Below are 123021 nucleotides of genomic sequence, written 5' to 3'. Positions count from 1 at the left end.
TCTTTTCCATACATGCACATGCAAACACATAGTTACTGTAAACAAACAGAAAGTTTTTAATGCAAATAACAAACATTTGCCACTCTGTCACTATATTTCATAAATCAATCCTTTCATAGCATGGAATTCATTACATTCTCTTACCATCTCTATTAGAACAACTTCCTGTATTTTGCACTTTGACCCCAAAACACACCTCAACACTACATACAACTGAGTGCCTGTATACCAGAGTGGCGACAACTGGAGATTTGACGCCATTTTGTTTCCATTCACTGTGCCACGCACTAATGCACCCGTGACTGTGTGTGTACTCGCTTAGCGCGCGCTTTGTGTTTTATTTGGATTTTTACATTCTAAGCTTTCTAGTCATCATTCAAAAGTAAAAAAGGATGATTGCTTATCAATAATAATGATTTTTTTTTTTTACAGTTTAGAGGACACAGGAACTCTACTGGAGCCCATCCCAAATAAGGGACGCACAGCGCGAGGTGCACATTCACGATAACTAGCTATTTGTGGATTGTTTACTGATTTCAAGACATGTTCTGGAAAAAATATTTTACTGGCTTGTTTTGTCTGGATGTCCAAGGTTGGATTATGGCCATTTTTTGCGGAATATTTAACCACGCCCGACGGGTACGTCAGTGGGGTTATTGCATTCGGTGTGGTATCTGGCTGGGTAAGTATGTATGTATGTATGTGGCTATGTCCAGTCCGATATCTCTGCAACCGCTGAAGTCAGGATAATCAAACTTGGCACTGAAGATCAGTCTAAGGTCCCCTGCTCAGATGTGGAGTTACAGGTCAGCAGATCAAGTAGGGAGGGAGATACGTATGATGATCAAAATTGATACATATTGCATCAGTTGTATAGGGAGGACAGGCTTATTCCTTGTTGACAAAAAGTGATGGTTTAACATATGAGATGATGAAATCTGCTATTCTTAAAGCATAGGAGCTTGTCCCTGATGCTTATCGTCAGTGGTTTCGGAGGTGGAAGAAAGGCAAGAAGTCACATTTGGAGTTTGCTTGCTGGTGTGCTGCAGCTTTGAAGCTCTGCATGACCTGATGATTCTGGAGTAATTTAAGAATTCTGTTCCAGAGCACACTACCGCCAGTCTCAGTGAGTGAAAGGTTAAGACGGCAGCTGAAACCACTATATTTGCGGATGATTATGCGTTGACTCATGGTGAAGATAGTTGGTCTGGTGGTGTCTGTGGTGGCAGGGGACTTTTCTGTGAGTTCATCCTCTATCTTCAAGGATGACATCTTGAGTATCAGCAAAAATATGAACAGAGTGCTCATAAGTCCGACAAAACTGCTTTGCTTTTAAAGGTAAGAATAGGCAGTCTGCAGGTAACGGTAAACCCAAGCCGACAGTGTGTCCGTTACTAAACAGAAAATGAAGGCTTTGCCTTGTGAGTTTAAGCCACATGTGTTTGGTCCACATCTGGAATCCTACTTGCCCTTCTGCACTGAAGGATTTGTTTCTTTGGTAGGTAAAATATGTAATTTTCCTTTTTAGGTATAGATTTTGTCATTGTTAGCCTGGGTGCAAAAAAATCAATTATGAGCCTATCGGTCAGAAAGGTTGATTTATTATCTTTACTGCAGCTGTTTACTTTGGACACTGACTTTTATTTCCTATTTGATATCAAAAGCCCTTTTATTAGTTAATGGGAAGAATATGATAGATATTTCAAATAATATCTTTCATAAGGTGTGGGAAGCTGTAAACAGACAAATACATGTAGGGGGAAATTTTCTAAGTAATTTGTCATTGCTTTGCTCAGAAAATATTACCAACCAGGGAGTAAATCAAGACAAAATCATTTGAATTGTTTAATGTTGCTGCACTGTCCAGCTCTGTATTATATTTTTTTAACTCCTACTGCCCTCTGGTGATTTCTGTGAATATAAGTAGCTGCTGCAGCTTTTTGTAAAGCCAATGAATAAATAAAAACAGTAAGAAGAAGGATTCTGGATCCATTTTCTTCTTGTGGAGCACAATTCTGAATTGAGTTTTGGTGGATTTTAATTTTTGATGAGTTTTTGGATGTAAAATTTCAGCCAGTTTATTCTTCATCACTTGGTTGGATTCTTAGTCAACATAAAAATACATGTAGACCATTATTTCTCAAAAGCTTCTTACATATCATTAAATTACTAAAATATTGTGAACAGTTACCATAAGTCTGTCTAATAGTGTATTATTAACAATAGATTATTGACACCTTAAGCATTTTTGTTTCCTCTTTACAGCAGTTTGAAACCAGTTCTTGTTACGGTCATCAAATGCAGAGAAATATATAAATTTGCATAAGAAAAGTCTGAAGCAGTTGTGAACCACCAGCTGGATTTCAGTTTCGGCAAATGCAAAACAGCATTTAGTTTAAGACCTGTTAGTCCAAAATAAATAGTTAGGCTCAGTGACCACCAAAACATCAGTTGTATCAAAGTTTTCTTTTTCCTGTTGAAACGGTGAACAATAGATAAATCCGGTGCATTGCAGAATTGAAACTTAAGAGACTGTTTGCGCTTCTGTTAGAAATGGAAAACACCAGAATGCTAATAGAGCCGGGGCTGTCCCACTTCATTTTTTCATGTGCCCTTCCCGATTTTTCATCTTTGTTCTACTATTACTGTGAATGCTGAGCATCAGCATTCACAGTATTGTTATTCTGTTTATTTATTATTATCTACCTGCCTGCAGCATTCACAGTGCATTTTCTTCAGGAAATGCAATCTAGTTTAATATTTCATGTTCACTATAACCTGAAAAGTGTCCATATTTACTGTCTTTATTCAGGTTTTGAGGAATGTAATGTGAAATAATTTTAAATTCAGTCTAAACATTTGTGGAGCTGCTGGTGGTGCCTCATATTAAAGCAAATAAGATTCATCCCCGTGTTAAAAAAAAAGAGGTAAATCCAGAAGTTCTTGAAAATACAATTTACTGCATTTCAAAGAAACATCTCTGCTGTGAGGATCAAAATATGAGAGGACCTCGGCTTCAAGACGTCTTCCTCCTGTGTGTGGTCTGTCTCGGAACATTTAGAGACCGACTGCAGTTAGAAGGAAACAGTTCAAGTGAAATGATTCTCAGTTTCTCTGCCAGCATCCCAGCACTGCCAGTTCATCTGAATCACATCAGGGCACTTTGACCCCTCAAACCTCCTGTCCAGTCTTCCTCCTCCTTCATCAGCCGTCCTCACTCAGATCACACTTCCTGACTGTCCAACAGCATCAAGCCCCAGAAGAGGGTCAGGAAAGCTTGTCTATGTTGGCCAAGAAGCGCTGGGACCACCGTCCATCCAGATACAGTACAAAGGCTGAGAAGAGAGGAGGGGAGTGTGAGGGGCAGCAACGAATTTAAGAATCAATGTCATGAGATAAATTAAGTCTCCAGCAATGGCTTTGGTGTCTGAGGATGTAAAGGTGATAACACCCTAGAAAACTATTGAAATGATGAAATATGTGGAGTAATGTGTCTTTATGCCTATCGTTTACTGTCGTACAATAAAGTAAAGTCATAAAGGATAACATATTTTAAAATCGGTTAAATACAGACAATTATTAACCAGCTCTACATCAATTTAAAAACAATTTCTACCATTTCTGCATTTACTCAGCTCAGCTTTATTTTTACAAGCCACACCGGAAGTGTTATCCGGATGTTATTACTTCTAACTTGACTTAACCCGAGTGTATTCACAATAAGGAGCTCAGGGCAGCAAAGCTCCACAGTGAGGAACTGCAGCGCAGCATTACATTAAATTCAACTGTAACACTCATTAATCGTCTGTACAGATCGTTAACATCAACGTTCAAAATACATTATTAGCTAAAATGCTACAATCATCATTTGCATTGATCATCTTTGCTGAGTATTGTAAATTAAAATGTGTTTTAGTCAAAATCTTCAGGACTTGAGACTGCTGCTAGAGACACATTCATGCTAACATCAAGACAGGCATTAGCATGCTAGCACTTTAAATAGTTTACAAAATAGATTAATAAAATGTGACAATGAGAAACAAACTGAGAGAAAATGTCAACAACCGCAGCTGTATTTGATTCCTAGTAGTTACTTCATTTAGTGCCATTTAATAGATATTTCTAAAGACCGACTTTCAATATGAAAGAATAAAATAAAATATTGTAATAATTGTTCTGTAGAAGTTAGAATTTTAGGCCACACAAAAGACCACATTATTATATTTAAAGTAATAGTAGCAATAATAATAATGCTGGTTGTATGAGATTGTCATTTGGGCTGCAGATTTGCTTTAGTATTGCCTATGACACTACTGTGATTATTTTTCTGTATTTTCAAAATACTGCCAGCCACAGCTTCATTTGCTCTGCCTCCACCATGTCATGAATTTTGTGTTCCTTTGTGTTTTTAATCTGGGATTACAAGTTCATAATATTAGCTTGGTTTCCCTTTAAAAAATTGAAAAATGAAAAGTGTAGAGTGATCTGAACATTGAACATTTCTGTGCTTGTCATCCATTTGGACAATAAAGTAATGAAATAATCAAGGAAGACATTTTCAAAATCAATCAGGAAGAGTCTGTTGTCAAATGTTCACTTTTCTATTTATATCCATTTGAAAACAGCAATTTCAATCGATTTTTCTGTATTAACTCAGCTCAGCTTTATTTTTACAGCTCTGACCGGAATTGTTATCTTGATGTTATTATTTCTAACTTGCGTTGACCAGAATGTATTTACTATAACGGGCTCTGGTGCCCTCTGGTGGCCACAGTGACAAACTGCAACACACGACTGTCAAGTCACCGTCACAATTATATACTAACCCATCCTCTAAGTTACTTTCAAAATAAAAGAGCAAAATAAAATATTTTGTTTATCTTTATTGAAAGTTAGAATTTGAGGTCACACAAAACACCAGATAATAATAATAATAATAATAATAATAAGAAGAAGAAGAAGAAGAAGAAGAAGAAGAAGAAGAATAGGAATAGAAATTATTTTGGCTGCACATTTGCATTATTATTGCCTATGACACTACTGTGATTATTTTCTGCATCTTCAAAATACTGCCAGCCACAGCTTCATTTGCTCTGCCTCCATTGTTTCATAAATTTTGTGCTCCTTTGTTTTTTAAATCTGTGATTACAAAATCATAATTGTACTTTGGTTTCCCTAAAAAAAAAATCGATTGAAAAAACAGAATTGTAGAGTGAACTGAACATTGAAAATTTCTATGCTTGTCATCCATGTGGGACAGTAAAATGATGAAATAATCAAGGAGGACATTTTTAAAATCAATCACGAACATCAGGAATATCCATTTTAAAAACAGTCATTTCCATCGTCATTTCCCTATGAACTCAGCTCAGCTTTATTTTTACAGCTCAGACCGGAAGCGTTATCCTGACGTTATTGCTTCTAACTTGAGTTGACCTGAATGTATTCAAAATATAGAGCTTTGGTGCTCTCTGGTGGCCACAGTGAGGAACTGCAATACACATTTGTCAAGTTATCGTCACAATCGTATACTCACTCATCCTGCAAGTCACTTTCAAAATAAAAATAGCAAAATAAACTATTTTATTCATTGTGTAAAATTAAGAATTTGAGGCAAGAAAAAACACCACATAATAATAATAATAATAATAATAATAATAATAATAATAATAACAAGAACAAGAACAAGAAGAACAAGAAGAAGAAAAAGAAAAAGAAGAAGAAGGCTGGTTGTATGAGATTATCATTTTGGCTGGAGATTTGATTTTAGTATTGCCTTCAACACTATGGAAATTATTACATCTTTAAAATACTACCAGCTACAGCTTCATTTGCTCTGTCTCCATCATGTCATGTATTTTATGCTCCTTTGTGTTTTTAATCCATGACTACGAATTCATGAAATTAGTTTGGCTTCACCAAAAACAATGATTCAAAATATGAAAAATCTCAGAATAAACTAAACATTTCTATGCTTGTCATCCCCGGTGGATGGTAAAATCATGAACAGGACATTTTTAAAAACCAATCAGGAACAGTCTGTTATTATTGAATTTCACTTTTCCATCTATATCCATTTAAGATATGAATTTCTATTGTGAGTTGTCTATTAAGTCAACTCAGCTTTATTTTTACAGCTCAGGCAGGAAGTGTTATCCTGATGCTATTATTTCTAACTTGAGTTGACCGGAGTGTATTTACAATAACGAGCTTTGGTGCCCTCCGGTGGCCACAGTGAGGAACTGCAGCATTAAATTAAATTCAAGTACAACACTCGTTGTCAGTTATTGGCAGCATAGATTATTATAACATCAATGCTCAAAACTAATTGTTCATTAAAATGATACAGTCAACATTTGCATTGATCATCTTTGCTGAAAGTTGTAAATTAAAATGTGTTTCAGTGTAAGTTTTCAGGAGGTGAGGCTGCTGCTCCTGCTAGACACAACATGCTAACATCAAGACAGACATTAGCATGCTAGCACTTGAAAATTTTTTTAAAATAGACTAATAAAACGTGACAATGAGAAAGAAACTGAGAAACTGTCCAACTGCTTTTAAATTTCCCTCCCAGTAGTTCATGTAGTGTAATTTTTATAGACATTTCTTTCCACCGACTATATACTTGTCAGATTTACTGCAACACACATCTGTCAAGTCACGGTCACAATCTTATACTAACTCATCCTGTGAGTTACTTTCAAAATAAAAGAACAAAAGAAATTATTCTATTTATTGTTACGTCGAAGTTAGAATTTGAGGCCACAAAAAGCACCACGTTAATATTAATATTAATAATAATAATAATAACAATAACAACAACAATAATAATAATAAAGGTTGGTTTTATGAGATTGTCATTTTGGCTAGTGGCTACACATTTGCATTAGTATTGCCTTCAACACAGCTGTTAGTTTTTGAGTAATGTTGCAAACAGTTTGGCAGACAGATGAACCGACACTGATCCCTGGCAGAGTAATAAGTACAACAAACATACAGCAGTGGCACCGAGCCGATAAACAAAACACACAGTCACCACACTGGCTTGTATAATTGTCAGGACCCTTCCCTCATACACTGCAATTTGAAGTGCTCTAACTCTCTTCATGCCTTTTCTCCCTCTCCTGTCAGCAGAGCTGACGAGAAGCAGCTGAAACCGGTCATGCAATCAGTCACCTCCGGCAGAGTCTGAGCAGCTGACAAGCATTCTCCTGATTACACACCGATCATAAAACTCCGGCTCTTCTAGCAACACTCTGCCAGATCGTTAGACTCGACATACACGTCAGTTTACCCTCTAGCCTCTTGCTCTGCTGCCTGAGAGAGTAATTTTCTAATCCTGTTTTCTCTGTTTCACCAGAACCCGCTGCTCAGACTCCTGCAAGCTGCTTCTCCCCGGTTTGGACCCAGTTATTCCCTGAAATCATCTCTCAGTGTCTGAGTTCTCCAGTCTACAGCCCAACCCTCATTCCCTGCCTTACTCCTGCCACCAAGGATCCTCAGACCACCCGGCGCCACACTCTGCCTCCCCTCCTCGAACCAGCAGCCGCCGATCCCCGGTGGGAACGTCGCCCACCCGGCACCACTCCTCATCCTCCCCTGACAAGACTCCGGCTCCCCATCCACCAGTTCTTCTCCTCTCCCTGCAATAAATCATTCATAAAAACTGCATCTTGGCCTTGGTGGTGGTTCTCTGCTCGAGTCCGGTCCTGATTGTGTGACAATAATCTTCTGTGCTAAACATAAACTGCAGTAACAAAAAAAAAAAAACTGTCACAAATATCTCATCTTTAACTGAAGAAAAAAGACCTCATACCTGGAACACATGCAGTGTTGTCATTCTCTGACCATCTGAACTCCTAAACATAGTAAACAAACAAAAAGTGAGTTTTTAATGCAAATAACAGAAACATTTACCACTCTGTCACTGTATTTCATAAATCAAGCCTTTCATAGCATGGAATTAATTACATTCTCTTACCATCTCTATTAGAACAACTTCCTGTATTTTGCACTTTGACCCCAAAACACGCCTGTTTCTAAACCTTCTGTGGTTCTAAATGATGAACCAGTGAAGCTTCTTTAACTACAGGAATGAATCATTTCACATCACTGCTCTTCTTGACGCTGCAGGTGGCAAATCATGTCAGTGACTTTATAATTACAGAATAAATCCGAGTTCCTCTTTCCAGACAGTCGCTGTAGCTGCTTGACTAATGATGCTTGTTGGGTTTGTTTTGCATTTACCGGTGAGAGAGTTAAACTTAAGCAGGTTGTGATACTGAAACTCAGCTGGTAGTTCACAACTGCATGAGACTTTTTTCATGCAAATTTATATATTTCTCTGCATATGATGAAGGAGTAACAAGAACTGATTTGAAACTTCTTTAAGGAGGCCAAAAAGTAATAAATACTTGATATGTCACTAATCTATTGTTAATAATGCACAATGAAACAGGTTTAAGGTAATTGTTCACAATATGTTTATAATATGTTATAATTTAATGATATGTAAGAAGGTTTTGAGAAAGAATCATGTAATATGTTTTTATGTTGACCAAGAATCCAACCAGGTGCTCCGCAAGAGCAAAAAGGGTCCAGAATCCAGCTTTCATTCATTCATTCATTCATTCATTCATTCATTCATTCATTCATTCATTAGCTTCATTAGCTTAAAAAAACACTACAACAGCTACTTATTTTCACAGAAATCACCAGGGGGCAGTAGGAGATCAGAAATATAATAAAGAGCTGCACATCAATTGATTCACAGTGCAGCAACATCAAACAATTCAAATCATTTTGTGTTGTTGTATTCCTTGGTTGGTAATGTTATTCTGAGCAAAGCAATGGTAAATTACTCAGAGATTCAGCCTTTACTGAATTTCAGTTTCTCACAGGGCAGGAGTGGGACTCATTTTCAGCCCTGGACTTTCATGCCTCAGACCGGCCCACTTTAGATCACGACCTATTACTATCAAAATCATTTCATTCTAGCCTTGTCTTGTAATTCAGTGTGTTTTTCTAAAAATATTTCCAATTCAGTGCAAGTAAGGGTTGCTTCACAATGAGGATTTATTCCAACATGAGTGCACATCTCCAACATTATTCTTTACAACAATATCAGAATCTATATTCTGTTCAAATGAGTGTTCAAGGATATCCAAACCTTAAAAATGAAATAAAAGAAGAAATAAAAATATTACATTTAAAAAAAAATAATAATAATAAAAGGTGTTGCACTTTCTAATAAGGGTCATTCCGTGTGGTTTCACCAGATAATGGTTGCTGCACCATCTTCGAATTAGTCCTAAATTTGCATGCCATTAGACAGTCACAAAAGTACTTTCTATGCAAAATTGTAGGCCTGTAGCTCAAATAGTTTCTGCGTTGTGGGGGTTTGAAATTTTCAGAATTTGAGCTATAAAAAGCCTCGCCAGCGTTCTTTACATCTTTAAGTGGTTATTTCTCAGCCTCTAGACATACCAGAGAGCTGTGAGTTGGTAAACAAGGCCTCTGCATGTAGCTAGTGCCCCACAAACATCCCCAGGTGTTTCCCTACCATGAGCTACTACAGAGCTCCCTGAATTCAAGTTAGTACATGCAATTTGTATGTGTATGTTATAATTACATGTATGCATTGCAAATGGGTGTCAACATGTCATTACACTTTTTGAAGGTAGTCACCTTTAACAACTAACATTTCAAAAAGAACAAAACATACATAATACTACCATTGGAATGACTACTAATACTTGTGTCCCAATTTAAAGTACTGAAAAGCAAAAAAGTGTAATGCCCTTTTTGTGTCACAAGGTCTGGTTTAGAGCCATACCTGTAGATATCATGACATGTTGACACCCATTTGCAATGCATCCATGTAATTATAACATACACATACAAATTACATGTACTAACTTGAATTCAGGAAGCTCTGTAGTAGTTCATGGTTGATTAATTTAAAAATACAACAATAATGTTGAATTTTACAGTATCAGTGCAGTGGGATTAAACATGTTAAATTTAATTGTACAATGCCATGTTACAAGCAAAAGAACCTATACCTAAGTTATAACTTAGGTATACCTAAGTTATACCATTACACTTTTTGAAGGTAATCACCTTTAACAACTAACATTTCAAAAAGAACAAAACATACATAATCCTACCATTGGAATGACTACTAATACTTGTATCCCAATTTAAAGTACTGAAAAGCAAAAAATGATTTTGACATTACCCATGCCATTTTGAGTAAGAATATCTCAGTAACTACAAATATAACCCCGCTGCTTTTTTGTACAGTGATAGAAGACAGATGGAACTGTCTTGTAGAAAAATTTGGGGTCTCTGGTACCTGTCCCACACTGAGATTTTTGCCACCAAAAATAGCCAATTAAAAATCTTGTCCAACTTTGGGAGCTCATATTTTCCAAACTGAGGTACCTAGAAAGCTCCAGTTTGCTAAGTTATCACACAAGTTTGTGTAGAATGGAACCCAGGGGTGTTAGAAAACTTCTGTGCAGTATTTCTAGTACTTTTAAGGTCCCAAACTCCACTCGTGAGTAGGTATCTCTTAATTTTTTAGCATTTTTAGCAAGCCCCCACGGCCTGCAGAGTGTAGGGAAACACCTGGGGATGTTTGTGGGGCACTAGCTACATGCAGAGGCCTTGTTTACCAACTCACAGCTCTCTGGTATGTCTAGAGGCTGAGAAATAACCACTTAAAGATGAAAAAAATGCTGGCGAGACTTTATATAGCCCAAATTCTGAAAATTTCAAACCCCCACAACGCAGAAACTATTTGAGCTACAGGCCTACAATTTTGCATAGAAAGTACTTTTGTGACTATCTAATGGCATACAAATTTAAGACTAATTTGAAAATGGTGCAGCAACACCCCCAAGGAATATCTGGTCATTTCACCTGGAATGACCCATGGCACTATCATCTTTTTCCTCTGCAAGGAAACAGTTGCATCACAACTTAAATTTCACAAATATGAGAACATCAGTTAAAGGGCTGATCTCAAACACTATTCTTTACAACATCACGTCCTTTTTTGCAATATCAAATATCAAGCAAATTAGTGTTCACAGATATCTAATCCGGGCTGCACAGTGGAGTAGTGGTTAGCACTTTCGCCTTGCAGCAAGAAAATCCCCGGTTCAAATCCCGGGGTGGGCCTGGGATCTTTCTGCATGGAGTTTGCATGTTCTCCCTGAGCATGCGTGGGTTTTCTCCGGGTACTCCGGCTTCCTCCCACAGTCCAAAAACATCCATCCATCCATTCTCTATACACCGCTTTATCCTCACTAGGGTCGCAGGGGATGCTGGAGCCTATCCCACCTGACTCAGGTGAAGGCAGGGGACACCCTGGACAGGTCACCAGTCTGTCGCAGGGCTACATATACAGACACACAATCACACTCACATTCACACCTACGGGCAATTTAGAGTAACCAATGGTGCCAGTTCTTTTTAGACAGAACCTGTTATAAAACAGAATTCATAATGTTCAGTTTCATTTAGAATTTGTCGTTCCACTCCTCCCTCCAGGTTACTGCAGCTGAGTTGACGCAGGTCTACCCCACAGTTAAACACAACCTCAGCTACAATATGAGGATTTTTTTCTGTAGACGGCAGTCTCCCCGCTCGTCCCCCTCACACACACACACACACACGCACACACACGCACACACACGTACACGCACGCACACGCACATGCACACGCACACGCACACGCACACACACACACACAAAGAGTAGATACTGAGAGTACCCGATACTCGCGAGTATCCAACACGATGCAAGACTGCTGTGACGGTGGAGACATGCGGTGGTGGAGTATTTGCGATGATTAAAAAAAAAAAAATTAAAGGAGGGGCGCTGGAATTTTAGTAGCAGTGGGCTGTCGCTGCAGAATGAATGTAGGGAAAACCCTGGGATTAAAAGGAAGGAACACAAGACCTTAGAGACACTGCTCACATGAGTCATTTAAGTCAGAGATTCTGCTCTGAAAACTAAGCTGAACTTTTATCTGGTAAGATTGTGCACGGCACAACAGAAAATTAATGTTCCATGGACTTTTTTCTGTGAAGAACACAGAGAGGGTAATTTGGTTATTATTTATTTCATAAATAGTGTTATTTATGTCATTAATAGTGTTATTATTTATTTCCTGACTTTTTTTTTTTCTGTGAAGATCCCGGAAAGGGTTATTAATATTTGGTTATGTGTGGCTTTCTGGAGAACAATGTTTACGTTTAGGCACCCCTGCGATTGTCACACTTTTTCTGTTACAAACTGACCCCGGCCCCCCACCAGAGAAGGGAAAAGTTATGTGGCCCTCACAGGAAAAAGTTTGGGGACCCCTGCTAAAGACTCAGTACAGCCAAAATAAAGACACAACTCAGCTGCACCAAACCCACTAATCACTGCACACATTAGCACCATGTGCTAACTGTGGCTAAAGAACCACATTTACCAAGACAACTATCCAGTACAAAGCCCTAAAACACACCAAGAAACACATTAAAGAGGATTTTACTGCTGGAAGCTGCAAGACCTAAAGAACAAACTAAAGCAACGAACCAAAGCCGGTTCAGAAGCAGAGGAACTGTTTGACTGCAGCCATAAAGCAGGAAGACACTGAGCTGCTCAGGTGTTCCTGATTACACCAAGCAGCCACCTGGACAGCCAATAGGAACACAGCTTTGTGGAAGTCCAGAGGGCTGGCTTAGTGAAGTAAATTTTGTTTAAAGTTGAAGCAGAAATTTAACAAAGAAAGTTGAAAAGCACCTTCTGATACCTGAAAATTCAATTTTATAGTTATAGTGATAGTTGTAGTTTGTTTGTTTGTTATGTATGTTTTTAAAGCATACACTGTATGTTTTCTACCTGTTCCATTTACCATATATTCTATAGAAGATATTGGTGCTTTTGTGTCCATACAGCTCTGAGGCAACACACCAATATCTGATCTAAAACTACTTTAATAATGAATATATAATCAGGGATTCCAAAGCTCTCAAAAATGACCCCAATGTAAAAAATCACACCATAAAGGGCAGAAAATTGTTGATTCCATACTCAGATTCTTAATGTTTTTGTATGCAAGTATTTATGATCGACGTGGTTTTTATTTACCAGAAAGGAATCTGTAGGCCAAAATGTTCCTGAGATCTTATTTGTCATATCTTTGAGGTCATATGCTAAAGCAATGCATGTGTTTTGTGTCTGAGTCTTTTCACTTTTATCCTCTGCACATCTGCTTGATATCAGAGCTGATATTTCTCAGTACTGATGTGATCGTGGCGTATACACACTCATCAGAACATCAGTCGACTCGCAGTATGAAATATGTAGATTTTTTGGTCCCTATACTATCCAGGAATCGACCATATTTGGTTAAGAGCTGTTTCAGGGTTTAGGTTAAAACGAGCTTAAAGTTTTGGAACCGTTATGTTTCCCAATTTGTTAATTTCATTCCAGAACCTTTGCCGGTCATGAGTTTGTAAGTGATCAATATGCAAAGAAAGACCTCTCTTAAAACTGCGTTTCACTGTGTGAAATCTTCTATCAAATTTCGTTTGCTTTTCCTTAAATTCCATCTTCAACCTTTCCCTCAACACTTTGTTCTTACATCTCAGAAAACATTTCTCTGCTATTCTTACGGTATCCCATAAAGTCTGCAAATCATGATTCCAGTAGGATAGGCAATTTGGAAGCTTTCATGGCTGTTAGGTTTCCGAGCATAACTGGCTTGTGGCAGCCAAGCGTATAGCGATGTCACTTTTTGATCCTTCGATGTCGGCTCTTCCTGGCATTGTGAAGCAGAATTCACCAAGCGTTGCATTGTTCACCCAAGAATAGGGAATGTGAGCTGGGTGAGACCATTGTTTAATTACTGCAACCACTAGAGGGTGTTGTTACAATGAAACAACATGAGTCGTAGCAAGATGTTTCCTCAAATAACCTTTTCCAAGGACAGTCTTTGGAGTGATGTAGCTGTCATAGTTAGACCGTGTGTTTGGCCTTTGGATGGGGGGCTTCCGGTCACTATGGTGTTTGAAGGCTACATATTTTTGGATTTACCGTTGTTAATCCTGTTTGTTTCTTCAACAATAAGATCTTTAAATGACTGAATAGGTAGTATTTCACATGGAGGTGGCGCTACAGCCGCTGCACACGGAGCTTTATCTCACTCTAAAGGACAATCAGAGTAATGCTAGAGTGTTGAGTATATTCAGGAAGAATCCATACATTATATCATCTTCAAACAAATCATAATCAATGAGGCAAATTCTGACAACCTTTGTTTTGTTTGCCTTATTTCAATTTTTATGTATGTTTTTGCAACAACAATCAGTGTAGTGACACAAAATAGTCATTACGCAAAATTACAATTTTAATTCTTATGTTTATTCATTTTTTATTTATTTTTGTTGCATTTTCTCTTACATACACAGTAAAAGGATATTATAAACCTATAACATAAAACATCATAATACAAGTCATTATGCTTTAAAAAAATAATTAAAAGTCGATATTTGGGTCGTAAAATGAGATCTTTCCTGTGGTCGTCATCATTTTGTCTAAAAGGGGAAAAAGAGAATGTGTCAGCATTAGTTGACAGTTTTGTGTCTAGTAAAAACATAAAAATATGATTATATTAATGTAATCCCAAATGATTATATTATTTTAGAATATTCTTAATATTAAGCTGTAGATATATAATAAAACCAAACGAGTGACATGATAAACTGGACAGGAAGATTATGTTAAAATTGCAGAATGACTAGTGCTGTATCTTACCTTAAATAAGGTCACTATGACACCATAGATGATGGAGAGGAGGAATAAAAGGCTGAAAATAAAAGCCATATACCAGCTTTCCACACCGGTACCGTCGTATATATCACCACGCAGGGCATCATCTAAGAAATCACAGTGTTCCAATGTGTCTGTGAAAGAAGTAAAATTCATCATTTATTACACTGACTTTGGTACACCGAGAGAGTAATTGTAAAGATTTGAATTTTTAAAAATGATGCAGTAACTAAATTGACTTTTTGCGCAAAATATGTTAACATTTCATGTGAAATCTTTAATGTGCAAGAGAATGTGGATGCTGTGGCACCTGGTTTGGATATATTCAGGGACAGGGTGGTGTTTACATGTGTCACCCTGCAGGTGAGGACCACTCCAGGTAAGGAATCGACTTGGGACAGACGTAGGTGGCTCTGGACGCTGAACTTTCCATCTGGGCCTCTGTGGGGCTCGCTGGTATTGTAGTTCCACAGCTTTGTGTTATTATCACGCAACCAGGTGATGTTAATGGATGCTGGGCTGAAGCCAGAGACCAGGCACACGAGTTCATTGGAGCCCTCGAGCAAAAAGGCTGAAGGTTCGCTGTAGGCCACTGAGGCTGCAGAAAAAGTCATAAAAGTTAATTTTTTGGTGAATTTTATTAATTTGAGAAGAAAAAAAGAAAAATCAACTCACCAAACACATCATCCAGAGTGCTTTCAAACGCTGATTCAGATGACTCATGTCTGACAACACAAGAATATGTCGACCTTTTGTCCACACTCCTGGGTACATTCAGTCGGCTGCTCATTGAATAAGAGTTGCTCTCTTTGCGTTTCCAGGTGGGACTGTTGATGTAACGAGACGACGGGAGTGTCTGACCATCCTCCACCCAATACACTAGGATGTTAGATGGGGAAAATCCAGAAACCAGGCAAACCAGTGTGAGGACGTCAGACATGGACAGCTCAGATGCAGTTGGTTGCACTATTTTCACCGTTGGCGGAAACACGTCTGGAAGAACAGACAGAGAAGAAAACATGAAAAAAAGTTCATATTATCCTACCATTTTGTCAAACAGCCATTATGAAGAATAATATTTTTGAAAGAGTGAGTTTCTGAATGGACAACTTTTATTTTTGAACATTACCTCTGCTTTTGCTGATATGGTCTTCATAGCCCTGTTTGGCACATTGATGCTTTCCTTCGCAAGAAACTTGTTTATATGCATGCCAGTCCTCTGCTGACACGTTGAGGAAGCTCTTTAAAGTCTCTGTCCCGTTGCTGTGACTCACCGGTGACTCCGTATGGACATTATGGGTTGAGTTTTTATTACCACCTACTTTCCAGGTGACAGAGAAATCTTTAAGACGAGGGCCGACCAGGAGACAGGTAACAGTCACCTGTGCCTTGTTTAGAAGCTGCTGTAGTGTTGGTCCCTGAACATAGACGCCAACTATCTGAGAGGATGTTGGTGTTACTGAGGAAAAAACACAACAGTAAAAGAACAAAAAATACTTATTTAATACAGTTAATCCACGCTTCTTGACATTTCATGATGGATTGCGTTGTTCTTTTACCTGAGCAAAAATTGATGTCCTTTTGGACTTTCTTGTTCATAGATCTGTCAGACACTTCACAAGTGAAGACCTTCCCTGATTTCCACTCTGTCTGAGGGATCTGGAGTTGACTGGTTACTGCCACACGTGCATCTGCAGACATGCTGATATCATGAGTTGATGGAGATCTTTGCTGTGATTCAGAAACCCATTTAATTTGAGGGTTGAAGCCCCATCCAGAGCACAAGAGTGTCTGAGGTCCTGAATCTTCACTGGGAGTCAGAAGAAGTTTCACTGATGGGTCCACTGAAGAGAGATGAATCAGTACATCAGTGAAACATTATCCTGATTTTAATCAGACACATAAAGTTTGAAACATCAGAGGCAGAAGAGTTTGTCCTCTCACCAAAAATATTGCCTGTGGAATCAGATTTAAAGCTTCTGATGAAGCCTTGATTCACTTTGCAGGTGAAACTTTTGTCTTTCCTCTGGTGACTCTGAGGGACAGTGAAGCGTCTGCTGACTGACTGGAGGCCTGGGCCTTCAGGAAGTTCTACATATTGTTTGTCAGAGATGTCGACATCATTGGCCTGAAAGGTGACGTAGAGGTCACGAGAGGAGAGATTTGTGATGTCACACTGGAGAACAGCACCGTCTCCCTTCAACAAATCTGGAAGAGATCTCCTGATCTCCACAGATGGAGTTGCAACTTCAGGCCCTGGATGATCACAGTAGAAAACACAACACAGTTCACACATAATATCTTTTGTGCACACAAGATTTGTGACTGTCAAGTCATATAGCTGCCCTACCTGCAACATTTACTGTCTTTTCAGTGGTTGAGAAACACTTATGTTCTGCTTTGCAGGTCACACGCCTCAGTTGCTTCCAGTCATTGGAGGAAACCCTCACATTACTGGTGATATGAGTTGTGTTTCTGTCCTCGCTCACAGTGTTATTCCTTGAGACTCTTCCATCCAACATCCAGGTGACCTTGGCATCAAAAACAGTGTGAACCAAACATGTGGCTGTCACTTCAGATGTTGACATTACAGTCTTGAAGCTGGGAGTCTCCACATGGATGGATGGAGGGGAGCTTGAATGAGCTGTCAGTGGAAAATACAAGAAACGAGAAAAATGAAGTGAGACCAAACCATCAGTAAACTCTGTTTATGTAAAGTGTATTGTCTTCTGTGTCACAGTACCACACTGACACTGTGCTTTAAAACTGCATTATTTGAAAGTTTGTGTCTTCAACCTGAATCAGATTATTATAGGAGTCACTGATGAAAACAACATGATGGAGAAATATTACTTTGGGTATCTACAAATGATTTTGTCCACTTATTGATAGAGTAGCCTGTACAGCATGCACATTCATTATACAGGTGAGTAACGGCACATCTGACCAAACCTAGAACTAAACGTCAGAGAGACGATGTTACTGAATGTGTGGGGAAAGTGAAATATCGAGCAAAGGAATGAAATCATTCTTTGATTAGATATACCATGAATAAAGGATTTACATTCACCAGGTGGACAGAAACACAATTATAAGTAGCCTCCTAGTTGACATAAACTGACTAATATGACTTCAAATTCAAACTGAGTACCTTGTGGTTGAACAAGTGAATTTAACATTTTGGAAGCAGATGTTTCTTTTGTTGTTGCTGCTGTTTTGTTGGAAATTTACCTGAGCAGAAGCTAATGTCCTTTTGGACTTTCTTGTTCATAGATCTGTCAGACACTTCACAAGTGAAGACCTTCCCTGATTTCCACTCTGTCTGAGGGATCTGGAGTTGACTGGTTACTGCCACACGTCCATCTGCAGACATGCTGATATCATGAGATGATGGAGATCTTGGCTGTGATTCAGAAACCCATTTAATTTGAGGGTTGAAGCCCAATGCGGAACACAAGAGTGTCTGAGGTCCTGAATCTTCACTGGGAGCCAGAAGAAGTTTCACTGATGGGTCCACTGAAGAGAGATGAATCAGTGCATCAGTGAAACATTATCCTGATTTTAATCAGACACATAAAGTTTGAAACATCAGAGGCAGAAGAGTTTGTCCTCTCACCAAACATATTGCCTGTGGAATCAGATTTAAAGCTTCTGATGAAGCCTTGATTCACTTTGCAGGTGAAACTTTTGTCTTTCCTCTGGTGACTCTGAGGGACAGTGAAGCGTCTGCTGACTGACTGGAGGCCTGGGCCTTCAGGAAGTTCTACATATTGTTTGTCAGAGATGTCGACATCATTGGCCTGAAAGGTGACGTAGAGGTCACGAGAGGAGAGATTTGTGATGTCACACTGGAGAACAGCACCGTCTCCCTTCAACAAATCTGGAAGAGATCTCCTGATCTCCACAGATGGAGTTGCAACTTCAGGCCCTGGATGATCACAGCAGTAAACACAACACAGTTCATTCATTAGTATCCTTTGTTTACACAAGATGTGTGATTTAAAGTCATACAGTTGTCCTACCTGCAACATTTACTGTCTTTTCAGTGGTTGAGAAACACTTATGTTCTGCTTTGCAGGTCACACGCCTCAGTTGCTTCCAGTCATTGGAGGAAACCCTCACATTACTGGTGATATGAGCTGTGTTTCTGTCCTCGCTCACTGTGTTGCTACTTGAGACTGTTCCGTTCAACATCCAGGTGACCTTGGCATCAAAAACAGTGTGAACCAAACATGTGGCTGTCACTTCAGATGTTGACATTACAGTCTTGAAGCTGGGAGTCTCCACATGGATGGATGGAGGGGAGCTTGAATGAGCTGTCAGTGGAAAATACAAGAAACGAGAACAATGCAGTGAGACCAAACCATCAGTAAACTCTGTTTATGTAAAGTGTATTGTTATTCATGTTATCGTACTAAACTGACTCTATCAAGTAAAGGCATGATTTGAAAGTTTGTGTTTTCAACCTGAATCAGAATAATATAGGAGTCACTTATGACAACATCATGGAGAAGTATTACGTTGGATTTCTACACAGGCTTTTGTCCACTTGTTGATAGAGTAGCCTGTACAGCATGCACATTCATTATACAGGTGAGTAACGGCACATCTGACTAAATCTAGAACTAAACGTCAGAGAGACGATGTTACTGAATGTGTGGGGAAAGTGAAACATCTAGCAAAGGAATGAAATCGTTCTTTGATTAGTTGGACCCATAGACTGTATATATAGTGGACGTAGCATCTGGCTCCAGAATTGAAGCAAACCCGGAAGTGTCAAAAACTTGCAATATCACACCGTCCGCTAGGGTTGGCTCCAAAAAGCTTTTTCTCCATAGACCCCAATTCATTTTTGGAAAAAATAAAATTTGATAGACTGATTTTCTACAGCTCAGGATTTTTTCCCCGTTAGTTTTCATGGTCAAAATGAGAGATCAGGTGGCCGATCTTAAAATAAATCAATACTGAATTTTAAATAAATCGTTAAAGTTGGCGGAGCCAGGGGGCGTGGCTATACTTGATCGACAGCAACAGAAGCCTCTGCGGCAAAACGTGGGCGGGATAAGAGAGTCCTCAGCCAATCCTGGCCCTAGTTGCTCTCCGGTCCAGTCTGTTTGATGACGCTTTTTACGTCACTGGCTCCAAAAAAATCCAAAACGGCGACCAGGAAGTAGCAAAATCCGGGCTTCATTTTCTCGGCGTTGAAACCAACGGGTGACGTCACGGTTAGTTTACGCCTGGTTGGACCATGAAGGATTTACATTCACCAGGTGGACAGAAACACAATTTTAAGTAGCCTCCTAGTTGACATAAACTGACTAATATGACTTCAAATTCAAACTGAGTACCTTGTGGTTGAACAAGTGAATTTAATATTTTGGAAGAAGATGTTTCTTTTGTTGTTGCTGCTGTTTTGTTGGAAATTTACCTGAACAGAAGCTGATGTCCTTTTGGACTTTCTTGTTCATAGATCTGTCAGACACTTCACAAGTGAAGACCTTCCCTGATTTCCACTCTGTCTGAGGGATCTGGAGTTGACTGGTTACTGCCACACGTCCATCGGCAGACATGCTGATATCATGAGTTGATGGAGATCTTGGCTGTGATTCAGAAACCCATTTAATTTGAGGGTTGAAGCCCAATGCGGAACACAAGAGTGTCTGAGGTCCTGAATCTTCACTGGGAGCCAGAAGAAGTTCCACTGATGGGTCCACTGAAGAGAGATGAATCAGTACATCAGTGAAACATTATCCTGATTTTAATCAGACACATAAAGTTTGAAACATCAGAGGCAGAAGAGTTTGTCCTCTCACCAAAAATATTGCCTGTGGAATCAGATTTAAAGCTTCTGATGAAGCCTTGATTCACTTTGCAGGTGAAACTTTTGTCTTTCCTCTGGTGACTCTGAGGGACAGTGAAGCGTCTGCTGACTGACTGGAGGCCTGGGCCTTCAGGAAGTTCTACATATTGTTTGTCAGAGATGTCGACATCATTGGCCTGAAAGGTGACGTAGAGGTCACGAGAGGAGAGATTTGTGATGTCACACTGGAGAACAGCACCGTCTCCCTTCAACAAATCTGGAAGAGATCTCCTGATCTCCACAGATGGAGTTGCAACTTCAGGTCCTGGATGATCACAGCAGTAAACACAACACAGTTCATTCATTAGTATCCTTTGTGCACACAAGATTTGTGACCGTCAAGTCCTATAGTTTTCCTACCTGCAACATTTACTGTCTTTTCAGTGGTTGAGAAGCACTTATGTTCTGTTTTGCAGGTCACACGCCTCAGCTGCTTCCAGTCATTGGAGGAAACCCTCACATTACTGGTGATATGAGTTGTGTTTCTGTCCTCGCTCACAGTGTTATTCCTTGAGACTGTTCCATCCAACATCCAGGTGACCTTGGCATCAAAAACAGTGTGAACCAAACATGTAGCTGTCACTTCAGATGTTGAGATTACAGTCTTGAAGCTGGGAGTCTCCACATGGATGGATGGAGGGGAGCTTGAATGAGCTGTCAGTGGAAAATACAAGAAATGAGAACAATGCAGTGAGACCAAACCATCAGTAAACTCTGTTTATGTAAAGTGTATTGTCTTCTGTGTCACAGTACCACACTGACACTATGCTTTAAAACTGCATGATTTGAAAGTTTGTGTCTTCAACCTGAATCAGATTATTATAGGAGTCACTTATGACAACATCATGGAGAAGTATTACGTTGGATTTCTACACAGGCTTTTGTCCACTTATTGATAGAGTAGCCTGTACAGCATGCACATTCATTATACAGGTGAGTAACGGCACATCTGACCAAACCTAGAACTAAACGTCTGACAGACGATGTTACTGAATGTGTGGGGAAAGTGAAAAATCTAGCAAAGGAATGAAATCATTCTTTGATTAGCTGGACCATGAAGGATTTACATTCACCAGGTGGACAGAAACACAATTTTAAGTAGCCTCCTTGTTGACATAAACTGACTAATATGACTTGAAATTCAAACAAAGTACCTTGTGGTTGAACAAGTGAATTTAACATTTTGAAAGAAGATGTTTATTTTTTTTGCTGTTTTGTTGGAAATTTACCTGAGCAGAAATTGACTTCCTTTTGGACTTTCTTGTTCATAGATCTGTCAGACACTTCACAAGTGAAGACCTTCCCTGATTTCCACTCTGTCTGAGGGATCTGGAGTTGACTGGTTACTGCCACACGTCCATCTGCAGACATGCTGATATCATGTGATGATGGAGATCTTTGCAGTGATTCAGAAACCCATTTAATTTGAGGGTTGAAGCCCCATCCAGAGCACAAGAGTGTCTGAGGTCCTGAATCTTCACTGGGAGTCAGAAGAAGTTTCACTGATGGGTCCACTGAAGAGAGATGAATCAGTGCATCAGTGAAACATTATCCTGATTTTAATCAGACACATAAAGTTTGAAACATCAGAGGCAGAAGAGTTTGTCCTCTCACCAAAAATATTGCCTGTGGAATCAGATTTAAAGCTTCTGATGAAGCCTTGATTCACTTTGCAGGTGAAACTTTTGTCTTTCCTCTGGTGACTCTGAGGGACAGTGAAGCGTCTGCTGACTGACTGGAGGCCTGGGCCTTCAGGAAGTTCTACATATTGTTTGTCAGAGATGTCGACATCATTGGCCTGAAAGGTGACGTAGAGGTCACGAGAGGAGAGATTTGTGATGTCACACTGGAGAACAGCACCGTCTCCCTTCAACAAATCTGGAAGAGATCTCCTGATCTCCACAGATGGAGTTGCAACTTCAGGTCCTGGATGATCACAGCAGTAAACACAACACAGTTCATTCATTAGTATCCTTTGTGCACACAAGATTTGTGACTGTCAAGTCCTATAGTTTTCCTACCTGCAACATTTACTGTCTTTTCAGTGGTTGAGAAGCACTTATGTTCTGTTTTGCAGGTCACACGCCTCAGCTGCTTCCAGTCATTGGAGGAAACCCTCACATTACTGGTGATATGAGTTGTGTTTCTGTCCTCGCTCACAGTGTTATTCCTTGAGACTGTTCCATCCAACATCCAGGTGACCTTGGCATCAAAAACAGTGTGAACCAAACATGTAGCTGTCACTTCAGATGTTGAGATTACAGTCTTGAAGCTGGGAGTCTCCACATGGATGGATGGAGGGGAGCTTGAATGAGCTGTCAGTGGAAAATACAAGAAATGAGAACAATGCAGTGAGACCAAACCATCAGTAAACTCTGTTTATGTAAAGTGTATTGTCTTCTGTGTCACAGTACCACACTGACACTATGCTTTAAAACTGCATGATTTGAAAGTTTGTGTCTTCAACCTGAATCAGATTATTATAGGAGTCACTTATGACAACATCATGGAGAAGTATTACGTTGGATTTCTACACAGGCTTTTGTCCACTTGTTGATAGAGTAGCCTGTACAGCATGCACATTCATTATACAGGTGAGTAACGGCACATCTGACCAAACCTAGAACTAAACGTCCGACAGACGATGTTACTGAATGTGTGGGGAAAGTGAAAAATCTAGCAAAGGAATGAAATCATTCTTTGATTAGCTGGACCATGAAGGATTTACATTCACCAGGTGGACAGAAACACAATTTTAAGTAGCCTCCTTGTTGACATAAACTGACTAATATGACTTGAAATTCAAACAAAGTACCTTGTGGTTGAACAAGTGAATTTAACATTTTGAAAGAAGATGTTTATTTTTTTTGCTGTTTTGTTGGAAATTTACCTGAGCAGAAATTGACTTCCTTTTGGACTTTTTTGTTCAGAGATCTGTCAGACACTTCACAAGTGAAGACCTTCCCTGATTTCCACTCTGTCTGAGGGATCTGGAGTTGACTGGTTACTGCCACACGTCCATCTGCAGACATGCTGATATCATGTGATGATGGAGATCTTTGCAGTGATTCAGAAACCCATTTAATTTGAGGGTTGAAGCCCCATCCAGAGCACAAGAGTGTCTGAGGTCCTGAATCTTCACTGGGAGTCAGAAGAAGTTTCACTGATGGGTCCACTGAAGAGAGATGAATCAGTGCATCAGTGAAACATTATCCTGATTTTAATCAGACACATAAAGTTTGAAACATCAGAGGCAGAAGAGTTTGTCCTCTCACCAAAAATATTGCCTGTGGAATCAGATTTAAAGCTTCTGATGAAGCCTTGATTCACTTTGCAGGTGAAACTTTTGTCTTTCCTCTGGTGACTCTGAGGGACAGTGAAGCGTCTGCTGACTGACTGGAGGCCTGGGCCTTCAGGAAGTTCTACATATTGTTTTTCAGAGATGTCGACATCATTGGCCTGAAAGGTGACGTAGAGGTCACGAGAGGAGAGATTTGTGATGTCACACTGGAGAACAGCACCGTCTCCCTTCAACAAATCTGGAAGAGATCTCCTGATCTCCACAGATGGAGTTGCAACTTCAGGTCCTGGATGATCACAGTAGAAAACACAACACAGTTCATTCATTAGTATCCTTTGTTTACACAAGATGTGTGATTTAAAGTCATATAGTTGTCCTACCTGCAACATTTACTGTCTTTTCAGTGGTTAAGAAACACTTATGTTCTGCCTTGCAGGTCACACGCCTCAGTTGCTTCCACCGATTGGAGGAAACCCTCACATTACTGGTGATATGAGTTGTGTTTCTGTCCTCGCTCACTGTGTTGCTACTTGAGACTGTTCCGTTCAACATCCAGGTGACCTTGGCATCAAAAACAGTGTGAACCAAACATGTAGCTGTCACCTCAGATGTTGACATTACAGTCTTCAAGCGGGGAGTCTCCACATGGATGGATGGAGGGGAGCTTGAATGAGCTGGAGGAAAACGATGTTAGTCCTTACATGTTAATCTGATCCAGTCTGCTAAATACATTTTAAAATCTAGTTTTAATTTCAATGCATTTAACTGCATTGTGCCGTGAGACAGAAGCTGTTCATACTTACTTTGACAAATACTTAATGTTTCGCTGAATTCCTTTTCTTTGTGTGTGGACTTGCATGTGAAACTTGAGCCTTTCTTCCATTCTTCTATATTAGGCTCAATCTCGCTACTCAAAGTGAAGGTTTTCTCGCCTTCCTCCACACTCTGCAGCTTCCTTGAGACAGGTCTAATGTTGATACGTTGGCTGTCCCGTTGCCACTCGATGCTCACTTCGTCTGGAAAGAAGCCACTCAGGGTGCAGATGAGATGAACTTGTGAGTTCCCAACTTCACCTTCCCAAACTGAGTGCAGCGAGATTTTTGGTGGGACAATCCGTGGAGCTGAGATAGAGCAGAGATTATTTCGTCTTTCTGAATGTTAGATGTCAACATTTAAAAAAGAAACAACATACAAACTATGTTGATCTCAGTTATACATACCTTCAGAATCTGGTAGGTAATCAACCATTTACTCTCAAGTCTAAGTGCAGTGTGTTTGTATTTAGGCTAGGTGGCAGAGTTTTCTACTTGTTTGTATTGCAGAGTTGCAGAGTCAGGTGGAGATGTGGCTCAAAGGTCTGTTGCACAGATGTTGAGCATGATAGGGCAGAGTGATCAGGACCAGCAGCAAGGGGAAGCATTGAGTAACACCCAGGTCTCAAAAAAGTACCAAAATACAGAAGTGAAACGATGCAATGAGCAACGGAGCGTCACAGACACCAGGTGTGAGGTGTGGTTAGGCCAGTAAGAGAAACAGAGCGCACATTTAAATATCTCATATCACTTTAGATACGTTATCTCATGACTTTGCCGAAGGTTTTAGTTCTCAAGCTTCGTAATAATAGACTCAGAAAGTAACCGACTGTAAAATGTCCCAATTTACATATTGAGTTGAACACGGGCTGTTGACTCCAGGTGCTGGGGTGTGTGATGAACATAACAGCATGTTAAACAGTAAAAAAGACAAAATGTTCAATAAAATCATGAATATATTTGTACAAATTCTGCATTAAACTTGTACAGGTCAGCAGTTTCAAAATAATGCAAGTTAGAAAAAAGTTGAAGGAAGAACATCAGCATAAACTTCATTTGAACACATATTTTCAAAAAGACATAAACTTTCTGTGATCAAAATGAGAGGAAAAAAGATATACGTGATTACTTACATGGCATTATGAGTATATATGAAAAATGTGTGAAAATACTTTACAAAATACTTTTTTTTGCTTTACAGAAAGTTCCCCTCATATTCTCCTTGTTTCATTTGACCTATAAAGAAGAACAAGATAAAAAGAAATGCAATGAAAACATTCTAAACTCTACACTTTGCCACCACTTAAATGAGTTCGATTTCTTGTTTTTTTCACATTACAGTACAACAACACTGCTTTTTCACAAATTGTCATTGTTTTGTTCAGATGACAGGCAAAAAAAAATGGAAGAATTTGTGGCACAACCAATATTTTACAAGTGGCTGGTTTGGTTCTAATCTGTTAAATCATCTTTTAGCTTACTGATCTTATTAGAAACAGTACTTTGGAATAATATTGTAAACGCAATAGTAGCATTACCTGCAAAGTATCACTACATTCACTAGTGTGGTACCAAAATTTTAAATACATAAAAATAACACAGCTGATTTATCCGTCTTAAAGATAAATTGTATAGAAATGTCACCTATTTGGGCATTAAATTGCGTGAACATATTTTTTTTCTTTTTTATATAACTGACATGTCTAGAAATTAGATGATTTTAGAATTAGAATGAAACGACATAAAAGATTGTGCTCACATGCGATAGGTGTAGAGAATATTTTAATTGCTGGTTAAATTGGTTAAAAACTATTTGTAACTGCAGTAAGATGTTGTGAAAAAGGATCATTTCACTGGTGTTACCATGTTTTTTTCAGAGTCAAATAAAGAAATACATTTAAAAACAAAATTTAAAAAACAAATTCTATGGAAAATAACTCAGCGTTTCAGTTTTGTTTTGTTTTGGGGTTTTTTTTCCAGAAAGTCAGAGATTATCTGTAAATTGAGAACCCAGCAGTTACTTCAAGCGAGACGCTGACACGTATCATCTATCTTTTTAAAAAGTACTGTTTTCACACAGTATTTTTCTACTTTCTAAAAATACAATACACATTTACATAAAGTGACAATTATCCCTAATTAAATTAGTATTTCCGTCTGTAAATGTTTATCCCAATACTATCAATTTAAGGGTGTTTATTTCATATTTTTCATAATTTCTGAAAAAACTATATCCAACTACTATATCCAACCATTCCTCTCTGCTTTTCTACAGAAAATCACCATCATATTTCTGCTGTATTTTGTTTAGTTTTATTTAATTGCACACACAAATTGACATAAAATGACAATGATTATCTGTCATGATAAATGTAGCTTTCTATAAAGGTTCATGAACATAATTTTTGTTACTTGTGAATAACTGATACTGCAAATTGTCAGTGAAGTGTCTTAATTCAGGTGAAATCTGTAAAATTAAGCTGTCACTGTAGAACTTTTAGGTCCATCAGGGTTTTAATGGTGTTGGAACATAATATTTTATTTTAATTAAAAGGAGATAGTGAAAATGTAAATAAGTGTATTGTGTCTGCACTATATTTGAATTAGGACAATTTTCTCGAATTTTAAAGGTTTTTTCTCTTTTAAAAAATGTATCTACTCTGTTCTGGTTGAGTTAAACCAGATCTGTACACATCATACATAAATGGATCATTACCTTGATAGCAGTGGCTCCAATGGTGAAGAGCAGAGTGATGAGGAAGAGGAGGATGAAGGTGAGGGCTGTCTTGGGCATGGTGTCTTCTTCTGCCTCCATGGCTGCGTTCCATTCATTGTTAATTTCAAACATGAGCTCTGGATGTGGTGCACAGTAATTATTCGGTTAGTGTTTGCAACAGTCCACATCTAACTTTGAGCAATGGCATGTCAGAGAGCATCCTGTTAAGTTTAATCATATATTTTATATCTCTGAGGTGAGAGTGAATTTTATCCATCAGTCAGCTTGTCAGGAGATATTCACAAAAACGTGGCTCGATAGTTTTGCAAGTAATTAAAAAAAAATTCCTACATTCACCCTGACTTGCTCTTGAAAGACCCCATCATTAGTGTTGCGTGCACGACTTGGCTTGTGAATCACTGCATTCATTGTTTGACCACAGAGCAGAACAATTGTCTGTGCAAGACCCAGTGGAGGAAACACAGTCACACAAAGACAAGTCACAGAAGCAGTGTTAATGTGCTCTCTGCAAACAAATTAAACAACTTATCTCATTCAACTGCTGCCTAAAGTTAGCACGGTGATTCACCTCTACAGAATGTGATGGTGAAAAATGCTGATATCTACTCCTAAGTCGTGTTGCATTAGAACGGCACTGTGACTGTACACTCACAACACACATGTAGCTGTCAACAGACATCAAATAAAGACATGAATTACATGTGACAAACAACAACAGAGTTGCAAAGTTTTTTTTTTATTTTGATTTTGAATCTGCATTAAAAACACACAAACACAACATCATATCACAAACAACACACAGTAAACAACAAAGAACAGGAGACACTGCGACATGACATAACATCTACTGGGCCTTGCACGTTTCGGGGACGTTCATGTTGAGGTTGACCAGGTTGGTTTTGTCACCTGTTCTGTATCCAATGGACCTGACAATGGTTTTGGTTGTGTTGCCCAGGGATTCGTGGTAAACTACACAGCTATACACCGCATCAGGCTTTGCCCACTGCTCGAGGGTGAGGGTTAAGTGGCCATAAGCAGAATAGGATCCGTTGCTTTCTACTGAGCTTGTGGTATTGAACTCAAAATCTGAGTTTGCTTCCTCGTCATCAACAAGCCAAGACACGAAAACGTCTTTAGGGTAGAAGTCTTTCACATAGCAAGTCAGGGTCACCATTTCTTTTCTAGTTTGTTCTACAGGAGGCAGCATAAACACCGAAGGACGCTGAGGTTTTGCTCCTGCAAGCATGAGAGAACAATTAGATCTCATCCACACATGAAAGTGGCTAAAGTATCAGAGAAAATCTGAGCCACGAAAAAATACACAAAGAAAAATGCATTTGATTAGACAGTTACTGAGTAGTTTTCTTACCAATATTCCTCTCATAGGTTTTTGTCAGGGTGTCATACCAGTCTTCACTTTCAACAACGCAGTAGCGCTTTTTCCCCTCGGCCCATTCATCATATGTAATTTCAAGTGGAAGGCTGAATGTGCCTTTCTTTCCTTTAGTTGGGACCTTAAATGCTCCAGCCATGTCAGTGTTATTCTCATCCTGCCACAATATTTTGTCGACGTCTCCTTTGTGTATCTGAACGTGACATATTACAGTTCCTTTTCTATTGAGAAATATGTCCTCAACTTTGGGCTCCAAGATAGTCATCTCCACATCTGCTTTCCTACATCCTTCACGTCCTGCATGAAGAAATAATGAACAATTATTGAGCAAAAGGAGTTGATAAACCATGCAAACAGAAATTAATTCACATGTTAACAATTTACTCACCCGCTGGTAGTTCGTCTTTGTAGGTCACAGAAGCATTCTTAAATACTTCAATATTGTTCTCCCCTTTCCCCTTAAACACACATGTGAATGTTGTTCCAGGAGTCCACTCTGTGGCCTGTACTGAGAGAAAACTTGAGGCACTGTACAAGGTGTTACCATTGCTGTCTCGTCTTTCTCCAAAAGGTGCTGTGATCTCGTCTTTTTGTCCAGTGAATTCATTTCCGTCTTTCAACCATTTGATCTCATAACTTTTTGGTGAAAAATCTTTGGCAACACAGGAGAAGGAAACGTCGCCTTCCTCATCAGAGGAGGAACACACTTTAACAGTTGGCAGCTGATAAACCACCGCTGAAAAACAAACACATACACAAATATATGTATGCAGAAGCAGGGAATAATATATATATGCAGAAGCTGAGGTGAATGAGGAGCTGAAATATTCACATAATCGCTATAATAATAATTTACTATAAACGTACAATAAACATGCGTTTATGTTTGTTCTGCACCTGAATTCTTCTAATTATTACTAAAGTCTGCATTAAGAGTCCAAAGGAAATTTTATGGTCACAAAATTACAGTACAGCAGATCTTTAATGCTCACTTCTGCATATACATTGACTGGCAAGCAAACACAGACTATTAATTCTGTTAATTATCAACGTACAGCGAAAGTGGAGGCAAGCAAAGAACATGGAGGACTAGAATTAAGCAACAAAAGAGAATCAAACAGCGAAACAAACCACAGCAGTCTTTTCTCAGACAGCTGCAGAGGACACAGTACATTAGTGAAGAATTAATGATGAGCAAGCTTTAACCTTTCCATTCCACCTCACTGTGGCGTTTTCACAAGGCCTAATATGAATTTTGAAATGCGTCAGCTGCTATTTAATTCTGTGAAAGTTGAATTTGCTGCTTTGTTTTGGATCATGGGCTAAAGTATATTCATGTCAATAAACTGTTAAACAAGTTATTGTTGTCTTTAATATGTTCATTTGATAACAAAAGCAGCTCGGGATAAATTTATATATATTACTATTAGTTAATTTAGAAATTTAAATGTAGTCAAGTCTGTGTTAAACAAAACAAGTAATATTGATTTACTTTTTGTAGACATATTGCAGTTAGATACGCAGTTAAAGTTTATATTCTTTTCAGAAGAAGAAGTGACTACACGTTGCCTCTTAGAATTTATTAGCTGTAGCTAATCTATTTACTCCATCTTAAAATCTAAAAATTACATAGACTAATGCTTATATGTTTGACATACTAAATCTTGCATTCAGTTATTTTTTAAATAAATTACATCATTTTGAAAAAAATTAAAAATCCTGCAATTTGTGTGATTTTAAAATATGTGAGCAAGTCTGTCTTGTAAAACCTTTCAGAACTGAAATCAGCTACTAAAAAGTATTAATTCATGACATAGCATAGGGCTTACTTTGTGGCTTCACGATAGGAGCCTCTGCGTTCCCAGCAGCGTGAGTCACCAAGCATTTGACCGTTTCACTTTGGTTCCAGTCCTGTTTTCTCACTTGGATTTGACTGACTCCCGAGTACAAGTTGTTTTTCTGCACTGGAGGATACTGGATGAAGTTGGTCAAGGCCGCGTTGTTTTTGGTCCATGAGAAAGTCAGTGAGGAGGGAGTGAAGCCGGTGGCCAGGCAGCCAAGTGTGATCATTTCTGCATCTTCGGCACCACATTGTATCAGAGGAAACACGGTTGGCGCCGTTGAAGTGGCTGAGAAAAGGAACACAAGCATAAAATGACAGGATTAAAACAGAATTAAAATAATGTAACACACTTTTTTTCTCTCCAAGAATTAGTTAAACAGAAGCTACTTTAAGAGATTTGAGTGTAACAAAACATGACAGACATCACTTTTAAAAAGTTGATTTCACAAACGCATCTTTTCATCAGCCTCTTTCAGTAACATTATTTGTTGTAGTATTTTAGTTATTCTACATACAAACCAGGACATACTTCACTAAATGCACAATTCACACAACAAACATTTGTTTGAAAATGGATGAAGAAAAAAGTCCAAGAACAAAGCCCGACATGACAGACATCACCTTTAAAAAGTTGATTTCACAAACACGTCTTTATATCAGCCTCCTTCCATAGTATTATTTCTTCAAGTATTTTAGTTACTCTATATACAAACTAGTTAAATATTTTACTAAAAACACAATTCACGCAACAACCATTTGCTTGGAAAACTGTATGAAGAAAAATGTAAAGTCCACATTAACAAAATTTAGGACTTTTTTTTACAAAGCAAATACTCATTTTCATTCAATATGAGAATGAATGTTTTTCTTGCTTGATTAAAATAGAATTAAAAGAATGTAACACACATTTTTGCAAAGGATTAGTTAAAGAGAAGCCACTTGAAGAGATTCAAGTGTAACAAAGTCCAACAGGACAGACATCACCTTTAAAAAGTGAATTTTACAAACACATCTTTACATGAGCCTCCTTCAATAATATTATTTGTTGTAGTATTTTAGTCATTCTATACACACATTAGTAGAATATTTTAATAAAAGCACAATTCACACAACAACCATTGGTTTGAAACTGGATGAAGAAAAATGTAAAGTCCACATTAACAGAGTTGAAGACATTTTCTTACAAAAATATTAATTTCTATTCAATGTAATTGGTCACGTATGAGAATGAATGTTTTTCTTACCTGATGTTACAGTTACAGTTGTACCTTTTCCCCAGTAGTCAAAAGCACCGTAGCACAGTGATGAATCTACTTAGGTTTTAGTATAAAAAGCCTAATCTACTGCTGTCTACTAGCCAACATGAAAAAGTCTCCTTTAACATTTAAATAATCCCTCTGTGTTGTAAAAACCTCTTCAGTGACTCACAACACGCCTCACTATGAGAATATTACATTTTAGAATAAAGACATTGACTTTTGAAACCAACTTGACCTAAAAGATGACCTTCTAAAATCTTAAACATACCATAAAGCCGATTTTATAAGATGCAATTCTTACCTGATGACACCGTTACCGTAGTTCCTTTTCCCCAGTAGTCGAAAGCCCAGTTATCACAGTTAAACGAGTCTATTCACACTTGTCACAAAAACCCAACACTGACACATCCTGATCCTTTTTTTGGTTTGGAAGAATTTTAAATCAATCTAAAATAAAAACCTATTTCTGGAGTTATGTTTCAACAGAATTAAACAGTCACAAGGTCTGAATTTTTACTGAATTTGATGTCAAGTTACCAATTACTGTTGACTGTTTTAACACTGCCAAATGGTTATGACCACATGAAAAATGACAATTATGTAATTTAGTGATGTAATTGCAAATTTCTTCCTCTGTTTAGATGGAATAAAAGTTCATACCTGAGGTGACGGTGACTGTTGTTCCTTTTCCCCAGTAGTCAAAAGCGTAGTCACAGTGTTAGAAATTATTACCCACCGTGTACAAAAACCTGCTCCCACATTCAGACACTTACCACCATGGTTATTTCATCATAATCTAACCTCTGCTATATTTTTCTCGGCTTTTACAAAATCAGAAACTCAGAAAATTGAACTAAACATGATTTTCACCATCAGACTTTAAGCTGGGACTGCAGATTATAATACGTTTGACAATCCAGAAATTAAAGAACTGCACAATTTCACATTTTTTATATGTCTTTAAAAAAATGAAAAAAATCAGAATATACACATGTGGAGTGGAAAAATTATATTGACTTACCTGATGTTACTGTAACCGTTGTTCCTTTTCCCCAGTAGTCAAAAGCATCGTCACAGTGTAACAAGTCAGTACATTCAACATACAAAAACCTTAAAGATGCCGCTGATTCACTGACGTCTAAATATGCCACCTTAAAAACGTCAATTAATACATTTTCAATTAGGAGTGAAGACGAAGAGCTTGTTTTACCTGATGTTACTGTAACCGTTGTTCCTTTTCCCCAGTAGTCAAAAGCAGCGTCACAGTGCAACATATCAACACATCCAACATACAAAAACCTTAAAGATGCCTAAATATGTTGCATAAAGCAAAGTAAATCATATATTTCCAACATGAGGGCGAAAAAGCTTTGTTTTTACCTGATGTGACAGTAACCGTTGTTCCTTTTCCCCAGTAGTCAAAGTAGTCGTCACAGTGACAGACTTCAATCACACTTCAGTACAAAAAGTGTCCGAATTTTTCTCATCCTGCTAATCATTCTATTTACTAAACAAAAATTTAATCTAACTTAAATATACCCAGATTTTAGTTTTTTGCTGCAGATTCCCCCCAAGTTTGTGTAAAAAATGAAATATATTTCATGATAAATCAGAAAAATGTTGAATTTTCTTCACTGTAGATATTTTAAAATCTCACTTACCAGAAGTTACGGTGACTTGTGTTCCTTTCCCCCAGTAGTCAAAGTAGCTGTCACAGTGACAAATTACAACCTGACTCTAATACAAATACTTATACTGCTTAAACTAAGAGAAGCTACAGGTTTCACTGACAAAGCAATTCCCACTACGCTACGTAATACCAATTTCCCCGGAGATATTCTCTTCCTGTGGTTACATTAAACTAAACTGGTGCCAACATTTGGTGAACACTTCCTCTTTATCAGATCCAATTCCTGCAGCATGAAGCTTACACAACCAATGTAGAGTAGATTCAGCTGAGCCATGCCGCCTCCATCAACGGTTCAGGCTTCTGCTGGTGGTGTGAGGGATATTTTCTTGGCACACTTTGGGCCCCTTAGTACCAACTGAGCATAATTTAAACATCACAGCCTACCTGTGAGTACTGTTGCTAACCATGTCCATCCCTTTATGACCACAGTGGACAATCTTCTGGAGGCTACTTCCAGCAGAATAATACTGCATGTCAAAAAGCTCAGATAATCTCAAACTGGTTTCTTGAACATGGCAGTGAGTTCACGGCACTCCAACGACCTCCACAGTCATCAGATCTCAATCCAATAGAACTTTTGGGATGTGGTGGAAATGGGAGATTCACATCATAGATCAAATCTGCAGCAACTGCATAATCCCATCATATCAATATGGACCAAAATCTCTGAAGAATGTTTCCAGCACCTTGTTGAAAGTATGCTATGAAGAATTAAAGCAGTTCTAAAGGGAAAAGGGGGTACAACCTTTTACTAGCAAGGTGTACCAAATAAGGAAGAAAGTAGAAAGTTGTGTCAGTCAAGTTTTCTTACCTCATACACACGTGGACAAAATTGTAGGTACCCCTCAGTTAAAGAAGGAAAAACCCACAATTCTCACTGAAATCACTTGAAACTCACAAAAGTAACAATAAATAAAAATTTATTGAAAATTAAATAATCAAAAACAGCCATCACTTTTGAATTGTTGATTAACATAATTATTTAAAAAAACACACTAATGAAACAGGCCTGGACAAAAATGATGGTACCTCTATAAAAGATTGAAAACTATTTGACCAGAGTGACATGATTAACTCAGGTGTGTCATTTAATTGACATCACAGGTGTTTCCAAACTCATAATCAGTCAGTCAGCCTATTTAAAGGGAGACAAGTAGTCACCCTGCTGTTTGGTGAAAAGGTGTGTACCACACTGAACATGGACAACAGAAAGCGAAGGAGAGAATTGTCCCAGGACATCCGAAAAAAATGATAGACAAACATCTTAAAGGTAAAGGCTATAAGACCATCTCTAAACAGCTTGAAGTTCCTGTGACAACAGTGGCTCATATTATTCAGAAGTTCAAGACCCACGGGACAGTAGCCAACCTCCCTGGACGTGGCCGCAAGAGGAAAATTGATGACAAATTGAAGAGACGGATCGTTGGAATTGTATCCAAAGAGCCCAGAGCAACCTCCAAAGAAATTAAAGGTGAACTCCAAGGCCAAGGTACATCAGTGTCAGATCGCACCATTCGTCGTTGTTTGAGCCAAAGTGGACTTCATGGGAGACGACCAAGGAGGACACCACTGCTGAAAAAAACTCATAAAAAAGCCAGACTGGAATTTGCAAAAATGCATGTTGACAAGCCACAAAGCTTCTGGGAGAATGTCCTTTGGACAGATGAGACCAAACTGGAGCTTTTTGGTAAGGCACATCAACTCTATGTTCATAGACTCAAAAACCAAGCATACGAAGAAAAGAACACTGTCCCTACGGTGAAACATGGAGGAGGCTCAGTAATGTTTTGGGGCTGCTTTGCTGCATCTGGCACAGGGTGTCTTGAAAGTGTGCAAGGTACGATGAAATCTGAAGACTATCAAGGCATTCTGGAGAGAAATGTGCTGCCTAGTGTCAGAAAGCTTGGTCTCAGTCGCAGGTCATGGGTCTTCCAACAGGACAACGATCCAAAACACACTGCCAAAAACACCCAAGAATGGCTGAGAGAAAAGCGTTGGACTATTCTAAAGTGGCCTTCTATGAGCCCAGATCTGAATCCCATTGAACATATGTGGAAGGAGCTGAAACATGCCATTTGGAGAAGACACCCATCAAACCTGAGACAACTGGAGCTGTTTGCTCATGAGGAGTGGGCCAAAATACCTGTTGACAGCTGCAGAACGCTCATTGACAAATACAGAAATCATTTAATTGCAGTGATTGCCTCAAAAGGTTGTGCAACAAAATATTAAGTTATGGGTACCATCATTTTTGTCCAGCCCTATTTCATTAGTTTGTTTTTTTAAATAATTATGTTAATCAACAATTCAAAAGTGATGGCTGATTTTGATTATTTAATTTTCAATGAATTTTTATTTATTGTTACTTTTGTGAGTTTCAAGTGATTTCAGTGAGAATTGTGGGTTTTTCCTTCTTTAACTGAGGGGTACCAACAATTTTGTCCACGTGTGTATAGGAGTGAAGAATTCTAAATATTCATCAGGTCTAACAGCCAATTCAAAAGCATCTGTGACATTTAATTTTTATCTCTAATCATAACTATTTTATGTGGAAAGAAGCTCATGAAGTCGTTACTGGTTAAAGCTAAAGGAATACAAGGTTCAACAGAGCTCTGACTCTTTGTCAGCCTGGCTACAGTGCTAAAGAGAAACCTAGGGTTGCTCTTGTTCTCCTCTATTAAAGATGAATAATAAGTTGTCCTGGCATTACGAAGAGCTTTTTTATAGATTACTAGACTATTTTTCCAAGCCACATACACTACCTCTGAATTAGTGGAATACCACTTTCTTTCCAGCTTTCGGGATGCCTGCTTTAAAGTCCGCAGCTGGGAATTGTACCAAGGAGCAAGTCTTCTCTGAGATATAACTTTCTTTTTTACAGGTGCAACACTATCAAGAGTTGTACGCAGTGAGGCTGAAGCATTATTAACATAATAATCCACTTCTGTGGGGGTAAAATTGTAATATTTGCCTTCTGATTTATCAGTAAATGTTGCTGAAAGAAACAGAGAGGGTATTATTTCCTTAAATTTAGTTACTGAATTGTCAGATAAACATCTACTGTAATGATATTTGTTCTCAGCTGCTATACAATCCTTTACTTTAAATTTAAATGTTATTATAAAATGGTCAGAAAGAAGAGGGTTCTGGGGAAATACTGTTAACTCTTCAATTTCTATGCCATAAGTCAGGACAAGGTCAAGAGTGTGATTAAAGCTATCCCACATAGCAAAATTGTCTGGCCGAGAGGTGGGCCACACAACTCACTAAGACTCGGCTCACATACCGCAATGTATTACGGCACTTGGGAGGACGACATCTGGTTGCCACGTATGGCCCATAATTGTGCCATGTCTCAGCCACCTATGTGGCCATATGTGGCCCTGTCCTGGCCTAGTGTTGGGTCGGATAAGTTTTTGTTTTTTCCACCAACACTGGGCCAGGACAGGGCCTGGCCCAGTGTTGGGCCGGATAAGTTTCAGAACTGGTTCCAGATGTCAGCCTTAACTAAACCGTAACCAAGCCACTTCTTTAATACACTTACTAGCCGTATTTGGCCCAGAAAACAAAATGCCCAAACAATAACAGTATCAAATATTTATTTATTGATACAATAACAATACAATCTTGTATAATAACTGTACATAAATATATATAGATACATACATATATATATAAATAATATAATAATATATATAATATAATATATATAATATCAAAGTAATGTAATAATAATAAATATATAATACAATAATATAATATAATCATATAATATATATATATATATATATATATATATATATATACATACACACACATATACATGTAAGTGTCAGGAACAACAATAGTAATGAATAGAACAAATAAAAACTTCATGGGCTAAGAACTAGATGGCCAAAACTACAGGAACGAGTGTACAAATCATCATTAATCATTAACCATCATTAATTTCCCCTTTCCTGTTCATTGGTCTTCCTCTGCATCCGGACTCTCCTCCCACCATCTCGATCAGGGGCCAGGTGTAGCCATCTTTTCACTGTAGCGTCAATTTCTTGGTCAGTGGCACTACTTGTTAATCTGTTGCACCTCACGGCAGCTAGAACATACATATACACATGAAATTAATTGTTAGTATCAGCAGCTCATGTAGCTACTATGCAATTCCATTAACCAGGTCTTATTGACATTCTGATGGGACATCTACACTTAGGGAATGTTATTTTGCAGATCAATCCAGTAATGAGCTGGCAGTCTGGGAGAAAGCATATACTGGTATGAGGCTTTCTACTGAAGCTCAACTCTGCTGATTTGAAGCAAAATTACAGTCTATATATAGCCTAGCCGCGCTAGACAACCCACGGCAACGAATTTAATTCTCTGCCAGGGTGGGTCTAGTTACCCTCCATAAGGCTCGAGGCTGGATTCTCCTAAAACTGGCCGGACCAATCACCATGAAGTGTAGAGTCAGAAGGCGGGCGTAACGAAGTGACGACAGAGGCGCGACGATTCTGACAGAAACAACCGGCGCACAATAAACAGTTATCTTTCGACTCGGCTTTGGCCACAGCCCTTAAAGATTTGAAGCTAAAATTCAACTTGAAAGATAAACAAAGGACGGCACTGAAGTGTTTCATTGAGAAGAAAGACGTATTTGGACTTATGCCGACGGGATATGGCAAATCCTTAATATACCAGTTGGCTCCGCGGCTCCGCTGGTTGGGAAGCTAATGGGACTTAGCCACAATCCGCCGGTGCTCTTGGAATTACGTCAGCCTGTTCGTTGCGTTGATTGGTTGTATATCTACCCAATTGCTGCAGAGGGATTTGATAGACAACCTTTTAGCCCGCCTCCCTCCCTGTCGAGCTTCCCTAGACCCTTGTGCCGTCAGAAACATGGGTGTAGCATGGCTAGGCTAGTCTATATATGTAGAACAACATTCTTAATTCCCACCACCTAACCAGTTTTCTATAAATAGATCTGAGTCCTACAACAACTATTGGCATAATAGATACAATCATGTTTGGTTTTTTTTCCCATCTCCCCGACCATGCTTGTCAGCTCACCTCTTTATTTTCCTCCACCCTACTCTGGTCTGTTCTTATTCCTTCCCTCTAATCTCTTCCTGCAAAGAGACAAAGCAGAACATTTCAAATTTAAAAAATGTTTTTAATAGCTTATAGTGAAAATCCATCCATCCATTCTCTATATACAGCTTTATCCTCACTAGGGTCGCGGGGGGTGCTGGAGCCTATCCCAGCTGACTCGGGCGAAGGCAGGGGACACCCTGGACCAGTCTGTCGCAGGGCCACATACATAGACGAACAATCACGCGCGCATTCACACCTACGGGCAATTTAGAGTAGTTAATTAACCTCAGTGTATTTTTGGACTGTGGGAGGAAGCCGGAGTGCCCGGAGAAAACCCACGCATGCACAGGGAGAACATGCAAACTCCATGCAGAAAGATCCCAGGCCCACCCCGGGATTTGAACCAGGGATCTTCTTGCTGCAAGGCGAAAGTGCTAACCACTACGCCGCTGAGCAGCCCCGCAGGGGGGTGCTGGAGCCCATCCCAGCTGACTTGGGTGAAGTTATAGTGAAAATGAAATTGTAAATTGCAATGTTGTCTTTTCCCTCTATTTTCTCCTCACAGCACACCAGAATGCCTCATTTGTGTGTTAAAAATCATAAAATGTTTCTATGAAATGCCCCCCTCAGCTGGGCCTCTGTTCCAATGGCTCTTCCGCTCTGCACCTTGGGCTGTGCAGCAAGCAGAGCCAGGCTCTGCCGGCATCCACACCTCCACATCCTACAGCACAGAGCCGCTAACGTTAGATAGCATGCTAGGTTGCTAACAACAACACCGTCTTTACCTGGTCATATGGCTGCTGTGGTAATTCAGCTTGCATCTTTGGATTCAAAATTGTTCATCACAGTACTTAGACAGTAATGGTTTAATACAATGATTATACAGAGACAGATATGCCACTCACCAGTATCCAAAGCGCACTGCTGGACTGCTGCTGTGCTCTGTGCTGCTGTAGCCGCTGTTCCGAAAATTTTTTAAATAAATCGCGCACTGTGACCGTTAGGTTACGTGGGGGTGGGGGAGGTGGCGCCGTCTTATAATGTTACAGAAAACCTGCATATCTTTTTCTCTCCATGTTCCTACCCCTCCGCCACACCACCACAAATAGATTCCTGGTCTGTGGGAAACACTGTCAACAATAATTAATTCTAAAAAAAAATGACAGGGGGCTGATCTCGGTACTTATTAAAGTAGGTATATTTTTTAAGAAAGAATTAAATTTAGAGCAAAATTATGAATTCATTTATTTAATTAATCTGTGTTAGGAAATTATTAATCATAGGCTATCCAGTCGTTTCACTGTAATAAACTGCATGAGCAGTAGACTAAGTCTCAAACCAGTCAGTCAAAATAAAAAAGTAAAAAATAAGCCACATTTCACATGGTTACAGCACACCTGCCAGCTGCTTTCATGTAGTCACAGAGTTATTAGGAAGAAATATAGAGTCTGTAGATTAAAGACAAAATTTTAGCAATAAAGCTAGACGGTTTATTTGGAATCCCCCTTTTTTTTTATACAACACTAACATTGAAAGGTTAAACAAGAACAAAAGTCAGAACTTACCCAAGTAAGATGTTAAGAAATTTCTGACAGATCATTTTGTTTAACTGTCTCTTTAAAAAAGGCAAAGAAAGTGATGACTTTTCTGTTGGATCTAAATGGTTTTAAGTCATTTTGACTTTACTTTTTAACTTCAACAATTCTTCTATTCATTCATCTGGCCTGTAATTTCAATCAGTTGTTACTTCTGGTAGCTCCAAAAGCACAGCTGTGTCCATCACTGACCTCCTTTTATTCAAATCGATTGCAATCTCCTCTGCTGGGGTCAAGTCTTGACTTCGTGGGCCATCCCCCGTGCTATGTACTTTTTTGTTGAGCAATACAATTTTACAGAAATTTACTGTCAGCAGAAAACAAATCTATCACCTAATTTGATCATTTCACTTTAGGATACACTTACCCGACTGCAGAACATTTTGACATTTTGTTTTCACCTGTTGCCAGGTCTTTTTCGGACCAGAAGTTTGTTCTTTTCTGAAGGATTATGGATGAAACTAAAGATAACATGGGAAAAACTGATTCTACGTAACCTGAGTAACATGCACTTCTATGGGCCACATTAGTTCTTACTGACAGACAAATTTCACCGATCGAAGAATCAGTTACATCAACACGATAGATATTATGAACAAAGATAGACATACAACTCTTGAACAGGATAGGCCAGAAGGAATTACATTGAAGACTACTGCTAACTGTTTAGGAATTATTGGAATCTGACTGTGTTGAAGAAGTTCTCCATAAGAAACTAAAACACCATTGCTGTTGAATAATTGTCTCACCCAAACAATCCTTGTTACACCATTCCTCAAAAAATAAACATTTGTTCTTGTAGACTTTAGGTCACTGGTTCATTAATAAACAAAACAGAATCAAAAATGGAAAAAAAAATGTTTTGACCCCAGTTCTCATCATGTATACCAAATGTGAAGTAATGCTCATAATTTTATGCATTTAAATGCCAGTTTAGGGATATGCCAATGCAATAACACATTTCATTATTATTATTATTATTATTATTATTATTATTATGCAATCACAAAAAAAGATGAGGCACTGTATACGGTTCCAAGGCTACACTGAAAACACACACACACACACACACACACACACACAGTAATTTCTCACTACACACACACACACACCAGACTCTGACATCTAACACACTCATACTTGATATTTAATTTATGTTTCATTTGGTACGAACAATCATCTTGACAACAACAGACCCAGGTCACATGTGGCCCACAGTTCAAATTTGATGTGTGGGCCACATACTAAATTTAACATCTGGCCCGCATCTTTTTTGCCACCTTAAAGTGGTGCCAACTGAATGCCACCTGTGGCCCACAGCTCAAATTTGATATGAGGGCCACATACTAAACTCAACATCTGGCCCACATTTGGTTTGCCACCGTAAAGAAGGTGCCACCTCTGCCACATCTGGGCCATGTTTGGTTCACTTGCCTTATGCCAGTGCCGACTGCATGCCACCTGTGCCAGCTTCAAGCCAGATGTGGGCCACATTTCTCTGCTATGTGAGTATGAGTTGGCTTATTTACATGTTGAGAAAACCCAATTGAGTCTAATATTGAATTAAAAGCTGTTGTAAGGCTGTCACTGTCTATGTCAACATGAATGTTAAAGCCCCCCGCAATAATAACTTTGTCTGAACTGAGCACTAATTCAGATAAAAAGTCTGAGAATTGACATAAAAACTCAGGAGGACGATATATAACAACAAATAAAACTGGTTTCTGAGCTTTCAAATTTGGATGAGAGAGACTAAGAGTGAGATTTTCAAATGAGCTGTAATCAGGTTTAGGTCTCTGGTTCAATTTTAAACTAGAATGGTAGATTGCTGCTACTCCTCCTCCTCGGCCTGTGATTCGAGGACTATGACAGTTAATATGACTAGGGGGAGTTGATTCATTTAGACTAACAAATTCTTCCTGCTGCAACCAGGTTTCAGTCAAACAGAACAAATCAATCTGGTGATCAGTTATCAACTCATTTACTAGCAGAGATTTAGACGAGAGAGATCTAATATTTAACAGACCACATTTAACTGTCCTGTTTCTTTGCTCTGTTTAAATAGTGTTATTAATTTTTATTAAATTTTTATGGTTACTATTACTTTTGTATATTTTTGATTTGTTTAATTTATTGAATTTTGGTGGTCGGGGGACAGACACAGTCTCAATAAAGCTAACTGAATTACTGGAGGGTGACAGCTGTGAGGAAACTGCAGAGAGGTGTGTAAAACTACAGCTCTGCATCCTGGTCTTAACTCTGGGTTGTCATGCTTTAGGAGTACTAATAAAATCAGCCATATTCATAGAAATGAGAGCTGCACCAGCCAAAGTGGGCTGAATGCCGTCTCTCCTAATCAGACCAGGTTTTCCCCCAAAAGAAATCCAATTATCTATAAAGCCCACGTCGTTTGATGGACACCACATAGACAACCAGCGGCGAAACGACGGCATGCGGCTAAACATGTCATCGCTGGTCAGATCAGGCAAGGGTCCAGAGAAAACTACGGAGTCCGACATGGTTTTGGCGAAAGTACACACCGATGCTACGCTAATTTTGGTAACCTCCGATTGGCGTAACCAGGTGTCGTTACCGCCGACGTGTATAATAATCTTACTATATTTACGATTATCTTTAGCCAGCAGTTTCAAATTTGCTTCTATGTCGCCCGCTCTGGCCCCTGGGAGGCATTTAACTATGGTCGCTGGTGTCGCTAGCTTCACGTTTCTGACTATGGAGCTGCCAATGATCAGATTTGGTTTCTCAGCGGGTGTGTCGCTGAGCGGGGAAAAATGATTAGAAACATGAAACGGTTTGTGGTGGGCCGGGACAGCGGGCTTGAGCTTAGGACTATGTTTCCTACGAACTGTCACCCAGCCACCCTGGCTTTCCGGCTGCTCGGGAGCTGCTAAGGGACGGCTAACAGATGCTACACTAGCAGCTAAGCTATTGCGGTCCGCACCGGCTAAGGGGTCCTGGCTAGCTGCTAGCAGGCTAGCTGCTAGCGGGTTATTTTCCATGGTGCGGAGCCGCGATTCCAATTCGGAGAGCCTCGCCTCCAGAGCTACAAAAAGGCTGCACTTATCATACATATCATTATCATTAAAGGAGGCAGAGGAATAACTAAACATGTGGCACACTGAGCAGGAGAGAGAGGAAGAGGCAGAAGCCATGCTAACAACATGACACAGCGCTACAACAGGAAATGACGCAATACGCAATACGCTCACCGTAACGTCAACCCTAACCCTAACCTCCCACAAATTCCTCTGGTCTCCCGCTGCGCTCGCCGCCTTCCAAACCCTCAAGTCACGTTTTACCTCAGCTCCCATCCACGTTCAGCCGGACCCAAGCCGTCAGTTCATCGTCGAGGTCGATGTCTCGGACACCGGGGTGGGGATAGTGCTGTCGCAGCGCACTGGCGGGGATGACAAGCTCCACCCTTGTGCCTTCTTCTCCCGCAAGCTCTCCCCGGCCGAGAGAAATTATGACGTTGGTAACCGTGAGCTCCTTACCGTGAAGCTGGCGCTGGAGGAGTGGACACACTGGCTGGAGAGAGCCGAGCAGCCGTTCCTGGTGTGGACCGACCATAAGAACCTGCAGTATCTGCAAACTGCCAAACGGCTGAACCCCAGGCAAGTCAGGTGCGCTCTATTCTTTGACCGATTCCACTACACTTTGTCCTATCGTCCCAGAACCCGTAATGGCAAACCCAACGCCTTATCTCACATTAACTCCAAGGAAAGCTCCCCTGAAAACCCAGAACCCATCCTGTCCCCCTGCCACCTGGCTTGCCTCACGTGGGACTTTGAGACCACCGTCCGCCGAGCACAACGGAATCAGGTTTTTCCTGAGGCCGGTCCCCCAGGAACCCTGTTCGTCCCGGAGGTCATTCGTCCGGATGTCCTCCGTTGGGCCCACTCCAGCCAGTTGTCGTGCCACCCAGGGGTGTCCAGGATGCTGGCGGTTCTCCGCCAGAGGTTCTGGTGGCCATCTATGAACCACGACTGCTGGGATCACATCTCAGCCTGCTCTGTCTGCGCCCAGAATAAGACTTCGAACCAGCCCATCCCTGGGCTCCTCCATCCCCTACCCATTCCCCGGCGACCTTGGTCCCACATCTCCCTGGACTTCATGACCAGCCTGCCCCCATCCCGTGGAATGACCACCATCCTTACCATCATAGATCGCTTCTCGAAATATGGCCACTTCATTCCTTTACCCAAACTCCCTTCAGCCTGAGAGACGGCAGACCTCCTGGTGGCCCACGTTTTTCGAGCACATGGCATCCCTCTGGATATTGTCTCTGACCATGGACCTCAGTTCACATCACAGGTCTGGCCAGCATTCTGCTCTGCACTAGGGGCCAAGGTCAGCCTATCCTCCGGTTTCCACCCACAGAGTGGGCCAGACGGAGCGGCTGAACCAGGAGATGGAAGCCACTTATGTATGTAATCTAATATACTTCAGTGTAATTGCACACCATTATGTGTAAAAACAAAATAGAAGCTTTTAACTTTTTGCCTGATTATTGAGCATATCTTCTCTTTGCAGAGTTGGAATCTTACGTAATTCCTGCAATTCTTGTCAAAAATGAAAAGCAGCATTATTTTTTTCTGCCTTTTCAGACACCTGAATGCTTGTTTTCTCTACTATGGTTATTATCAGTGGTTCTTTTTATTCTACACTGTTAAATTGTGATTCATCTTGAACCAATGCAACTAACATGTTTCAGAAAAATGCACTTTTAAAGTTTTGTGATGAAAACTAGTGTAACACATTTCTTGGAATTATAATATGCCTTACACTCAAGCATTTCTGGTGACCTGATTGTTAATCAATACCTGGTTCACACTGTTCTTTGGTATCTAAATTGTTTCTGCTGCTACTTTCTTTGGCTTACTTTCTTTGGCTTGCTTGGTTGTAATATATTATCATGTGTTCATGTTGTTGGATCTTTTAGCTTTCAGTCCAGAGTTTCAGTCTGTTAAGTGGATGAGGAAGCACCTGCTGTGGTGAGGATTGTTTCCTGCGTGTTACATAAATATTAAGCAGTCAGGATGTTGACAACCACAAGTCCAAGATGCGAACATGAATTCATCGTTTAAAATTGTTGCTACCAGCATTGAGGTGAACTCTGTTAGTGTCTTAACACAGAAGAGCACTTAAAGTTATATGTAACTAATAGTTAATGATCCTTCAATCATTAATTCATATTTAAAACACTTAACCAAATGATAAAGTCAAATCATATATATATATATATATATATATATATATATATACACACACACACACACACATACACACACACACACACACACACACACACACACACACACACAGCTTTAATTAATGGCATACTTTCAACAAGGTGTTGAAAACATTCCTCAAAGATTTTGGTCCATATTGATATGATAGGATCATGCAGTTGCTGCAGATTTGATCCATTCCTCCACATCCTTTATGATATCAGTGCCTCCATGAATTCGGGATGTTGCGGTCGTACCAATTCACATGAATTCATGCAATCTCCGCGAATTCAGTGCGACCGATGTTGTTCAATCACCGTAACTTTTCCGTAATTTTTTCCAGCTTCCCATGAGTTTCACCAATCATAACAGTCCCCAGTGCAAACGTAGTGCAGGTATGTCACCAAATTCCCTTCCTTGTTTTTGGTTGAAGATCCAGACATTTCTGATTCTAATGTCTCTCATTTACCAACAAAAATTACTGATGAAAACCATGCAAAACAATTCCCTGATGTTCTTCACGAAAGCGGATGCTAACGTGCAACACCGTGGTGGAATGCAAAAAAAAAAATTTTTTTTAAAAATCATCGATTGACAAACACTTTTCTACCTCAAAGCATATTAGGAGAATGACTGAAACGAGCGAACCACAGACCAGACAAATCACCATTATGGAAGCTGCTGCATCCAGATCTGTTGCAAGCACTGAAAGAATGAAGGTAGGCTAGATTAATTACTCTGCCACAGAACGCGGCGGAGCTACGAGACAATCGGCATATGTCAGTCCTTCCTCTGTTAGCAACATTTCTCAAAAACAGACAAATAGATTTGGGTGAAATTTTCAGGGGAGGTCGGAAATGACACAAGGACCAAGTGATTAGGTTTTGGCAATGATGTTGCCTATAGTCTGGATCCATGGATTTGTTAAAGATTTCCCATTGAGATAGCGGAACGACGTCCAATCGTGGCACAGTAACCATGACAACAAATGAACACTACATCATCTGCCTGCTGACGATGACATGATTGCGATCCTACCCTCCCTCGGAAATGATGCAAGGAACAACTGATTAAATTGTGGGGGTTTTTCTGAGTCCTATCAATTCCTGCCGCCTGCTACATATTTAGGTCACGAGATTCGGTATCTGTACATAACGTACACATGCATAACACATGCTTATGTTTAGCACAAGGTCAGGGAATTAACAGTCTTAGCAGAGTAATTAGCTCTCTAAGTGCTTTTCTTGTTTACTGACGTGACAAGCTGTGAAGGTGTGTGTGAATATATGTGTACCAGGAAATGAAATGAACTTTTTAAAACACTGACAGATATGTCCGATTGTGATTCAGTCAATAATAAATTTTCATTTTGTGCCATAAATCTACCAATCACTTCACGTTAAACCAGTATCTGGCTGGAGCTAATTTCGCACCGTGGTGTGCCAGCTTTTGTGTGAATGAGTTGCAGCATTAAAGATTTTTCAGAATAAATACTGTCAATTAAAATGTTGAAACATGTTCTAAAAGTTGAAAAAAAATGCATTCTTTTTTATTTAGCAATTGTCACTGTCTCCCACAATTTCCCAAATTCCCAAATATGCTTAAAACATCGTAACTTACATTAAAATTTTTGAGAAAAACTGCCACGAATTCAGGCATGGTAGGTCGCAGCAAGCTCAAAACAAGCTTCGCAGGTGATATGTATCAGTCCCTCCAGGACTTCACGAGTGTTTTTTGAGCTTGTTGTGGTTTAAAATGCCTTGAACATATATATATATATATATATATATATATATATATATATATATATATATATATATATATATATATATATATATATATATGTACATACATATATCAGTGTGCGCCAATGACGTCGGACCATCGGTCAAATCCGATTTGTGTACCAAAAGTCCGGTAAAACTTACTACATTACCGGTCTCATGTCCGGTGTAATTTTTTTCCTGTAACCCCCAAGTTCCACATAATGGGATCGCGCCGCGCCGCGCAACGGAACGAAGCGCCGCTGTCTTGCTCCGAAAGTCAAAGCACACAGCAAGCGCAGCGCAGCGGCGCGCCGTCCGGATGGGGAGGGCTGCTCCTCAGAGAGGCTCTCATGTGAACAGCGATATCACGCGATAAAAATGCATGATATAAACAGAAAATAAATAAACCACACCTCATTTCGCTTCTACATGGTCGCTCTGTTTGACTCAGCCACATTGCTCTGTGATTTATAGTACTTCTAGCATGGTTGAGTACATGATTTATGTTTTGATCTCAAATGAGTGCTTTTCTTTATCCAATAGTTAATTTTGTATGGTTTATGCTATATAAAAAGGGTAATTTCTCTTCGCCCATGGTTTCATACATACCTGCAAACATAATTAATAAAGTAGTAAATTTGTATAACAGTTATTAAAATTAAATTATACATCAACTTTTGGTACATTTGTGCATAAAATATTCGGTCCTGTAAAAACTGTTTCAGTCCAGTAAAAAATTACTGTTTACTGGTCCACGGTCCAGTAATAAATTGTGCCCATTCGCGCAGACTGATATATGTGTGTACATTTAGTCTGAAATATGCTGTTTCTGCAGATACAAAGCATTTAAAAGATACTACTTTTCTAATGTGTTATATTTTTTAATCTTTCTAGTGTCACAATGACACACACTTATACAGAATCCTTTACCTTTTGTGGTGCATCATCAATTCTACAATGTTAAATGCATATATATATATATATATATATATATATATATATATATATATATATATATATACCGGGCTTTGCAAAAGTTCTGTTACACGGTTTCACGATCTTTAGAGACGTTTACATGTCGGAGTGAAAAATTCCATTAAATAAACTGAAAGTTCTACCTTATAGGCAGGTGTCATTAACACAACTTTGTTCTCCGGTGAAGTTGTATCAAGATGGAAGTCAAAAGAGTTGAGATATCTGCTCTCCTTCATGCTGGCCACAACAAGTCTGACGGAGCCAAGCAGCTGAACATCCTCCGGATGACCGTCCACAGAGTCGCGGAGGCTCAAGAATGGTGAAGATCTTTCAGTGATCTTTCAAGAATGGTGAAGACCTGAAAGATCTTCACCATTCTTTAGTCTCTCCGCGAATCTGTGGACGGTCATCCGGCTGATGTTCAGCACGAAGGAGAGCAGATATCTCAACTCTTTTGACTTCCATCTTGATACAACTTCATCGGAGAAAAAAATTTGTATTAAGGACACCTGCCTATAAGGTAGAACTTTCAGTTTATTTAATGGAAATTTTCAGTCCGACATGTAAACGTCTCTAAAGATCATGAAACCGAGGGTAACAGAACTTTTGCAAAGCCCGGTATATATATAATACACACAATTATGAAAATGTGCTTCATTTTAATTCAAATTCAACCAATAGAAACACTAATTATTACTGCATCATCTTCCTGAGGTTTTTGTCATAGGATTTATCACTGTGGCCGTAGTAGTTTCCACTGTGGTTCATCTCATGACAAAAACTTCCTCCTGTTGATACTTGCTGTTACTTTTACTATTAAACGCTTTTTAAATATTAGTAGAGTATCTTCAATATTTCTATGGTAAAACTGGTGAAAAAGGAACATTTTTTTGCATATTTTCCTATTTTCTGGTTATTCTAACCTTTCCTCGGTTTCTGAGGGGATTCCCTGATCGTCTCTTTTTCTAGAGATTCAGGGACAGGTTTTTGTGCTGCCATATATCACTGTGGCCGCCGTAGTTTCCACTGTGGTTCAACTCATGACAAAAACTTCCTCCTGTTGATACTTGCTGTTACTTTTACTATAAATTACTTTTTTATATTATTTTAATGTTTTAGATATTTCTATGGTAAAACTGAAAAAAAGGAACATTTTTTTGCATACTTTCCTATTTTCTGGTTATTCTAACCTTTCCTCGGTTTCTGAGGGGATTCCCTGATCGTCTCTTTTTCTAGAGATTCAGCGACAGGTTTTTGTGCTGCCGTATATCACTGTGGTTGCCATAGTTTCCACTGTGGTTCAACTCATGACAAAAACTTCTTCCTGTTGACACTTGCTGTTACTTTTACTATTAATTACTTGTTCAAAAATAGTTTAGTGTTTTTGATATTTCTATGGTGAAATTAAAAAAAAGGAACATTTTTTTGCATATTTTCCTATTTTCTGGTGGTTCTAACCTTTCCTCGGTTTCTGAGGGGATTGCCTGATCGTCTCTTTTTCTAGAGATTCAGCGACAGGTTTTTGTGCTGCCGTATATCACTGTGGGTTCCACTGTCCACAGTAGCACACAGCCGTACAATAACCTTTGCATGATGTTCACTGATCGTTGTGGTTTCTAGTACTGAAAGCACAGTCTGTATTTTCTCCATTTAATATTTAATTTGACCTCCTGTAACTTAATTATTCTGTCACAGTTTGATCATTTTTAGACGATGCAGTCTTTTGGTCAGAAATGTCTCAGTAACTATTTTGTGGATTAAAATTAAATTGTCCACCAACATTCATGGTCACCAGAGGAAGAATCCTCACAGCTGGACATTTCTACTTGTACATGCTGACATTTTCTGCTTTTGGTCAAATTAGTTTTTCAATAAATACAAGTTCATCTACTCTGTTCACTCAGACACACAAAACAAAGAAAAATACACATACTTTGACATTACCACCCTGATGCTTTACTTCCTTAGTACAGTCTGGTTGGAGTTTTTTTTCTGCTTTCTCTTCAAAAGCTTTCTACCTTCATTAAAGTCATCTGAACAAAACACATCTCCAGAAGCTACTGTCTTCTTCTCTTTGAGTTATTGAACATTTCTGCTGATTCTCGCTGATACAATCCTCTCTGCTATCTCTGGTCTTACTGGGTCTGCCTTTCTTGAGCCTTTTGACGAGGTAACCAACTGTGCATGATGGAACACTGAATTTTTTCTGATAAATAGGTGGCCTCCTTAAGGATGCTTCACAACTTTTTTGCTTTATTTGTTTTGGATTTTAACAAACCATCTCCAAGGAAATTTAAAGCAAATATTTTGATTCCTGAATTCAGACAGTTGCATGAGGCTATGCTGCTTCTCATCTAACATTTATTTTAGTCGAAAATGTGGGTTTAGAGTTGTGCAAAATGGGTTTTTCTATCAATCAAATATACACTACCAGTCAAAAATTAGGACACACTTTCCCATTCATTTGACTGGTGGTCTCTGTTTATGAAATACCTTAATGAATATTGTATATTCATTTATTATTGTATTGTATTATCATATTATATTGTATTATTGTATATTGAATATATTATATTAATGCATATTAATATAATTAATAATTGAAATTTTCTGACTGTTTTACTTTCCCCAGACTTTTTGGACCTGCTGCACTTGAACAACAACATCAGTGTTTATGCTAATATCACGTTTTACTTTAAAGCTCCACTGTGCATTCGTGCAACTCCACCTATCCCTAAGACTTGCTGCAAACTCTTTTACCTCGTGGATATTTACATGATCCTTACTTTACCGTACTTTTGAACTCATCTTGTCTGCAGCCTTATTGTCAATCTTTACCATCTCTGGTTTTCATAAGAACGTTTTGCTGCATGCACGTCTCAGCATCCTGTTTTCTGTCGTAGCATCACATATCTTCCCAGTGGAAGGAGGTTTTTGTCACAGGATGTATCACTGTGGCCGCTACCCCACACAGTGATTCAACCCTGTACAAAAACTCCACCCTGCACACTGTGCACATGCCTTAAAATTTAGTGTTTAGTTCACCTTTTAGGCCACAGACATGTCGGAGAATTTTGAAATATAAAAAACCTCCTTGTCTCATTAAAGAGCCAAAGTCAGATTGAAAAACTAAAGCAGAATTATAATCTACTGTTGTAATTAAGTGGATATAAAATGTCAATTTTTTTCTTCCTCCCAATTACAAGAGTCAGTCAATACAATTCACAGGAATAATACAGTAAGTCATTAGACTGCTCTAATATTTGCCTTCATGTCAGTTTGATGCAGCATAAATGAAGCACTCTGCATCCTGTTGTACTCATAGCAGGACTAGACATCTTCACTGAATGCAGGTTGTGTTTTAACACCACATACAGTCTGGTCCTGGTACAGGGGCATCATTAATGGACAGGATTGTTGTGTTTTCAGGTTTGTTTTCCAGCAACTTTCTTAAACTCACTGAAATGTCACACATATTCCTAAAAATGGCTTCATTATAGGAGCAATAAAGCCATAAATGCTTCTATTTTTGTGCTTGGTTCAGCGTAAAACTACGGTATGGACAAAACATATTGACATGATTTAACCATGATAAAAAGTTGACATGCAACAAGTTGGTTAAAGCTTGGTTTGGTTAAAGGTGGTGCTTCGTTGCCTTATTGACAAAAACATAACATTATATTTTTTGTGTTGGGTTAATGAAGGCTCAGAATCCAGTATGTCCCACATACACTGTAGTTACAACTTTTATTTACAGTACAAACAGCCTCTGTTTCCATTCTCTTCTTTGTATTTACAAAAGGAACATTTTTCCTGTTATTTAATAAGTTAAAGATTAAGTTTAACACATTATGGGATTGTAATGACCAAGAACTGTATCATTTCTTCATTAATTTATTTAGAATAGGTTGTGTTTTCCATGTTTTAAGGATTAAACCAGGTAAAAAGAAAAAACTACAACATACGTACTATTTATCCCTCCGCCAAATGTCATGTTTCTTTAGTTTCTAATAGATTTGAGAGGTCTTTTCTATAAGGCGCAGACACTGTGGGGATGTGGGAAAGGTTTTTGTATTGCCATTTATCACTGTGGCTGCCACCCCACACAGTGACTCACACTGTGACAAAAACCTGAGAGGGAAGTAGTGCACGGATGATTTCACTGTTTGTGTTCAGCAGGAATATTAAGATGTTTATCTTTGTATTCTTCCTACTGAACTGTTGTTAAACTCACATCTGTGGAAATTTCAATGATTTTTTTTCTTTCTTTTTGTACCAATAACTAACTTCTGTGTTCAGGAAATCGCAACTTTTAAGCTAGCATTCTGTGACAAACCTTAATGTCAGACATTTTATTTTAAACCTTTAAACATCTTTGTTTTTCCTCAGCACATTTTTGTTCAGCAGAGAAAAGTTTTACTTACTGACTTATTTTTCCGTGTTTCTCAGTGGGATGAGGTTTTTGTATTGGGACGTATCACTGTGGCCGCTGTAGTACACCGTGGTTCAACCTCATACAAAAACATCAGCCTGCACACTGGAGGCAGCGACGCACAAATGCAGCAATTTTAGCTTGTAAACCTGCTCAAATTATCCTGTGGAAGGAATCACCAGTTCAAGAATAATTGTTTATTAAATCATAATCTCACTCCTGAAAGAGGCCTCACAGGTACGACCATTAGAAACAAAAACATAAAAAGTTTCAGGTCATTGTGCAGCAAAACTTTCATTTGATCTAAATAAGAAAGAAAAACTCCTGCAGAGTAAAACAAGGTCAACTGGAATATGTGAGCTGCAAATGTGAGCCTCAGATTTAACCACTTCAAATACATTCACAGTAAATATATTAGAGAAAAAAGAAACAGATGTTGTGTTTTTCCCTGATGTTTTTTATTTAAAATGAAAAGAAAGGGCAATTTTTCATCATTTGTATTCTGCTGAATGTAATGTTTCTTTGTGCATTTGCATAAATTACCTTTTTCTTTTGCTTTTCTTTCAGATGTTCTGCTTCAGTTCAGGATAAGTTTTTGTACTGCCATTTATCACTGTGGCCCCAGCTGTACACTGTAGAACACACTCATACAAAAACCTGTGGCTGAAATCCTGTATCCCTGTTTTATTTACTCCTGTAGGCAGTCAGCAGACACCGCCATGAAACTGTAGTCTATTTGTTCTCAGTTTGAGTTTAATTTCAGCCTTTGAATCCCAATTATTCCTAATTCTAGAAACATACATTTTATTCTTTTTATTATACAACTAAATGTCAAACCAAAGTATTTTTATTTTAAGGAAATAAATCACAAAAACACTTGGAAGGCAAAATAATACACAAGAAGTTGGAAAAAATGTTGGGTTTGGATTAAATTTTATTTTTTAAATAAGAATACAGTTCAAATATCTGAATTCCAACTTTTTTTTCTTCACTCCTCTTTCCCATTTTTGCAGGTGCTTTTCAATAACTACTTACAAGGTTATTTTTAATGGAAGTAGACATTAATCACTCCAAAGTTCACATATAAATATGCTTTACAAAGAATGTTGTTCATCTGTGTATGTTTGTTACATGATTTTCAGCAACACAGAATATTTTAGATTCAAAGAAAATTAAAATTAAAAATCAAACTGTGGAATAAATATGTGCAATTTATCAAATTACCAATTTAAGTCTGACAGTCAGAACTTGTCTAGACTGATTTTCATTTCCATTTACAGGGGTTTGCTCGTGTTTTGTCCAGTGACAGTGAGGAGGTTTTTGTCACAGGATGTATCGCTGTGGTTGTTATAGGACACTGTGATACAACTCTGCACAAAAACTCCTCCCTGCACACCGACTGACAAGCTGCACACGTCTTTATCTTAAACCTCAGTGTTTATGTAGTTTAGTTTAGTAATCTAGAGATTGTTTCATGTGAAAAGCAATACAAATATTTGCTTTTTTGGGCTATTTATTAATTTTGGAATGATTGTATAAATTGCAGGAAAAGTAAAAGAGAAAGTAAACATAAGTGCAATAAATAAAAGAAATTGTGTTCAAATTTGATTGTGACAGAGTAATAGAGCTTTCAATAGATGTACCAGTAATAAAACCACTCATTCAGTCATTTATTTTGTATATAAAGTACCTAATATAAGGTATTTTTACTTGGTTTAACTGTATTGTATGAAAGACAAAGCTTCAGATGTCCACAGTGTTTACACACAGCTTCCATTTATTGCGTAAAGACCATTTTTTAGCACGTATTCTTACATTTTTAGGGTTTGTTAGGTGCTAGATGTTGCAGTCTGTCTGTGTATTAATAGAGGTCCATGTGTTGCATCTGTACACGTTGTATTTATAGTTGAAAAGATGTTGTTTAACTCAAGAGGTTTTTGTAATTGTGTGAATCACTGTGGCCGTAGCCGCTATAGACACAGTGAAACATCACAGTACAAAAACCCTCAGCAGAGTTAGGAGCCTTCCCTTAAACAGCAGGCATTCATCCCCTCAGTGAAGAAAAAATAAGGTACTGTAAGAACAGCTTTTACCTTTTTTCATGATTTCACATGCTTGTTTTTAAAAATATGCAAGATATGGTCAAATGTTTCAGTAAGTTGACTGGTAATTATTCATATTTGTGTGCTTCTTTGCAGTTTTGTTTGTCAGGTTTTGTTCAGTGCTGCATCATATACTGGACTTTTTGACATCCATCATCTAGTTGTGTATTAAAATAATTAATCAACATTCACTTTAGTGAATGCAAAAATGATAAAGACAAGATTTAATCTATATTAATTTTACATAATTAGAAATTAAGAATTTAATAGCATTGAAGACTTTTCTTGTTTTACAAAATTCTGATAAGATGGTTTTTTACAGCATCGCTTCTTTTCTTTTTTGCTTCTCCAGCTATCAGAAGCCACAAGAACCACAATCTCACTGCGGTATTATCTGAGAAAAAGATTAATTTAAAAAACAAAAAATGGGGAAAAGTTCTCTGAAAAGGATTTCATTGCATTTATTAAAACCTCTGATGAAGCTCACGGCCATAATGAGCACAAAATGTGAACATTTCTTAACATCATAGTCACCAAGAGATTCCCTGAACCCCTGAAACTGTTTAATGACAACAAAAATCTGTTTTTGTTGAAAAACAATGAGCACAAAAATGAAATGAAGAGACCGCCGTCTTTTAATTTCAGTGTTGGGTTTGGGTTAAATTTTATTTTTTTAAAAGAATACAGTTCAAATATTTGAATTCTGACTTTTTTCTTCACCTATCTTTGCCACTTTTGCAGGTGCTTTTCAATAACTATCCATCCATCCATTCTCTATCCACCGCTTTATCCTCACTAGGGTCGCGGGGGTGCTGGAGCCTATCCCAGCTGACTCGGGTGAAGGCAGGAGACACCCTGGACAGGTCACCAGTCTGTCACAGGTCTACATATACAGACAAACAATCACACTCACATTCACACCTACGGACAATTTAGAGTACTCAATTAACCTCAGCATATTTTTGGACTGTGGGAGGAAGCCGGAGTGCCCGGAGAAAACCCACGCATGCACAGGGAGAACATGCAAACTCCATGCAGAAAGATCCCAGGCCCAGGCCGGGATTTGAACCGGGGATCTTCATGCTGCAAGGCAAAAATGCTGACCACAACGCACTGTGCAGCCTTTTTAATAACTAGTTACAAGGTTATTTTTTATGGAAGTAGACATTAATCACTCCAAAGTTCACATATAAATATGCTTTGCAAAGAATGTTGTTCATCTGTGTATGCTTGTTACATGATTTTCAGCAAAACAGAATATTTTAGATTCAAAGAAAATTAAAATTAAAAATCAAACTGTGGAATAAATATGTGCAATTTATCAAATTACCAATTTAAGTCTGACAGTCAGAACTTGTCTAGACTGATTTTCATTTCCATTTACAGGGGTTTGCTCGTGTTTTGTCCAGTGACAGTGAGGAGGTTTTTGTCACAGGATGTATCGCTGTGGTTGTTATAGGACACTGTGATACAACTCTGCACAAAAACTCCTCCCTGCACACCGACTGACAAGCTGCACACACGTCTTTATCTTAAACCTCAGTGTTTATGTAGTTTAGTTTAGTAATCTAGAGATTGTTTCATGTGAAAAGCAATACAAATATTTGCTTTTTTGGGCTATTTATTAATTTTGGAATGATTGTATAAATTGCAGAAAAAGTACAAGAGAAAGTAAACATAAGTGCAATAAATAAAAGAAATTGTGTTCAAATTTGATTGTGACAGAGTAATAGAGCTTTCAATAGATGTACCAGAAATAAAACCACTCATTCAGTCATTTATTTTGTCTATAAAGTACCTAATATAAGGTATTTTTACTTGGTTTAACTGTATTGTATGAAAGACAAAGCTTCAGATGTCCACAGTGTTTACACACAGCTTCCATTTATTGCGTAAAGACCTTTTTTTTCACACATATTCTTACATTTTTTAGGGTTTGTTAGATGCTAGATGTTGCAGTCTGTCTGTGTATTAATAGAGGTCCATGTGTTGCATCTGTACACGTTGTATTTATAGTTGAAAAGATGTTGTTTAACTCAAGAGGTTTTTGTAATTGTGTGAATCACTGTGGCCGTAGCTGTAGCCACTATAGACACAGTGAAACATCACAGTACAAAAACCCTCAGCAGAGTTAGGAGCCTTCCCTTAAACAGCAGGCATTCATCCCCTCAGTGAAGAAAAAATAAGGTACTGTAAGAACAGTTATCTTTTTTTTGTGATTTCAAGTTTGTTTTTAAAAATATGCAAGATATGGTCAAATGTTTCAGTAAGTTGACTGATAATAATTCATATCTGTCTGTTTCTTTGCAGTTTTATTTGCCAGGTTTAGTTAAATGCTACATCATATACTGGATTTTTTTGGCATCCATAATTTAACTATGTAACGTACCAACATTTTAATGACTTCAAAAAATATGAAAGAAAGATTTAATTTATTTTGAATTAATTTTACATAATCCAAAATTCAGAATTTAGTAGTATTTAAGAGTTTTTCTTGTTTTACAATTAGCAGGAAAATTCTGATGAGATGCATTTTACAACATTTCTTCTTTTTTACGGTGTGTAACTCCATCTATCACAGGCCACACGAACCAAAACCTCACTGCGCTATTAAAAGACAGAAAGATGAATTTAAAAAAAGAAAAAATGGGGTGAAGTTCCCTGTAGTTTTTTCTTATAGTATTTATTTAATAAAGAGGATTTGATTGCATTTATAAAAACCTCTGATGAAGCCGACGGCAATTATGAGCAGAAAATGTGAACATTTCTAAACATCATACTAATAGATTTGCTGAACCCCTACTGCTTTATGACAAGCAAAATGTATTTTTTTTTAAAATAAAATAAAAAAAAATCAGCACAAATATGAAACAGAGGCTGTCATCTTCTAGTTTCTGTGTTGGGTTTGTGCTTTTTAATACCTTTTAATGCCATAATCATTAATGTGAAAGGAAATGAATGCATAATTAATTTGTTTTTTGTTGTTGTTGCTATTAGTTCTGACTGAATCATATATTCATTAAATTTTCTTGAACTTATTTGTGCATCTTTTTTTTTTATTTCAGAGTCAGTCTTCTCTGTTAATCTCTCACAAATCCCAGAAATGAAGCTCTTTAAAATACCAACAGCAAATCGTGCATGAATTAAAAACATGACAACACTGACCCCTATCAGAAGGCCCAGAAATACACCCATCATTAACTTTATGACCACATGCCTAATATTGTTTTGGTCTCCTTTATGCTCCTAAACCTCCTCTGACCCAGTGGGACCTCTGGAGATGTCCTGTAGCACCAGGATGGTGGCAGTGAATTCTGTGGGTTGCAGGGTGGGACCTACCTAGATCAGACTTCTCCTAATACATCCCACAGATTCTCAGTAAGATCTGGATCTGGGGAGTGTGGAACCTGAACATCTTACCTCTGTCATGTTCCTCGTGCCACTCCTGAGCAGTTTTTGTGGTGTATTGAGGCACATTGACCTGATGAGGGAGGAAACTGGTATCAAGGACTGCTGCTGACATGAAGGGGTGGGTGGTTGCTTGACCTGCAATGTGAGTTATGCACACGTGGACAAAATTGTTGGTACCCCTCAGTTAAAGAAGGAAAAACCCACAATTCTCACTGAAATCCCTTGAAACTCACAAAAGTAACAATAAATAAAAATTTATTGAAAATTAAATAATCAAAATCAGCCATCACTTTTGAATTGTTGATTAACGTAATTATTTTAAAAAAAACAAACTAATGAAATAGGGCTGGACAAAAATGATGGTACCCATTACTTAATATTTTGTTGCACAACCTTTTGAGGCAATCACTGCAATTAAACGATTTCTGTATTTGTCAATGAGCGTTCTGCAGCTGTCAACAGGTATTTTGGCCCACTCCTCATGAGCAAACAGCTCCAGTTGTCTCAGGTTTGATGGGTGTCTTCTCCAAATGGCATGTTTCAGCTCCTTCCACATATGTTCAATGGGATTCAGATCTGGGCTCATAGAAGGCCACTTTAGAATAGTCCAACGCTTTTCTCTCAGCCATTCTTGGGTGTTTTTGGCTGTGTGTTTTGGATCGTTGTCCTGTTGGAAGACCCATGACCTGCGACTGAGACCAAGCTTTCTGACACTAGGCAGCACATTTCTCTCCAGAATGCCTTGATAGTCTTCAGATTTCATCGTACCTTGCACACTTTCAAGACACCCTGTGCCAGATGCAGCAAAGCAGCCCCAAAACATTACTGAGCCTCCTCCATGTTTCACCGTAGGGACAGTGTTCTTTTCTTCGTATGCTTGGTTTTTGAGTCTATGAACATAGAGTTGATGTGCCTTACCAAAAAGCTCCAGTTTGGTCTCATCTGTCCAAAGGACATTCTCCCAGAAGCTTTGTGGCTTGTCAACATACATTTTTGCAAATTCCAGTCTCGCTTTTTTATGAGTTTTTGTCAGCAGTGGTGTCCTCCTTGGTCGTCTCCCATGAAGTCCACTTTGGCTCAAACAACGACGAATGGTGCGATCTGACACTGATGTACCTTGGCCTTGGAGTTCACCTTTAATTTCTTTGGAGGTTGCTCTGGGCTCTTTGGATACAATTCGAACGATCCGTCTCTTCAATTTGTCATCAATTTTCCTCTTGCGGCCACGTCCAGGGAGGTTGGCTACTGTCCCGTGGGTCTTGAACTTCTGAATAATATGAGCCACTGCTGTCACAGGAACTTCAAGCTGTTTAGAGATGGTCTTATAGCCTTTACCTTTAAGATGTTTGTCTATCATTTTTTTTCGGATGTCCTGGGACAATTCTCTCCTTCGCTTTCTGTTGTCCATGTTCAGTGTGGTACACACCTTTTCACCAAACAGCAGGGTGACTACTTGTCTCCCTTTAAATAGGCAGACTGACTGATTATGAGTTTGGAAACACCTGTGATGTCAATTAAATGACACACCTGAGTTAATCATGTCACTCTGGTCAAATAGTTTTCAATCTTTTATAGAGGTACCATCATTTTTGTCCAGGCCTGTTTCATTAGTTTGTTTTTTTAAATAATTATGTTAATCAACAATTCAAAAGTAATGGCTGATTTTGATTATTTAATTTTCAATAAATTTTTATTTATTGTTACTTTTGTGTGTTTCAAGTGATTTCAGTGAGAATTGTGGGTTTTTCCTTCTTTAACTGAGGGGTACCAACAATTTTGTCCACGTGTGTACATGTCAAACATCCAGATGAAGTCAAGGTTTCACAGCAGAACGTTGCATTATGACAAGACGATCGATGTTATTCACTTCACCTGTCAGTGGTCATCCATCTGCTATCTATACAACGTTTAATCCTCATTAAGGTCGTGGGGGAGCTGGAGTCTATTCCAGCTGATTTAGGGTGAAGGCAGAGACACCCTGGACAGGCCACCAGTCTATCAGAGGGCTACATATACAGACAATCACAATCAAACAATCACACTCACATTCACACCTACAGACAATTTGGAATCACCAATTAACCTCAGCATGTTTTTCTGCTGTGGGAGGAAGCCGAAGAACCCAGAGAAAATGCAAAGGGAGAACATGCAAACTCGATCCTGCAGAGGGCAGCATGAACTCAGATTTCCAGCTTGTTTAGTCCATCTTCAAGCTCACATTCACTCACAGCAGAACCAGAAGGCCTCTGATGCTGCAGCAGTTTATCAGTTTGTCAGACATGAAGCAGGCTTTAAATGCAAATACACTCAAAGAAAGAACTGACATGTCTTTAAAAGTTATTGTGTTCATTGCTTCCATGGTCTGTCACAAAAACTGGTGATGACTCACTTTATCTTCTCAAAGCTGCTAGAAACCACCAGATGGGAGTATTTTCTCACTTTTCTGACTCCTGTTAGGCTGAGTGTGGTCTGTCTGCAGAGCAGGAGGCTGAACTCTCAGGACAGACCCACGTTAAACAAAACTACCACTGACCATTCTGTTGCTCAGCTTTGTTGAAACTGTGTAAAATAAAATATAGTTTGGAGAGTTTCTCAGATATATCGATGTCATGTCTACTCACACATGTTAAAGTCTGTCACTGTGTGTTTCTCAGGAGGGAGTGAGATCAGAGAGTCACAAGACTAATTAACTTTTTGAGTGTGTAGAGGAGAGAGTGTTGTTGCTTTTATTGACTTATTATTGTGTTAAATAAATATATCTGCCTCTAAAGTCTTCTGTGTGTTTTGCCTCTTTCCAGCCTGTCAAACTGTCCTGTTTGAGATCTAAAAACTGCAGAGGCCAAAGCAGATGATTCCATTATGTTTTTACATTTTATGGTGACATAAGTATGATAATTACACAGTTTTATGCAATTTTATTTATATTGCGCCAGTTACAGGTCAAATTGTCTAAAGATGCTTTACAGAACCCATATGCCTGAACCCAGAGAGTAAGCCCTAAGGTGACAGTAGCAAGAAAAAACTCCCTGTTAAGGGGAAGAAACCTTGAGCAGATCCCGGCTCTTTGTGTGGGGGGATGGGTTGAGAGGGACAGAAGAGGTAGAGAGTTACAGACAATACACGCGTGGACAAAATTGTTGGTACCCCTCAGTTAAAGAAGGAAAAACCCACAATTCTCACTGAAATCACTTGAAACTCACAAAAGTAACAATAAATAAAAATTTATTGAAAATTAAATAATCAAAATCAGCCATCAATTTTGAATTGTTGGTTAACATAATTATTTAAAAAAACAAACTAATGAAACAGGCCTGGACAAAAATGATGGTACCCATAACTTAATATTTTGTTGCACAACCTTTTGAGGCAATCACTGCAATTAAACGATTTCTGTATTTGTCAATGAGCGTTCTGCAGCCGTCAACAGGTATTTTGGCCCACTCCTCATGAGCAAACAGCTCCAGTTGTCTCAGGTTTGATGGGTGTCTTCTCCAAATGGCATGTTTCAGCTCCTTCCACATATGTTCAATGGGATTCAGATCTGGGCTCATAGAAGGCCACTTTAGAATAGTCCAACGCTTTTCTCTCAGCCATTCTTGGGTGTTTTTGGCTGTGTGTTTTGGATGGTTGTCCTGTTGGAAGACCCATGACCTGCGACTGAGACCAAGCTTTCTGACACTAGGCAGCACATTTCTCTCCAGAATGCCTTGATAGTCTTCAGATTTCATCGTACCTTGCACACTTTCAAGACACCCTGTGCCAGATGCAGCAAAGCAGCCCCAAAACATTACTGAGCCTCCTCCATGTTTCACCGTAGGGACAGTGTTCTTTTCTTCGTATGCTTGGTTTTTGAGTCTATGAACATAGAGTTGATGTGCCTTACCAAAAAGCTCCAGTTTGGTCTCATCTGTCCAAAGGACATTCTCCCAGAAGCTTTGTGGCTTGTCAGCATGCATTTTTGCAAATTCCAGTCTGGCTTTTTTATGAGTTTTTTTCCAGCAGTGGTGTCCTCCTTGGTCGTCTCCCATGAAGTCCACTTTGGCTGAAATAACGACGAATGGTGCGATCTGACACTGATGTACCTTGGCCTTGGAGTTCACCTTTAATTTCTTTGGAGGTTGCTCTGGGCTCTTTGGATACAATTCGAACGATCCGTCTCTTCAATTTGTCATCAATTTTCCTCTTGCGGCCACGTCCAGGGAGGTTGGCTACTGTCCCGTGTGTCTTGAACTTCTGAATAATATGAGCCACTGTTGTCACAGGAACTTCAAGTTGTTTAGAGATGGTCTTATAGCCTTTACCTTTAAGATGTTTGTCTATAATTTTTTTTCGGATGTCCTGGGACAATTCTCTCCTTCGCTTTCTGTTGTCCATGTTCAGTGTGGTACACACCTTTTCACCAAACAGCAGGGTGACTACTTGTCTCCCTTTAAATAGGCAGACTGACTGATTATGAGTTTGGAAACACCTGTGATGTCAATTAAATGACACACCTGAGTTAATCATGTCACTCTGGTCAAATAGTTTTCAATCTTTTATAGAGGTACCATCATTTTTGTCCAGGCCTGTTTCATTAGTTTGTTTTTTTAAATAATTATGTTAATCAACAATTCAAAAGTAATGGCTGTTTTTGATTATTTAATTTTCAATAAATTTTTATTTATTGTTACTTTTGTGAGTTTCAAGTGATTTCAGTGAGAATTGTGGGTTTTTCCTTCTTTAACTGAGGGGTACCAACAATTTTGTCCACGTGTGTATGTCCACATGCAACCAAGTTATCATTATTATTGTAATAAATAGTCTTTTGGGTGGAATCAACCTTTCAAATTGAACATGAAGTAGTACTGTCTGTGGAATACTCCTTGAATAAATCTTTTGAATTATAAGTATATTTTGAGTGAAATCATCTTTTTGTCTCTGTTGCGTGGAGGAGTGCAGCGGTGGAAAAATGACGGATTCTTGATCCATGCTCATGCTTCAGCATTTATCCATTTATTTATTTTTAACAGAGAGCTGTTGTGCCGCGCACATTGTTCAACATTCACAAAAAATGCTCAGAGTGCCTTCTGGGTAAAGTAGGCATAACGTCAGTAACAAACAAATGACACTCAACTGTGTAACTACTGCCTCCTGGTGGACATAAGTAAGGGCGCACATAATGTTTATCACTTAACACCCCCACTCGTTCATTACTTATTGAGTATTATACTTGTACATACATAGTAGGAAAAATAGAACAACAAAATATGCTCTTTCAGACCTTCAATACAAAATGAAAAATATAGGCTTACATAACTCGGATCCCCCTTTTGTTCACTCTTGTGTTCCAAACAGGTATTGTGCAAACTTCTTGAGTTGCAACTTAGTGGCTGGTTTAGTCATAATATCAGCAATCATGCGGTCAGTGGGACAATATTCTAAACTGATCTCACCACTATTCACAGTTTCTCGCACAAAGTGATACTTGATATCAATATGTTTGCATCTTTGACGATTAACGGGATTCCTGGCTAGAGCTATGGCCCCCTGGTTATCATCAAAAACTTTGGTTTGTGCATAGTGAGATTTATCTATCCCCTTGAGTAGCTGTTGTAGATACATACATTCCTGTATGGCTGATGCTAAAGCCATGTATTCCGACTCGCAGGTAGATAATGCCACGGTAGGTTGTTTTCGACTTTTCCATGAAATGAGAGAGCTCCTCTCACTCATGCTGACACAATACCCAGTGGTACTACGTCTGTCTGTGGCGTCTGAAGCCCAGTCAGCATCACTGTGTACTATTAGACCAAGATCATTTTTGTGATCCTTTTTGAAACATAAACCACGGTCAGTTGTACACCTAAGATATCTGAAGACGTGTTTAACAGTGTTCCAATGCTCTTCACTTGGGTCAGCGAGATGCTGAGAAAGCTTACTGACCACAAAACTTAAGTCAGGTCTAGTGCACGTAGCTAAATAGACTAAACTTCCCACTGCTTCTCGATAGATTTTTGAGTCGGATAGCTTTTCAGCACTGTTCGAAAACTCAAGTTTAGACTCGCATGGAGTTTCTCTAGGTTTACAGTCTTTCATCCCGAATCTAGAGAGTATTTTGTTCGCATATCTTTCTTGTGTCATTGTGACTTGACCCTCTGATTGACTAAAATCTATCCCTAGAAAATAATTCAACCGTCCTAGGTCTTTCATCTTAAACCTCTCTGTAAGCATCCTTTTGACACATTTTACAACCTCTTCATTATTTCCGGCAATTATCAGATCATCCACCCATACAATCACAATCACTTTTTCATTTTGATTTTCCTTTGTGTATTGGCAGTTGTCAGCAGGATTCTGTTTAAATCCATTTTCAGTTAGGTAGGCATGTAACAGAGCATTCCAGTTCCTGCCTGATTGTTTAAGACCATACAGGGATTTCTGTAATTTCCAAACCAGTTTCTCTCCTGTGCTTGATTCTGCATAACCTTCAGGTTGTTCTAAATATATGTCACAGTCAATTTTCGCATTTAGGTAAGCACATTTCACATCCATCTGGTGTAGAATTAAATCTTCATGTGCTGCCTTCTGCAATACAACCCTTACAGTCGTCATGTCGGCAGTTGGTGAGAATGTCTCTTCGTAGTCAATGCCCTGCTTTTGGCTATACCCTTTTGCAACAAATCTGGCCTTATATTTCTCGGATCCATCAGCATCGCTTTTTAACGCGTAGACCCACCTACCCCCCACTGTCGTTTTGCCTGGTGGTAACTGGGTAAGTTTGAAGACCTCGTTCTCTTTAAGTGACTGCATTTCATCATTCATTGCTTCAATCCATTGTTGTGACTGAGTTGATCTGACAGCATCCTGGTAATTTTGCGGTATATCACAAACAGCTCTATAACAAGAGTCTACACATGTTACCAGTCTGTCTGACTTATCATCAGTGTCATAGTCTTGTAAGCGCATAGGCTTTTTCTTAACTCTTAGTGGGTATCTTCTGGTTTCAGCCTCAATGTTTGACTGTTGTCCACATTCGATCTCAGAAATATCACCTTGAACTACATTTTGACCAATTTCATTTTTCACTCCGTCATCATTTCCTTCAGAGTCATAGACCCTTTGATGTACCTCGCTGTCCTGACATTCAATATATGACTCATGTGTTTGTGTTTCTTTTTCTTTAGCTGTCTTGGTTGTGAATTTCACTAACCTGAATTTTTTAACCTTCTCTGAGTCTGGAAAATACACAAGATAAGCTGGACTATTCTTGTCGTAGCCTACGAATAGACCCTGTTCACATCTTGGATCTAATTTGCCTTTCTCTTGTGTGTAAGCGAAACACATTGACCCAAACTTTTGAAGTTTAGACATATCTGGTTTCTTGCCTGTAAGCATCTCATAAGGGTTTTTTTTAGTGCGTCTACTGTAGCACCTGTTTCTTACATAGGCAGCTGTCTGTACAGCATGGTTCCATAGTCTGTCTGGTAGCTTGCTGTCCAATAACATGCACCGCCCCATCTCATAGAGTGTTCGCCAACCCCTTTCTGATGTTCCATTTTGATGAGGCGAATATGGACAAGATGTTTCATGTTTGATCCCATTTTTGTTTAGCAGTGTTTTGAATTCTGAGCTTGTGTACTCTGAACCATTATCTGAACGAATACATAAGACTTTTCCGTAGGGTGCTGAATCTGCCAAAAATCTCTCTGTGGCCTTTACGGCATCGGATTTGGATTTGAGAAAATACACTGTCATTGTCCCTGAAAAGTCGTCTGTAAAAGACATAGCATACCTGTGGCCTTCTATGCTAGGGGTTTTCATTGGGCCGGCTAGATCAGTATGGACCAGCTGTAAAGGCCCTGTCGCTTTGCTGTCTGCCTCCCTATTTCTTGTCTGTGTAAATTTCCCTTTTGTGCATATTTCACATAGCTGTGTTGGTCTGACTGTACTACCTTTAATCTCCATGCCTTTTACCACACCCAGTAGCTTTTGCACATCTTCATAATTACAGTGCCCTAAAATCTCATGCCACGCTTGCAGGTCGTGGCACACACTGCATTTATCAACATTTTTCTCAACGGTTGGCAAATAAAACAAGTTACCATTCTGATAGAAATCAAACCTGATGCCTCTTTTCCCAATCATGTGACTGTCCTCCTTTTTGAAAGTCACTGTCGCTCCTCCATTCGTCGCTCGTGCAACTGAGAAAATGTCGTGTGGGTATGTCGGCATATACAGAGCATCCTGGAGCTGAGCTCTGTGTTCTTGTCCATTGCTGTCTAGTAGGTAGATCAATGCCGTCCCTCTGCGTTGGGCCATGCCACTGCATTTTGTCCCATCCGCCAGCTCGATTGAGTGGGTGTCCGGCTGAAATGTGGTGTCAAAGTCCTTGAATTTTGTTAGGTCATTTATAATGTGAGATGTCGCGCCAGCGTCCACCATTATTCCTTTCTTCTTTACTTTAGCTGGTGGCCTATCGTTGCTTGTCTGCTTGGTCATGAAGCACAGATCCACGTGGTCAGTGTTTTCTTTAGCTTCTGCAACTTTCCTGGCTCCATCTCCTTTTCCTTTCTTTCTGCATAGGGCCTCGGCGTGCGTATTACTTCGGCAGTGATTGCACCACACTTTTTGAGTACACTTTGTTCTGATGTGTCCTTTTTCTCCGCACTTGTAACACACTAGAGCAGCTTCCCCTTCTTTCCTGTGTGTCTTAGTGCTTTGTTTAGCTTGTTTGGTGCTAGTTTTCATCACGCTGTCTGCCGATCCCGACGTCCTCATCTTCTCTGATTCTTCAAAGACTCTCAGTCTCCTCTTGAAATCTTTGAATGTCACATCATCTTCGTTCTGTGAGACATGAACCGCTAGTGGTCTGAATGAGTCTGGCAGTCCATTCAAAACAGTTGCTACAAGCAGCCCATCACTCATATTTTCTCCTGCATCACGTAGAGCTGAAATAATATTTTCCGCTCTAATCATGTAGTCAGTGACAGTTTCACTTCCTTCCATTCGTATGGTGGTCAATGATGTGTACAAGTTTAAAATCCTGGGCTTGCTTTTGCCAGAGTAATGCTCTCTTAATATTGTTAGGGCTTTCCTCCCATCCTCAGCAGCTTCATGCCTTATTAGTGACAGGCTTTTATCATCTAGTGCGTTCACTAATTGTGCATAACAGTCTGCATTCTTTGCTGGGTCTGTAGCTACTTCAGCTTCGTTGGTGGGCACATTCAAAATGGTGTCCTTGAGCTTCAGGACATGTAAACGGCTAAGGAATCTGGTCTCCCACAGATCGTATTTTTCTTCTAATCCATCAAATATAATCTGTTGGGGTAGTGTTCCCCCTCCAGCCATTTTGCCACCTTATTTTTGAGTCCACCGTTTCCAAACCTTGTGCTGTTCAGCTTGTAGAACACCCGCCTTTTCTTTCTCGGGTCCTTCTCTGCGCCGTTAGCATTAGCTTCAAGTAGCCTCTTAGTTTTACCACTCTTCTTGCTCCTTTCCAAGCTGTCACGCTGGGCCCATAACCTGTTGCATGGAGGAGTGCAGCGGTGGAAAAATGACGGATTCTTGATCCATGCTCATGCTTCAGCATTTATCCATTTATTTATTTTTAACAGAGAGCTGTTGTGCCGCGCACATTCACAAAAAATGCTCAGAGTGCCTTCTGGGTAAAGTAGGCATAACGTCAGTAACAAACAAATGACACTCAACTGTGTAACTACTGCCTCCTGGTGGACATAATAAGTAAGGGCGCACATAATGTTTATCACTTAACAGTCTCAGTTGTGTTTTCTGTCTACCTTTTTGTCGTTTTATTTCTTGCTTCTGTAAAAATGCTTATTTCATTCAGTTCCAGATGACAAAATGTTTTGTTCTTTTGTAGACACTCTGTGATCTGTAAGTTGTAATGTGTAAATGATAAACTGAGGCATAATGTTGTTGAAACTGAACTTATTTTTCTTCAGAATTTCAAGTTGTTAAATGTTTTGTAAAAAGATAATTCCTTAAATGTGAACATTTTTAGAAGTTTTGCACTAAAACAAAGGAAACAAATTTGTGGTTGTCATTATGATTTTACTGGTTCGGACCACTTGAAATGAAATTGAGTTTCTCTGAGTGTCCCTGATCTCTGAGCTGGATGCTTCTGATCTGTGGTTGTTGTCACAGCAACTGTCCTAGTCTCCATCATGTCCACTGTGGGATGCTGCTGCTGAACTTCCTCCAGCCCACTGCTTCCAGCTGCCATTTCCACCAGTGTACTCTGCATCGCCCTCACTATATTTAATATGCTCATCTACTTACTGTTTGAATTTTACCGGTTATATCTGTAGAGTATTTAATGCCAGAGCCGTACACCATAACAGTAAACTATGAATCAATTTTAATATTAGCTTGTACTTTGTATGTAACATCTATTTTATCATGCATGTATATGTCACAGTAGAGATGGTAATTCAGTAGAATTAGCAATTCTCCTAGTAGAGATGCCAATCACAATCTCTTCTAGGACAATTGCCAATTCTACTGAATTGCCATCTCTACTGTGACATATACAACTGTGTGTTATATGTTCCTTGTTCCCCACCCCCCTCTTCTCCCATCCCTCCACCTTTCTACCCCTCTACCCCTCGGCCTCTCTCTCCCTCTACCTCTTCTGTCTGTTGCACACTTAACTGACGACATAAGTCAGTGTGTCTTTTGATGGGTTTATTTCTGAAACATAACAACACAAAACATAAATGCCGTGCTGTGGATCTGGGCCGTCTGTCTGCTTTTTCATGGTGCAGCAGAGCCTGCTTATTCTACACCGCAGCTTGCTGAGGTTCCCATGAGAGCACCTCCTTCTTGTGGCGGACTGTATGAATTGCATCTAAAGCAAATCTAAATGTGTGGCTCAGTAGTAATGTACATTAATAGAAAAGACAAGAAAATAATTTTAAAAAAGGAAACTGAAGATGAATAGCACAATATTATTACCAATTAAATACATTTTGAAGGGGTGGCCTATTTTACATCAGTATTTTCATATCCCCACATGTCCCTCTCAGCCCGTCCGGCCAGCAGACAGATGGATCTCCTACATAAAGAGCCGGGTTCTGCTCAAGGTTCCTTCCCTGTTAAAAGGGTGTTTTTGTTGCCACTGTCACCTTAGGGCTGCTCTGGGGTTCAGGCATGTGGGTTCTGTAAAATGTCTTGAGACAATTTGACTGTAATTGGTGCTATATAAATAAAATTTTATTGAACTGAAAATGGGCTGAATGTGGCCCCTGAACTAAGATGAGTTTGACACCCTGATCTAAATATTTCATCCTTTTATGCTTCTGTGTGTCCACATTTCTGAGCATTTTTCTCGTCTCTCTGAATGCATGTCAGTCACTTCATGCCTCAAAACAGACAAATATGCAAAACTTTAACATACTGACAGATGTTAACATCCTTCAAGGAAATCTATTTGCATTTCTGACGGTTTCTACAAAGTTTTCGGCTGCAGGTGTGGTCCCAGAGGTGCAGAGAAAGAGAAGTGGCTCTCTAGAAACGACATGTTTAGAAACAGCAGGAAACTGAAAACCTGCAGAGCTCAACTGATAACAGAAGTTTATGCTTCGCTGAATTCACATGCAGCTTATTTTAGAGGCTCTTTTTAAGCCTGCATTGTGGTTCAAATTTCAGAAGAAAATGTTAGCGTAAATATTATTTATTAAGCATCATATCTGTGGAACTACTGATAAAAGCAAAGACATGCTCATGCATTTAATTCTAATGTGCTATTTGGAAATTACTGAAATTCCACTTGAATTAAACTAAAAATGTTTTGCAATCATAATGTGAAAGAAAAATATTTTTTTAAATAAGTATGAAATATATTTTTACTTCATCTTGTACTGGACAAAACCATTTATTTTCACAATTAAACAGCAGATTATTGATTATTCACACGTTTTGAGATCCATCCGTCCGTCCTTTATTGTTTCTTCATCTGAAAAAGAAAACATAAAAACAGTTAAAATCTATTTTTTATATTCAGTTGTTGAATGCAGATTGTTTAATTCATCACTTTCACAAGTTAGAGAAATGACCAGAACTGATCTCTCTTCTTATTCAGGTCTGGCCAGTAGATTTATATATGAGGATTAAAAGCATATAAACTGTCTGACTGAATAAATGGTTTTAATAACATTCTTGAGGAAGGAGCCTAAAACAGTTCATTCATATACAGTGACTGTTTAGTATGTGTAATGTCGTATTTGTGCATCTAAACAGACAAAATCAGCATATTTTCTGTGGTTTTAGACACTAAAAAATATTCTAAATTTCAAATTTATTAAAAAAAAACAGGTTCATTGTATTCAGATAAAACAGTTTTATAATTATTTAAGATGTTTTGTTATTTTTTGGCATTTTTTTTGGTAATTTAATAGAGCAAAATTAGTGTTCTTATTTACAAAGTTTTCAAGATTATGTCTGTTGGGAATTTTTCACTGTAAGAAGCCAAAAAAAAAAATACACATTTATGGGCATTTAGAGTTTATCCATTTGCTTGTTTGTGAAGTTGAGGATAAATGATCAAAATTAGAGAAAAACTATGCAAAGAATATTTTTTTACCCTTATGTGTAATATTTTTATTGTTTAGATAATAGGAATTTGTTCTACAACTTTTCATTTTGTTTTTCCTTTCATATACTCTTTTTTTTTTTGCCTTTTGCATGCATCTGGTTCCAGAGCTCATACAGATTTTATACGTTAATGAAGCTGAAAAACAGAAAAAGCCTATGTGTTTACCTTGACCAGGCTGAATATCATGTTATAGAAGAGAGAGAATATGAAGAGGAAAATGAAGCAGGAGGATGTGAACCAGAGGCTGCTGAGCTCATCCTCATCAGTGGATCCCTCTGTGGAGCTCAGAAACTCCAAAGGAATGTCTGAGGAAGGTACAGTATATGTGGTTAGATGAGTTGTGTGCATGTGTTCAAAGATCCATCCATCCATCCTCTATACACCGCTTTATCCTCACTAGGGTCGCGGGGGGTGCTGGAGTCTATCCCAGCTGACTCAGGCGAAGGCAGGAGACACCCTGGACAGGTCGCCAGTCTGTCGCAGGGCTACATATACAGACACACAATCACACCTACGGACAATTTAGAGTAACCAATTAACCTCAGCATATTTTTGGACTGTGGGAGGAAGCCGGAGTGCCCGGAGAAAACCCACACATGCACAGGGAGAACATGCAAACTCCATGCAGAAAGATCCCTGGCCCACCCCGGGATTTCAACCGGGGATCTTCTTGCTGTAAGGCGAAAGTGCTAACCAGTACGACACTGTGCAGCCCGTGTTCAAAGATGTTTCATATAATTAATTTTTCTTCTCTTTTATGAATTAAATGTTGACAGAAAGGTTTTGTGTGTCCTGCAAAGAGTCCGTTTGTGTTCGTTGTGTTTCATTCATGCACACACATATGACAACAGAGTCTCCATGCAACATTTATTGAAAACACTCAGCACATATATCGAGCTGCTCCACAAAACGACAAAGACAGATTGAAACACAGCATGATGACAAAGAAAACACAGATGTTGGTCATTCTAGAGCTGGGGGACATTTAGACTTCAAATTTTTTGAAAAATTAACCTTCTCTTTAACAATTTTCTGCTACATATTCATCAATACTAGGTAATAAACTCATCAATGGCACCATTTTTCTTCCATGTTTATTTTGTTGTTTGCTAACCCTACTCTAATAACAGTAACAGGGTTGCTAATCCATGCTAATGTGATCTTTTTCTCAGCAGTAGAAGCTAGATATTTAGCTAGCTGTTACTGCTGACCAAGAGGACAAACTGACTGATGGAAAACAGTCCAAAGAATGAGTCTGATCCTGATAATATGAGGTAGAGTGAGACATTCAATCAAGGCTGATAATGTTCTGAAAATATGAAAAATAGAAGAGAGGACATAGCTTTGCTATTCTTTCGGAAAACTGTTAGATGATGTTAATTCCGGTGTTTCATGTGATTAATTGTTTTCTTCTACTTCTACCGGATAAAAAGGTTATGCTAACATGTTGTTGTGGGAAACACGTTCTATGCATGATAATTATTATTTAAAATATTATGTTGTTTAAAAAAATGTTTTCCCACAATTACAAGAGACTTTAATTAAATTTCAATGTAGTCATCAAGGGGGTGGAACAAGAGAAAATGGCATTTTAGGGGAATCTCCGGACTTATTTGGTATTTTAAAAAATATTTTCAAACATTCTTTTCTCCTAGTTATTTTATGTTTTAATATTTTGTACATGGATTATTTTAAATTTGACGGGTGGGATGTAAAATGTCCTCCAATTCTGGAATGACTCTTAACACCAATTCACCACATCACAGACTGCACAAGTTTTCATGGGACAAAATTCACACAGAGACAAAATCACACATGAACAAACACCACATCTGAAGCTAAATCTACACCGTTTAACACTCAATGGCATTACCCATGTCCTTGGACACTCCATGAGGTTTCACTTTGTCTTTTCTGCCAGCAGGCCAGACGTGGCATTTGATCATGTAGCCATCGTTCCACTTCTTCTTGGTGGTGGCGTACAGACTTGTCACTGAGTAGCCGTTTTTAGTCTTCTGTGGGGGGAAGTTGATGCCATTGGTATAGATTCCGGTGGTTTGTCCGTTGTCTTCTGTCCAGGTGATGTAGTAATCCTGCAGCATGGAGCTGGAGACCAGACACACCAGAGTGACTTCTTGGTTGATGTCCTGCTCTGGAAGGATGTGAACTGTCACTTTTGGCTCTGTCCCATCTGAAAGAGATGTTCAGTTTATCAGGGATGCTTTCGGTCAACTCTGAGCATCACAGTGTAGCTACAGCTCTAGTTTGACTGACAGAAGTTATCATCCAACAAATCACTCCTTTGTTGACGCACCTTTATATTTAATGTGTATGTTGACTACAGGTTAGTGCTTCATCGTTCGTTCTTTTTCATTCAGTTACATACCTCCTTTGTGGACAGTCAGATCTTCGATTACTGGCGTCATATCTTTTGTTTTGGCAGAACATCTCACTTTGCTGACTCCGGCCCAGGCAGTCAAAGTAAGAGTCAGTTTGCTGCTTTTTCTCTTTGCCTGGCTGTCGCTTGTAATGTTTTCTGTCGCAGGCTGTCCGTCAATCTGCCAAGTGATTGTAGTTTTTGATAGCACGTCGCTGTCCTCTCCGGTAACCACACACTCCAACACTGCCTGGTTGTTGCTGAAAATGTCTTTTGGACTCGGAGGGTTGAGTGTCACTGTGATGGGAGCTACATGAGGGAAAGAGACGACATTTTAACATTTGCGATCAGAAAAACACAAGAATATGATAGTATTTAGTAATAATCATATTAGCACGTTACCTTTTGAGATTGTCTTTGTATAAGTCAATCCATCGTGAGTCACCTCACATGTGTAAACAGCGTTACTGTCCCAATCTGCTTTGGTGACTTTTAGGACACTGACAGTTGAATATACGTCTCCAGTTTTTTTGGATTTCCCATCCATGAAGCCAGTTTCAGACACCCCATTCTTTTTCCAACTGACTGAAAGTGTTTCAGAGGAAAGCTTCTCAATGGTGCACACCAGGGCCTGTTTGTCTTCACTCGGCACTGATAGCAAAGTCACCTCTGGAGAGAACACGCCTGAACCCGTGGAGGGAAAATAAGACAAAAAAAATCTACTTTATATTATATTTTGATGTTAACTTTATTCTGTGTGAGACACATTTGAAACTAAAAGGAAATTTTCTCAAAATAAATACTACTTACGTTTGACTGTCACAGATCTGTTGCCTTCAGGGTGATTCACAGAACATTTATAAGCCGAAGAATCAGACTCTGATACTGTGATCACACTGACTCCTGTATATGTGTTGTTGTTACTGGGATATGAAATATACTGGTGAGAGTCCAGTTTGGTCCCGCTGGCACTAGTCCACATGAAAGTGGCACTTTTTGGGTAGAAGCCGTACGCAAGACAGCCGAGAGTGACTTCATTTTCAGTCGCAGATTTACAGGAAACCAAAGGGAACACATCTGGCAATGTAGGTGTTGCTGTGAAAGAACAATAATTTTAAAGTTGGAAAATTTCAAATCCATGAATATCTACACGACCAGTCAAAAGTCTAGGGTCACCTAGACAACTTCATGTTTTCCATGAAAACTCAAACTTTTATCCATGTGCTAACATAACTGTACAAGGGTTTTCTAATCATCAATGAGCCTTTCAACAGCATTAGCTAACACAATGTAGCATTAGAACACAGGAGTGATGGTTGCTGGAAATGTTCCTCTGTACCCCTATGGAGATATTCCATTAAAAATCAGACGTTTCCAGCTAGAACAGTCATTTACCACATTAACAATGTCTACACTGGATTTTTTTTTTAATTTAATGTTATCTTCACTGAATGAAAATATTTTGTTTCAAAATAAGGACATTTCTAAGTGACCCCAAACTTTTAAACAACAGTGAATAATTCAAAATGAAAAACATACAGATCATCAGCAGCTTTTCTAAAAGCTGATTGTAATTCATAACAAGAAAAACTAAACAGAATGCTTCATTCTCTCAACTTCACAATTTTAAATGGAAGATTTCCCAAGTTCTTTCAATAAATAAGGAATCTAAGAATAACATTACAAATTCAGAGGACACATTTTGTAAAACAACAGCTTCCTTCACTTCTTTGTGGAATTTAGACCTTTGAAATATTTGTGATGTGCTCCATTATCAGCTTTTATGTGAACATCTAATGCTTAGACTTATTTACAGTGCAGATAAAACCATAAAAAGAAACACAAAACCTGTTTGGGAAGATAAAGTTTGACCTTTGCTGCAACATTAAATGTACATTTGTTCTCTGTAGAGTTTGTCTGCCTGTGTCATTTAGGTAAAAATTGACTGTTTATCAAAGATATTATGTGTTTATGTGATATACATGATTGCTTGTTGATTGTGCTGTATTTTATATAAATGATGTACACACTACCAGTCTAAAGTTTGGACACAACTTCTCATTCAACGCTTTTTTATATTTATTTGGATTGTTTTCTGCATTGTAGATTAATACTGAAGATTCACACTTTTTTGCTTACAACACACATCCACATGTATTCTTTAATAGTTTTGATGTCTTCAGTATTAATCTACAATGCATTAAAAAAGTAAATAAAACCATTGAAAGAGAAGGTGTGTCCAAACTTTTGACTGGCAGTATATATTCAACCTAACATTTAATATTAACTATCAAAATAATAGGATGTAATATATATTTAAATCGTGCACACAGACATGTGAACGCTCATTTTCTAGCCAGCAGCAATAAAATTAAGATCAAATTAAACATTCTGCATGAATGTTTGAGCAGGACTTTTTTAATTGCCAGAGAGCTCCATTAAAACATGAATACCATCAACAAACTAGTTTTAAAATAATAAAAAAAAGATGATAATGAAGTAGTCACAGGAAATATGATGTTTAAATGTGACTTACCTGAAGTTACTGTGACTTCAGTCCCACGACCCCAGTAGTCGAAATAAGCACAGTGTTTCATCTTCACTCACTGCCTCAACAAAAACCTGGAGCTCCTGGAAAACTCTTCAAAATCCTCATTAATGTGTGAAATCTGCAGAAATCCTGGGAATACAAACAATGTGCTGTCATCCTCTGAGCAGATCCTATTTATTGACTGGCATTCATTTCTTGAAATTAAGATTTCCTGGAGGACAACATTTACATCTGTGCACCAACAATGACTTTAAACTTGTAATAAATGAACTTCAAACAAGTAGAACTGAATGAACACAACAGTTACCTCATATTCCAACAAGAAATATTTTCTCTCATCATTTTTAAATCCAGTTTATGGACGAGTGTGAAGATTTTGGGTTTCAGGTTTTTGTACGGTGGTACATCACAGTGCCCCAGCCCACTATGACTAACCCTGGTACAAAAACTCTTCAACTCCAAACAAAACTCAAACAAATAAGAAACTGTTGAATAAAACAATTTTCACTACTGAACTACTCAACTGGGAAGATCTGCCATCAGTTTTTTTTTGATAATTTTGTGTTTTGAAAAATCTTTTGAAAAGTCATTTTTACAGCAAAAAAGTCACGATTTTGATGAGTCAAGCCTCTAAAATGGGACGATTCACTGTTTGAATAGGTCAAAAATAACAATAAACCAAATATCTTAACATTTATTAACTATTTTGTGGTGATTTATGAAGTAAATAATCTGCAACTTGTCACATATTCTGTAAATAACTAAAAAACACAAAAGTAAATGAAAGAATTTTAACAATTAATTGGTTGTTTCTGTCTCAGCTGGGAAGATCTGCTAAATTATTTTGATAATTTTGTGTTTTGAAGACTCATTTAAGTCATTTTTACGTCAAAAAAGACACAAATTTGATGAGTCAAGGTGCTAAAATGTGACAATTCACTGTTTTTACCTGTTAAAAATAACAGTAAATTAAATATCTTAACATTTATTCACAATATTGTAGCATTTTATGGAATAAATAATTTGCAACTTGTCATGTATTCTGTAATTAACTAAAAAACACAAGAGTGAATAAGACAGTTATTATGACTGATTGATGGTTTGTATCTCAGTTGTGAAATTGTGCCATCATAGTTGTCCTCAGTGTGTACGAAGAAAAGCAACTAAATAATAACTATAACTTTTTTAATCTCACACTTTCAAATGCAACTTTTAATAAGTTTTTGATAAATTATTTTCTTTTGATTATTTATGTTTATCTGAACACAAATAAGGAAAATATAAATGCTATCAGAAGTTCAAAAGACATACTTAGTAAAAGGTCAGCCTCCTTCACTGATTTAATTTAATCCTAAACAATAAAATATTTACTTATATAATGACCACATCCTACATTAAGGCTTGTGAATGAGTTTTTTCTGACACTCTGTTTCATCTGCTCTGTCAGTGTAGATTTCTATGAGATGCACGAGTTGATCTTCTCTACTATTAATAAACTCAAATTAAAATTGAAAAGAGAAATTAAAAGGCACAGCAAATATGATGTTTAAATGTGACTTACCTGAAGTTACTGTGACTTCAGTCCCACGACCCCAGTAGTCGAAAGCAGCACAGTGTTTCATCTTCACTCACTGCCTCAACAAAAACCTGGAGCTCCTGGAAAACTCTTCAAAATCCTCATTAATGTGTGAAATCTGCAGAAATCCTGGGAATACAAACAATGTGCTGTCATCCTCTGAGCAGATCCTATTTATTGACTGGCATTCATTTCTTGAAATTAAGATTTCCTGGAGGACAACATTTACATCTGTGCACCAACAGTGGCTTTAAACTTGTAATAAATGAACTTCAAACTAGTAGAACTGAATGAACACAACAGTTACCTCATATTCCAACAAGAAATATTTTCTCTCATCATTTTTAATCCAGTTTATGGATGAGTGTGAAGATTTTGGGTTTCAGGTTTTTGTACGGTGGTACATCACAGTGCCCCAGCCCACCCCACCCCACTATGACTAACCCTGGTACAAAAACTCTTCAACTCCAAACAAAACTCAAACAAATAAGAAACTGTTGAATAAAACAATTTTCACTACTGATTGATCATTTTATCTCAACTGTGAAGATCTGCCATCAGTCTACTCATTTTTTTGATAATTCTGTGTTTTGAAAAATCTTTTGAAAAGTCATTTTTACAGCAAAAAAGTCACGATTTTGATGAGTCAAGCCTCTAAAATGGGACGATTCACTGTTTGAATAGGTCAAAAATAACAATAGATCAAATATCTTAACATTTATTAACTATTTTGTGGTAATTTATGAAGTAAATAATCTGCAACTTGTCACATATTCTGTAAATAACTAAAAAACACAAAAGTGAATGAAACAAGTTTCACGATTGATTGGTTGTTTCTGTCTCAGCTGGGAAGATCTGCTTAATTATTTTGATAATTTTGTGTTTTGAAGACTCATTTAAGTCATTTTATAGCAAAAAATTTGATGAGTCAAGGTGCTAAAATGTGACGATTCGCTGTTTTTATAGTTCAAAAATAACAGTAAATGAAATATTTAACATTTATTGACAATATTGTAGCATTTTATGGAATAAATAATTTGCAACTTGTCACATATTCTATATAACTAAAAAATGCAAGCCTTAATAAAACAATTACGACTGATTGATGGTTTGTATCTCAGTTGTGAAATTGTGCCATCATAGTTGTCCTCAGTGGGTACGAAGAAAAGCAACTAAATAATAACTATAACTTTTTTAATCTCACACTTTCAAATGCAACTTTTAATAAGTTTTATGATAAATTATTGTGTTTTGATTATTTATGTTTATCTGAACACAAATAAGGAAAATATAAATACTATCAGAAGTTCAAAAGACATACTTAGTAAAAGGTCAGCCTCCTTCACTGATTTAATTTAATCCTAAACAATAAAATATTTACTTATATAATGACCACATCCTACATTAATGCTTGTGAATGAGTTTTTTCTGACGCTCTGTTTCATCTGCTCTGTCAGTGTAGATTTCTATAAGATGCACGAGTGGATCTTCTCTACTGTTAATAAGCCCAATTTAAAAAAGAGAAGTTAAAAGTGAAAGAGTGAAAGAGAAATTAAAAGTCACAGCAAATATGACGTTTAAATGTGACTTACCTGAAGTTACTGTGACTTCAGTCCCACGACCCCAGTAGTCGAAAGCATCACAGTGTTTCATCTTCACTCACTGCCTCAACAAAAACCTGGAGCTCCTGGAAAGCGCTTCAAAATCCTCATTAATGTGTGAAATCTGCAGAAATTCTGCTCATAAAAACACGTGTTGTCATGCTCTGAGCAGATGTTTTATTTTTATTCTTAGTCATTTGTTGAAGTTGAGTTTAGCTTCATGCTAACATGTTTATCTCTACTCTAGCTACGGCTTTGAACTGCTAATTAACTAACTTTTAACAATAAATCTGTTTGTTATAAAATGCAAACACAACACTTACCTCTTACTTCAGTGAGGAACACTTTCACCTGTGATTTTTTTAATCCTTAGAACAGAAGAGTGTTTTACAGGTTTTTGCATGGATGTTTTTCTCAGTGCAGCCCAGTCACCGCTCACTGTGTTTAACCCCAGCACAAAAACCAAACACTGCTGGCTGCACTGAGAAGTAAGCAGACTTATACTGTCATGAGCAGTAAGACTGAAACAAAACCTGAATTACATCCAACAATGATTTTTTAAGTTTGCACATTTTTGTGACCAACTAATTTGTCAATATATGTCATTACTGTACTAAGTTTTATGTTATTGTCATCTTTATATTTATTTTAATTTTATTTTAGAATTGGAAATTACTTCAAGATCTGTTCCTCATCTTTCTTTGCCATATCACTAAACAACTGGTGGCTGTCATTTTTGGATATATTTTAGTGGTAGGCAGCGATTATAATTTTTAATCGCGACTAATCACATGATTTTCTGCAATTAATCACATTGTTTGCATAAAAAGAAATAATAAACTTAAAAGTAGTGTATTGCACACTTTTTTGTAAAGTACTGCTATATGAACAAAAAATGCAATCACATTTGGTTTGCAAATACAATTAAGGTGCTTTTCAACAGCAGTCTTCCCTCCACACAGCAGCACATAACATATTTCTTGTAAATCTCAATCTAAACATAAATGTAATCAAATCAAATAAAACCAAAGCCATTTGTCACTACAAGGGCGTTAACGTTTTCTCTGGTTTGTTACAGATAAACAAGTTACCCTCAGAGTCCAGAGCCACAGTCATAATTTTATTGCGGGAACCTTCCTAGTAACATCAAATTAATATTTATACATCTGTACTATTTTTTTCTGAACAGGTACCAGCAGAAACATTTCTCGAACATTTTCCTCCTGTGACCCATAGTTTGTCTTTGGAAACATAAATTTGACTGATTTTAAAATGGTGTACCACAGGGACATCTGCAGTGTTTTGTGTTCAGCTCTGACTTCCTGTATCCTCGTGGCTTTCAAATGTTCTTAGACTTCTATGTTCTTCCATTTCTGTGTGGCCTCTGAGAGGATTTAACCAGCGAGGAAACAGTCGTCTTGGCAACAGCTACATAAATAGTAACAAAAGCTGAATGCTAACAAATCTTAGCATCTACTTTAGAGACAGATATGTAAGCAGCAGAGTTGTTACATACTGTTTAAAAAATAAAAAAAAAACTTGTAAGAAAATAAACACCAACACAAAAAGTGAAGTACTTTGTCAGTAAATTAAAAATATTTATTCATCCTTCTCATAATAAGGGAAAAAGTGTTCTTCATAATGACAAAGACCAAAAAATAGAATAAAAAAAATATAATCTAAGAAATTAGTATTGTCTTCTTTCATGTTCACATCTTCAGTGTGTTTTATCTTGTTGGTTGCTGAGTATTTACTGAAATTGCTGTTAAGTTGTAATCAATTGCATTTCCTTAATTGAGCAAAACATATTAAAATGCTCCTGGTTTAAGTCTTATGTTGACACTACTGATACTGCTGGTTGTTGAGTTTTTGTGCAGGTCTGCATGGTGATTTGTATCACTGTGCAATGTCGCACACAGTAATAAACAGCTGTGTCCTCAGACTGCAGGTTCTGTCCTGTTATTGTCACTGTTCCTGCAGACATGTCTCGGCTGTAGCTAAACTTGCTCCTCAAACTGGTATCGTAATTTAAGAAACCTCCACCCCACATATGGAAAATCCAGTCCATAGGTTTTTCTTCATACTTCCTGATCCAACTTATTGCATAGCTGTCATCAGCTACAGGATACCCAGACACACGACAGGTGATGGTCAGAGTCTGTCCAGGCTGCACAAGCATTAAGTCTGGCTGGATGAGATCAATACTGTTCACACCTGTGGAGACACAAATCAACATTATCTCCAGCATTCATCATATTACTGAGTGTTTGTAATGTGTTGATGAGTGTGAATCCAGTGAAAGCTCCTCACAGGATCCAGCAGCCAGCAGCAGAATCAGAGCTGCAGAGAACATGTTGATGTTGGAGCTCAACTGATGTGAGCTCTGGTTTCCTTTTATGTGAGCTTTATTTGCATATTGTTGAATAAACTGAAATGAGATCAGCTTTTGGTGTAAACTGTGTGCCCTCTTGAATGAACAAAAATACCTAAAAATTTCACTTTTTCATTCTGATTTCTAAACTTTATTTGCTGCCTAAGTTTTGAATAGACAGTACCGTGTCTAGAAGTTAGTGCACGTTGTAGAGTGCATGTCATAGTGTACACGTTGTAGTGTGTACTAACATAGCATTTCATCTCTCATGCCTGTTGCTTACACTGACAAAATGTGAGTTCTTTTGGAGTTTTCCCTATGAAGATGACAAAAATCACCAAAATTGTCACAATGAATCCAAGATGGCGGACCTCCTGGTGGGTTTAGGATATGGCTCCAGGAGGCTTTTCTGTGCATCCTGATATGCTACATATTCCTATAAAATTTTGTGGACGTAGGTTAAACATGCTGCAGGGGATTTTTGTTAAAAATGCTGCATGGGGCGCTATGGGACACGCAGGGTAGTGTAGTGAATAGAAAAGATACAAATGTTGTTCTTTCTATTTTGGTCACATTTCTTGAAATGCCTAATTAATAAACTTTTAGGACTGCTATGTTCAGTTTCATAGTCCAAATATGTCTTAAAACTTAAAAAAAATCAGCTCAGGTTAATTTAGAAAATAGGAATATTGCAGAATACATTTCAAGTTTGAATTTGGATATTTAATAGTCTGAAACAGGGGCTGCACAGTGGAGTAAGTGGTTAGCACTTTCGCCTTGCATCAAGAAGATCCCCGGTTCAAATCCCAGAGTGGTCCTGTGATCTTTCTGCATGGAGTTTGCATGTTCTCCCTGTGCATGTGTGGGTTTCCTCCGGGCACTCCGGCTTCCTCCCACAGTCCAAAAATATGCTGAGGTTAATTGGTTACTCTAAATTGTCCGTAGGTGTGATTGTTTGTCTGTATATGTTGCCCTGTGACAGACTGGTGACCTGTCCAGGGTGTCCCCTGCCTTCGCCCGAGTCAGCTGGGATAGACTCCAGCACCCCCCGCGATCCTAGTGAGGATAAAGCGGTGTATAGAGGATGGATAGTTTGAAACACAGTTTAGAAAAGAAAGAGATACAAACACAAAACTGATAATCTCTGCATTCATTCAAAAAGAGAAGGTAAGAACATGTGATTTAGTAGCTGAAAATAACTTGGACATAAACTTTCATAGATAAGAAGGGGCCCAGTATAAAAATAAACAAAATAATTGACGATGATATTTTGAGCTAAATTATTAGATGATGCCTTCTTTGATGCTTATATATTTGCCTTGTCATAGAGTCAGTGATAGAAAGAGAAAAGATTGATGCCTCACTGACTTCCTTCTAAAGTCCCTTTAACTTCATTTAGTCAATCCATCCATCCATTCTCTATACACCGCTTTATCCTCATTGTCCTGTGGAGCAATGTTCAGCTGTGGAAGAAATTGTATTGTGCGGGAGTTAACCCTCAAAATTAATATCTTAGGACAGGTGTATGCTAGAAACACCGGACTTGATTTTTTAAAAAAAAGTTCTTATTATGACATTGGAAACCACAAAATCACAAGATATATATCAAAAATGTGAGTTTTAAGAAAGTCCTGTGAACTGAACAGAGAGAGTCTTTCTGCAGCCCCTCAGGGGCAACAGGAGGTCCTTAAAATTTATGGCTCCTTATCTGATGGGAGAGACACAGAGAGGAGCCAGAGCAGAGATTCAAAAGAGGGGGTTTAGGTCCACAGAAGGTGTTGTGTGGACAACAAATACAAAGCATTCAGGCAGAAGTGAGAACATAGTCATTCAAATGGTGATTTTAGAAGGTGTGAAAGTTCTGTGAAACTACAGTTCTCTGCAGGAGATCTGGGTGTCCTTCCTGTGTAAGATTATAACCGAAATCCATGGGTCTTTGTTTGCCGAAAGGAGGTTTTCTTAACCAGGGTCAGATGTCATTATAACTGAATTTATAATGCTCTGGTGGATGGTGGGGATATCTCTGGTGCCATAAAAATCCACTTTGGAGCCCCTTGTGTGTTTTCTCAAGGTCCCCCCTCCAGAGAGAGCTTGTTTTTATATGAGGTGAGATTTCCTATGGAAAGTTTGGGGCCTCTTAATATGCACGTTCCCTACAGATGCATACACACATGACAAGATGTTTAGTTTTTCAACTTTCGGGAACATTTTCTCAGAAATTATCTTTATTGAAACAACACAATTTTTGAAAATTCAGTGCATTTGCAGCTTAGTTTCAGCAAAAATAAAGTTTTTAATGGGCTTCATCTCGAGTAATAATGTTGTTTTCTTTGGGTTTTTTTTTTTTTTTTTTTTTTTACAATTTTCATGTATTTTTCTCAGGGACAAATTCAAACATATATGTAAAAGAAAACACAAAAATATTAAAAATTACAATGAATGTAAAACAAACTATTTGATAGAAAACATGTAAGAAATACTTTGGCTGTTCAATATGAAGAAATGACAACTGCAGGTTTTTGTACAGCTGCTAACACAACTTCAGTCAGTCTTCGAGCACAATAATAAACAGCAGAATCCTCAGTCTTCAAACTGTTCATCTGCAGATACAGCTGCTGTACGTTGTTGTCTCTGGAGATGGTGAACCGACCTTGAACTGACTGAGAGTAGAATTTGTTACCACTGCCAATAGTTATCCAGGCGATCCACTCCAGTCCTTTTCCAGGAGCCTGTCTGTACCAATCATAATTATTCATGACTTTAAAAATAGACACCAAAGTAAAGTGAATACATACAATTCAAAATGCACAGAATATATCATGGTAAAGGTGAACTAACGAGAGCTCTTCTGTCCTAAAACACTGTATTCAAGTAGATCCAACAACACTATATATAAGGCTTCATAGTATTAGTTAATAATATTATTGCAAATTATGATAAGCAATGCCATTTTTATTGATAAATAAGCTGTTTCTTTCTTGAACAGTGAACTGATGGGAATTCATTCCTGGTCTGAGGGCTCCTCCTCTGGTGGCTTCATGTTACAAGTGTTCAGACACTGAGGGCTTTTTGTTCAGGTCTACTGATCATTTGTGTCACTGTGTCTATCTGGCACAGTAATACACGCTTTTAAGATTACTTCATCTGTGTGTGTGTGTGTGTGTGTGTGTGTGTGTGTGTGTGTGTGTGTGTGTGTGTTGGGGTTGGAGATGGGGCGGGGGGAGGGGACTGTTTTTAACATGTATAGCACTTTGTGCTGCATTTTAATTGTATGAAAAAGTGCTCTATAAATAAAGTTTGATTTGATTTGATTTGAATACACAGCAGAGTCTTCAGGCTGCATATTCTGTCCATTCAGAGTCACTGTTTTGCTGGAAGAATCAGTGGAAAGGCTGAATTTGCTTTTGAGTGAATCTTTGTAGTGTGTTGTAGATCCTGCCACCATTCTGTCTGGAACACGTCTGCTTTATATGATACTTAGATTTCACTCAGGTGTAATATTTTAAAACTGCAGTCATTGAAACAACCGACATTTGCAAACAACACATTTCTGCCGTTGCTGCAAACTGTTTTACAAACATCACATTTTGAAACCAAAATGTTGTTCAAATTAGTTCATATTTTTATGAGAAATGAAAATGATGAACATTGTTATTACTGTGAATGCTAATTAATTAATACTGAATATATAAATGTTTGTATAGAAAATTACCATTGTTAGAAACTAAATTTGAAATAATTATAATAAAAGGGGCCCATGCAGACTCCCGGGATCGTTGCTTTATTTAGGGCATATTAACAGAGTATTTATCATGCTTTCAAATCTTTAAGACACATTTTTGACACATATTCTGTTTAACAAATTAAAAAATATGAGTGAAGTCTTTTTGCTTGTTTAGTTTTTAACAGCAGCATTTATGTGTTCATCCAGTTATTTCCATATTTTCTGTACTACACCTACTGCTGCACACTGAAGTTAGTGTTCAGGATGATATAAATACCATAAAACTGAAGTTTGTTATAACTGTTTACAGGTTTTTGCAGGTTCATATCAGACTTTAAATACTGAATAAAATGAGAAATAGTGGCTTAGAAATGCAAACACATGACAAAATGTACAAACTATGGTATGTCATGCTTTCATGTATATGTTTGCTATATTCAATACATTTAACTTAATATGTGGTTGTCAGAAAGAAAAATCAAATAAAGCATCATCCAGTGTGGTTTATAATTAATATAATTATATTTGCATTCTATTTTTTTCTGCATGCATTCTTTACTTATTCTGAAGAAACACAAGACAAAATGATAAAAATTTGCACATAAATAAATTCACTGAGCTTTTCTTTCAGTGCACATAGAAATAACTTTACTGCCTGTTTTACTGCATCAACATGTCAATATTCTGTCCACATGTGTTTAGATTTTGATTGTTATATTATTATACTTTCTATAAAGATTAAAATCTTCTGGAAATTCACTAAATCTCTCATAGACAGACACTATAAAAGGTGACTTGTTTCTCTCATGTTGTTGTCACTAAACCTCACACTGCCGTCTCCATGGTGGTGATTAAAAGAGGAAGTAGTTTTTGTACCACTCTTCTATTTCTGTCTCTCACTGTGTGTCTTCGGGCACAGTAATACACTGCTGTGTCCTCAGTCCTCAGACTGTTCATCTGCAGATAGACTTTACTGCTGGAATCATCTCTGGAGATGGTGAATCTACCCTGGACTGACTGGGAGTAATAGATAGGAGTACTAGCTGTGTGTACTAAAGCGATCCACTCCAGTCCTTTTCCAGGAGCCTGTCTGACCCAGTTCCACACTGAGCCTCCAAAGTTAAGTCCAGATGTTGTACAGGTGAGTGTGTGGGACTCTCCAGGTCTTTTCACTGCTGCTTCAGACTCTGTTATGCTCCAACCTTCAGCACCACTCCAAACAAACACAGCAACCACCAACAGTGTGAGCTGTCTGTGATCCATGTTGACAATGTGACTGATATGTCTTCAAGTCTGTAAATGTCCTTTAAATAAACTGAATCCACATGAAAATGCTTCCATGAGGCTCCTCCTGCATCAGTCAAATCAGAGGGCAGGTCTATAAACAGCACAACATGAGATTCAACATCATTTCAACAACTCAGCAGCTAAAAAACATCTGATTCCTTCATGACATTTATTTCATTTTTCATCTTTGATGTCTCATCCAGCAGATTCTGTTAAATATTTATTGATTTAGATGAGTTCCACTGTAACTTTTTGTTAACTTTTGTCATGAAGAGAAAATTTCATTCATTCATTCAGACATTTTATAGTGTCAAAAATATAATAATGCAGAAAAAAGCAACAGATTTCTGGACTGATTTTATTTCCTCAATACTCAATGAAGTGACAACATGAAAATCTAAATGTATGCTTGAGTTGGAGTCATCTAGTTGAAGGACTGGATTCTTTAAGACCTTCAAGGTTTCAGGATTTAATTTATGTTTTAAGCCACAGACTTATAGAGAAACTTCAAGCATCACGAGATCATTAAACACTCAGGAACTGAAACTGGTTTGACTAAATACAAAATGCTGATGCTGTAGTGGAAAGGAAAATATCCAAATAATCTGACCACATCACATGCTGTTTATCGTTTAGCTTCTGTGATGAGGTACAGTTGAAGATTTATAATCAACTTCAGACTGTATGGTTTCTTTATTTAGTAATATAGTTTCTATTGTTGTACTTCTGTTGTTAAATCAAACTTTAGTGTTTGTAACAAAGTGTTTAACTGTATTCAGCATTTTAATAAACTATTCAAACTACATTAACAATGCAGAATAACTGTAGAAAGGATGAGTACTGCAAGAGTTTGCATGGACATTCAAAGAACAAAAAACATAAAAGATGCTAAACTGTTGTCTGTTGTTGTGCCTGCAGTCAGATGAACAGAGATGGAAGACATCTAAACTTTACATTTACATGACAGGAGGGAGGACACAGCTGGACTGAAAATCATTTATTCAACTGATGAAATAATATCCAAGATCAAATCTATGATATCAGGTATTCTGGAGCTTTTTATAATCTTTGTTTAAGTGCACAAAATGTGTTGCAGCATCAAAACCACAACTGTATGCATTTTAATATTAACAAAAATGAAAACGTGCCATTTTGTCTTAACTTTCATTTTTATATTTTACTTTGTGAGCTAGTATTCTGTTTGAGCAGAACAGGCAGCCTCTTAAAGCCTTTACAGTATTATAGAGAATCTACTGTGTTATTGTGATCAGTGACAAGCATTTGTTCAAACTGCTTCGTTGTCATCTCAGAGTCCATCTCACCACATCATGTCATTAATCAGTGTTTTATCTGATGTTGTGGATTGAAGACATTTTGCCGTTCTGATCATCTTCTTCAGTTTAACCTGTTGGTCCCTGAGCCCTGTTTTTGAGGCACCTGCTCGAAAAGGAAAAATAAATAAATAAAAAGGCTATATCTGTGGAAATACAACCTCTATGTGAATAATCTGGATATCAAAATAAAGGTAAGACCAGTGAGATTTCATCAGAGGTGTAGCCATCACTGTAGGGGCCACTGTGTCAGAGTAAATGCAGAAGGAACACAGGAAAAAATGAAAGTTTTTTATCCTCACCTAAAAAAAAATCTCTTTATAGTATCAATTCCATTTGAAAATGTGCTGTGAGCTCCCTAAATACTCCAGAAGCATTTGTAGTAACTTCTTGACATTTCCTGTACAAAGCTGCAAGTGGCTGCAGTAAAGAAGCATAAAAAGGACTTTATGAGTGTTTAGAGGAGATTCTAAGCTTTCTGTGGGTGTGTGGAATGTGTATGTGTGTGAAAGGGAGACAGCTGCTGACTTTGTTTTGCATAATTTCTAACCCTGCCGGCTGTAGGGACTAAGAGGTTAACTAACTACCTTTTCTTTGCCTCGGCTAAGAACTGATGCACTTAAAAAAAAAAAAATTTTATACCGAGCTGTTTCAAAGTGGAATAAGTTGCCTCCAAACATGATGACGATTAGAAACCATGTTTGTATTTAAAGGTAACCTGAGGAATGATGTCATAGGAAATTAGACTGAAACAAATGCAGCTGATGTATTTATATTTTCATTTTATTATTATTTTTACGGTGAATAGTATGTATAATGTGTATACTTTGTCGATCCTCAGGGCCAGTAACCCCCTAATTAACTTATTCAGCTGTCAGGGAATCACTGGACCAGCTCTCCATCCTACGGGTCCGGTTCTACTGCCCCCTGAGATCTTACTCAGAGGGATGCCGCAGAACTGTTAAGCTGGTAGACGAGGAAAATTCGCCTAGCTGTCTCACTGCCTTCATCCAGACGCCTATCCCTGCTTCCTCTGATAATTAATTTAACCGAGTAGCCACTTCGGTAAAGTTAAACTTAATCACCAGACACGCCCGTTAACGGCAGCTTTTCCTCTCATGGATCTTGCTCTTGGTAAGTTGCTAGGGTTAATTCAGAGGTTACGGACATATAGACAACCTCTAGGATATGTTTATATAGGGCCAACCTGGCCCCTATGACTAGGTAACCTTTCAGAACCTCTACTATTGTTATGCACGCAGTAATCTGACTTTTTACATCCAGAGCTAGATGTATAAGTATTCATTCAGGGATAAAAATAGCACTTGCAATTTGTTGTCTTTAATTGCAGAATAATGCTTTATTAATATAGTTTTAGCAGGGCAAAAGCAAAGCCAATAAATCATCAGACAGTTAATCAAACATCACTATTCTTTCAATTGTTTAACACGACTCATTAGTGGAACTATGCTTTCATAAAAGAGAAGTAATATTCACCCAGATTACATAATTTGGAGGGAGAGCAGTCACGGTGTGGCCACACCCGGCTGCTCACCTTGTTGTGGAAAAATTAATCCACTGCTATAATAAATCTATGTCTGTGTGTGTATCTGAGTGCAGGCCCTTTGCCCTCTGACTGAAATGGTTTACAGATAGCCTGTAGGTTGTTTCCTCTTGGATAACTGCCAGTATCAACAAAAGTATTGTTTGGAGATAAGGGTGCAGGTGTTCGTGTGAGAAAATTTGGGGGAGGCTGCCTCCCATGGGGAAAAGTGCCGGCCGCCCACAAGTTTCCAATTAAAATTATTAGGGAGTAAAGATTCGCTCTTTCCTTAAATTATGTAATACTGGCAGCTGGCAGTGGCAAAAAGAGGGATGGGTTAAGGGCATGAACTGACCCCAGCTCAGAGGGTATAAAAGATTGTATTATCTGACAGTAAGTTCAGAGGGCTTCCGGAACCTCTCTCAGTGTTTTGACCTGTGTTAAACAGAATAAACACTTTTGGCATCTGAAGACTCGACTCCTGGACTCCTTTGATGATTCTATGGTGAGACTTAGATATTTTCAGACCTAGAACTTAGAATTAAATCACAGTTGTTAATAGAGTGATCAGGTTAAACATAGATTTTACGTAGTGGGGCAACTGGCCCCCCCACTATAACCTGAGACCCGCCGGGGCCCAGGGGGAAGTGGATGGGAGTCCGGACCAGATTTAGATCTGCATATATCCATTTTTGTTGTTTGGTCCAGTATTCCTCACATGGAAAATAGAGTTCAGTAATGTTCCATTAGTAAGTGTTATATCCAGATCACAGTTCAGTAATCCTCCAACACTGCAGGAAACGCAGTACTTTGGTCCATAATTCCATCAGAACAGTTATTCCTTTGCAGATCATGTTGAATTCCCTGTCTGAGTTACGTGGTAATCATCCCCTGTGCTCAGACTGATGTCTGGATTGCACCCAGGCAGATACCCGCAACAATCTCCCAACTTGCATCTCGATCAGATGTAATTTATAGTTTACTGTATCTTTACCCCCTCCCAACTCGCACACTTGCCCCATACACTGACCACATGATCACCTCCACTTTTAAGGAACTGAAACTGTCTGTTTTGAACTGTCCAGACAGCCCATCTTGCCCCCCTTGATCTCTCCTGTCTGCAACTCAGCACAGGCTCCTGATCAGGAAGTGGAAAAGCGGATGTCAGCTTCTAACTAATCATGCCCACGAGCACCAGTTCTGAAACATTGCTTTCATCCCGGCGACGTCTGACGTTACGGTGAGCGTATTGCGTCATTTCCTGTTTCAGCACTGTGTCGTGTTGTTAGCATGGCTTCTGCTTCTGCCTCTTCCTCTCCCTCTCCTGCTCAGTGTGCCACATGTTTAGTTATTCCTCTGCCTCCTTTAGTGATAACGATATGTGTAATAAGTGCAGCCTTTTTGTAGTTCTGGAGGCGAGGCTCTCCGAATTGGAATCGCGGCTCCGCACCATGGAAAATAACCCGCTAGAAGCTAGCCAGGCCCCCTTAGCCGGTGCGGACCGCAATAGCTTAGCTAGTGTAGCATCTGTTAGCCGTCCCTTAGCAGCGCCCGAACAGCCGGGTGGATGGGTGACAGTTCGTAGGAAAAACAGTCCTAAACTCAAGCCTGCTGTCCCGGCCCACCACAAACCGTTTCATGTTTCTAATCGTTTTTCCCCGCTCAGCGACACACCCGCTGAGAAACCAACTCTGATCATTGGCAGCTCCATAGTCAGAAACGTGAAGCTAGCGACACCAGCGACCATAGTTAAATGCCTCCCAGGGGCCAGAGCGGGCGACATAGAAGCAAATTTGAAACTGCTGGCTAAAGATAATCATAAATATAGTAAGATTGTTATTCACGTCGGCGGTAACGACACCCGGTTACGCCAATCGGAGGTTACCAAAATTAGCGTGGCATCGGTGTGTACTTTCGCCAAAACCATGTCGGACTCTGTAGTTTTCTCTGGACCCTTGCCTGATCTGACCAGCGATGACATGTTTAGCCGCATGTCGTCGTTTCGCCGCTGGTTGTCTATGTGGTGTCCATCAATCGACGTGGGCTTTATTGATAATTGGAGCTCTTTTTGGGGAAAACCTGGTCTGATTAGGAGAGACGGCATCCATCCCACTTTGGCTGGTGCAGCTCTCATTTCTAGGAATATGGCTGATTTTATTAGTACTCCTAAAGCATGACAACCCAGAGTTAAGACCAGGATGCAGAGTTGTAGTCTTACACACCTCTCTGCAGTTTCCTCACAGCTGTCACCCTCCAGTAATTCAGTTAACTTTATTGAGACTGTGTCTGTCCCCCGACCACCAAAATTCAATAAATTACACAAATCAAAAATATACAAAAGAAATAGTAACCACAAAAATTTAATAAAAATTAATACCACTATTTCAACAGAACACAGAGACAGGAAAATTAAATGTGGTCTGTTAAATATTAGATCTCTCTCGTCTAAATCTCTGCTAGTAAATGAGTTGATAACTGATCACCAGATTGATTTGTTCTGTTTGACTGAAACCTGGTTGCAGCAGGAAGAATTTGTTAGCCTAAACGAATCAACTCCCCCTAGTCATATTAACTGTCATATTCCTCAAATCACAGGCCGAGGAGGAGGACTAGCAGCAATCTACCATTCTAGTTTAAAATTGAACCAGAGGCCTAAACCTGATTACAGCTCATTTGAAAATCTCACTCTTAGTCTCTCTCATCCAAATTTGAAAGCTCAGAAACCAGTTATATTTGTTGTTATATATCGTTCTCCTGCTCCTTATTCTGAGTTTTTATCTCAATTCTCAGACTTTTTATCTGAATTAGTGCTCAGTTCAGACAAAGTTATTATTGTGGGTGACTTTAACATTCATGTTGACATAGACAGCGACAGCCTTACAACAGCTTTTAATTCATTATTAGACTCAATTGGGTTTTCTCAACATGTAAATAAACCAACTCATAGTTTTAATCACACTCTTGACCTTGTCCTGACTTATGGCATAGAAATTGAAGAGTTAACAGTATTTCCCAGAACCCTCTTCTTTCTGACCATTTTATGATAACATTTCAATTTAAAGTAAAGGATTGTATAGCAGCTGAGAACAAATATCATTACAGTAGGTGTTTGTCTGACAATTCAGTATCTAAATTTAAGGAAATAATACCCTCACTGTTTACTTCAGCAACATTTACTGATAAATCAGAAGGCAATTATTATTATTTTACCCCCACAGAAGTGGATTATTTTGTTAATAATGCTTCAGCCTCACTGCGTACAACTCTTGATAGTGTTGCACCTGTAAAAAAGAAAGTTATATCTCAGAGAAGACTTGCTCCTTGGTATAATTCCCAGCTGCGGACTTTAAAGCAGGCATCCCGAAAGCTGGAAAGAAAGTGGTATTCCACTAATTCAGAGGAAGTGTATGTGGCTTGGAAAAATAGTCTAGTAATCTATAAAAAAGCTCTTCGTAATGCCAGGACAACTTATTATTCATCTTTAATAGATGAGAACAAGAACAACCCTAGGTTTCTCTTTAGCACTGTAGCCAGGCTGACAAAGAGTCAGAGCTCTGTTGAACCTTGTATTCCTTTAGCTTTAACCAGTAACGACTTCATGAGCTTCTTTACACATAAAATAGTTATGATTAGAGATAAAATTAATCTGGCCCTTCCTACAAATGTCACAGATGCTTTTGAATTGGCTGTTAGACCTGATGAATCTTTAGAATTCTTCACTCCTATATGTCTCTCTGAACTAATTTCAACAGTTTCTACATCCAAACCATCAACATGTCTTTTAGATCCTATCCCAACTAGACTCTTCAAGGAGATTTTACCTTTAATTAATTCTTCAATGTTAGATCTGATTAATCTCTCTCTAGTAACAGGCTATGTACCACAGGCTTTTAAGGTTGCTGTCATCAAACCTTTGCTTAAAAAGCCCACTTTAGATCCAGATGTGTTAGCTAACTATAGACCGATATCCAACCTACCATTTCTCTCTAAAATTCTGGAAAGAACAGTTGCAAATCAATTATGTGAACACTTACAAAGGAATAATTTGTTTGAAATGTTTCAGTCAGGCTTCAGAGTGCATCATAGCACAGAAACAGCTCTAGTGAAAGTTACTAATGACCTTCTCATAGCATCAGATAATGGACTAGTCTCTATACTTGTTTTGTTAGATCTTAGTGCAGCGTTTGACACAATCGACCACAACATTTTATTACAGCGTCTAGAACATTCAATTGGCATTAAAGGGACAGCACTGGACTGGTTTAAATCCTACTTATCAGATAGGTTCCAGTTTGTGCATGTCAACAATAACTCTTCTGAGCATACTAAAGTTAATCATGGAGTTCCTCAGGGTTCTGTCTTAGGACCGATACTTTTCATATTATACATGCTTCCTTTAGGCAATATTATTAGGAAGCATTGTATTAACTTCCATTGTTATGCAGATGACACACAATTGTATTTATCTATGAAGCCAGATGAAACTGATCAGTTAGCTAGACTGCAAGATTGTCTTAAGGACATTAAAACCTGGATGACTTTTAACTTCCTACTGCTAAATTCAGACAAAACTGAAGTCATTGTATTTGGCCCCAAACATCTTAGAAACTCGCTTTCAAAGCAAATAGTTACTCTGGATGACATCACATTGGCCTCCAGTACTACTGTGAGGAATCTTGGAGTTATTTTTGACCAGGACATGTCCTTTAACTCACACATAAAGCAAGTCTGTAGGACTTCCTTTTTTCACCTGCGTAATATTGTAAAAATCAGGAACATTCTGTCTCAGAGTGATGCAGAAAAATTAGTTCATGCTTTTGTTACTTCCAGGCTTGACTATTGCAATTCCTTATTATCGGGTTGTCCAAATAGCTCTCTCAAACATCTACAGTTGATCCAAAACGCTGCTGCGAGAGTACTGACAGGAGTTAGCAAAAGAGATCATATTTCCCCTATACTTGCCTCTCTTCACTGGCTTCCTGTTAAATCCAGAATAGAATTTAAAATCCTTCTTCTGACATATAAAGCTCTTAATAACCAATCTCCATCATATCTTAAAGATCTGATAGTACCTTATTATCCTAGTAGAACTCTTCGCTCTCAAGCTGCAGGCTTACTTGTTGTTCCTAGAATTTCTAAAAGTAGAATGGGAGGCAGAGCCTTCAGTTATCAGGCGCCTCTCCTGTGGAACCTGCTCCCAGTTTGGGTTCGGGAGGCAGACACCCTCTCTATTTTTAAGACCAGGCTTAAAACGTTCCTTTTTGACAAATCTTATAGTTGGGGCTGACTGGATGACCCACAGGGGTTCGGCTTGTGTCTTCATTTGCACAGCTGACTCCTTCTTGGACGTCCCTTCGTTCTGCCTCTAGTCATGCTGCTATAGGCCTATAGGCTGCTGGGGGACTTTTCTTGACGCACTGAGCCCTTCTCTATCTACCTTTACATTTAATATGTATACCGTTATTGCAGTACATTCACTCTGTTTCCCCCTGTGCTATTTCTCCGAGTGTCCCTGGTCCCAGAGCTGGATGCTTCAGATCTGCGGTTGATGTTCCACCAGCTGGTCCAGTCTCCACCATGTCCACTGTGGGATGCTGTTGCTGACCTTCCTCCAGCCCTCTGCTTCCAACTCCCTTTTTCCACCAGTCAACTCTGCATTGCCTTCACTATACTGTTATGCTAACTTACATACTGTTTGAATTTTACTGCTAGCTATATATGGAGTATGTTTAATGTCAGAGCCGTACATCATAAGAGTAAATTATGAGTCAGTTTTCAATGTTAGCTTATACTTTGTCTGTGTCACATATCCTGTCATGCATGTATCCAAATGTGTGTTGTGTTTTCCTTGCTTTCCCACCCCTCCCTCTTCTCCCATCCCTCCCCTTTGCCCTCTTCTGTCCTTCTCAACCCGCCCGGCCAGCAGGCAGATGGGTCCCCCCTATATAGAGCCGGGTTCTGCTCGAGGTTTCTTCCCTGTTAAAAGGGTGTTTTTCCTTGCCACTGTCGCCTTTGGGCTTGCTCTGGGGGTCAGGCATTTGGGTTCTGTAAAGCGTCTTGAGACGAGTTGACTGTAATTGACGCTATATAAATAAAATTGAATTGAATTGAATTGAATTAACTGTCACTGGCATCCCATTGTGCAATCTTTTACACAATGTGTACAGACTTATTAAAAAAAAAAAAAATCTATTTTGAGTCTAGTGACCTTTACTGTTAACACTTGACCCTAGTTCACTTAACTCGTGACTTCTCACCTCATGACAGTAGTCAAAACTCTTTCTAAAACATCTCAGTTTCATAGTAATCAAAACTCTTAAAAGCATTCCCATTTCATAAAGCATAAGTTCCTGTTTTTAGTCAAATCTATCAAAAACATCAGTTTTCACAGTGAGCTGCTGTTCTGACTTCTACACTGTTTCAACATTAAAGAATGTAAGAAATAGACACTTGGTTAGATCAAACACATTCATTAGGTTATGGCATAATTTGATCCTAAATTACAGGTTATAATATCACAATGTTCCCTTATTTAGCTGTTGTTCTGTCAGAGTCTCCCCTTTGTGGCTGATTCTGGGATCTCATATCTCCATGCTTCACAACAACTTTGATAAATGATCTGCATGGTTGGAAGGACCCCAGGAAGAATAGCTGGCCGAAAGGTACAGCTAATGGGGATCTAAATAAATAAATAAATAAATAAATAAATAAACTTACCCCAGATTTTCAGCTTCCTCTTCTTTTCAGATTAGTTTACTCTGTGGTTTGTAGATTAAAATGACATTTTACATTTAGTTTTTAGTGTTTGACAAGTGACAGAATTACTGTCATCAGTTTACAGTAAAGTCTGAAGGTGAAACTTCAAAGTTTGTTTGTGTGTGATGTGATGAAACACCTGAAGAGAAAAGAGGAGTGAGATTTAAAGTGTGTGTCCACTGTTCTCTCCTGCTTTTAATACAGTCAGAAAAGAAGAGATGGAGGAAAAACAGGGAAGAACATGAGTCAGTGCACTGCTGTGGATATTCTTTTTTTCTTTCTGAAATTACATTTTGAACACCACAAAACATACTCAGTTTTCACACAACAACCATCTGCACTTCAGTGATAATAAATATTTAGATGTCTGACACACTGATAAACTAGAGAAGCACTCGGAGGGCGCAGACCTCCGCCATGCCATCTGTTTGCCTGACGGCCATCTCTCAATTGTCCTTCGACCTTCAAAAAAATCCTGGATCCAGACGGCGATCCGGATCACCTCTAAAATCTAATCGATTCTTACTTTTGCTCTTCCGGACATCCTGTAAAAATTTGGTGAAAATCCGTCCATGACTTTTTGAGTTATGCTGTTAACAGACAAACAGACAGACAAACAAACTCCGGTGATTACATAACCTCCTGGCGGAGGTAATAAGATTTGTTCAACTAGAAAACCTGTTTCTCATGAGTCACTTTCAGCATAACAGGCTTCAAAGCACTTATAATATTATAAATAATCTACAGTATTGTTGAGTTCAGCCATGATGTCTCTGATGTCTCTCTGTTATCTGACATCTGTGGAGGTTTTTGTGCAGCTGCTTCACTGACTTCACTCACTGTGTCTCTCGAGCACAATAATAAACAGCAGAATCTTCTGCTGTCAGACTCTTGATCTGGAGGTACTGAGTGCTGCTGGACACATCTTCAGTCATCGGGAAACGATTCTGGAAGGCGCTGGCATAGCTGGCAGCGTTGTTGCCTGTATCCATCCTCCCGATCCACTCCAGAGCTTGTCCTGGTCTCTGTCGTATCCAGTGAATATAGTAGCTCGTCATGCTATAACCAGATGTGATACAAGACATCTTCACTGTCTCTCCAGGTCTTTTCACCTCAGATGGAGACTGGTCCAGTCTGATCTCACTCCAGACTCCTGGAAGCAAACAAATCATCATCATCCATCACATTTCTGTTAACTACATAAAAAGTCTTCAGTGTTTTAAAGCAGAAATGATTTTCTCACCATGAACACTAATTAGAAAGAATAAAGTCCAGAGAATCATATCTTCTATTGTCAAACAACAACTTCTATGAGTGTTTGTGGGTCCAAATTGTTCCGTCACAAATGACATGAGAATTCCAGATGGTGTGTTTATAAAGGATCAAATCTTTGCATAGACCTCCCTCTACAGGTTTAAAAAGGGAACTTTCTGCAGTTCAATCTTCTGTTGGATGTTAGTCCCTGTTAGCATGTTGAGGAGCAGATGAGAAAACTAATCATAGAAATATTCTGTTCTTACTCTGACTCACAACACTCTGCTGAGCTAAATAACCTGAAATCAAACATAAACATTGTAAAGTGCTTTTTTAAAATGACTTTTTCTCCCATGTAGCTGACAAATCTATTCTGGTTTCAGGTCCATTTTTCTACAATTATTTCCTCAAGTCACTTAGAACATCTTGAGCAAAACAAAGTAAATGTTTTGTGTAACTCTGATATTATCTGGTACATTTACTTTCTATGAATGCTAAGTTGGATTATTATCGGTCTTCTGAACTGTAAATGCAAACTAGATATTTTCCAAATCGTTTAACAGCACAAGTTGTTTTTAGAGTTTATTTATCACATTTAAGGAAGGAGTTTCAATCAGTTCTGAAACACATTTACTAAGAACCACTGTTAGACATGATAATGTAGAAGGCAGACATCACAGAGGATCTACAGGTCCTCATGTATAAAATCTCTGCATGTCTTTTAGAACAGAATTTGTGTCTACAGTTCATCAAAGCATTTGAATAGTTATATATTTTCTTCTTCATGCTCTGTGCTGCTGGTTTTGATTTTCAACTACTGACAGATTTTTGGATGCTTCAAGGACACCATTGTCCTTGAGACTTTTTAAAAAGATATTATGCAGAATATGTGCTGAAAATGTGAAAATGATTTCTCAGGAATGTCTTTCAAAAAAATCCACTGGTTACAAAAAAAGATGTTTATATGTGAGAGAATGATATGAACTGAGGATGTTTTTCATGTCTGATGAGGACTGTAGGTTTTTGTACAGCTGTTCAACCAACTTCAGTCACTGTGTGTGTCGAGCACAATAATAAACAGCAGAATCTTCAGTCTTCAGGCTGTTCATCTGCAGATACAGCTGCTCTTTGCTGTTGTCTCTGGAGATGGTGAACCTGCCTTGGACTGACTGAGAGTAGTATTGGCCGTAGCTGAGTAGATCAGCAGCGATCCACTCCAGTCCTTTTCCAGGAGCCTGTCTGATCCAGACCATCCAGGAGCTACTAAATGATATTCCAGATGTTGTACAGGTGAGTCTGTGGGACTCTCCAGGTCTTCTCACTGCTGCTTCAGACTCTGTCATGCTCCAACCTTCAGCACCACTCCAAACAAACACAGCAACCACCAACAGTGTGAGCTGTCTGTGATCCATGTTGACAATGTGACTGATATGTCTTCAAGTCTGTAAATGTCCTTTAAATAAACTGAATCCACATGAAAATGCTTCCATGAGGCTCCTCCTGCATCAGTCAAATCAGAGGGCAGGTCTATAAACAGCACAACATGAGATTCAACATCATTTCAACAACTCAGCAGCTAAAAAACATCTGTTTCCTCCATGATATTAGAGTAATGAACATTTTTCATTATTGTGGGAATATGGCCTTTTACAGTGGTGTAGTGGTCCCTGGAGAAGTGGGTATACTCTTAATTTTCACCTTTTTTTTAAAAAATTAGTCCAGAAAAACACCCTGTTTTAGAAACAGTGACATAGAAGACTACTCTATTCAATTTATTCAGTCATTTCTACTTGCCCACTATTATAAAATTATCATGACTTGATTAGGAGCAGTTTGTAGTTATTACTGGTCACACAAGCAAACTGGATTAATGTAACATGTATTTATCATGAGGCAAACATGGTGTTTCAGTTACTTTTGAACATTTATTTAAATAAAATACTTCAAATATGAAGTTGACAGTGCATCCTTGTTCATATTTCATCATGAATAAAACCTCAATATTGTTTTAGGTCGAATCTTAAACTACCTGTCTCCATTCTTGTGTTTTTACTTACTTTAAAATCAACTACCAGACAAGAGGTTTTCCCAAATTATCCCAATGTAGCTAGCTTCAGAGTTACGTTAGCCTTTCAAAACGTTAGTCAGACTCGGCCCGACACTCAGTTTAACCCGTTGCGCTTCAGTTACGCTTCAGTGTTCCGCCCGCGATACACTTTGAGATCTGCATAAGCAATTTGCTACATGTCTGAAACTGCAAACGCGATTATACAAACACTATACGCCGACGGAAAGCTTAGATTCTCAGGAATCCGCTGGTATAAATCACTTTCAGATGTGATTACCACAGCGGTAATATAAACACATTTGTCCGACAAACAGCGAATGTCCATCCATCCGTTCTCTATACAGGGCTTCAACGTACACAGCGCGACTCACATTTCCGGGTTCATTATTACACACAGATGAAAATATTCCACAAAAAACGGCCATAATCCAACCTTGGACATCCAGACGACACAAGCCAGTAAACTATTTTGTCCAAAACATGTCTTGAAGACGGTATATGATCCATGAATAGGTCGTTTTCGAGGAAATGCACCTCGCAATGCGCGTCCAATATTCCCTGTATTTCTCGTCATGTTTTTATTTACAAATGGAATATTAGAGATTTTTTGTACTGAAAATGGCTGGAATTGAATGCAGCTTTAACCACTGGCGACAAAATATCCTCTCCTTGAAATGTGCAGTCATGTTGCCAGTAGTTTAAAACAATGATTCATTTGGAAACCACCTTAAAACTATGGAGTTAGAACAGTCTCATAATTCACAAATGCACACAGAAGAATTTGCAAATGTAAACTGCAATCCACAAATGCACACAGAAGAATTCACACATGTGAACTGGGATTCACAAATGTAAACTGCAATCCACAAATAAATTAAGAAAGTTCACAAATGTATTTCTGCATTCACAAACTGCTTTTGTGTGTGAATCTTTTTTGAGACTGCTCTGCCGTCAGCTCGATCCACAAATGCATTTTTTTCAACACGGAAGTTTCTGTAGCCAATCAGATGTCTCCCTCCTTTCAGCCAATCACAAAAACTCACCCCACGTGGGGGTGGGTGTACTGTTCAGCCAATCACAGGAACGCGTCCGCACAGCGTTATACTTCACCGTGTCATTGGGCTGAAGAGTGAAGCTGCCCGTCGGAGAGACCATGGCGTCTGATGGGGACAATAGACCCTTTATTTGTTTACAAACATTGTGACGTTTTTTGTGGCCGGGGCTTATGCTGGAGGCAAAAGCTGAGCGAGAAGTCAAGCGGGACTGGGAGTATATAGTTTGCGCTGGGAGTTTGCAGCGCAAACTCGAGCATTTTTAACCCATTAAACTTCAGTGTACCGCCGGCGAATCGGTCGTTTTAAAGGAAATACACCTCGCGATGCGCGTCCAATATTCCCTGTATTTCTCGTCATATTTTTTATTTACAAATAGAATATTAGCGATTTTTTTGTACTGAAAATGGCTGGAATTGACTGCAGCTGATCATCTCTGGAGAGACAGCAGGTCCGATTTGTGGCACTGGCAGCGAGCAGTGACACTTTTTGTGGCACCGCCGCGGTGCCACGGTTAATGCCACTGTTTGGGCGAGATGCCACTGCCGCAGCGGCATTTCCAGTGGCCTCTGGAGATGCCAGCAGAGATACCACTGTTAATGCCACTGTTTAGGGAACATGCCACGGTTAATACCAGTACTTTTACCGCTGTTTAGGCGAGATGCCACGGTTAATGTCAGTATCAATGTCACATTGAGCCTAGTCTCAATGTGATAGAGACTAGGCTCTATCAACTTTTCTAAAATGTCGTCCTGCTGTGTTTTTGGATGCCAGAATAGGAGGAATTACATTGGCGAACGCAAAATTAAAGTTTTATAGGATTCCACCGAACACTCGTGCTCAGAGGGAAGGAAGACAGTTGTGGTTAAATGCACTGAGGCGAAAAGACTGGACAGAGACGATCAGCTGCAGTCAATTCCAGCCATTTTCAGTACAAAAAAATCCCTAATATTCTATTTGTAAATAAAAAATATTCAATTCAATTCAATTCAGTTCAGCTTTATTCCAGACACTGGGTCCAAATACACACACCATAAGAACGAGGACACAACAAGACACACACACACAAAAAAACACAATCAAAAACAATAACCCGTTAAATATGACGAGAAATACAGGGAATATTGGACGCGCATAGCGAGGTGCATTTCCTTTAAAACGACCTGTTCGTGGATTATATACCGACTTCAAGACATGTTTTGGACAAAATAGTTTACTGGCTTGTGTCGTCTGGATGTAAAAGGTTGGATTATGGCCGTTTTTTGTGGAATATTTTCATCTGTGTGTACTAATGAACCCGGAAATGTGAGTCGTGCTGTGTTCCTTAAAGCCGTGTACAGAGAAAGGATGGATGGATATTCGTTGTTTGTCGGACAAATGTGTTTATATTATCCGCTGTGGTAATCACATCTGAAAGTGGTTTATACCGGCGGATTCATGAGAATCTAAGCTTTCCATCGGCGTATAATGTTTGTATAATCGCGTTTGCAGCCTTCGGACATTCTTTAAATTCCTATGCAAATTAGTAAGTGTACCGCCGGCGGTACACTGAAGTTTAACGGGTTAAAAATGCTCGAGTTTGCGCTGCAAACTCCCAGCGCAAACTATATACTCCCAGTCCCGCTTGACTTCTCGCTCAGCTTTTGCCTCCAGCATAAGCCCCGGCCACAAAAAACGTCACAATGTTTGTAAACAAATAAAGGGTCTATTGTCCCCATCAGACGCCATGGTCTCTCCGACGGGCAGCTTCACTCTTCAGCCCAATGACACGGTGAAGTATAACGCTGTGCGGACGCGTTCATGTGATTGGCTGAACAGTACACCCACCCCCACGTGGGGTGAGTTTTTGTGATTGGCTGAAAGGAGGGAGACATCTGATTGGCTACAGAAACTTCCGTGTTGAAAAAATGCATTTGTGGATCGAGCTGACGGCAGAGCAGTCTCAAAAAAGATTCACACACAAAAGCAGTTTGTGAATGCAGAAATACATTTGTGAACTTTCTTAATTTATTTGTGGATTGCAGTTTACATTTGTGAATCCCAGTTCACATGTGTGAATTCTTCTGTGTGCATTTGTGGATTGCAGTTTACATTTGCAAATTCTTCTGTGTGCATTTGTGAATTATGAGACTGTTCTAACTCCATATAAAACTTACCTGAGAATTATATCGTCCATGAAAGTTGGTTCGCTCGATACGTGCCACTCACTTGAAAGGTGTTTATTCTGACTTTCTCGCATTTCCGCGCATCTTTCAAGCAGACCTGTCAATCAACTGGAGGGCCACAGAGGTGTGAGCAAAATTTTCCTCTGTATGACCCGCCCTACTCTGCCTCTGATTGGCTCATCCCTAAAGTTAACCAATAGAATCAGTGAAGGTAGCATGTACCAGCCAATTACAGGCAGAGGAGGGTTGTTCATGGCTTCATCATCCTTAAGGAAAAGAGGGCTACCTGGCACACAGATATTACTGAATGGTGCGCACCAGGGAGCATGAGAAGTGGGTATACGCAATGCTAACTGAAAAATAAGTGGGTATACGCCGTATACCGCCGTATACCCTGGACTACACCACTGGTCCTAACATGTTCAGTACAGCAGAGAAGAACATTTCAGGAACTAAAGTGAAGAAAGCTGTTCAGAAGAATGTTTAGACTTTACTAATAGGTTTGGGAAAAATATATGCAAATCCCCAATAAACTGAAGGGACAAGGTACGTTTTATCCGTTTGATTCCCGGCTGTAAAACACACAAGCAGAAACAAAAAAACAAGCCGTTTTTTCGTTTTTTCGTTTTGAGCAAAAAACAAAAAAACAGGAAACGGTTCGTTTTTTCGTTTTTTCGTTTTGACCAAAAAAACAAAAAACCAGGAAACGGTTTGTTTTTTCGTTTTTTCGTTTTCACCCCCAAAATGAAAATACGACTCCATATTTCGTTTTATTGGTGGGCGGGGCTTCGGAGCCCACCGGTGCACAATAAAGCTCCTGTCCATCACAATAAAGCTCTTGCGCTCGCAGGCATAGACAGACTGACTTTCTTTGTATTGCCTGCCCCCACTGCACTTCCCCTAATTCTAAATCAAAGCAAGTCGTGTACACAGTACAGAGTTTGCACGATAGTAGGCTATTTATTGATTGAATGAGCGAAAGATAGCCTATCTATCGGATTAAACACCCAAGAGGAGGCCGAAGAGGCGCGCTGAAAGTAGGTATATAAAATGACCAGCAGGTGTCGCCATTCCTTAATGTTGCCACCAACCATCCCCTATCAGGCAATTAATACATTGATCTGGGTTAATGTGATCTGGGTTAATGGCAGGGTGTGCGCTCAAAAAAAGGCTTTAGTTTCGAGATACCCCTACCCAGTTAAAACAACACACCACCATGTTTTTAATATCCAGTAAATGTGCCACATTCATTAAAGGTGGCAAATACGTGTTTATTATTAATATTATCATTATTATCATTATTATTATTATTATTATGTTGCTGTTGTTATTTGCTTTAATTTAGGCCTTATATCTTGAAAAAGCCTGTCCAATTAGGAGTGAGGTGGGGGAAAGAAGCCCAGAGTTTCATAATGGTCACTCAAAAGTTGATACCTGCTCAACGTAACTAGAAAGTCAAACTCATTTTTAAAATGCACAATAATATAAACTCATGCAAACATAACAGTCTAGTGAATGTGGATTCTGCGCTGTTTGTCGATGGTGAATGTTTAATGGGGGGAGATCTGGGATAGGCAGATCCAGTTGCTTTGGTTTGGTTTACAGGAGTACTTCTGTACTTTTGTTTTATTCATTGGGAGAGCATAAATACAAATGGGGTTTCATCTTATATGTGATATACTTTAGTATGTGATATAATAAATATATTATATCTATCAGATGACACACAACTTTACATCTCCTCTGACCCCACAGCCCCACTCCCTCCTAACTCCCTCATTGCCTGTTTCCAGAATTTCCTCAAGCTCAAAGGAAACAAAACTGAGGTCTTGTTATCAGTGGCTCAGCCCCAAAGCTTTGGAACTCTCTCCCAACATTCAAAACCCACCTCAGAACCTACCTCTTTCAGCAGTCATTGTCATAACTTCACTCTCCCCTGTTTTAAACATGTTTTAATTTTGTGTTACCAGTGTATTAGTAATGGTTTCAACAGCGCTTTATGTATCTGTGTATATATTTAACTGTGTAAGGCCACTTTGGGTGACTAGAAAGGCAAATAAATGTTTTTATCATTATTATTGTCGTATTATATGCGATTAATCTTATATATGTGATGAATTTTATACAGCATCATACATGACATAACATGACATATTGAGGAAGCTAGATAAAGCAAAGATGAGACTAAAGCCTGGTGAAAAAACAACAGTCTTTAATACAAGAATAACAAAAACAAAGTCAGAAAAAATAAAAATATATGAAGAACATTATGTTACAAAAATGTTGGTGACATTTCAGATCTCTCTACACATATCTCTTTACAATGTTGATGAGGTCCTTGATCCCGCTTTGATAACTGGTCGGATTGTTGTTCACAGCATTGTCGTAGAGCACAGAAATGTCCAAGTATTGCTGTGCAAATTCATTTTCAGCTGCTGTTTGTTGTTCAGCTGTGGAGAATGGGTTTCTCCCAAAAAGGGAGACTTGCGTCAGCGATGACCCCACTTCCTGGCGGTAAGCTTGTGCAGCTTCTGCAGCCTCTGGCAAACAATCTGCCGGCAGTTTCTTTGGGCATCCACCCAGAGCCAGTTGATTTGGAAAACCTTTTCCTAAAATAAGCAGATAGAAACACAAATCATCACAGGATTAGGTTTGGGTAATTAGCATATCACCATCATGCATATCAATCCACCTCAATAGCCTTGTTTGCATGCAAACTTTTTCTCACTGCGATTAAAATCATTCCAAACTGACAATCTCTGATCAACTATTTACACATGACAGGATCTATTCCAATTTGGTGTTTACATGAGCAGCTACCGTACATAATCAGAACAGCCGTTATACAGACGTGTAACTGCCTGTGCTCTGTGTCGTATCCACAGAGAATCAACCTCAACACATCCCCACCAAAGGCGATGTGGAGGGCTCCATAGCAGAGCATACGCAGACAGAATACGGCCTGACAACTTCACTTTTCACTGTTTACATGAAAAAAGATTTCATTTGATCGCTTTGGGGAAAGGAATATTCCCCCCCTTGTGAAACCGAATGGAATTCCATTCGTTTTTTCTGTTTATTCTAATTGAGGTGTATATGTAAAATTTTTATTTGGTTACAGCTTCTAAATCAATTCCAATGAGAATGGAAGGTTCCATGTAAAACCAGCTATTGTTAATTCCAAGGGAGTTGTTAAAGCATGCTTATTCAAGTGAGCTGTTAGTATATTTCTACTAAAACTAACATATATTTTGTTTACCTTAATATTCTTATCGATAAGTTACACTGAAAAGTAGTCCAAGTATTTTTGGCTTCAGTGTTCAATACAAGGAGGTAACTAAATTATCTGTTTAAAAAAAAAAAAAAAAAAGAAAAAAAAAAACAACAACTCTATTCATTGTAGAGTCTGACAGGTCGAGAAATATTTGTTCCACTAGATAACAGACATAGTCAGCAGACAGACACTTACACACACACACAGGTACATTTCTGGAATCAATTAATACATATCAGAACATTGACTATAATGCCGACAGGGATGGCAAACATCAATTATACCAAGAGCAATGGGATATGAACCACAGCCTTGTAATTTTACACACTGCTATGTTTATAATGTAGAAGTACATTGTAGGCTTGAAAGAAAATGTATAAATCAGTATAACCTTGGATCCTGTGTGCATTCCAGGACTGCACCATCCGACCAAGTCCAAGCTCTGCTACCTGACATGTGAGTGTGGAGACACAGTATCGTGTCACGTTGTCCTCCATGTCAAGTTCCTCCTGGTCTACGAGCTGGAGGAGAGCCGTTTTCAGTGGGTAGTTCACTCTGTTGTTGACTTCTGCCCACATCCTTTCAACAATATGATTCTGGAATTTCAACAGAGCAAAAACAAAAAGTTAAATTTACTTTCAGTTATGACTGTCATTACTTGCAGCTGATATTGAAGCTGAATAGGATGGGCAACCGGCAGTCCAGGGGCCGCACACGGCTCATGCCCTCACTTGAAGTGGCCCTCAGATTAATTTTTGAAAATTATAAAAATGTGTCCTCTGTGGTGCTGAGATACGCAGATATGCCAACTCTTTTATTCCTTCTGCCATCAGGCTTTTAAATGACAGTGACAGTGTTGTTTTGTAGTTTTTAATGCATTCTAGGTATGTATGGATATTGTGCACTTGTCATTGTTGCACTTTATTGCTGGACCCTTCACTTGACCTTTGACAGATCCAAGTATGTGGAATGTGTGTTTAATGTCCTGTCCTGCTGCAACCCATGTCTTCAAACTGAATTGCCCCTAGGGGATAAATAAAGTTATTTGAATCTTGAATCTGAATCAGTTGTACTGACACACCTGGCCACTACAGTGCAGTTCCAACTATCCCTCTTCATCAGTCGTCCCAACTAATGAGGAAGAGATGTTGTGCCATGGATATGAGCGGAGGAAAGAGAAAACGTGATTGAGAAAGTAGTGTGTTCCAGGGTCCAGGTTTTTTTTTTCTCTCTCTCTCTCTCTCTCTCTCTCTCTCTCATCTGTTTTTTCAAGCTCGGCACAATGTGTAGAGAATTATGTTTTGGAGTCAGACAAATCACAATGAGTCATTCTATTTTGTTTATTTCAAACCTTTTCTATTCGTATTTATCAAAAAGGAATACAACTGTCATACATGCATTTGAGTATGGAATATGCCAAATTACTGTGCACTATATGTTTGGTCAATAAACATATACAAACATAATTAAAACAGCAGTTTTCATATCTGGTTAAGAGTGCAGTCCTATGTGGCCCTCTGTCAATGTCTAAGAAAAATTGTGGCCCCCTGCCATTATTTAAGTTGATTCATTTGGTGGTTTTTACACATGGTAAGTAGGATTCCCAAGCAGAAGAAAGAGGGGAACTGAACACAACAGCATAAGCTGCCTTGATCCTAATGATAATTAACCATTAAAGTCACTCCTTTTTCCCCCTAAAGTTTGCTCTGTATTTTTACATTAGCTTGACTATTACCGCATGTTTTAGAGTGATGAGGAAATGGCTAGCAGTTTTCCAGAGAGGAGTAGTTTGCTTGAGTTCACGATGACCATCAGCTCCAGCCATGGCACAGTTCTTATGGATACCATATCATGTTGCTCTTGTCAGAGACATCAGTATCAGATAGCAGATGAGTGATTGGGTAACGAGGTGTGGTATCTGAATGCCTGATTTAACTGAGGCACCTGTTGATACCTGCAATATGGTTTTGTCTTGATTATGACTAGGTCATCTTTAGGATAGATGTGACTGGAGTCAATGTTGAAATGGCTGTGCCTGTTCCCTATTTAGGTCATCTTTAGATTAAATGTGATTGATGGCCATAGGATGTTTCCTGATTATCGTAAATCTAATGATAGGTTTTCCAAGTGGGTAGTTAAAGTTACTGGTTACAGTGATTCACACTGCCTTTGAGTCGTCTCTCAGGCAGACCAATCAGGCGTGAGTGCCTGATTGACACATGCCTTTTTGTAATAAACCTTTTTATATACAATCAATACTGTGTGCACAGAGCTTTTTCTTCATCCTCAACACATCATCGCTGCTCAAGATACAACAGAGACATACACATAAATATAATCAGGCTGTTTTCGTCAATATTTTCTTTATCCCAGCTTCTAATCTGCTGAAGAGGCCAATTTGGCAACTCACCTGTGTTGACGCCGTTTGCAAATATGGCTGCCTCGCTGTGTTATTTCTGTGGCTTGCCAGTTTCTCCTGCATGAAGAGGGTCAAGTAGAACTCTTTTCCGTGGTCTACACGGATCTGGTCCCACATGCCGTACTGCAGGACCGCATTTCTGAAAACAACAACACAGGTGTCACAGTTAGCAAGTGACTCAACATCCTTGTTCTCCATCTCCCTTCATGATTGGCTAGATTCCATTCCATGTCAAAATTCAGCAAGGCTTCACTCAGAGTCAGCTCCCCCCACACGAGGAGCTTACGTATGTATTGGACAAGTTAAATTTTTATGATAGTGTGGCATACAGAGCCATTAGTGGATTAATTAGATCTACTACAATTTACATGTGTAATTAGCATTTTATTTACAGCTCATGTTCAGTGTGTGTTGCTATTTTTCTGTATGTTTTCTGTGATGACAAGAGATTAACTGGCAGAAAATGTAGTTTTCTAGCAGTGTGCATCACCTACCAGCAGAGGGGGCGTTTGCTGCACTGTGTGTGCACAAGGAGAAGGTAAGTCTCGCATTCTAAGAACAAGAATACGCAAGTGTAGTGCAACTGTTTCTTTTGGTCTATGTGTATGTGTGTGGCACACTGCATGTAATATACATTTTTGCACTTTGCAGATAAAAAAATAAAATAGAACACGTTAAAATTAAATTAGTAGTGGAGGGCAGCTTTATTTTACCCACTCTACAATAGCTGGCTCTGACCTTTTTCGTAACCGATTATAGGAACAAATTTGCTTTTAACACACACACAGACCACGGGCTCATCTTACAGCAAGAGGTAAAGGAAACTTGCTTCCCTTACCTCTTGCTTGCAGTCCGCTACAAAAGTCTTCTATCAGAACAAGATCTGTGCTGCTTCTGATTCCAGAAAACTGTTTGTGGCGTTTAACTCCCTGCTTTCTCCTCCAGCTGCTCAGCCATCCACTGCGCTGACCCTAGACATGTTTGCCTCCTTTTTCCACTAAAAAGATGGCTGCAATCAGCAACCAGTTCTCCAAACCTGACCAGTCCAGTCAGCTCAAACCCACCACTTCTGCTTCACTCTGCTCTTTTGCTCCTCTGAGCGAGAATGAGTTCTCCAGACTTCTTCTGAGCTCGAAACAAGTCCTCTCGATCCTCTCGAATTCCGCCCGGGTGACTGGCATTTTGTTGCTACTTTTAAGAAAGGCCGTGTCACCCCACTGCTCAAAAAGCCTCATCTCAACCCCGCCCAAGTTGAAAACTACAGGACAGTCTCACTTCTACCATTCCTGTCAAAAACACTGGAGCGCTCAGTATTTAACAAAGTCTCTGAACATCTGCGGAACAACAACCTACTTGAGGTACTTCAGGTGTCTAGGTCACGGCTCTAAATCTCTTGCCAGACTCTTCTCTTCTGTTGATCCCAAATGATGGAACAAACTACCAAACTCTCTGCATTCTGCTGAGTTCCTTTCTACTTTTAAGACACAACTGAAGACTGAATTGTTCAGAGAACGCCTGGGCACATAACCTGACTCTTCTCCTCTTTGACCTGTGGGGTAGAATAAGTTAGATGGTCCAAGACCCAGCAGTTAATGATTATTTAGCACTGAAAAAGTTGTGTGATGTTGTATGTTCAAAGTCATTGTAAGTAGTGATACTGAGACTGTTGAATCCCAGATGCTGAGATTGTTACTTGTTATTAGTTTGTTTTCATCATACGAAGAAAAAAGCAACAACAAAAAACAAACCAAAAACAAAAAAAAAAACTGGGTGTGGGCGGCACTTCTTCTGCCACTAGATGGCTCAACTATTTCGTTGCTAACCACACTTCATTGGCGCTATGCATGGAAAGTGATGGGGTCCAATTTTCTCTAACTGCGAGTGTGGCCTCTATTATATTCAAAATATCACAACACATGCTTCAGAACATTCACCAGCTCCTAACCTCATGAACCTCAGCATTGACGAACTCCACAAAAGAGAGATAGAGCTGCGTTACAGCTGTTTCTGGGAGAAGCGTCTGTTTACACTGACTTTCCGGGAAGACCCGACTAATGGATAGTCTATGACCAAGGATGGATAGGACAGTGTAGGCACCAGTTGGTATATTTTTGGTGGGTTGCCATGGTCACAGGGGGAGTTAGGTCACATGACAAATCAGCTGAGTTTTTAAATTACCTGTTCACTCGGTGAATGGGGGGGAACTGAGAGGGTGAAGGGGGAAGTCGCACTTTTGCTGACTGCATGATCTCAAGACATTATGGCTCTGTTTTTAAAGATTGTGGGAATATTCTAATTGTGTTTTTAGCAGCAACAAATAAGCAAAAGCAGTACATGGAGAAGTGTCTTAAATGATCAGCCAGTGCATCCAGCAGGTAAAGTTTTTCCCCTGTTTAGCCTCTCGGCGACTATTTTTTGTTTGATAGTCGCTCAACAGATAGCCTATGATAGTCGAGTCGACCCTAAGCTGTGGAGGCTGACATGACATTTGGCCGAGTTCTCCTTTAAGTCTAAATTCTTGCTTGTGTTGTACGTCGCTTTGGACAAAAGCATCTGCTAAATGAAACTGCAGAATTGTAGAATTACAGGAAGACATAATTAGGTCGTCCTTGGTCGGGAAGGATGATGTAGATGTAGTTGGACAGTGCCTATAATGTAAAACTAAATGATGAAATAGAAAGCCCACAAAGTTACCTGAACACCTCTTGATATATTGTCAGGTTGTTTTTGACAGGCATTGTTGAATGGCTGACAATTTTGCTGGAGAAACCATCTACAGCGAGGACATGTTCACCCCAAACATCACCAGCTTTTCATTTTGATCCAAGTGCAGTTTGTGACCCATGTATTCAGCACTGTACGGCACTGGATTCAGGTTCCTCAATCTCTGTAATTAGGCAAAAAACAACAAAAGGCAAAAAGTTATGGTAATTTCACAGTGGCTATCTGCACTATGCACTAGTGTTTCATAACACCTACCAGACAACGATCAGCATGATATGGTTGGTTAACTTGTCTCAAGACACTACCAACACGTCCCTCAGATGCTTGGATTCCTTTTGAAGACAGGTAACCAGTCATCATTCGCCTTCCATACTGTGCTCCTGTCTTAAATTGAAGAAGAACATGCATTCCAATTAACAAATCAGTTAAAATCGAGAAACACAATCATGTTGTAGGAAATACTTCCACCTGCCCAGGCCCAGGTGGGTGGGGGTTGATGTTCATTACCCAAACAGGAGTCACCTGAGGTGATAAGACTCAGCCCTGTGTGGCCCTTATAGGTCTGTCAGGCTGGACTACAAAGTTTTACATTTACTTTTATAGTTAAGTGATGGAGTAACATTGTCTGAATATTGTAGTCAGATGAAATAGAATAATATTGACACAGATACCCCATTGCAAATATTGTATCCCCCATCACTTACATTACAGGACTATTTCTCAATCTGCTCCTGCGGCAGTCAGTTAAGTCTGTGCAGTTACAGAGAATGGCCATCAGGGGGCGCGGCCGCTTTGAAGTGTAGAATATTGCAGGCAGTGATTGTGCAAGGCACAGAATAAGCTGATCAGCTGTTCTGTCAACGCTGTCCATCAGCTGTTCTGTCAACGCTGTCCATCAGCTGTTCTGTCAACGCTGTCCATCAGCTGTTCTGTCAACGCTGTCCATCAGCTGTTCTGTCAACGCTGTCCATCAGCTGTTACTGATATGTTTAATATGTTTCTGTGCAGGATTTGAATCACAATAAATTTGTTACACCTTAGAAGACATCCTTCTTTTAAGAAGCGTAACACCTGCACTACTCTGCTGAGTTCCTGCTGGTTGATACTTCGGATGCATTTTTGAGCGAGTTAAGGCGGACTCTTCACTTATTGTGTTTTGATGTGTTTGATAACACCTACTTTTGATATTTATTGTCTCAATTTATTCCATGTGTCCTTAGCACCATCATCATCTATGAGACAACCAGCTTAAAGCAGAAGAAATAAATGGTTAAATAACTCTCTCTCTGGTCCTCAAGACTGATGTGCCAATGTAGAGGCTAATCTTTAACCCCAGCCACCTGCTAGTTCGTTTCACGTTACTGCATTACAGCAAAAGTAATGTATTATGGTAATTGCTCTAGGCCATTTATTTCCAACATCCAACACTGTGATAGAGCACTGAATACTTTCTAGACACTAAAAAAAGAGCCAAATGCGGTGGGCCATCTGGTCAACCTGTAGCGGACTTAAAATGATTGCTCACACTCCACAGGATCGGCATGTTTATTCTCTATAACAGAGAGGCACGGGCATGGGCGTAACCACCATCTCAGAAGTGAGGGGGACAAATTTTTCAGAGCGATTTATCATTCTCTTACATTTAATTGCACTGTCCTTAGTGGCTAAAGAACCACATAATCCCTAACAGCCACAGTACAATACCAGGGGACCAACTAGGCTAGTTCTTTAAACTATAAAGTATAAAACTTTATAAAGTATAAAACTTTAAACTATAAAATCTAAAGTTTTAGTGGCCAAACTCTAGTTGAGTTGACAACAATGTCCCTTGAACATCTACAGGACGAGTAGCCAAAGGTGCCAAACACTGAACATGAAATGATCAGTACTGCCTGGTTTCTCCTTGCAATAGATATCTTATTTTCAGGAAGTTATAATCTCTCTTTACCTGTAAAGACCCTACATCCTTGTCCCTGCTGCTGGCCTCTGATCCATCTCCTCCCTGACTCTGCTCAGTACGTCTCCTGTGGAACACCTGCGTTAGCATGCGCTCATGGTGCATTCACAGACGGCTCGGGAAAACACGTTACTGGATGCTAATAAGTTTAGCTGTTGTAACGGCTGAAAAAAGTGCGGGGGACAGAGGGGACAGATGTGGAAAGTGCGGGGGACATGTCCCACGCGTACCCCGCGTCCGTTACGCCCATGGGCACGGGTCAGAAAACAGCGACACACACACAGGCAGCGGTGCAGCTTCTCTCTCTCTCCTGCAGCAGGCCAAACGCCAGTGTTTACAAACAGTGACGTCACGAAGTCACGTGATTACCGCGCTGGTTGGCAAGAGGAACAATGGCTGATGATAACACTGCGAACTATCCTTCCGTGAAATTGTCCGATTATGCTCAATCCTTATCACCTGAGGCCCGACAAATATACGTGAGTAAGCTGAGCTATCAGGGAAACAGTAAAACCTTGTCAGATCCCTACAATTTGAAGACTGAGTGGGTTGACGATCCTTCATTGTGGCCGGACATTTCCTTCACGGACATTTATTTTTACTTGATTGACACCGCTGGGCAGTTCACCCACCCAAAAATATATAATTATGAATCAAAAATAATATATCTTCTGTTAATCTTCAACAAGATGTCAAAGAAACGCCAAGAAGTTGCTGTATTTTTTGTCTGCAGTATGGCTTCTATGTAACAGTAACAGACCCACAGCATTGGTGATCGAAAATAGGACAATTCTAAAAAAACTATCTCTAGACGCATACAGAAACAAATATGGTTACAAATATGAGGCTGCTGGCTTAAGGAGATGTTATTGAATATGCTTCATTCGACTTTAGTATACTTTCATCGCCGAAAAAGCGATCGGTAACACATGACAACACTGAACCAAACCGAAAGTGTAGAGATCGCTTCACGCGAAGGATGCGACACTAAATCAATATCTTTTGGTAAATAAACTCAAAGTTGGACGTACTAAACATGCTAAACTGTTGAATAGTTTACCTGAAGAAAAGTGGGAGCCACAAATACGATCTCTGCTGCTTTCCTGTTGATGGCTGAAGCCACCGCCATCTTCTCTCTCCTGAAATCGGTATTCGGTGAAATTTCAAGCCTGATACCTTCTCAAAACGCTTCGTACAACCAACAACCACACACGATATTACCATTGTGGTAAATACATGTGCAATTTCATTCATGAAAAGCGATAACTTTACGTATTTGTTTCAAACCCGATACCGTTCTCGTAGCAAGCCGTTATGTTACTGCTGGTTCTTGCCAACAAGCAGCGGTCTTGTACCACGTGACCATAACAAATGACGACACGCTGGCGTCTCCCTAACAATGGCTGTAACTGTCAGAAAATCGTTTTAAAACGTAAGTTTTACCGATCAAAACTCGGATCGAAATTCACTCAAAAACCATAAGTATCTGTTCCTTAAGTTTTTATGAAGTCTTGAAGATGTTATGTTACGCCTGTAACTCACTGTGGGTTTCTATCTAAAAAGAACGACAGAGAGTTGGCTGTTTTCCACTGTTTACTTCCTTAGCTTGAACCTGACATTCCCCCACTCAAATCCCCCCGTGTTACCCCAGATTCCTCACCAACGTTCCCTTACACAACAGAAGAGCCTAACAATATTTTATGGCCGCTAGAACAAAAATTAGGAGAGAGAACATCAACACACGTCTAACCTCATCAGAAGCCGTCCGGCTTTTGCCGGGAATACACAGCTTTGTCACATATGCCTCGGATGTGTGCGCCACTAATTAATGACCCCTCGCTACAACAGGTAACTGGAACCATATACAGACAAATATGAACTTCTGGGCTAAAAAAAACACACAGAAATAACCCAAAAGTAATAACAGAGATAATATCCACATTTTGAGAAGGTTCACCAAAAACATTATATTCAATTATTTACTCAGCTACAACCCAAACCACATCAATGAATATTTATAAACTGGTTGCTTACCTCATTTATTGCTTTAGCAATCTCGCACTCCAGTTTGGAATCCTGCACCCGTCCTCTCCTTATTCCATTTAGGGCGCAAAATTTTCGGATGTTAGATATGGATACGCCTTTGTTAACTCCACATTCAAAGCGAAGATAATTTGAAATATCATCATCAGAATGCCCATTTTGCATCATGTTTTGAATTATTTCGCCGTAGGGTGACAGCCTAGACTCCGACATTGCATCAACTACGACCTTGAATTGTCCTGTCCTATCGTCTTCTATATTACTACTTCTTCATCTGACGTTTTACGTTGCGTTTTTCCCGCTTTTTTCCACATCCGTTTCCGGAGGCAGCAAACCGCCAAAACGTTTTACGTCAGTGACTGACGAGCAGGTGAACTTCTAGCATCACCCACCCATCGCTCTCGGTACCGCCAACAATTGCAGCATCAGCAGCATTATCCTTTGGGAAAGAATGGAGACTTTCGTGCTGTATAGGGAAAACCAGAGGATTACTCTCAGACTGGATGATATGCGTGTAGAAAGAATTGCACGCATTTTCCAGGTAGGTTTTTTGTTAGTTTTTGTTATCCTGTGTAGTATCCTGAGCAGCAATGATGTGTTGAAGATGAAGAAAAAGCTCAGCGCAGAGTCTTGATTGTATATGAAAAGTTTTATTACAAAACTGCCCACAGCAAAATGTTTCACCGCCAAAATTTTGTTTAAAAGCACACGCACTGGGGTCTGTTCTTACATAAAGGTTTTTTTGCGCGCTTGCGCCAAATGGTGCTCCAGAGGTGCCGCAGGTCTCCATTTTGGAGATAGTTTTTCTTGGTCCAGTGTTTTTTGTTTTGTTTGGATTTGTTTTTTGCCCACCTAACTAACGACTGCATTCTTTCTGTAGGTCAACATGCCCAGTATGTACCTGACGGATGCAGCAAATGTTGCCATTTTCCCTGTTGAGGATGGTAGTTTCAGCTCCCTGGACCTGCGTGACCATGACCACTATGAGGTCCATGGAGAAGCTGGGCAGACCCAAGAGATGGGGCCAGCACCAGCCCATGCACCAGCCGCAGGCTCATCTCGCCAATTTGCCTTTCGGAGTGGCCCACCAGTCACTGCAAACATGAGCGTGCTGACAAGATCGGTTTCCACTCCAAGGTCATTTCACAGGTAGGGACATATGGTAGCTTAAAGTTATGGTGGTAATGGTTAATACCGCTCAAGTTAATAATTTACAATCTAATTTTAAGCAAACAGCATAGTGGATGTAAACAACATATTACTAAAGACAGAAGCATGGTGCATTTAGAGTTTTACATGGGCTCACACGCTGGGTTGTTTGACCAAATGAATGCAGTTATGTAGCTTGGTTTGCTTCATTCATTACAGGGCCATTCATGTGTCCGACGTGGTGGAGGGGAAACTACTTTCAAGGAGAGTGGTCATGGTGCGGTTTACGGAGGCGGAGGCAACTGTGTCCATCATCATACACAAACTAAAGGTTGCCATGGCAGACGATGAGGACTACACCCTCACTGACACCGCCGGCAATGAAATTGTCGAATCGGAAGGGACAACAGGTAAATAAAATATTTTATTATTTAATTTATATTTAGCCTACACCAAATGCATACGAAAAAATAGCATAACATCAATGGTCAGAAAGTAGAGGCTTTAGGCCTACATTACTCTTTACTTTTGTTAACTTCTCTCTTTGTCTGTCTTTTTTTTCTGCATTTCTTCTTTGAAGGATCAATGTACTGGAAGCAAAGTGCACGAAAAATTTTTGACATCAAGACTAGCACTTTCCAGCAGTGGCGCAGGCGGCATTCCAGCCACAGGTATTGTTTAGATACAAACACAAGATTTGCTTGTGAAAGGTTGGTTTGGGTTTTTGGGGGTTGACATTGTACTTTTCAGTGGCTTGCCACTGTGGACCAGTGGTTGCCCGCCCAGACACCAGCTAGGTCCGGTGTGGGAGTATCTAGTTGGCCAAAGCACTCATAATGTTGACTTTACATGTTCACATCATGCCATTGTGCGTTTCCTTTGAGGTCTGGTCCAGACCACTATCAAGTTAAACTATGAATCATAGCTTCTCCATTTTATTTAATTTTTCCTTGTCATCGTTCAAACTTTTACAATACAATCATTCTCAGATAAATTATACACAGTATACTAATTTCTCAAATGGCTTGAATTTTTTTAAATTTAATAACAATATGCTTAATGTGACAAATGCAGAAATGAAGACGTCCAGAGGCTGCAGGACCAAGTGGAGGAACTGCTGGAGGCATCCCAAGGGCTGGGGGAAGTCACACGGAATATTGATACCCTTGTGACCCTCAGCCGCAACCTGTCTCCAGTGTGGCTGGAATTTAAACAAGCCTTCATATGTTTGGTCTGCAGAGGTACTGCTTCCATTCTGCATGTTTGAATATTACTGGTTGGCATAACATCAAATGTAGCAGTATCAATGTTTTGTCTTGAAATTATGAATTTAGGAGAAAAAGGAAAACAAAGAATTGAAAACACACCAGGCTATTCAAGTTGCTTCATATATGTTGATTGGGAAGTCTTGTCTGCATGAATTGATGAAACTACTTGGATAAGAAGTGAAACAGCCAAGACAAAATAAGTCCAGTTGTCTAGTTTGAAATGCCTTGAAAGGACTCTATTCTCATCCAGATCCCTTCATGCTAATCAGTACATTATTTTTACATACCTGTATTTCTTTTTCCAGCTACCATGACTCGGCCCATGTTTACATCCTGCTGTCGGAGCCTGGTGGGGTGTGTGGATTGTGTCCGAGAGTGGGAACGAAATTCTAATCAGTGCCTCAAGTGCAGGGAAGACCTGCCTACCTACACTGAGGTAGCAGGACTGTCTGCAGCACTAGACTGCCTGAGGTCAACTCAGTAGTTGTGACAAAATGGGCTATTGTCACAGCTTCACTACTTTCGGAAATTAACTGTACACATTCATTTCCTGTCTTGCATTATTGGGCAAACTGATTAATCCAGGTGTGTCTGGTTGAGACTGCTGCAACAAGACACACCTGGATTTATCAGTTTGCCCAATAATGCAAGACAGGAAATGAATGTACACAGTTAATTTCAGGAAGTAGTGGAGCTGTGAAAACAGCACATTGGAATATTTTATGTTATATGTTCACATTTATGTTTTATTTAGGGTTACGGTGTATTAGTTAAGTTTGTTAAGTTTGCTTGTTTAACTTTTGAGGCTTTATTAAAGAGATAGTTGTTTTTTCTCATAGTCTTTGGTCTCAATTTCTTTAATCTTCTCAGTCATTCAAAGAAAAGTATAACTGTAGCAATGCAGGGACAAAGACTACAGGTGTTACAGTAAACATGCTCTCACAGATTAGAATAATATTGGTTCATGATGAAGATATAAGCAACATAGGTCACGAAAAATGATGTATCCATTTTATTTAATTTTTCCTTATCATTCCAACTTTTACAATACAATCATTCTCAGATAAATTATACACAGTATATTAATTTCTCAAATGGCTTCAATTTTTTAAATTTCACAATATGCTTAATGTGACAAATGCAGAAATGAAGACGTCCAGAGGAAGAACAAGAAAAATGGTGAAGGGTGCCGTGAAGACTACTTTATTTTTTACAGGCAAAATGGTTGCTATCCTCAGGAATAGCAGAATCTGCAATGCAATTGAAGATGAAAACATCTAGCACAATTTATAGCTATAAAAGACAATAAAACTGACCATTAGCTTGTAATGAGTGAAGAGAAGGATGGATTGGTTGATTATTACAGTGGTAAGTAGTACAGTGGTACAGTGATAGCTCCTCAGACTACAGGACAAATGATGCCATTTTCCCCATGAAGTAGAGTGTGGTTTACCCCTTCTTGCAGTTGGTGTTCTTGCAGCATACCCTCCGAAAGACGGTAAGAGACTCGACTGATGGTTTCAAGTTTATTGCCACAAGCAACTCCATATACCAACGTGAGAACTGACAAAATAAAGAAAAATAAAACATCATATTTCAGTCTCACAACTCATCTATAATAAATCACAATGCGCTCTAAATCTTAGCAACAGATAAGTTCGCTAATACTGAGCAAAATGCTAGCACTGTTTTCCGATTATCAATAAAGTTATAACCATAAGCATAACACATACACACACACTAACCTTGTGCCTCTTTGGGGGGTTGCAAAACAAATATACTCATCATTCGATGCCTTATCCCTTACTGTACCTTGAACTTTCATCTTTTACGTTAGCTCATTCATTCCGTAATGAAGTGACTAGAATTCCCGGAAAAAAACGATAGACGGGAAATAAAAGGTCGTCTTCAAATAAAATCATGGCGATATAAATCTGAACCATTAACTCCAAAACGTGCAGAAATATACGCACAAAGCAGATAAAATGACATTTGTTAGCAAAACCCATATCATAAAACTCAGCACATATAAAGATTATGTCACAAAAATGCATTTCAAATGAGACTTTCGTTTATAAGGCAAACACACAAACACACAAGCTACCATCTGGTGGACAAAATGAGACACAGCAAGCATAAAACAAAGTGGGTTTACTACAGTTCTGATCCCGGACAAGTTTGTTCTCCAGAAGATAATTATTTGTTCCTGTGGCAGTCAGTTAAAACTAGGTCTAAGCAATTACCATTAATAATCATAACAGCCTAATAATAATAATAGTAATAAGTCAGTATAGCAGCTTTCATGCAGGAATTGCAGCTCAAAGAGCGTCACAGGAATGGCCACAATAGGGCGCGGGCACTTTTGAGTGCATCTTACATGTATTGCATTGGTTAGTGAAGAAGTCAGAGAAAAGCCATTAACCCAGATCACATTAACCCAGATCAATGTATTAATTGCCTGATAGGGGATGGTTGGTGGCAACATTAAGGAATGGCGACACCTGCTGGTCATTTTATATACCTACTTTCAGCGCGCCTCTTCGGCCTCCTCTTGGGTGTTTAATCCGATAGATAGGCTATCTTTCGCTCATTCAATCAATAAATAGCCTACTATCGTGCAAACTCTGTACTGTGTACACGACTTGCTTTGATTTAGAATTAGGGGAAGTGCAGAGGGGGCAGGCAATACAAAGAAAGTCAGTCTGTCTATGCCTGCGAGCGCAAGAGCTTTATTGTGATGGACAGGAGCTTTATTGTGCACCGGTGGGCTCCGAAGCCCCGCCCACCAATAAAACGAAATATGGAGTCGTATTTTCATTTTGGGGGTGAAAACGAAAAAACGAAAAAACAAACCGTTTCCTGGTTTTTTGTTTTTTTGGTCAAAACGAAAAAACGAAAAAACGAACCGTTTCCTGTTTTTTTGTTTTTTGCTCAAAACGAAAAAACGAAAAAACGGCTTGTTTTTTTGTTTCTGCTTGTGTGTTTTACAGCCGGGAATCAAACGGATAAAACGTACCTTGTCCCTGAAGACATGAAACGATATCTTTGTGTCAGTACAAGTGAAAGGAAATGTAAAATATGTTACTTTGAGTAAAGCTAACAGACTTATTATTTTCTCTGCAGTCAAAGTCAAGAACTATGTTTGACATCGACTGTCCTCAGACAGGATGGAGTTTGAACTTGTCCCCCAACAAAATCTGACCTTGAAAAGCTTACGCAGGTACATTAAGTTTTGTTGACACCAATCATAGTAAATATTGATTTTAAAAACAAAAATCAATCTAAAGTGTTTGCAATACATTACATTAAATGATCAAATCCTCATGAGATCCAGCTTCCAGCAGCTGTACCAGACTTTTACAGAGCATATGATGTTGTTCAGGTGATTAGAGCTCTTTTGTTCTCAAACACTGTATTCAAACTGGTCAAACTGAAAATTAAGAGAAGATACAGAATAAAAGCTGCATTTATCATTTATGTGTTTTGTTTTTTGTTTTTTAGAAATAACGACATAAAAAGCAGCTAAAATCCTCCTCTCTAATTATCTTGTTCTTTATTGTTTTACACGTTCATTGATAAATATCTGCTACTTTCTTTAACAGTGAACTGATCTGAATTCATTCCTGGTCTGAGGGCTCCTCCTCTGGTGGCTTCATGTTACAAGTGTTCAGACACTGAGGGGTTTTTGTTCAGGTCTACTGATCATTTGTGTCACTGTGGCTCTAATACGTACACAGTAATACACAGCAGAGTCTTCAGGCTGCATATTCTGTCCTGTTATTGTCACTGTTCCTGCAGAAGTGTCTCTGCTGTAACTGAACTTGTTCTTCAGAGCATTATTTTGTCGAAGTGCACCTCCACCCCACTGATGCACAATCCAGTCCACTGCTTTTCCTTCACGCTGTCTGATCCAACCTGTTGCATAGCTGTCATCAGTCACAGAATAACCAGACAGTCTACAGGTGATGGTCAGAGTCTGTCCAGGCTGCACAAGCATTGAGTCTGGCTGGATGAGATCAATACTGTTCACACCTGTGGAGACACAAATCAACATTATCTCCAGCATTCATCATATTATTGAGTGTTTGTAATGTGTTGATGAGTGTGAATCCAGTGAAAGCTCCTCACAGGATCCAGCAGCCAGCAGCAGAATCAGAGCTGCAGAGAACATGTTGATGTTGGAGCTCAACTGATGTGAGCTCTGGTTTCCTCTCACTGACACAGAAACACACACTTCCTTTTAAGTGAGCTTTATTTGCATATTGTTGAATAAATTCTATTTAAATCAGGATCAAACAGTGCGTCTTCCAGAGTGACCACACTAAAACATTTTACACAACCTCTAATGGACCATCCAGATGGTTGTTTACTTCAGGTTAATGTAGAAAAACTGAATGTTGTTTTTAAAGGAAAGTTTTCTCTGTGGTTGATTTTCTGCTGTTATTATTGCAGTGAGTCATGATAAACATTCTGACACCAGACTGATAAACTTTATTGATGTGTTTCATTAATAATTGTCCGTTATTCAGCTGAAAAAGTGTCTTTTAAAGCCTGACATGCTTCAGTGCTTCTCACTCAGTGATGGTTGTTGTTCACTTTTTGTACAGCGTTGTTGACTCTTGTGTCACTGTGTCTCTCGTGCACAGAAATAAACTGCAGAGTCTTCTGGTTTGAGACTCTTCACCTCTAAATACACAACGTTTAGAGAAGTGTCTTTGGTGATGGAAAACTGTCCTTGGAGACTTTGAGAGAATATCGTTCCAGTTCCACCGTCAATGCGTCCGATCCATTCCAGTGCTTGTCCTGGTTTCTGACGGATCCAGTGCAGCCAAGCCAGAGAGAGTCCTTGAACTTTACAAGACAGAGTGACTGATTGTCCTGCTCTGCTGACCAGTGGATCTGACGAGGTGAGGGACTGACCCCGAGCAGCTGAAAGGACACAGAGTTTAGATGGCAGCAGCATCTGGAGATCATTTTCTTTTCCTCTGCAGGATCCAGACTTGACTTACCTGAAATGAGAGCAAGAAGGAAGAGACTTTGTAAAAGTGTCATGATGAAACCTCAGCAGAGACTGTGAGTGTAAAGGCTCATATGAAGGTTATATATTTATGTATAGAGCAGGAAGAATGGGTGGAGATTGTGGATTTGCATTTTCACCTGTCTGAGACTTTGGAGATACAGTTCTGAAAGATCAGATCAGTGCTGAACTATGAGAGAGAGAGTGAATTATAAACTCCAACAATAGAGATATTTTATATTTGAACAGTTTGTCATCTGTGAGGAAAAGGAGGAAATTGTGGATTTACTTTATCTGAAAGAAACATTAATGCTGCAGCTGACTGAGGAGTGAAAAACATGTTTGATGTCAGTATAAATCAGGGGTGTCAAACTCCTTTCCTGGAGGGCCACTATCCTGCATGTTTTGGATGTTTCCCTCTTCCAACACACCTGATTCAAATGATCAGCTTATCATCAAGCTCAGCAGAACCCTGATAACGAGCCTGATCATTTGAATCAGCTGTGTTGGAAGAGGGAAACATCCAAAACATGCAGGATAGTGGCCCTCCAGGAAAGGAGTTTGACACCCCTGG

The 123021-nt window shown here is 38.9% G+C and overlaps 3 protein-coding genes, 4 long non-coding RNA genes and 2 gene segments (V, D, J or C); 2 read left to right on the top strand and 7 right to left on the bottom strand.

The window, feature by feature from the left end:
- Positions 1-2956: 2956 nt before the first annotated feature.
- LOC127531652 (uncharacterized) lies at positions 2957-8118 on the bottom strand. Its single transcript, XR_007938782.1, has 3 exons — positions 7982-8118; positions 7817-7859; positions 2957-3335 (listed from the first exon to the last, which is right to left on the bottom strand). It is a non-coding gene; the product is annotated as an uncharacterized LOC127531652 (long non-coding RNA).
- A 6284-nt stretch (positions 8119-14402) lies between these two features.
- On the bottom strand, positions 14403-81398 carry LOC127531723 (uncharacterized). The gene is made up of 25 exons (XM_051941559.1): positions 81356-81398; positions 80961-81259; positions 33248-33347; positions 30765-31064; positions 24797-25114; positions 24374-24667; positions 23968-24279; positions 23583-23867; positions 22714-23007; positions 22307-22618; positions 21922-22206; positions 21053-21346; positions 20646-20957; positions 20261-20545; positions 18855-19148; positions 18449-18760; positions 18064-18348; positions 17183-17476; positions 16777-17088; positions 16392-16676; positions 15962-16291; positions 15508-15825; positions 15143-15430; positions 14818-14966; positions 14403-14597 (listed from the first exon to the last, which is right to left on the bottom strand). Exons 1-25 carry the CDS (start codon positions 81396-81398, stop codon positions 14589-14591), a joined length of 6609 nt encoding a protein of 2202 aa, XP_051797519.1. The 3' UTR covers positions 14403-14588.
- On the bottom strand, positions 37555-39923 carry LOC127531724 (uncharacterized). Its single transcript, XR_007938823.1, has 3 exons — positions 39721-39923; positions 38792-38850; positions 37555-37823 (listed from the first exon to the last, which is right to left on the bottom strand). It is a non-coding gene; the product is annotated as an uncharacterized LOC127531724 (long non-coding RNA).
- On the bottom strand, positions 69017-77758 carry LOC110971725 (Ig heavy chain C region, membrane-bound form-like). The segment is given in 7 exon segments: positions 69017-70301; positions 71106-71245; positions 72814-73131; positions 73327-73626; positions 73720-74001; positions 74128-74412; positions 77430-77758. Coding segments are annotated over 7 exon segments (1401 nt in total).
- Positions 81399-86097: 4699 nt separating the features above from the next.
- On the top strand, positions 86098-88035 carry LOC127531727 (uncharacterized). Its single transcript, XR_007938826.1, has 3 exons — positions 86098-86281; positions 87346-87471; positions 87827-88035. It is a non-coding gene; the product is annotated as an uncharacterized LOC127531727 (long non-coding RNA).
- Positions 88036-96811: 8776 nt separating this feature from the next.
- Positions 96812-97390, bottom strand: LOC127531714 (immunoglobulin heavy variable 1-46-like). The segment is given in 2 exon segments: positions 96812-97210; positions 97301-97390. Coding segments are annotated over 2 exon segments (357 nt in total).
- Positions 97391-103468: 6078 nt separating this feature from the next.
- On the bottom strand, positions 103469-114609 carry LOC127531706 (uncharacterized). The gene is made up of 6 exons (XM_051941556.1): positions 114031-114609; positions 111269-111397; positions 110984-111176; positions 108281-108428; positions 106262-106466; positions 103469-105205 (listed from the first exon to the last, which is right to left on the bottom strand). Exons 3-6 carry the CDS (start codon positions 111025-111027, stop codon positions 104901-104903), a joined length of 702 nt encoding a protein of 233 aa, XP_051797516.1. The 5' UTR covers positions 111028-111176; positions 111269-111397; positions 114031-114609; the 3' UTR covers positions 103469-104900.
- Positions 113352-118184, top strand: LOC110953533 (uncharacterized). Its single transcript, XM_051941555.1, has 6 exons — positions 113352-113449; positions 115894-116162; positions 116382-116572; positions 116743-116833; positions 117237-117403; positions 117736-118184. Exons 1-6 carry the CDS (start codon positions 113363-113365, stop codon positions 117912-117914), a joined length of 984 nt encoding a protein of 327 aa, XP_051797515.1. The 5' UTR covers positions 113352-113362; the 3' UTR covers positions 117915-118184.
- A 243-nt stretch (positions 118185-118427) lies between these two features.
- On the bottom strand, positions 118428-120447 carry LOC127531725 (uncharacterized). Its single transcript, XR_007938824.1, has 2 exons — positions 119176-120447; positions 118428-118993 (listed from the first exon to the last, which is right to left on the bottom strand). It is a non-coding gene; the product is annotated as an uncharacterized LOC127531725 (long non-coding RNA).
- Positions 120448-123021: the final 2574 nt, after the last annotated feature.

This window comes from Acanthochromis polyacanthus, chromosome 21 (genome assembly GCF_021347895.1).
Source record: "Acanthochromis polyacanthus isolate Apoly-LR-REF ecotype Palm Island chromosome 21, KAUST_Apoly_ChrSc, whole genome shotgun sequence".
NCBI classification, from domain to species: domain Eukaryota; kingdom Metazoa; phylum Chordata; class Actinopteri; family Pomacentridae; genus Acanthochromis; species Acanthochromis polyacanthus.
This window is presented reverse-complemented; position numbering and strand designations above follow the sequence as displayed.

Bases quoted from the DNA above. Each gene is read 5' to 3' on its own strand.
- LOC127531723 (XM_051941559.1), bottom strand. From the start codon at position 81,398: ATGTTCTCTGCAGCTCTGATTCTGCTGCTGGCTGCTGGATCCT. The intron at 24,280-24,373 runs GTAGGACAACTA...GTGATCATCCAG, and splicing joins AAAGACAGTAAATGTTGCAG to GACCTGAAGTTGCAACTCCA. The intron at 15,431-15,507 runs GTGAGTTGATTT...CTTTTTCTGCAG, and splicing joins CACTCTGGATGATGTGTTTG to CCTCAGTGGCCTACAGCGAA.
- LOC127531706 (XM_051941556.1), bottom strand. From the start codon at position 111,027: ATGCCTGTCAAAAACAACCTGACAATATATCAAGAGGTGTTCAG. The intron at 108,429-110,983 runs GTAACTTTGTGG...TGTTGTTTTCAG, and splicing joins ATATATCAAGAGGTGTTCAG to AAATGCGGTCCTGCAGTACG. The intron at 105,206-106,261 runs GTTATACTGATT...TGCTTATTTTAG, and splicing joins GAATGCACACAGGATCCAAG to GAAAAGGTTTTCCAAATCAA.
- LOC110953533 (XM_051941555.1), top strand. From the start codon at position 113,363: ATGGCTGATGATAACACTGCGAACTATCCTTCCGTGAAATTGTCCGAT. The intron at 113,450-115,893 runs GTGAGTAAGCTG...TTCTTTCTGTAG, and splicing joins CTGAGGCCCGACAAATATAC to GTCAACATGCCCAGTATGTA. The intron at 117,404-117,735 runs GTACTGCTTCCA...TTCTTTTTCCAG, and splicing joins CATATGTTTGGTCTGCAGAG to CTACCATGACTCGGCCCATG.